General features: G+C 33.7%; 3 protein-coding genes, 1 long non-coding RNA gene and 1 pseudogene across 4 annotated transcripts; 3 read left to right on the top strand and 2 right to left on the bottom strand.

Annotated features, from left to right (window-relative positions):
* Positions 1–17,179: 17,179 nt before the first annotated feature.
* On the top strand, positions 17,180–30,716 carry LOC138333760 (acetylserotonin O-methyltransferase-like). The gene is made up of 7 exons (XM_069282334.1): positions 17,180–17,390; positions 18,602–18,773; positions 24,428–24,568; positions 24,813–25,229; positions 26,359–26,499; positions 27,029–27,151; positions 27,507–30,716. Exons 1-7 carry the CDS (start codon positions 17,298–17,300, stop codon positions 27,728–27,730), a joined length of 1,311 nt encoding a protein of 436 aa, XP_069138435.1. The 5' UTR covers positions 17,180–17,297; the 3' UTR covers positions 27,731–30,716.
* Positions 30,717–39,151: 8,435 nt separating this feature from the next.
* On the bottom strand, positions 39,152–40,004 carry LOC138332815 (uncharacterized; annotated as a pseudogene).
* A 6,339-nt stretch (positions 40,005–46,343) lies between these two features.
* On the bottom strand, positions 46,344–53,772 carry LOC138333758 (photoreceptor-specific nuclear receptor-like). Its single transcript, XM_069282333.1, has 7 exons — positions 53,511–53,772; positions 53,045–53,148; positions 51,986–52,186; positions 51,586–51,785; positions 50,776–51,016; positions 50,085–50,190; positions 46,344–48,564 (listed from the first exon to the last, which is right to left on the bottom strand). Exons 1-7 carry the CDS (start codon positions 53,765–53,767, stop codon positions 48,432–48,434), a joined length of 1,242 nt encoding a protein of 413 aa, XP_069138434.1. The 5' UTR covers positions 53,768–53,772; the 3' UTR covers positions 46,344–48,431.
* Positions 52,082–56,882, top strand: LOC138333759 (uncharacterized). Its single transcript, XR_011210026.1, has 4 exons — positions 52,082–52,188; positions 54,065–54,111; positions 55,774–55,854; positions 56,818–56,882. It is a non-coding gene; the product is annotated as an uncharacterized lncRNA (long non-coding RNA).
* Positions 56,883–95,774: 38,892 nt separating this feature from the next.
* LOC138332677 (threonine--tRNA ligase 1, cytoplasmic-like) lies at positions 95,775–117,731 on the top strand. Its single transcript, XM_069280670.1, has 17 exons — positions 95,775–95,907; positions 96,733–96,795; positions 99,797–99,978; positions 100,620–100,735; positions 101,264–101,417; positions 107,946–107,985; positions 108,185–108,367; positions 109,579–109,686; positions 111,424–111,494; positions 111,868–112,030; positions 112,433–112,570; positions 112,920–112,997; positions 113,125–113,225; positions 113,853–113,960; positions 114,741–114,813; positions 115,177–115,291; positions 116,188–117,731. Exons 1-17 carry the CDS (start codon positions 95,836–95,838, stop codon positions 116,334–116,336), a joined length of 1,914 nt encoding a protein of 637 aa, XP_069136771.1. The 5' UTR covers positions 95,775–95,835; the 3' UTR covers positions 116,337–117,731.
* Positions 117,732–118,134: the final 403 nt, after the last annotated feature.

Genomic DNA, 118,134 nt, shown 5'->3' with positions numbered 1-118,134 from the left:
CGTCAGCGATAAGGATTTATTAAGAGGGAGAGCGAGATTGGTGTGGGTTAGATGGAGTTGGGGTGGTTTTTTTTTTGTTTTTTGGGGTTTGTGGTTTGGGGTTTTTTTTTTTTTTTTTTTTTTTTTTTTTTTTTTAAAAAAAAATTTTTTTTTTGGGGGGGGGGGGGGGGCCCTGTGGTGGTGGGGGGGGGGGGGGGGGGGGGGGGGGGTCCCCGGGGGGGGGGGGGGTGGAAACCCCGTTTTTTGGGGGGGGGGGGGGGGGGGGAGGGGGAATACATAATTTAATTTCGTATTAATAATGCTCATGTGGCATAAAATAATTTATCAATAGGCTACAAGTAACTCAGCATGCTATGTTATGTGTTTATGCTTTTTCCTTTTTGTTTTTCTTTTGGTGTGATAGAATATAAGACTTTACAAACAATAAATGTATTTCACTGTAAAGTTATAAACAGATATTTTGTTATTAAGATGGTTATGTACAGAGTAGATCACCATCCCCGATACTTGAGGAGGGGTTAATATACCTGACAATATATCCACCCCTGGATTATTATCATTACTAAAACTGCGGAGGCAACAGTCACAGAACAGATAATATTAATTATTTGATGTACATCAAAAGAACCGTATAACGGTACACTTTGGTTTACTGAGTGGACTTTGAAGTTAGGGAGTACTCTCTATCTCTGTCGTCTTCAAAAGGACCTGTGATTGGTTCGGGTTTTTTTAGCCACTATCTATTCAAATCGCCTTTTTGTCCGTGTTCCGTCGTCGTCCGTCCGTCCGTCCGTCCGTCTTGTTTACCGTTATTTTCTCCAGAAAGTCGTACTAAAAGGATCTTTTTTCGAATTTCACAGGTAGGTTTCCCTAGGGCCCTAGTTGCGCTATATTGCGTTTTGGGACCGATCAGTCAAAACTAAATAGCCGACCGACGGACATCTTGGATTTTTATAGTTAAAGCCTTTTTTTTTTTAGATTTCACATGTTACAATTGTAGGTACCCCTAGGACCCTCGACCGGCGGACATCTTGGATTTTGATAGTTAAAGCTTGTTACCGCTATTTCTCAGAAAGTGCTTTAGGGATCATTTTTTTAATTTCACATGTACATGTAGGTACCCCTAGGACCCTAGTTGTGCATATTGCATTTTAGGACCGATCGGTCAACAAAATGGCCGATAGGCGGCCATCTTGAATTTTTTATAGCCAAAGTTTGTTACCGCTAATTTTAGAAAGTACTAAAGGGATCATTTTCAAATTTCGCATATGTAAGTTCCCCTAGGAACCTAGTTGTGTATATTACATTTTGGGACCGACCGGTCAACAAAAATGGCCGACCGGAAGGACATTTGGATTTTGATAGTTAAAGCTTGTTACGCTATATCTTCAGAAAGTATACTGTAGGGAATTTTTTTTAATTTCAACAGGTAGGTACCCCCCTAGGACCCTAGTTGTTCATATTGCATTTTGGGACCGATCGGTCAACAAAATGGCGACAGGCGGCCATCTTGAATTTTTATAGTCAAAGTTTGTTACCGCTTATTCTCAGAAAGTAATAAAGGGATCTTTCTCAAATTTCATATGTAGGTTCACCTAGGACCCTAGTTGAGCATATTGCATTTTGGGACCGATCGGTCAAAAAAATGGCCGTCCGGCGACCATCTTGGATTTTGATAGTTAAAGTATGTTACCGCTATTTCTCAGAAAGTACTAAAAGGATTTTTCTCAAATTTCTTATGTAGGTTCCCCTAAGACCCTAGTTGTGCATATTGCATTTTAGGACCGTTCGGTCAACAAAATGGCCGACCGGCGGACATCTTGGATTTTGATAGTTAAAGCTTGTTACCGTTTTTTTTTCAGAAAGTACTCAAGCGATATTTCTCAAATTTCATATGTAGGTACCCCTAGGGCCCTGGTTGTGCATATTGCATTTTTGGACCGATCGGTCAACAAGATGGCCGCCAGGCGGCATATTGGATTTTGATAGTTAAATTGCTTTTTCATCAGGAAAGTACTGGAGGGATCTCTCTCTCAAATATTTCATACATGTATGTAGGTTCACCTAGGACCCTAGTTTGTGCATATTGCATTTTGGACCGATCGGTCAACAAATGGCCGACCGGCGGACACCTTGGATGTTTATAGTTAAAGCTTGTTACCGCTTTTTCTCATAAAGTTCTAAGAAGGAATCTCTCTCAAATTTCAATTTAGGTCCCCCTGGGGCCCTTGTTGTGCATATTGCATTTTAAAAAACGATCGGACAACAAGATGGCGCCAGGACGCCATCTTGGATTTTGATAGTTAAAGTTTGTTACCGCTATTTTTCAGACAAGTACTCAATGGATTTCTCTAAAATTTCATGTGTTGGTTCCTTAGGTCCCTACTCATACATATTACATTTTGGGACTGATCGGTCAACAAGATGGCTGACAGGCCACCATCTCTTTGATTCGATAATGAAGTTTGTTACGCTATTTCTCAGCTAGTGCAGAGAATCGATCTGTCTCAAATTTATATGTAAGTTCCCTAGGAATTTAGTTGTGCATATTGCATTTTTTCGGACTGATCTGTCAACAAGATCGCCGACAGGTAGCCATTTTGGATTTTGATAATTGAAGTTTGTTATATATCTCAGAAAATACTGAAAGGATCTTTCTCAAATTTCATATGTAGTAATATGTAGTAAAAGTTTGAAAAGCAGAGTAAAAGATTCCTCTTTCCATTGTCAGGACGTAGATTATTCTTTGGTGGCGGTACGTCGTCAAGATCCCTCTGGGGATCTCTTGTTTACTCTTGCGCTGTCTTTAGATTAACTTTTAATGATAGTTCAGGGTGGATATAATGGCAGTTATTGTAACCCCTGGATTATCGAGGATGATAGCAAAGTAGCGAAATAATCTATGCAAACTACTATACACTTTCGTATTTGTAAATTACGTGATAAATTTGGAAATCTTTGTTCAGGTATGAACAGTACAGGTAAGTTTGAATATCGTCTTTTGAAACTATTTTTCCATTTTGAGAATTGAATGAATTAAATGAGATATTTGTTGGTTTGGTTTAACGTGCCATTTACAGTCAGGGTCATATAAAGTCGATTCAGGTTAATAACAGCAAGGAAAATGGAGATTTTGAGGTACCATTCGATTCGGATAGAACTAAGGGTCAATAAATGCATTGATAATGGGCGGATGTTCTTAGAGATCAGCAACGTTCAAGGTCAATAGAAATCTAAATCGGCTCGCGCGTGATATTAATGATCACGTGAAACGCACGCGCTTGAAGGCATCATACCACCTTGCAGAAAACAGGACGATTGTGTGTGTGAATGCACGTACATTTAATTCATGATAACTCTTACTACAAACGACCAGGTGTCACATTTCAAACAAACGTTCATGTATGGGGTTTAAAATAAACACATGGTTCAACTGATATGTGTCATGGCGCTACAATGAATACCATGGGTTCTTTCACTTGATTTAGAGGCTAGCTCGAGTGCTAGCATGTAGTCATTGATATTCTAAAATTAGAATGATATAGCCTCGTAAAAGTGCTTTTGATATTTTTTCGACCGAATTGATAGTACATAGCAAACAAGTACATGGTTAAGTCATTGGGTGCGGGTTGTAAAATGAGCCAGTAGATTGATTCAGATCAGATACACGTATGGATGGCCGTATAAGAAAAAATCGTATTAGACCCTGTTTTCTTTTTAAATGGAAGGTAAATTTGATGAAAGGTTAATATTGCCTTTTTATTGGTTAGGCATTGCTCATGCTATTACTTCCTCTTTTATAACTGCTAGGGTTCATGTCATGGATTTAAATAGGCCATTCAATGACAGATTTACGTGCATGAGATGCATTTGCATGTTGTAAGTATGTATGTTCTTATGTCATACATTGTATAGTATTGACCATTTGAAATTTTATTTTATTATTTGACTATTTAATATTTAGAATAGATAATTTTCCAGATGCGTGATTTGTTTTATTGAAGTTGTTGTGATTTCGGATGGTAATACCTAAAATTTGTTTTGTGATAAGAGAGAGGAGAATAGAACTGGCGCAAAATGATATAGGAAGTGTTTTACACTCTCAAAGAGTCTTATTCTCCCCCGACCTCATTACAATTGCGTTTTGACAGGCTGTGGTATGTTGTGTCGTTTTATGTTATTAGTGAACTCCACGTTCCAACCCCCTTTCTAAAACACGTCATCCCACCCGAAACCTACTGTCAAGACAACACAAATCAGAAGCCGACCCGGGTTCATTATTCTGACATCAGGCACGGGTTAGAAACAAAATAGGTGACAACAATCAGAAAGAATTGAAAAACGGTACACTGTGGTTGATTGAATGGGCTCTGAAGTTGAGCGTCGCTCACTGCTATCTTCAAATAGGAAGTCGCTACAAAGCCAGGTGATTGATCTTTTGTTTTCTCCTGAATTACCTTCAGTTATTGCTATGAAATTTCTCAGGACTGAATATATTAACAGAGAATTAGCAAATCCCTTGCATATTTAAGCTGCCTGTATGATAACTATATTTCTATGGAATATATAATATATTCTATAGACCCATTTCTGCCAATCAGATGCAAAATAATTAATTCATTAAAAAAATGTAGGAGTACCAGTACCAAGACTTCAAGTGGAAACCTGTATGAAACCTCATATCAAATGATATATAAACATCATCTGATTCATAGATACAGAATCAAGGGCGGTGTCAATTTAGGTGAACTGAATTAAGAAATGGCGTAAGTTTGTTCTGTTGGTAGGCGTTGAGTTCTGCAGTGTATCATCCTCCGAGACTTATTTTAAGCGATCATCAATTACTGCAGGTAATTTATTACCAGCTATCAATAACTACTCACCATTTAAAAAGATGATGCCTTACCTTTTGTACCTGTTATCATATATATAAAAACAAACAACGTTGTGCTTATTTTAGGTATGATTTTCCTCAATGAAGTTTAAAAATGATAAATCTACTGTATATTTTTATTTTTTAATTCCGTTTAATTGATGATTACAACTGTTACTAGTATATACTTCTTAACATGACTGTTATTGTCTTTAATTACGCGTATTCGAGCCGGAATATAAGCGGTTTGGGCTTTTAAAAATTGAACAGAAATAAAGAGTGTTATTTAATAGAACTCTATTTATTTTGGAGTAGAGTTTCCTAAAATATTCCACAAAACGTAAGCCATAAGTTACTTTGCAAATAAAGAAACCAAATATTGTAAGAACTTATAGGTTTTAGTTATTTTCGGTCTATATTTGATACGAGGACCAGCAGAAGTGTTCATAGAAATGGGTACGTTTTATTGGGCTCGAATACGGTACTGTTGTTCTCTCTGACTTTTAGTTTTTCCTACTGCAGAGACTCTTGGTAAGCTGAATGTATGTTGCATCTGATAGTTTAACCAGCCTATACTGTATATCAACATGAACTGTAATAATTTGCGACCATCTGTTACTTAAAACCATCCGCATATTACAATATCTAAGTTTATTATTCACTCTCGAATGAAAAAGATGATTAACAGGTAGAGACTATATGTTTCATTCTGGAATGAAACCTTTTTAATCGAGAAAAGCATTTTCGATATATCCGTATAGTAATTTGTTGAAACATAACATTTTTTAGCGGGTTTTTAATTTTCACGAATCTAGCATGCTGTCAAGATCTTTTTCATTCAATTATTTCTCAATATTTTGTGGATCTCAAATTTTATGCGATCATAGATCTGCCTTGCGAAATCGCGAAAATGTCTCAAAAATAACTAGTTCTAAGTTACGGTGTATATAAATATTTGAAACTTGAGGTACAGGTTGGAAAAACAAAAACTACCTTTCTCCTTTACAAAATTCAAGCAAAGTAACTAAAATTGTTCGAAGGGCACTCTGCCTTTGTCTATTGTTAAAACATGTCTTAAAGAATCAGCCTGGTAAAATTTGATCATTTTGCTTACGTAGGGCTTCTCTTAACCCCTATACTCTCGATATCGACTGTAGTGCATATCCTGAATGTGGGTTAAGCACATGCCGCTAACCGAGATGACGCATAAGAAAACCTGTTCGTTTGATTCCTTATGGATGAAGTATACAGTTTCAAGCACATTTAAGTAGAGCTGTTATTTAAAAACTTAGAATGAAGTATTCAATAAATTTGCTTCGGGAGATTAGGGTGTGCGTGCTACGGACAAGGATATTTACTAAACTAAAAGCATATCATTAGCATCCAGCTCGATTGAATCATACATATTTGCTAGTTCAATTAAATTTGTAAATACCTAGGAAATAAATATGTACTGTAATTACTTCACCTTAAGATAAGTGCTGCGATTTTTGTTAAACTAAATGGTTGTGGTGAAGTTATCATTCAACGATAGTCCTTATATATAGCTCTTTGGTACTGAGTTGAAAAACCTAATAAGACCCTTGTCAACTTCCTGAGCTGACTACTTATCATGTCAATAGGGAATGTTCATATTACTGAAACTAAAATAAAGTCATTTATTCTGATATCATGTATGGGAGCCATCCTTTATGACTAATTATGGGAAAGGTTTAGCAAAACAACCTTGGGTATTTATTAATATATCGGTAGATGATGGACGATGGTTAATGTTTTAAGGTCGACAAAATTATTCTTTTTTTTTTTTTCTCTACTAGCAGGTATTTCTTAATTTCTTTTAGTTGAAAGTTTTGGATTGTAATGATTGTGATAAGTATTTTTCATTGTCGATACTGCACTGAATGAGTACAAAGTTTCTTTTCACCTACTTTAGTGAGCTGATTATAAAATCATGTCCCAATGGTTGTAAATAACATTGTGATCAGATTTTAATGTTAAATCCTTTCTTCTTTCTCTCTCTTTTTATTATCTTAATCTTTACTTTTATCTTATTTGTTCCACATCTAAGAAAATAATTATGATATTATATGAATGAATATAAAGCCATCTTATAATGGGAATATATCATATATGTTGTAAATTGTTATGGAGAGGGCGGTTTGTAAGTTAGAATTAACTTGTGCCCGATCCTTTTGCAAATATGGCTATAGAATATGTTTAGATTAAACTATTCTTAATGCTTCTTGTTGTTGCTCCGTTTTCGCTTCTCAATTTTATTTAAATATTTACTCAGATTTTATAAAACTTGTGACCTAGAGTTTGCATTTTGCATTGCATGTCGCAAGAAATACGATTTTTCTTACATGAAGCATATTGCTGAATTATCAATTTTACTTTCAAATGAGTCACTCCGAAAAATCTTCATTTTGCTCACACTTGCTTTTATGAATGAGTCAATCATCGGTTCGCATTTTACAATGGTGATTTACATTTCCCGCATATTTAAATGGTTTATACAATAACTACTTTTTCGATTTTCTTATAAGTGCAGTCATTTTTGTTTTACAAACATATATGTAACCATCGATCTTAACAACTGTAAATATTACCCTAAAATATTCCTTCAAGACGGTCCAAAGTTTGAGACTAACAGTGATACAGTGATAATCAATGGTGTGAAAAACCACGGCCGACTATTGGTAACAGCAATTGCCTTCATTTCCATTCATTGTGAAATCTAATTATAGAAGTTAGTGTATTAAATATTAACGTAACTAATATATGTAATTGTTATCATTAGCTCTAAGTTCATTGTATTATTAGTTTTCGTACTAATGTAGGCCTTTTTCTAGGTTTTAGCGTAAGACTTGGTAAATAACTATATACCGGCTGGTCTAGGGCAATACACCCATGTCGCCTGAAGCTGTATTGCATGGCTACAATAAAACCTCGTGACGTCACAGCGTCAACAAAATTACTATTTTCTAGGCACAATTTTAACAATTTCTTTTAGAAAGTAAGCTCGATTTATTTTAAAAGATACAAACAACGGGATTTGCGTTAAAAATATCACGCAATTTTCATATATGGAGATTTGACCTACAGTCACGTTTTTTCCAACTTTAATTCAAAATGGCGAAAAATAATAGCAGTAAAATTGCAACAAAACGTCGAGGTATGAGAGAAAAATACTCTTTCGTACGTGGATATGAAGGATAGGGATAGTCTACCCCTCAGGGATCATAAAATGTTGTAAAACCCCCGGCAAGCCTCGGGTTTTACAACATTTTGTGACCCTCGGGGTAGAATATCTCTATCCTTCATATCCACATATGAAAGAGATTTATATTATTTGACTATAGTTAAAAGCAAAACCAAATCTTCATAATGTTGACAGTCTCAATAAACAAATTAAAAATTCCAACGCATTTCTATTTAACAAGTGTTCATAATTTATTGAATAATACCTAGCATTGTATAAACCGCACCGTAACCGCACATATTTTAGCGATTTTTAGCTCAAGGAATATTTGCGTTAAAATATGATTGTGCTGGCGAAGGGTATTTGTTCTGTATCAAAAAGCAGGAGCAGACGATTTAGTATTTTTTCTTCAGTTAAAGAGTTACTATTACTTCACACCATTACCGCCATTGTGAAGTGTGAGCTTCTTATTTTACCTAATTATAAAAATATTAAAGATAATTAATTGCGTCCCGAAAAAAAACTCCATGGCACTATGCGCTATATTGAATGAAGTTCTGACTGCGCATGCAACATAATCAAAACAAGTTATTTTAATTTATATATTTGCATTAATTTGATACATATATACATGATTTAACACAAATTATTGTTTAAATGATGAGTATCGTTTATGCTCTGTCTGAGATGAAGTACCTTTTAACATTTTTAAAGCTACCATTAATTCTGTCCTTTTGATTATGCAAAAACAAAAGTGTTTACAAATATATGCCCACCAATATACCAGATCGTATATGACCGTTCGTATACACAGATAACGGCTTCTTTGCACTGACCACTGGTCAAGGTTCTAGGGGCCATTCAGTGCTTACGTTGGGTAAATAGTCGATCGTGGATATACATAGAGCTATCCAAGGCCACACCGAGCTTGCCAAGGTGTTTTCCTACTATAACAGGATTAGCTCGATCTGCTTCTGAGGGTAAAGGTAATTGGTGGAAATTGTTTGATTCTATTGGCTTACTATTGATCGAATGATGGAAACTTTCTCGGTAGATAGAGGACAGTTCTGATATTTAATCAGTTATATCATTTTTGTCGTTTGAGTTAAGGTCACTACACCGTCGACGAATGGCAACTATATATATATCAAAATAGGAGCTGATGAACCCATTTAGCTCACCTGGCCTGAAACATTCTCTGTGGATGGGGAACAGGTTGTATAAATTTTGACTGTGACCCCCGAGGGAAGGAAGAGCGGGCCCATTAGGGGAAATAGAGGTAAATCCTTTAAATCGCTACTAGTCATAGAGTTCTGGATGGATTGTAACCATATTTGGCTAGAGACATTCTCTGGCCCCCCTGGGGCAGAAGGGGCGGGTCCCAATAGGGGAAATAGATGTAAATTTTTAAATTCCTGCAGAAAAGGAACAATGAACCTGTATTCAGAACATTACTTGGTATCACAAACCAGGTGAGCGATACAGACCCTCTGCGCCTCTTGTTTTCTTAAACAACGAAGGTTACTTTAACAATATCACCATCATATATACGATTAAACGTCAATTATTGTCCAAATGATATGTTTATGATCTGTGGGCGGTTGAGCATCTTTAAATGACAATTATCCACAAAAGAAAGCATCTTACAAATACTATTTCTTTGATCAAATTTACAAATAAAAATGTATTCACCAAATGCTCATTTGACATATTTGTCTAATTTAGAATGATCATTTGTTAATTTGACATATTTGTCTAATTTAGAATGATCATTTGTTAATTTGACATATTTGTCTAATTAAAAATGATCATTTGTTAATTTGACATATTTGTCTAATTTAGAATGATCATTTGTTAATTTAACATATTTGTCAAATTTAGAATGTATTTACAAATGCTTTTCAATGAAAGATGAAATTTAACATTGTCATCTTAGGTAAAGAAAAATGCGTTTTCACGTCAATATATAGGACGATGGAAACTTTCTTTGCTAACATTACACATTTATGATTTCTATAAAAAACGTTGCAGAGAGAGAAACTTAAAAATCTATAATTTGATAACATTTGCGACTATGTAGCTATCTTCAGTAACGGAGAACCCAAAGCATAGGTCAACCTAATTGTTTACATCAGAATTCAATCAGCTTTATTAGACATTATCTTGATTGCTCTGTTCCTCTTTGTCTGAAAGAGAACGATAAAAATTTGCAAAGAAAATGTTGCAAAATTGTTATTGTTTGATAACTGCCTTTTTGAGGACTAATGTTTGGAAATATATCATCTGTTATATGCTTCAAACAATCGTCAATCTGAAGTAAGTTTTGGATTCTGTCCCTATGACCGAGACATTCCAGTGATATTTGTTACCCCCTGCTTAGCCCTCGCAGCATATGATGACCAATGCTCTAGACATTAGCACAATGTTTCTGTCAGGATAGTGTTGTATGTTGTCTTAGATACCACGTTAAGGCAATCAACTATAACAATTTATACTAAAGTCTGAAGATACACCCACGCAACAACACCAGACCGCTGTTCGTAAGAATAACTTCCAACGTACTCCCGCTTAATTTTCTATCACCGTACATATATTTTAGTTGTTTCTCAGGGGTCAATACCTAGCAATTGCCCCACGGAATTCGAACTCGTGACCCAAAGGTGGATTTTTTTGGTTGTATGTCGGTATCTTAAAAACTCGGTCATAGCGACCCTATCCGTCGATAGACGGAACATCTGATATGATTGTTAAAAGTTTTATTTCAATGAATTCATGTCGTGTGTATCTTAGTAAAATTTCATTCTGAATAATACATTTTTATTCATCATGTTAATATTACAGTTTTATCAATATGATTTTTTTTCCTTTTTGTAACAGAAATTTGTCTTCAAAACATGTTTGGGATAATAGCATTTACCGTATAATGTATTTTGGTCATACGAACATTGCGATGAAATTTGATTGCTTAAACTAGGTATATTAACAGTGCTGTGTTATATCGGACTCCATTTCGTAGTTAAAGCATATCTAAGCCTGTTTTGAAATAGTCTTTGAACGAGTTCACCTGCACAGTATCACAAAGGAAACTAAAGATGATTATACTACAAATGGTATGCATACATCGTATGCACGCGTCATATTGTGTCATTCAAATTCATATATCTCATGGACCATAAAATTGGTCAAATAAATGACATAAGTGACAGATAGCCAGCCAATATTTCATTATTTACGGCAATGCTGTGATTTAGGTTGAATTTTATTATTAATCATAATTACAATCTACTTATAAAGTATACACGAACCACGTCTTCTGACGAAACACATGTTAATGTTCGTTAGAAAAATGTCATATTCGGATTCATTAATTAAAAAGTGCGTCATTAGTTTATATTTGACATTACTTTCATTTTCATTAGCTTACGCTATGGCATCTCATGACCTGAATATGACGTCACTGTTTGCTACCTCGCATTTGATTGGTTTATTCAACGGCTCAACAATATCTTAATAGAAAAGAGTCCTTCGTTGAATTTTTAAAATTTCAATGAATTAACATATGCTGCAGATATAACAAAAATGGTTTGTAAACTACTTTTTCATATCTCCACAGCATAAATGTTAATCCTGAACTAAAAGTATAGTTTTTATAGTTTCTCGATATAGTGTATGTTTACTTTTATCGGAGGCTTTATAAGACCCTTAGTTGTTGACTTTTTCCAGCAGAATTCTTTACTAGATTATCTCCCCCTAGTTTAAAAACTTAGAATCAGGCATGTAGTAGAGACAAAAATAATCAAGCCAAATTTTAGTGATTTCTTGATATTCTAGAGACTGGTGGCCAGTCTATACTCTTCTATAAACTCCCAATACCTTCTGACCTTTTCACATGACCTTTTGACCTTTTGTGAGTAATGCTCGACCGACGTTCCCGGGTAATTGTAAACACAATTATCCCAGCTCATTCATAGATTTACAAGAATGGCATATCTCGGATATGAAGGAATTCTATGTTTTTTGAAGTGTTCCTAAAAATAACAACTGACTTTGGTGATATTGAAAATACAACGTGCATACACTATGCAAATGTCGTCCATTTGCAACGTTAGACGAAACATGCACAAAGTTTATTTTAAATCAGAAAAAAAATATCCATTAAATAGTTTACAGTGAACAGATTGCATATTGGTCTGTTAATAAAGTAAGGTGCATCATATACATTATGTCATCAGATATATTTTTAGACGAAGTTCTATTTTGAAATGTATTGGAAGCTGCAAGAAAAATAATAATTTCATTTAATTTTGATTCCTTATAAACGAATATACTATAGTTAAAATATAACGCTAACAGTACGCTATCACGTTTTTTTAAACAACAGCTAAATTTTCATTAACGATAAATTCTCTAAAGCTTGTATATTCTTTGTTCACCGACTACGTCATTTCCTGTTTTTGTGACTTTGACTGGTTGCACGTGCCCAGATGATATGTTCACGTGAAGCAGAGAGTAGTGTGGCGTTGACCGAAATACGGTAGGTAGTTGAGTACATCCGGGTTCTTAAACTTGAAATCTGGTAGTAGTTCAAATATCTATCTTTATCGACCAGCAGCGTTATTTTATTTGTGTAAACATTCTTATCTTAAATGTCGTTTTCGATTTGTATTCATATACCTAGGTATAAATAGAAATAAATTGGCGATATCATCATATGAATTTGATCGTAAATGGGTTTAGTTATAGCGATTTTCTTCGCGTTACATAATGTGTTTTTGTTTTGTTTCTGTTTGTTTGGTGTGTTTTCGACAAAATGAGTTATACAAAGTTCATTAATGTTCAATAATGGCTATCATTAATATAATCGTTTTTGATTGGTAAGGAAAATGGGAAACATCCCATTTAGTTTCATATCAACATCACAAACGACCAAATAGACATCATAAGTATGCATGATCACTGTTGATTGTCTATATTTACTCAAATTAATTACAATTTCTGATAACATCTTTATGTATCAACTATTATGTAACAGAGACAGGCGGAAATACTTATTTTTAGTATTCCAAATCTCCATGTAAACATTTAATCATTCTTTTGATAAGTGTAAAAGAAAATAGAAAACCTTTCTAAGGGTATTTTTATTTTTTTCCTTAATGCTTTGCACTCTTTGAAGGTTACAGCTATTTAAATACTATTCTATCTATAACGAGTATCTTGCATAACGTTTTAAACTTAATAACTAAACGAAAACTTAAACGACTTGATACGCATGCTAGGGAACGTGCTTTTTGAATGCATTATCAATTAATCTATGCACGTATTTACAAATAAACAACCGGTATTCAAATGAGGTGCCAAAATTGAATGACAACATGTTTAATGAATGTGCTAAAAGTACAGAATAACTTACTTATCTACAGAATGGAACACTTGTCGTGTAACTATAACTTAAAAGAATGACCTATTTAATCGTGCAGGGCCATGGTGACCGACTGTTTAAGATGTCCCCATGGTGACTGAGTTTTTTAGATGTTTCCATGGTAACCGAGTGATTAAAATGCTCTCATGATGACCAAGTGTTTAAGATGTTCTTATGGGTGATCCATCGTAGATTATTTACGTAATCAACACTCACTACGTTGCGGTCGAGGAATAGAGTTTAGACACTTGGTTTCCGAGGGTTGATGGTGATTGAGTATTTAAAATGTTTCCATAGAGACCGAGTATTTAAGATGTTTCCATGGTGACCGAGTATTAAAGATGTTTCCATGGTGACCGAGTATTGAAGATGTTTCTATGGTGACCGAGTATGTAAGATGTTTCAATAGGGACCGAGTATTTAAGATGTTTCCATGGTGACCGAGTATTTAACATGTTTCCATGGTGACCGAGTATTGAAGATGTTTCTATGGTGACCGAGTATTGAAGATGTTTCCATGGTGACAAAGTATTTAAGGTGTTTCCATTGTGACCTAGTATTGAAGATGTTTCCATAGTGACCGAGGATTAAAGATGTCTCCATGGTGACCGAGTATTCAATATGTTGCCATGATGACCGAGTATTTAAGATGTTTCCATGGTGACCGAGTATTTAAAATGTCTCCATGGTGACCGAGTATTATAAGTTTTTCCATAGGTGACTGAATATTTGGATGTTTACATGGTGACCGAGTATTTGAGATGTTTCCATTGTGACCTAGTATTTATGCTGTTTCCATGGTGACCGAGTATTTAAATGTTCCCGTGGTGACCGAGTATTTAAGATGTTCCAATGTTGAAGATGTTTCCATGGTGACTGAGTATTTAAGATGTTTTCATGTTGACCAGTATTTAATGTTTTCATAATGACCGAGTATTTACGATGTTTACATAGTGACCGAGTATTTAAGATGTTTCCATGGTGACTGAGTATTTAAGATGTTTCCGTGGTGACCGAGTGTTCCGACATATCGTCACTCTACCTCTAGATTTGTAATATGAACCCCATGTTGAAAGTTGCAAAGAATTGACCGCCGTAAAGCGAAGATTTCTCTCTACTGTATCCCGACTTTACTCCATCGTGTTAGCAATTTAGTTGATTGGAGAGTAGGCGTGACTGTACTTATGGCGCATAAATGTAATGACCAGCCTCTATTTCTGCTTGTATACACTATTACATGTACATGGGTCTAAACCTCTAGAAGGCTCTGGCATCTATATTGATCTATATTGATGACACGTATAGTTGAACTGTTTTTATAAAGTGCTTCTGCTTTAAAGATGCTGGGGTCAAACAGGGAAATCGTATATCAAAGACGACATGTTTCACAAGATGGAACATCCCTTCTAAAGATGTTTTACATGGATGTCATTTATTACCAGATAGACTTCATTTTCACTTGTTTAGGAAGACTTTAAGCATTCGTCTTTATATTCATTTCACAAAACATAGAATTAAAATTTTTATCGGGCTATACAATTTAGCACCTAGGTTCTACAATCCAATACTCGCCTACATAATCTCCAGCTACATAAAGACTTCCATTTTAAACAGATTGTATTATATATTTCTATTTACAAACACATCCCATGATAAGATAGCATGATATGCCTATAAATCTTCTAAATAACGACTGCATAGTAAGCATTTCTTTCTATGTATCAAGTATTTTGTGTTGCTCTTGTAAATATAAGAGGAAACGAGAAAATGAAGCCGCCAGACCGGTGTTTCGAACCTGAGACATCCGAACACAAGCTGGATGCTTACCGATTGAGCTAACTGGTCACCGACAATGTACCTAGTCCAATTCCGCTACATTCCTCTCTTCTTTTCTAAAGTTTTCGCCCAAAAGTCAAAATAACTCACAAGAATTCGAATATCCCCTGCTAAACATACTGCAAATACTTGAAACATGGGTTGGCAAGCTAGCCAATATTGCAAAGGAGAGAACAAAGATGTAGCGGCCAGAACTGAGTTTGAACCAAGGAGCTCCGAACACTAGCCATATACTCTACTGATTCAGCTTCCATGTCAGTCAAATTCCGCTACATTCCCCCATTTCTCCGCCCCAATCAAGTCACTATTTCGCACAAGAGTTCATAAATCCTCAACTAACTAAATTCATTCCCAAAGTTTGAAACAGGGGTTGGGAAGCTCGCCAATTTTTGCAACAGGAAAGAAGGGAGTTATAACATTACAACGTCCAGACAGGGGTTCATACTCGATAACTCCGAACACTAGGCGGATGCGCTACGGATTGAGCTACCTTATCAATGATTAACAATCATATTAATAGTTCTGATTCTACGCCTACGTCTCCCAACATGTGTATTGTGTAGTATTGTGACCTTCTGTAGCTAAATGTGTGCACCTGGCATACTGACACGATACACCGCTACTGGTGACGATGTAAAACTTGCGACCTCTCAAACTATTTTTCGTATTGCATATTGTAATTCACAACACAAATAAAGTTTCCTAAAAGCAATTTATGTGAAAGAAACATGACAGTATTTCTCAAATATCATTAATATAATATTGCTTTTTTGCTTGTTCTTATTAAGTATGACGTCATTATGATTAATTAAAACATGTTGTCAATTTCAAAAGTGTAATTGTAGAGTACGAATTATGTCGTGTGACGTCATCTTATAAATCTGTCAGAACGTCCTTTTATGAAATAACTTCATTTACACAGTTTTACATTAACATGTATGATACACATAAACAAAGCCACCAATGTAACTATGATTAAAGTTGTGCTTTCTATTCATGACGTATACTTATGCAATGTAAACAAATCAGAGCATTCGGAAAATAGGCAAAATACACACAAAGAGAGAAAAATAACAACGCAACGTGACGAATTGAAAATAAAAATGAAACATATATTTCATTATAAGCATATAGATAGGTCAATCACTCACTGCAGCGATTTCCAGTATACATCACAAGCTATCCTACATCAATACACACTAACATCAGGGTCTAAGTCATAAAAACATTTCAACTGCTATTTGCTTGTTTATTGACTTGATAAAATTTATAACATTCCATGGGCATGTCGAAAATTCAAAAACAAAGAAGAAAAAATTAAAAAAGAAAACAGATAAACAAAACAATACACAAACAATCAATACTATGCAATGTTTCTATTATCAAAAGTATGTGTAGTATTCAGTATATCTATCTATACACACGCTCTGTTTACACTCGTACAATCAGCTGATTGCCTACCGGTCAGCTATGGCTATTGAAGGTTATACGGGATACACCCTCAACTGCTTCGACCTTGACTCACCGCCTTTTCAATATGTATGTTAATAGAGAATGACCGGATTTTTATTCTGACTTTAGAGGCGGTGTCCGCTATGTGTAACTACAATACCTGAGCGGTTTGTCATTTCGCTGACTGACATCGCTCGTTGCGTGCGACCTGATAGGTAAAAATATACACACGGATAACCGCAAAAATATGCAAATGAGACATACATATATTAAATCAAACAATAAAATCTCGTCTGTGAATGAATGCGTCCTGAGAGCGGATTGGCTGCTATGTGGGTGAAGCGGTACGGTTTCTCGCCGTCGACCTACTTTCGGTTGTGGTAATATAAAAAGGCCCGATCAGCTGGGGATCAGCTGTCAGACTTTACCGGCGATTCAGAAGCTAACCACGGCCGGACAAAACATCTAAACAGAATCTGACATATAAATTCTTAAGTTTTTCCAATTCAACTAAAATGGATTCACCATGTTTTAACACAGATATGCTGCAATCGGACCAAGCAGCTAATGTCATTGTTGATATTATCGCCGGCGCAACACGCTACAAGGTAGGTTTTTTTTGTTTACACTTATTTTTCAATGTTTTGATGCAAATACAGTACAGATGTCATACAGTAATGTCATTTTCATCTTTGAAATGTAGTTTGAAATTGTAAAGTGCTAATTATAGCTGTATAGTTATTTCCAAGTCATGATTCAACAATTCTTGGTATACCTAACTCAAGTTAAACAAAAGTTTAAGTAATTATGTAGCGTCTAAATTCTTTTTAACGAAATATCAGAGAAGATATTTTTGCAAAGTATAGATATTTTTACTTTATCAAATTACCAGTATGAACTTAATATCTTTTAAACCAAATGACCTAAAACTTATCTAATAAATTGCTACAAGTGCAAAACTGCACGACGAAAATACACTAAATTACAAAAACATTTTATTTCAAGTTCGGAATTAATTGCTGAAGAAAAAGCCAAATGTATTATATAGCAATGAGCAAAAGTAAGGTAATCTTATGCGAAGTTTTTTATGTGCGGGCATTAACTATTAAACATCAAAGACTTCCATGTAGATATGTGTATGCTGAAGTTTAACTTGCACTCATTCTACCAGCGGGGAAGATCACGAATCGCCCTTAGTATCAAAACATTATCAAAACATTGTATCGTAAGAGTACACAGTTGAAAAGGTAGGTAGCTGTATATGTACCATCGTAACACATGTGGGATAAAAATTTATGACACGTTTTAAGTAGAGTAAATATTGATGATAAAAATCGAATGATCTCATATCACCTAGGATTACATTATTGTATTATTTCCTGAAACTGTGAATGACACATACCTAATTTCTTGTCAACTACATGAGACGATGCATACTGTATTTATATCTTGTTACAATGCACTTTGTTTGGTAACCTCTTTTCTTTGTATTTATTTGTATTAAGACAATAGGATATCATTTATTCTAAAAATATATTATTACGATACATTAAAAATGAAATAGAATTAGATGATATATCCAATAGCCTTCGTATTGTTTTTGCTATTGTTTTATATGTTTACTTAATTTTTGTTCATTAATTTCCTGAAAACGGTATAAAAATAAAACGATTTATATCTATATATTTTGAACGCTACCTCTCAGACGTATATTGCACACTGAAAATTGTCTATTTTGCTTTTCCAGTGCATATCAGTTTTGAAACAATAGGTTGAGAAAACAGGTTAATGTGCATATAATTTATTAATCTCTTTGCAGATTATGCAACAATGTTTGGAGGCGGGTGTGTTTGATAATCTAGAATCTCACGGGGAACCCTGCACTGCAGATGTGTTTGCCAAGAAGCATAATTATGAACCAAAACTTACCGTAAAACTACTCGATACATTGGTTAGCTTCAAACTCCTCGAGAAACATATCACCAACAAAGGTAAGAGCTTTTATAAACAAATATTAATTTCAAAATGACAGAAAGTGTTGTGTGAACAATCAAATCTAAATAGTAAACAAATATATGATGTGAAAATATTTTTGTCATACTCAGTGTTTTTGGTTATGTTTGTAATTGGATGTTTTTCATGACATACAAATGATATAATTGTTAACTGCAAGTCTGATGTAAACATTAATTGTGTCATTGGAATATTTTGAATTACGACACTTTGTTTAGAAAATGTCTGTTGATGTATAGTACTTATTTTGGTACTAGTGGGTTCCAAAGTTGTTAGTGTATACGTACTGCCTATGGCCCATCTTCAGAATACATTACTTACTGGCAAAATAAAGTTTCAATTGTCATCGAGTAGGTGCATTTTAACACCTTATAATCTATTGTATGAACCTTTCTAATTAAAAAATATATATTTTCAACCAGTCTGTCAACAAACTGAACGTTTATTCAGTATAATGGTGACACCTCAAATAATATTTCTCCAAATTAAAAAAAAATGTCACCAATATTTTTACTTTTAATCGTTGTTATATCAGTACAATTCTGAATTTATAAAGTGGTTTCTGTTTGTGTATCTCGATGCTATTTTATGTCGAATAATATGAAGTTTTTTTCAGTATAATATCATTGAATAATTATTAATGATTGAACACATATACACATCACACTCAGAAGGGGAAATGATCTATTTTGTCAAGACGCAAGTAATTATCTGTATTTCTGCTTGTTATACTCCCCAGTATAACAAAGACAAAAATAACAGTTGCAAATGCACGTAGTAATTCAAATTCAAACATTGCGCGATGTAAACAAAATACTTTTTGCTAAGTTTCATACTAAAGCAACATGATTTAGGGTGTAGAATTAGAATATTCTTTTAATAACAGCATTTTTTGTACCATGTATTAGTGATAAACATGATGACTTGACATTTCTAGCAATGTTGATAATAAATTTTATCTGCAGTAAATAAACAATGGAAATATTTATATTTTGAAAAACATGTTTACGCGTGCTGTAATTTATGCGTTTTAGTTATATCATTTGAATCTTTAGTTGACATATTTTATTTCCTCTGCTATCACCGCCTACACTTTGTGGGGTTTACGCTTTGCAGACTTGCAATGACATCTTACCTCATTATAATGTACATAATAAATGCATAAATAACAGCGACAGACGTCAATGATGAAGTAATTTCATGAATGAAAATGAAAAATCATAACATCCTTTTTGTGTTGTTGTTATTGTTGACTTTCACAAGGCTGTTTCAAACCACTCATGAAAAGAAATTGATTTTAAAATTCACTGTCGTTGTAAAACCGTCGGCTATGAAGCTGGGTGGTATTTGATATAAATAGTACGCATGGCTTCCACTTATACGGGTTTGACAACAATAAACAATGTCGGGCGGGGATGATGCTTGCGCTGACGATTTTTACCAGCCGCCCGTGACCTTGAATATACAGATGTGGCTAGGTCATGTGTATCGAATGCCGACCACAATCTAGATCATATATCGGGGGAGGGGGGGAGTGTTGTCTGCGTCGTCTGTGTATGATCCTATGTGATCCCATCCCATTATATGCAATTATATAAAGGTTATGTCGACAAGTGGGGCATAGATCACTGCCGATGAAGACAGTCGTGACCCAAATTCGACAGCTACCTATCCCAAACCATATTCATGACTAAACAATTTTATTCATTGTTTTATTACACTGTTAACCACACAAGATTTGTTAAAGTAATTTCTGAAGTAGCTTGATTTAAACGTAATGCACAACAAAATCAAGTTTTTCTTGTAATTGATTACATATCAGAGTAGATGCTGACGTCTGGCTTTGTCGGACCACAAATGTGTAACAGACTTCTATGAAAGATAAAATTACATTTTGGATTTGTATTCATGATTATGAGACACACTGACAGGGGATTAATTGGGTTAGTTTTATTTCTGTATCAGCCTACTCAATAACAGCTACTAGTACGTGCATTTCAAAGTCTATGTTGCATTCGTCATACATATGAAATAATGTAAGTGTATTTTTGGAGACGTCTATATCGCTTTGTTTCTTATTGTGATAGAGGAACTCACACCTACTTTATTGTGCTATCTCAATGAAGCATACTTCATGCTCAGTCACATAATGATGACGACAGTAGATACCCCAGTCGTCCGAATCTCTAAAATGAGTAAATTAACGCAACGTTATTTATCTTCTCTCTATCTTCCGTGGGTCAAAACATCTTATTCCTTAACCAAAACACGAAAATGTAAATTCTGCTATCTCATTATAGATAATTACTACATAATTTCACAAATAAAATGTTCGCTATGATATAAGTTTATCGCGAAATCGCGAAAATGTCATCCTAGCGACTTGACAGATTAAACAAGACATCGTAGTGACACCATTATGTTTGACATGTACAGTTCATCGTTTTTAGATTACCTTAACTAAAGTACACACAGTCCGATAATACGCACATCAACTTTACTCGTAAAACGACACTCAGATGGTTAACTACGAAAACAAACTATTTACCGCTCGTCACGGTGAATGATTATGTGTGTCACGTCTGGAAAGGCAGACGGTGTCGTCGATAGCAACAAATGTTGACCCGCTTGTTTTGCTCCTCCATAACCGGGTTTATAATGTCATATAAAATTTACGCTAAACAAAGTCTATCTCCAAATTGTTTCCGCTTCGACCTTTCACCAGAATCTGTGTCAGTGCAGTGTATTAGTCTCTGCATTTTTCTCCCATACTAACAGGGCTATCGCACAGTAGCTAGTGAAAAGATAACTCTGTCTTTTATCGGGGCAGGTAAAAGACATCACGCATGCGCGCACTAGACAATGACGTAATGTCAACAATACATGACCATTGTCGAGGACGTGATTGATTTTGACACATGGTAAAGTCCTTGCGATAACGAAGCTATGAAAATATCCGAATCAACTGAAATTTCATAATTTTATTATCGGTGGAAAATAATCAAACGGGAGATCTCGAACCTCATGAAAGATTTTGGCGGTCAACACTCGGCAAACCTCCTGCTGACCAGGCATGAAAGATTTATATTACCGTATTCTATCCGATAAGCGCCCATGGCGTTAAAAAATTGAAAACGAACGAAAAAGAGCTTAATAAGACAAAATTATTGCATGCATATACAGTTTTTGTCTTTTTTTATGTCAGGGCAATTGATACTGAGGCATGAAAAGGGGAAGGGGTGTTTATAGGGACACGGACTTTTATTTGGTCGGATACGGTAATCTGTGGTTGTGTTTACTGACGTTAAGCCATTGACATATGATGATATATTGGAACATTCTATAGCCGATGAACGTTTTAATATGGAAATGCATATTCTTATTTCCATTCCTTCCCTCCAACGCGCTTTCCAATATCCGATTTGACATTGTCTTTTAAGAGGTTCATAGTAATGACGCAATACTGTTATTCTAAATACAATGAAGCCAAGTTAGCATACTATCGGCGGAGCCTAATCGAATTAAGCGAACATGAACATGAATATAAATGGAAAATTATAATCGGGACTAGCAAAAATATTTAATTAGAATTAATGTTAAAATTATTCAACTTGAAGAAACGAGGTTTAATTTTAGATTGACAGTTTGCTATCTTTTTAATTCTATTATTGCTTATCTAGAATTTTTGTAAGAATAACAAATTTGGATACAAGTACATGACTTGCAAGGTAGGCTTATGCAATAACCCATGCTATTCGTTTACACTGCGTCAACGGCACATTGTACTGAATAAAATTCCATTCATAATGACCGTGTTTATTCGCTACCTAAGATTATTGGCAAACACTTCAGAAGTTGACACGTGTCAAACACATGAAGAATTCGAAAGAGACCAACAGTTCATCGTGCACAATATGTGATATTCCACGAGACTTGCACATAGACCATGAGGTCATCGTAGAAACCGTGTGCTATTCAATTAGCTAGAGAGACCCCAGGTCATCGTTATCAACGTTAACCCTTGCATTTCCTTCTGTCGTGAAAAGATAGCAGAGCGTTTGACTGACTTGTGTGGCGACAGTGACCTCTGACCCAGACAATAACATACCACTGTCTGAAAAAATGCAGCTGAAGTCTCCAGCCTTTGTCTCTTAATGGGGTAGTCCTGACCTAGACGACGATTAAACGATTCAGATGAATTGTAATTGTCTCAATATCCTGTCCAACTGCTGCTTTGTCCGAGATGAAGGTTAACGTACTGTAAGCTATATAATTTCCGCGATGACTTTATTTCAAGTGATCTTGTATGATTATTAATTTTCGCGGTAGCTTTATTTTGCGTTATCATGCTTAGTAATTTTCCACAGCAATTGAAATTATGACTTACAGTCTTATATGATTTACTGCACATGTAATTGAAACGAGTTCGCGGTTGTTAATTTTTGCGAATTTTTCCCACTCAAAATGTCCGAAATTTAATTTCATGCAAAATTGATGTGATTTACAACGCATAATTGGATAATCACATGTAATTGATTTGAAATTCATGCTTGAGAAATTCCATCGGTTTGTCCATAAACAAATATATATACCATAGCTAAGATTACATCATCACATGTGTTTACACATTTCCATCACGGTATTTTTGTGCCCTAAACCATACGTAAATAGTACTAACATCATGTTATTTACTCGTGTAAACGGTGTTGACCCAGTGACTTTAGTTAGACAATGCGATTCTTTTACTGGAGAACTTTGTAGGTCATTACGTGTTAGGGAATAAATGGGTCGAACATTGCTATGATTCTGTGTTAACATTGGACCTTTTTGTAATCATGTCAAGGGTTATTGTGACATTGTGTTTGTTGAATACACCTAAACATCACGACTGTTGAATACACCTAAAGCACCACGACTGTTGAATACATCTAAAGCACCATGACTGTTGAATACACCTATAACATCACAACTGTTGAATATACCAAAAACGCCACGACTGTTGAAAATACCCACTGCTGGTGAATAAACCTCGACGATTCTTCATTTGTTGCAACTCTGTAAAGCTGACACATCAACACATGTAGCAATTGTAGCTAAATACTTCATTACTTAGATATTTGAAATGATATGTTGTCATTTATCTTCCATTTAAGTCAAAGTTGATAGATATGTAGACCAAATCAAGTTAAGCTGCACAAGAGTCACATTTTATGCATTGTAGAATTGAGAACTGACACTTTTATTGGAAACAAATACTTTACAGTATTGAATATTTTCAAATCTCAACAGGCACTTATCACATTCTATGCCCATTACATTGCTACAACGTGTTAATGTTAAAACGGCGAGCATATTACAGTTAGTTTGGTAAATATGGAGTACTGCTATCTAGAAAGGGTATTTTTGTAAAAGAGAAACTCGGGCAAGTGTCTAACCTAGCATTCTAAATATGATAATTGCCACTGTTATTTGAACCAAATGATTTACGGCAAAACATTTTCATCATTGAAAGAAATAATTTTTATCATTCTATACACAAAACATTGTGAGTGCAATTTGATGTACCACTGTCCAGAAATGGTACATACATAAACGAGAAACTTTGGTAATAATGCTAATGGTTTGATTCCAGGTCAATCCACATATAAGAACACACCAGGGACCTCCAAATACCTAACACGGTCACGGAAGCCAACACTGATAGGACTTTCCATGATGGAGAGTAGCTTCATTCTTCCGTTACTAGATAAATTCCCAACTTTCCTCCAAGCTGGTAAGTTTTAGCCACAGAAAAAGGAATGGATATCGATTTGATAATAAGATATTTTCAGCGAGATAATTTTAAAAGGTAATAAAAGTAAAAAAAAACTTACATATCCAATATCACGAAAGAATTTGACAGTCAACACTCTGCAAGCATTTTGATTTGTTTACATGGTCTTATGTTATGATGTTCACACAACATTTATGCTTAAACTGTATGTATTATTATTATTATTATTATGATTTATTTATAGGTCAACCAAATCTCGATATGAACAAGAACAACATCGAAACTGATAATGGTAAACTACCACCGGAATCAGCTAAAGTGCAACCAAAAGCTCTGACTAAACCCCAACTCATAGAGAACAACACAAAACCACAGATGCCTGACAAAATGCCAAATAACTTACCAAAAATGAACAACGTGATGCCAAACGCTATGCCATGTATGCCTGTGATGCCTGAAATGATGCCTGCAAAGATGCCAGAAGGTGTCATACCTTCCGCGATCGACATGAAGAAAAAACCTCTTATAGACAATAACGCCATGGCGGGCATGATGCATGTGAAGATGATGAGCGCGTATGATGGATTTTCAGGACCATGCACGACTGCCCTGGCGCGAGCATTTGACCTCAGCACGCACAGAGAAGCAGTAGACCTTGGAGGTAGGTAGTCCTGAATCTAGAACAAAAAATGTTATCCTAAATTTACTCATTAAAATTTTTTTGGGTGTACTTTTATCAACTGTCGAGGTTTTCATGTCTATTAAAAGCTTAACTTTGTAGCTTTAAAATGTCGTGTATGTTATATATCCCATTATGAAGATTGACAACATACAGAGTAATATAAAAATATACTATTCAGTTGATCAGATCTTCACTGTGTTCTCATATCTATTTTGATATCTAAATAATAATTGTATTATCCCTTTACGAATGTTTATAGCTTTTCTATAATTGATTATTCACGTGTTATGAAAAGAAGCCTTTACGTAGCGATTCATGCGTTGGCACTGAGTGTAGGTAAATAATTTGGCTTTGTATGTCAAGGACATAGCTTTGGTGATTGTTTTGTCTCGTCAACAAAAGAAATATCAAAAACTACGATCTGGAATTTACATCCTAGTATTTAACCCCGAATAACAAACTGATAATTCCAAAACATTACTACGATATATTTACTGTGAACACACATAAAAAGCATGATTTAGTGGTTCTAATCCCCGCCCATTCGAGATCAGCCAAGGTCATGCATGACAGTGCGTTAGAGGTAAAATAAGCTATCACCTGACGACTATGACGTCATAGACAGCGAACATAAGATGTCTGGTGATTGCAGGTGACAAAATCCCGATAAACACGCGTGTTTATACGATACCAGGTCTACTATTGTTTGTGTTGTTAAATAGACTAATATATACACAGCGTATTATGTCATAGATTGTATCTATTATTAAAAAACACATGTCATTGTCCTGTATATATTTTTTGATTTTTATATAAACAGTTTGTTTACGAAATATTTTGCATCTTAAATTTAAACATCTTATATTTCACGAGAAGGTCAATGAGGTTTTTTTTATTTCATGTATTTATTTTACTTAATTCATTTTATTTTTTACTGAAATATTTTTACGTGTAAGGTATACACTAACATACAAACAGTATTCAATCATTATACAATAACATTTAATAAATATTAGTTTGCATATTATTTTTCACATTTACAATACACTATACATTTTAAGCTGTCATCAAAATTGTTGTTAGAAACGACTGTTTTATCCAATTTCAGGTGGATCAGGCCAAATCTCATTTGAACTCTCGCGAGAGTATCCAAATATGGAAATAACGGTATTTGATCTCCCACAAGTCTCACAGATGGCAGAAAAACTTCAGCCTGCTAGCACCAAGGACAGGGTCTCCTTTAAATCAGGTAGTTATAATCAAAACATTTATTAGACGTAGTAAAAATCATTAACGTGCATAAATACCGTATTTGCATATTACAGAGTTATCTGCCCTTGCCTTGGTAGGTAATGATTGTGACGTCATGACTTTGCGAGTCTTACGTCATACTTTTCAGAGAAACGTGAATTGTACTCACAAAAACATTACGTCATTATGGATACCTACTCGCAAGGGAGGCAACTCTCTGTAAAGACGGAATAAGCATGCATACAACTTAAAGTTTAACTGTTAATTACTTTGGATACTACACCATTAAAATTGAAATTTGAATAGTAATGCCAAATAAATCTGCTATGTTTACGTAGCGTCAAGGACTCCGTGTTTTAGGCACCTTTGGAATATTTAAATATGGCATATACGTAATACTTACTGGTTTTATCGCCTACGTAACTCAACCTATTGCAACACTAATGTCTTATCAACGTATATACAGTGTTGACAATGTAAATACAGGATATCGGTTATTATATTTGTATATATGTGTTTGATTGCAGGAAATTTCTTAGAAGATGACATCCCTTCAGGAGATCTTTATATCCTGAGTCACATCGTCCACATGTGGAATTCACAGTCCCTCGACCAAATACTCACAAAAGTCTACGCCAGTTTGCCAGCCGGTAAGATATTCGTTACATCTAATTATTTCTTAAAATGATGTTGGATCTTTTAGTACTCTGATCTGTGTTGTTGTGTGTCATCACTTTATTTCATATCATATTGTTACTAAAAGGTTGCTTACTACTCTGAAATGCCTGGTCCTAATATCTATTTATTTCATTCATGCAGTTTTGTCTAATTATACGTTATTCCGCTTACTTTTATAATTAAATTAATAACCCAATCGTTATTTTTTGAAATATTATTTAAAACTATCCAAACGAGAAGCAATTTAAAAAAAAAAATATCATATTTCTTTTTGTTATATTAACTCACTTATAATAAATCATCTTGTGTGTTAAATTTTCTTTACAGGTGGTAGCATGCTTGTCCTTGAGAAAGTGCTTAATGAAGATAGAGATGGACCAGAAATGGCAATCACTAACGACCTGCTTATGACAATCATGTCAAAAGGCCAGGAAAGAACAGCGACAGAATATCAGAATATATTTGCCAAATATGGTTTCATCAATTTCCAAGTAAGGACTTTGGAAGGAACGAACTATTTTGACGCAATGCTCATGAAGAAGCCATTTTGAACACTACGCTGCAGATATCATTGACCACACGTCTATTAGCTGTGAATGAACACCAATTCCGCATTTGCATGTATTACAGAGTTATGGGTCTTTGTGGTTAGGTATAGATTGTGACGTCATGTATTTGCGAGCGTAACGTCATTCTTTTCTAAGACAACGACTTGAGTTTTGCCCACAAACTGATGACGTCACAATGAATACATACCCGCAAGGGAGGCAACTCTGTAATATGCAAAGACGGTATGTTGTCAGGATCTCATTGATTGCAGAATTTTTTTTCATTTCAAGGATGGATGACAGTGCAGCTTTGTTCTGACCAAAAACAAAGTTTTAGTGATTGAAAACTCTTGTGCAATGTTTAATACCAATTTGACAACGGAGTTAGAGAAATGTTTTTACATTGTATTTTTTTTAGTTATAAACACTATATTAACATGTGTATCTATGTAAGAATGTACCTGGTAAATATATTGTTTTTATATTAAATGGATATTGATTTGCCATATACCTAGGCCAGCTGTCCAAATTATATAACAGCATATTTATTAGGTATTGATTCAAAATATTTTCATTATATAATTTTATATTATAACATTATATAGTTTTATGTTATATAATTATATAATTTTATATTAAATCATTATATAATTGTATATTATATTATTATATAGTTTTATTTTATATAATTATAAATTCATATTTTATATGGATGCGGATATTATAACATAAAGTGACCCAATATCCATGTATTAATTACCAATTGATATCTTTTGTTATTTTTAATTAGCTATTGATGTTTGCTTTAGAAGTCTCTTTTGTACCAGTGTGATACAAACATTAACGCAACCATAAGTCTGAAGACATACACTTTACAAAGTATTATAGATGAACTTAACCACTTGCCCTCGACTGATAGCTTTTGAGACCTACTTTGTTGAACGAGTATCGATATAGATCGGTGGTTTTCTCTGGTTACTCTTAGTTCTTTCCACTTAGACATAACGTGCCTTTAATTTAACAAACGATACAGAGATATGGAGTACTTGTATCCCTAATTAATATTTGTAGAATTTATATTCACGTATAAGATTATCAATCTGCTATTGTTTTGTGAACGAATGCATTTACAACAAGGTAATATACGTACTGTTTTTTTACAGTACACCTGTTTAACTAAACGTTTATTTTTGTGTGAAATGAAAGAAGTTACTATTATGATAGTTGATAGTTTTAAAACAGAAACCTTATAATCGGGTCTAGAGTCTCAGAAAAGGAAAGATATAAAATATCTTACAGACCTTTGCAAGAAAACTCTATAACGAATTAACTATGAACTGATATTTTAAAAGTAAGGTATTAAGAACTTTAGGAAATTATCATTTAATGCAAGCTCGATTGCAAAGGAGAAATTATAAATTATTAGTACTATAACTAGTTTTTAGGTACTAAATATATCTAATGGTTATTTCGCAAACACGTTATCTAAAATTTACAACTTGTAAACCATTATCATTTAAGCTTTTTGTTAAAATTTGTAAACCATTCGGTGCATGCTATTTCGTCGGTAGATGAGGCAGAATTATCTGTATTTAAAGAACATGGAATAATTTGTTACGTCATTGTTCTTGAGGAAAAAGTCATTAATATCCTGTGAAAAAAGTATGCGCAAAAAGTAATGACATAAGAGTATTACCTGTTCCATATATTGCTAACTCAGTATAACAAATGTAGTGTATTTGTTAGTGTGATACGTGGTAATTGTGTTGTACAATGTATATGCATAATGGTGTTTTTTTACAAACCAAGAACCTAAAGATAAAAAGATACTAAAATTACTCATCATTTCAGTTAAGATTATTGAGTAGATATGCCGGTGGAAGATTTTGTTTATTAAGCACCATATGCTTCATCACATGTTTATATTTACAATGATAATAATCCATTGATAAGGCTGAGGCATTAATACTATTACAAAATTTGTTTATTATTTTTCATTTAATGTGATAAATTAACGTTTTCTATGAAAAATATTACTTATAACATTTTATTTCTCTCATGTGCTTTACAAAAATAACAAGTCTGACTTAAGTGCTTTAAAATGACAAATACATTGTTGACCAAATCCCTAACAGCAGCCTATACAGAAGAGATTTATTCGATTCGTTTATACAATGTTTCGAATGCCTGACGACCAATGCGTTTTGTTTTGATAAAATAAGATCGTGAAAAAAAAATTGAAAAAAAAAATATATTAAAATTATACGAACGATAGAACAATAAATTTTCTACCTCATTAGGTACTGAGTTGAGGAATGACACAAAAATTTACTAAATCCCAGGGACTTTTACTAAGAATTTCTTAAATGAACCACGTTACCTCGCACATTAATTTCAATCTTAATTGTTCAGATGACAGCGATATTACGTGACTTTAGTTCTTTTAAATGAATCGTTATACGTAATATCCTATAAATTCTGAATAAAATCTTGCTTTAAACAATAAAAAGTTCTATAAAGAGGAATGTTTTGAGCGATTTCATGTATTCTTTAAATAATCATCTTTAAAAAAGGATCAAATTTTCAGCTGAACACAAAATGATTAAATATTCAAAATGCTTGAAGGTTTTCATTGTAACAGATTAAAATTAAACATCAGTTAGAGATTTAATGGTTAAATGCGAAGTGAAAGATTAGGACCATTCTTTTTTACGAATTTCAACAGAATACATAGTAGATCCAAAAATAGATTTTGCTTTTAAAGGGAACAAGTATGAGATTCATCAGCAGTGAAATAAATTATAGAAATACAATTATTTTAATACAATGCATAAAGTGGATATTGGTTAAAATTTAATGTCAGATATCCTAATTAGTTTATTAATTAATTATGTCTTTGTACCTTTGTTAGCATCATTACTATGTTCTTTCTATTATTTATACTATGAAGACTTTTTTTCTCTACAAATAATAAATTTCACAAAGAGTATGTATTTGTTTTTTTTGTCATTTCGATTGCAGGACAAATCAGACGCAATGGGACAAAGCGACAAGATTGGTATAGAAAGTCGTTAAGAAATAATGGGTTTTCTATCAATGCTTATCGAGTTACATTTTAAAGTATAAATATTTGTTTTCGCTATATAAATAGTTCTAATTTTCATTATTCACATATGGACGTGTAGAAAATGCAAAATTGGTATGTGAAATCAATAGAAATATATTTTGCAATGCGTTGTCCATCTGTACACTTTAGAGTTATAATTAAATTTGTAAATTAAAATGTCATTTCTATTCCTAAATCGTACACATTTATGCATTTCAAACACAATAAGCTATAATCGTCGTGCTATGATTACTTCCGAGTATGACTAGGAGAAATTACTTTCTAAGACCTCGTTGGACGAATTCTTCAAAATATTTGCAAATAAAATTAGAGTGACTAGTGAATGGTTCTCAGGTGACAAATTTACAACTTTTTAATGACCGTTTTATGAAGTAGACGACAATTCGAGTTCAAATTGCATTAATGAATTTACAATAACCTTAAATGGGATATTACAATTAGTTACACCAAATGCAGGATTACAATTGGTGAAAAATGAGGAGCTCTACAAGAACATCGAACAAGGAGTCAATTGATGCGACAAAACGGAAAGACAGTTGCGTTAAAATAAACAAATACTAAAACGTATACAGTATATATATATATGATACCGAATTGACATCTCAGGTAATATATCCTCAAGGATGCCGAAAAAAGATAAATAAAAATGTGATTCTACTATGTTTGTAAAAGATTATATGAAGGAGTTGGGTGATGCAAATCAATTTTGCTAATTTACCAATCAGTTTCCTTTTAACCTTTTTGTGTGGAAATAACGGTACTAATTGATATTATATATGAGGTGCTTTTCCGGTATTTTCATTGACTAATGCACTGGATGTCGATATTAAGCATATTACTTTTCTAGAAACATCAATTCAATATTGCTACGGCTATTACCGTTATTGCGACCATATAACCGAAGCAATATCTTTATTGTGATATCACAATATCGTGACATTGGAATATGTATTCATGTCATTCTAAATGCATTTATTCATTATTTCACATAGCAAATAATGCAGCTTACTACTTTTATTCTAAACAATTACCATATATTATGATAAAAAAAACATGGTCAATATGCTGCACCATGGTAGAATATAAAATATGACCTCAAACTAGCACCATGGTATATAAAATAATGACCTCAAACTAGCACCATGGTAGAATATAAAATAATGTCTCAAACTACGCCCTCGGTTATTATATAGGTCTACCAGGGTTGTGCAACATCATATTGACACCAATAAAGGTCAAAGACTGATAAATACAGATTTTCCTTATATATCTAATTCATATTAGTCATCAACTTGACGAAATAAATGTATCAGAAATAGTAGCACTGACATAAACGCTGTGCGTATTAGGGGCCTCTATTTAACGAGAAACTCTATATTTAGTATATATTATACGTACTAATGGTCAGGTGAGAAGTCAAAAGGACAGATTACAGTATACATAACAGAGCGGAATTCGGCGAGTCACGTGTTATTGCACGTGAGGTGAAAAGGGTAAAACGAGTCAATATTATTAATGTAAGCATTATTACTAACACATTGTTAGTTATGTGTTTAACAGTTTTTGTTTAGTATAGGTAATGAAGATAACTAATCATTTCATCCATCCATTCTATGTATAGTGCGTGTCAGATGTAGGCTATCATTTAAAGATGCTCCACCGCTGACAGATGATTGGTTTTTCTCTACCTAAAACAGGAGCAGAAGAAAAGATATTTCGCTATAGTTACAAAAGTTACTTACTTTACAACATTACCACCATTAAAAAAGTTTGACCTTCAAATTTCAATACAAATAAAAAAAATGTTAAAGATGCTTCACCGCCGATAGAGCATAAATGATATCCACGTGTAAATAGACATGTCTAATTAACACAAAAATTATTTAAAATAATCTATTTTCTTTCGGTGCTTGAGCATTCAGTACAGCATTTCATATAGGACATAGTACCACGGATTGTTTTCAGGATGCAATTCATATTTTCAATATTTTATCTTGAAGTAAAATAAGAAGCTCAATTTTTTTCATTGTTGATAATGGTGTAAAGTAAGTAACTTTTTTTAACTAAAGAAAATAACTAAGTCGTCTGTTCTTGTTTTTGATAGAGAAAAATTACCATTTGTCAGCGATGGAGCGTCTTTAAAAATGATTAATTGCGTCCCGAAAAGAATCCGTGGCACTATATCCGTCAATTACCTTGTATTCACGTATACAACATTTTAAAACATTATTATTTTCAACAGATTCGCGACATCATTAATTAATATAATAATAATATAAAAATGAAATGATATTAATAATAATAATATAATGATTAATCAACGGTGTGTGTTCGAGATTCCGAAAAAAATTACATGAAAACTTGTATTTTTACAAAACAAAAATGTTTTTATAGTAGGCCTTATACTAAAAACGGCCCATCTTAAGTCCATATAATCTCTAGCATTATGTTTCTCATTCGGTTCATTCTATCATAAACAAATTATAAGTCTTGAAACAACAAAGAACAAGCTATTCAAAACGTCACGTCGATCACGAGGAGGAATATTACTGCATAGTTGTTAATTTTCGCGGGAGTAAAATCTCGCAATTTACTCATTTGGGCTCATTCGCAGGATGTTTATATTTCGTGAACTATCTTTCTAGCCTTTTGAAGCTTTATTCATACGACGGGCTGAAATATGTGAAGCCATAATTTTGATAAATTTCGCGATCGCGATTTTTTTAAATCCACGCATTTAGCGAAATTAGAGCCCCACGAACATTTGCAACTATACGGTTTATTTGAGACAATTACACAGTACCGAAAAAAGATGACCAGACGTTTCGGAGGAATAAGAGCTGCTACATCAATCAATCATGTATATACTAAAGTTTGCGGCTGACGAAACAATCATGGAAAAATCAGACAAATATTTTTTTACGGAAAGAGCACAAAGACTTTTATGAAGACTTCACCAACAACAGTATCTCGCCGCTTTAATGTAGCGCAATTCAATTTAGGATTATTTTAGTGTAAACTTAATAAAGTGTATATAAAATAAAAATATAAACAATATTGTAATGTGTTTTTGGTGTTTTGTTATGTAAATATTCTTAATATAATGCTAATTTTGGCACTGTATGTTTTCATATTTGACTTTCAAATGGAAGAAACATGAATCGAATCGGAGAAGGTTAGCGTATCCTAAGCCGGATTTGTACAATAGGAAGGACACACTGACCTAAGTCTATTATATCGCTGGGGAAAGGAGAACAATGTATCCTGTAGGAATATCGTTGTAGTTAAACGATAAAAGAGCAAAATACGTCAAGCGTAACGGTATATCTTTGTTTACGTTGTATATGACGTACACTGAACACATGCGGCTGTTAGTGTAATACATACTCATTAAGTACATGTTTATTTGACATGATGGAGTCACATTCTCATATCATTACGTCTTCTCAAAAGCAACTGCATAAAAAGTGACGATTGTAAACAACCGCGCTAACTAGGTCGTTACCCTTGCATGTTCCGGCGCATAGAATGCATTCTCAGCTGTTTTCAGCAGAATGTGGTAAGTGCTTATTTACTGTGTCTTCCCTCACTGTCTACGTAAGTAACATCTGTGTGCGATGTATCACCCATTTACCTGCATCACCGTACATACAAACTGGTGTAAAGTTCTTTCTCACGACCGGAGGAGTATGTTCTTATATGCATTTATGCATACCAATATATATATGTAGATAAGATATCAATATATGTAGGGCGATCAGTTTGTATGGCATGACATGAGGATTATATTACAGATGTGATTGTCACCTGAGCTGGAAAAGACTCATTACTCTAGTATTATAATCTTATCATTATATCATATGTTTGTATATTTTATATCAAAATACTGATAATCTCTCTCCCCTTCTCTCTCTCTCTCTCTCTCTCTCTCTTCTCTCTCTCTCTCTCTCTCTCTCTCTCTCTCTCTCTAGTTTATCTGCATATAACTTAGGTCATCCATTTGCTTGTATACGTTAAAAAATAACTGGAGCGGGCTTAATACAAGTCTTTTTCACTTGTGCCCAATCCTTTTTGTACTGTAAAATTGCAAATAAAATATATTTAGATCAATGTTGGGCGATTACCTAAGTTATGCATGTTTAACCGAATTTATTCTCTTTTTCACTTAGATGTTGAGTGTCATCCTATTAAGATAGCTGTGGCAAGCATGAGAAAATGCATCAATATGCTGCATGAATGATAATCATATACTTTCACTTGTATACGTGGTTGGCATTTCTATTTATCAAACTTGCATAGTGGTATTAAAACTATTTCAAAACCTGCATTAATGGCGACGATATTTTATCGTGCATTACCTTTCTATTGGGCTTGCCAATCTAGATTTCCTATATTATTGTAGAAAGTCAGGACTATACCATTGATCGCTGACCAGGTAATATTACTGATAAAGGGGTTCGTTCTCCGACGTGACTGTTACGGTTCCTTCTCTGCTTTTATAAAATTTGCGAGTCTGTTTTTCGGTCCCTGATTCAGTCATATCAAGGATGTGTCCTATATACTCGGAGTAGTTAGGTGGAAGGGGAATTTAGCAAGACTAATATTTGGTTACATTGATTTCTGTATGAGGTTGTACAATGTATGTTTTCAAAATAAGCTAATTTAAACCTGCGGCTAAAAAATAACATTAGAGAAAATACCCATATAGGCAATGCCTGTTGTCTAATACCTTGGAGGGCAGTGGTGGCCGAGCGGTTAGGTGTCTCGACATATTACCCAAAGCCGTCTACCTCTGGGTCGCGAGTTCGAATTCCATGTGGGTCAGTTGCCATGTACATACCTCTTGTTGGTGATTTTACTGCGGGTACTCAGGCTTTACTTCACCAACCAACCTGACATGTTCTTACATGTTCCCGGCTGTTAATAGGACGTTAAAATAATAAAACCCAGAATCCGAACCTAATACATTTGACATTTGTCAATGAAAATGTTTAAAAATTAAAATCTGCCAAACCTATTGTGATTAATGATAATGCTGCTATGAGAAAATCATTTATTGTCCATTGTATGATATTCAAATATTTGTACAAATGAGTAGAACTTAATATAACTTAATGCAATAAATTATTATGAATTTAAAATTTGTTAACAAAACCAATAAAAAGACAATAATTAACTTGAACCAGGATGGTTGATCCATGCGCTTCAAGAGAACGTTCGTTGTTAAAAGACGGCATTGACTGTTAAAATATCGGTCAGATCTGGCTTAGTCATAGTAATACAGAAAATAAAGAAATGTCATACACGTGTGAATTTATATAAAAATAAACTATTCATTCATCATCTTAATGGCTTGTTTGTGCAACAATCTGGGCACACCTAGTTCGAACAGCTTTTTTAAGCAGCAGCTGTTACAGCATGCTTATACAACTGACCCTTCATTATTTGCTTTTTGATGTCGGATTTCATTCATAAATATATATCGATTCATGCAGGCTACAACAAGCGCAATTTAATGAGAACCTATTATTCGCTATTGATGTAATTTCCAGACACGCTGACTAGCAATACAAAAAAATGCTGAAACTGCAATTCTTATCATAAGGGCGAAAACCAACAGAAAGTGTCACATTTGTTCAGATAAAAAAAATCGGTCAGTGTCAAGTGAGGGGTTTTCGACCGAATTTGTTGAATTCTTTTGATAATCAATGGTAGAAACAAAGCTTTTAAGAATCACTTCAAATGTCTACTTTTATGTCGCAAAAAAAAAAAATAAACAGAATACATTTTCTCATTGATATCATAACCAATGTGGTCCGTTCATCTTACCATGTTCTTTCGAAACTTATCGTATTTAATCTAACACAAAATGTGTTTCATTAGTTATGAACGAAGTGAACTCTAAAGGCGATAATGTTTATACGGCTGGATTACGGTATAAATCCTGACAGACCTGAAGATTTTGGTACAGGCCTATGAGTGCTTTGTCAAGGCTGGTCTCCATGCTGCATTGTGATATTACACTCATGATCATGCAGTGCCTAAGTAATCTATTTTGTAACACCAGTGTGAACACTAGTGTTCAATATCAACTTACTGTTTTATTCCATGTGTCTATAGGCTCTCAATATACCTCAAAATGTTATAAGTTTTCGTTTCAATGTAAAGTTATCAGTGTATAGTGAAGGCTGTTATATTTTGTAAGACATTTAATTGTTAAACTACATAAACTTCACTGCTAATGTTGTATTATGTTCTGAAAGTCGACGTAAAATATCCTGAATCTTATCTTGAAAACAATACAAAAATCCCCATTAATTTCTAAACGAACGACTAGGTCCAACTAGTGAAACCATATAAACGAACCAGCCAAATAGTCAGCATTTAATGATTCGAAATTTTCCATACCACCGTCGGCATTGCGTTAAGAAGAACTGCAAAGTGTGATCGCTTATAAAATTTATTGAACAATTCTACCAAATAAAAAGAAATAAAACGAATGGGAATGAGACAAGGCAATAATAACAATGATTCAGTAATAACGAGAAAATTAATCAAACAAAATATCTATAGTATCCGTTAATTGTTAAAGGTGGTTTGGACTGCATGCGCATACCGGTGATAAACATTTGATTTCAGAGCTACGATGGACTTGTTTAAATTAACAAGGTGGCCTGGGAAACGTTTTTTTTGTTGTTTTTATTATTATTATTTTTTTTTCTCAATCAATTTAATAAATACATGGACATATGTTAAACTCACTCACTGTCATTCCACATTATTTGTATTGCAATTCATAATTTGTAATTCCATATTATTATTTTTTCAATCAATTTTATGAATACATTGAGCTATATTTACATGTAAACTCATTCACTCACTACCATTCATCATTATTTTTATAGCAAGATATATATACCTTATATACATACATACTTGGTACACAACATATACACCATCTCACACACCATCACACACTTGCACACCATCTCCCACACCTACATACACACGTGAACATATAGATATATGATACATTTAATTATTTATTTATTTATTTATTTATCCAGTCTTTTCAAATATCTGCCAAACGAAAAGTTTTATTATTTTCTTTATTAATATTTGATAAAATGGAGAATATCTTATTTCTGTTTCATGAACCAAATGTGAAGAATGTGGACGCCTTGATTGCAATAAATATTCTACGGTATGACATCACACATTTTGTTATTGTGAGGAGATCGGAGCGCTCCCTACGTCAGCTGGTATATAGATGGGTCAGTTAGGACGTATATCAGGTGATGCAGGTCGGTTGACCACTATCTAGATATAGGTCAGGACGACATGTCATAAACTGGAGAGGTCAGTTATCAGGTACAAAAACAATGAGGCATTTATGGACGTCACGAATCTATTTTAAGACGTAAGCCATTTATAGATTTTTAGGTTTCAATATTCACACTGGTTAGTACGAATCGCGGTTTTGGAGTGGTAAATATACATTATTGGCATTTTTTAAAATCGTTGTTCAAATTAACAACCGAGTTAATAGTCTGATATTTCAAGTTATTAACATGATATTTATTTTTAACTCGAACTTAAAATTAAGATTTTCTGGTCATATATTCGAGGTCCCATCTAATGTGTCCAAGTTCTATGCTCCATGATTCGGTGTACCTTAAGAGTGGAAAATATGACTTCTTTACTCGAGGGAAAAATTGTTTGTTAATTTTAATTTCCAATGCTCAAAATTTCCTTTCTTTCATTTTATAAATATTAAAGAATCATTTGCAAAAAAGAGAGAATTATCAATTTCCTCTTTGTTGTCTGATGTTTTTCACAAAATATATATATAAAAAAAAACAGAACATAGTGGAAAGGTACAGGTATATACCTTTAGAATTTGTAAGTAACGTTTTACATTGCATATCAAATAGAAACTTGCACAAAAAAATTAAATAAATGAAACCGTTTTATCACTACTGTTGTCATCCTTTTGAACATGTTTAAAATTTTAGGTTCTGTATGTCTGACCCGTTCCATATTGTGGTGTTGATAAATTGATAGTCTAAATTCCTTCAATTTTAAAGCAATCAAATAAAACACCCTACTCAAGAGTTTTAGAAATAAATTTAAATGAAAAACGTCTAAACCGTTCACGGTTGTGGACTAACGTGTGCGTTATCTGGTAACCAGGGTCGGTGGTTTTGTTCAGATGAGTATAACCGAGTTTTCTGCAATATTTCAACCAATTACGTTCAATACGACATAAAACACTAACTAACAAGTTATTTAAATTTAATTCTTGTGTTATAGTATGTATACCATAGCTTGTTTGGATTCAGGGTTCGTCAGGATATTGTTTCCGGTGAAGCAACTGAAAGTTGTTACTTTAAGCACACAACGGAAGACAGAAACGTGTCATCTTCGTATGGAGGGCATGGCAGCGATCCGCACACTGTTTTGACCCCATACATAAGTTTAGAGTTATCGTCGGACTGACCACCTCCGGAAATTTTCTGTGGTTCCCCATCCATACATATGTATTGGGTTGCGGATTTATGAAAGCGATGTCCAGCCACCAGGTTACCGTGGTAAGACTCATGTCCATGTGGGATAACAATTAATTCTTCCAGGAATCATCAAAGTCGCCGAGTAGGGAGCACTCTCACACACAGCACAAGGAATTTCCTCGTTTGTGTCCGATACTCCAAACATCTGCCCAGGTCTCTCGTACTCAGCACCATACATATGGCCAGCAAGATCACTAGTGTATTGGAAATATTTAAAAGGTCCCATGTCGGATCAGGCGGTAGACAAACATACTCCGCAGCACTTCCGTCATCATTTATATGCAGAACCATTCACGTAACCAGCATACACCAAAGTTGAAATATTCTGAGGACAATCCTGCCTTCCCCATCTCGTATAAACAACACGAGTTTTAGCTTCCGTAGATTTGAGTTTCTGTATTTCGGATCGTAACTGATGAAGTTGTTGTTCCACACAAGTATATCCTTTCTGAAATGCATTCATTGACATCGTCCCCCAGAGATATCCCCATCACCAACAGAAGCAACAACACTGGAAGTGCAAGCATCTTTTCTTGGTAATGCACAATCAATGTACAGTCGGGCTCCGTCCGTCTTCGATATGTTTGCGTCTTTAAAAACTGTTACATTTTTGTTAGACTTTGTTGACATGGGTTACTCCAAAATACATGCGATTGGGTCGTTTATACATACGTGTACTTCTTATTTGCTTAAAATGTCTATCACTTGATACACAGGATCGCGACACAACATCCAGATTTGATACCCATCTCTTGAGTATCATAGCTGTATTATGCAATAAAGTAAATGGACAATGTGGTTGGAATTCTTGACAGCCCCGTGGTTTTTTTTCTTGCAGCTTGTATGTTTTCCATTTTGTAATGTTTTTTTTTTTTTTTTTTTTTTTTTTTTCTTTTTTTTCATTTTTTTTTTTTTTTTTTTTTATTTCTCAGACCGGATATTTCCAAGCGCGAATCAGATAATGCAGCATTTTGCAGCTTGAAACGATCAAAGTCACGTTATTTATTTTCAAGATGACCATTGGCATACATGTCAAGTCTAGATCTGGTAACATTTACAAAATGGAAAATATTTCTCACGGGAAGCCATCAAAATAAGCAGTTCTTACACGTAAGTGTGTTTCTTTCTTTGGACATTGAATACATATGTGTGAAGTTTTCATTCTACATTTTAGTTCGACAATACACATCGGTGAAGGTAAATTCGCACTTTTTACTCCGAAAAATTAAAAAACATTAAAACTAATAATTGCTCAGCATAAAAGGCGTACAGATGTATGTGCAATTGCTTTGCACGTTGTCAGTATAATGTGACCGGGTGGGGTGTGTTTTACGGTGTCTTGATGCTCTCTTTATGTATTCTGGTTACAGTATCTTCCGTTAAATATATTGTTTCTATTTCGAAGTAGTTCTATATTTAGCAATATTATGATAAAATAAAATTTGTCACATACCATGGAAATGCTAATTACTATTTTGTTTATTTCTGTGCTCACAAATATCCCATGAACCATTTTAACCGTATTAAAATGACATAATTCCTTCTTTTATCTCATATCATACTTTGTTTATCCCGTTTGGTAATGAATGACGCTCGCCTGTCATGCATGTGCGTCACACTTATGCCTCATACACACTTGAGATGTACGCATTCAGAGACATAAAGGAAATAGATATTCAGCTGACGTGTGTATTTTGTCTTTCCACCATTTAATTAATTAACTTATTTAATTAACAATTAATCTGACAATTAATCTGACGCTTATTATACTCTTCTTTATAATGATAACATAACATTAACATACATTCTGGTGTTTTTTTGTTTTTTGTTTTCTTTTTTTTTGCGTTCTTATACTCTCCAAAAGGCTAGCGACGTAGCCAATGGATTTTGTATGGGTTATTTCACCAGAAGACAGTGTCTAAGAAAGAGATGTTTGTGTTATGAACAGATACCGATCATAGGACGGTGAGGTGTAGCATGAATGAATCTATGTTTACATTAACTATCTTTCATAATACACAGGTGTAGGTGGTAAACGCGAAGTGATTTATCTATCTGTCCTAACAGGAAATTTACACGGAAATATATTGCTTCATTCATAAATACCTGCGTCAGAGATAAATGTTTGTGCTAACAGGTCAGTAGAGAACCAACGAAAGTATAGATTTAAAATTAACCTAGTTTTAAGCATAAATTATGATATTCATCATTTGAACAATTAATTGGTGTTTAATTGTGTATATATATGCCTAATTAACACAAAAAAAAATAACATTAGATAATTTATTTCGCCTTTGGTGCATGCGCAATCATTACTTCATTCCATATAGGATATACTGCCACGGAATGTTTTCGGGATGCAATTAATTATTTTTTATATTTTTAACATGGAGTAAAATTAGAAGCTCAAACTTTTCAATGGTGGTAATGATGTAAAGTTAGTAACTTTTATAACTGAAGAAAAATACTAAATCGTCTGCTCCTGTTTTTGATAGTGAAAAAATACCATTTGCCAGCGGTGGAGCATCTTTAATTATCCTTTATTTGTTATTTTTACAAATACTTATTGCACGCAGGGAGAAATAAGCACACATTAATCGCACGTAAAAATTATGCTAAATCTTTGATAATTTTAAGTTTGAAAGGAATTGTTTGTAAAGAAAGTCAAAATAAATTAATGGTGAGAATAGAAAAGGCCTTTAAGCTTTTAAAAGCGTATATCACAAAACGACTATTTCAGAAAAGAAGACATTTCATGATAACCGATTCCATTATTAGGATATGAGAATGTTTTAAGTCTATTTTAGGAAGTTTGTCCTAGATATAAACTATTAAACGTGTCCACCTTTCTATGACACGGTGAACTTACATGATAAATTAATTCATAATTCATGAAATCTACATCCGGTGACATGCAGTAGCAATAATTGTGAACATTGTTAAATTATTACGTTTTTTTGTGTCGCATACAAAAATTTAGGGAAATGACATTAATTATCTTATGGTGATGTGTCGTTCAATCTGCTTTAGTTATCATTTCTGTAAAACGAACTATTTTAATAAGACAATATCTCTAGGGTCCCAAATGACACATTCAACACAATTCAACTTGTGTATAAAGACCACCTGTTTAATAAGACCAATTGTCTAGGGTTCCAAATGACCTATTTCTACACAATGCTACCTGTGTGTATAACGACCACCTGTTTATATCGTCCCATTAAATGACACATTCAACACAATTTGACCCGTGTAGAAAGACTATCGGTTTAATAAGATCTGTTTAAGATCACTTTCTAGGGTCTAAAATGACTTATTCAGCACAATTCAAACTGTTTATAAAGACCATCTAGCTATCAGGATCATTTTCCCCTGCTTATTGGGTGGTCTTTACAGAGGACGTTTGATCCGCTATGTAGATTTTGTGTTCCTGTACTGGTAATTGACTTTATTTAGATAACTATTTTTGACTCAAAACGCCAACAAACATACAAAACATATCGATTACATGTATGTGACAAACAAATAAGATAAGCAGCAATATTGTATCTCAAAAGACTTTTGACAGATAATGGTGACGTCTTCAGAGCTACACATGGTTTTTATTACATTAGTCGAAGTCGTTGTCAAAGATACACTTTTTAAAACAGTTTAGCAAACAACTAGTTGAATAACACACATTTTTATGGACATAATATAAATTACCGATAAAAATGTAACTTTAATAAAATATCTATAAAGTGTAAAAAAAAAAGTTAAAAATTTTACTTTTAACGTCGCAAGCCAGCTATCTAAGTAAGTGAATAAGTTGGTAATAAACTTTATTTAGATAAAAATGTATTATATTTGACTTTATTTGAACTATTTAGCTCAAGGTTACATGCATGGTATAAGCTAGGTATAGACGTACCGTTGGGTAGACTTACCATGCGATTTGTATTTGTTTTGTTTCGATATGTAAATCACTTTGTATCAAGATTCGTTAATTGAGGGCGGGAACCTATATATTACTAACCTGTCGGATTGAACCATTAATTAATAAATGACGTGAATAATTCGTCCACACTATGTTATTTCTCCATAACACAGTGGAATTCTTTCCGCTATATTTATATTCCGCTATATGTATATTCTCAGCAGGGATGTACGTAAGACACCAATAAAGATGATATCAAATCATCGTTTATATTATGCTATAAAATGTATTTATATCTATGTTTCGGTGTTAATTACTGATGTTTCGTTAGGTCGTGTGAGCGTCCATGATGTTATGCACCAGCTATAAAGCCAGGTAGTGTTTATTTAGCCAGTCTAGTGCACTAGACTTGATGCATAGGTCATGGTATGTTTTTCTAACGAAGGGATGATGTCACGTTTTCTAAATATAGCTCGCATGTGCACTGGAGAAGTTGAGTCACAGTAATATATCTTCAATTATTAAATTACGGAAGAAATAGTTATTTTGTTTATATTTACTCTGAAAGTAATAAAAAGAAGAGTTGGATTGGAATCAAGCTTTTAACGTGATGCTATGTATATCTGGCATTAGGTACTAAAGATAGAATAAATGATAATTATACTGTGGCAAAATACTGTACATAACATACTTTATTTCTTCTTTTTTTTACTCTCCTATGACATTAACGTTAAATATATCTTAACCTGGAAGATTGTCCTGAAAGATAGGTAAGTGCTGAAATAAGACTCAAATTACTTTCAACAAAGTTGCATCAACCTCTTTGAACGCTATTAATGGAAACGTTGGTACATGGAGTGTTATTTTGATATGATAAACGGAGTGACACAAACTACACCTATTGTTACAACTTTTGTAATTTTTTGTTTTTACCTTGTACAGTCTTTTTCTTTGTCGACAATGATCTCTGTCAGAAAGGTTTTTTTCAGACGAACCCTAAAATAATGATTGAAAGGTAATAAAGCTCATTTCTGCTTACGTAACCTATTCTTTGGGATTGTGACTTTGTCTTCCTACAATTCTGCGATGCTCATCTCTCCATACTAAACCTTGTATTATGTTAAATTCACATTGACTGTTAATTAACACTAATAAATTATAAATTAGATATTGTTAACCTATTTTGAGAAAATTCACAATTTCATAAATCATCCTCTATGTTCCAGTTTTTTTTTTTTTTTTTTTATTATTTGTTTTTTGAGTTGGGGGGCGGATTTCGATAACAATTTAATGTCCGAATGCTTTAGATGTACGGTACCAATTATGTGAATGCAGTCAAAGATAGATAACCCGGCCAAGAAATGTCATAAAATAATTGTACAAATGGAAATGCAAAATGAGATGGATAATTTTGAAGAGTCGCAAAAGGTATTAGCTGAACGTTGATTATATATCATTTAAGTTTGAAAGGATATGAATGGGTGATATGAAATAAAGAGTAAATGATGAATATATCTGAAATTGATATGAAAGTGTTGAAAGGTTGAATAATCGATTTAAATATGGAAATTGGTGTGGGATTCCTTCTTTGAAGGAAAAACTGTTTTTTATGCATATTAAAGATTTTTTTTTGTGAGAAAAGATAAAGTTGTAATTTTAAAAAAACCGTTAATATATGTACTACATTTATTGTCACCTTCTGAACATGTTAAAAAGAAAACCTTAGGCAAATCCGCTTTCGTAATATGTGTTGTCAGGATGTAGTCCATATGCATTATAGAGTTGTTCCCCTTGGGTTGTCTGTTCGGGAAGCAAGTATTTGAAATCGATTCAGTGGTAAGCGTAAAAAAATCATTTTTGTCTTACATGTCACATTATACTGTCTGAACAAAGTCTCGATTTGTTTTTGATATTTCTTGTACAAGTCGACTTTCGTTGAATGCAAGATCGAATCACATGTATGTGTTAATGAATAAATAAATGTATATTGTTGGTTAATGTTATACGTGCCGTAATTGAGCGAAAATTTTGACATTTGCTTTTTCTTCTGTAAATTATTGAAATCCATAAGGTTTGGTGAATAAAGGCGAGAAAAGCATTCAAATGCTTTCAGATGTCTTATAAACTGAAGCAACAACACAGAGATTATGTACTGTAAACTGTTGTTTTTTTATGCCTTATGTATGTTTATATGGAAACAGAAATCCCTTTACAATTATTAATAACATTATAAAATGTGCAATTAAAATGTAAACCACGCTTTTGCTTCGTGGTCTTACCGTATGTACTCATTTCACTTCAATATAGATGAAAATATAATGATTTTGCCAGTACTGCCAAAAATCATTTTCAGCTCTTATTTGTTCATATAAAATTAAAACCTATGCATTGAAAGTACTGGAATTCTCAAAATGTCAATAACTTTTGGTGATGAATAACATATTAAAAGCTCATCTCCATTCGCGAGTGTCAAAAATGCGGCACATATAACTTTAAAGCATGCACATCTGTATATTTTTACAACATGTTCACCTTTTCTTTCAAAGACATTAACACAGTCATCATATATTATCACACAAAAACTTCCTTTTTGATCACAGCTGTGGTGCTATAAGAACAAACTGACTGTTGTGGCAACCATATTAGAAATAATGAAATTTAAAACCAAAAACCAAAAATAAACAATAAACATCTAAACACACTCAAAAGCTATAACAAATGGTAAAATTATAATTTTGATAATTTCAGTTGTTTTAAAACATGTCTTTATATTTTTAACGATGAGCTGAGACGACATGAAAATAAATGTTTAATTATCTAGTTCTTAACTTTGTCACTATGAGGAAAAACGGTATAAAGCTAGTATATTAATAATCCGAAATAAAAGGCCAAAATAAATTCAAAGTAAAATCAAAATCATTTCTATGGATCATATAAATTATAAATTCTTATGAATCTAAGACTGTTAAAAATATAACACATAAGCACTGTCATATTGCACAATTTAATAGGAGTACGTACTTGACAACACGTATTCAAACAATTCATTATTTTACATAGAAAACAGTGATATATTCCTTAATGACTAACCAGGTCTACCATACCTTAGCTGCCTTGCTTCATCATATATTGTTTACGTTTGTAACAATACTATTAAACAATGTTCCTTTCATGTTTGACTGGCCACCAGTTGTTGAAAAGACTTTCTCAGCAGAGTTCTTTACTAGATTATCTCCCCCTAGACTGGCCACCAGACCCTAAGTTGTTGATAAGACTTTCTCAGCAGAGTTCTTTACTAGATTATCTCCCCCTAGACTGGCCACCAGACCTTAAGTTGTTGATAAGACTTTCTCAGCAGAGTTCTTTACTAGATTATCTCCCCCTAGACTGGCCACCAGACCCTAAGTTGTTGATAAGACTTTCTCAGCAGAGTTCTTTACTAGATTATCTCCCCCTAGACTGGCCACCAGACCCTAAGTTGTTGATAAGACTTTCTCAGTAGAGTTCTTTACTAGATTATCTCCCCCTAGACTGGCCACCAGACCCTAAGTTGTTGATAAGACTTTCTCAGCAGAGTTCTTTACTAGATTATCTCCCCCTAGACTGGCCACCAGACCCTAAGTTGTTGATAAGACTTTCTCAGCAGAGTTCTTTACTAGATTATCTCCCCCTAGACTGGCCACCAGACCCTAAGTTGTTGATAAGACTTTCTCAGCAGAGTTCTTTACTAGATTATCTCCCCCTAGACTGGCCACCAGACCCTAAGTTGTTGATAAGACTTTCTCAGCAGAGTTCTTTACTAGATTATCTCCCCCTAGACTGGCCACCAGACCCTAAGTTGTTGATAAGACTTTCTCAGCAGAGTTCTTTACTAGATTATCTCCCCCTAGACTGGCCACCAGACCTTAAGTTGTTGATAAGACTTTCTCAGCAGAGTTCTTTACTAGATTATCTCCCCCTAGACTGACCACCAGACCCTAAATTGTTGATAAGACTTTCTCAGCAGAGTTCTTAACTAGATTATCTCCCCCTAGACTGGCCACCAGACCCTTAATTGTTGACAAGACTCTCTCAGCGGAGTACTTTACTAGATTATCTCCCCCTTGTTTTGAAACTATATCTAGAATCAAACATGTAGTAGAGACAAAAATAATCAAGCCAAATTTCAGTGATTTTTTTTATTTTAGAGACGGGTGGCCAGTCTACTTTTATGTAGATATTGACTTGTCGATCATTTTATCAACTTGGGAAGTATATTCCTAAATCATAAACTTGGGCATAATTAGTTATATTTATCAAAATAATAACAATGAATAATAATAACATGGTAACACTGTATCCCATTTTTTCATTTGAAGTTGTAAATACTCTCAGATCGTGCATTTCTTCATTACTCATATGATTTTCGCGAATTTAGAAACATTTGCGACATTTTCCTTTTGCAAGAAAAATGAACAATGACATTAAAAAAATCTAGCATGTTGTTAAAGTCAGTGTTTATTTCATATACCAGTATGTACAACTTACAGTACAGAAACTTCTACATGGAGATCACTCCCGCTGGGAAAGCCTGAGAGCAAATAATGTGGGAAGGTTCTATTGTATGTTACTGTAAACCGAATTATTTTTGCGTATGATATAATTTCGCGGTGACTAGAATTTTTAAAAAATCATCGTCGCGAAAAACATTTCAAATATGATTTTTTTTGCGATTGATCTAATTTCGCGGTGACTAGAACTTAAAAAATCATCGTCACGAAAAACATTTCAACTATACATGGTAAGTCATTAAAACGTGTATGGCAATATATCATATCGCTGAATGAAATCGCCGTGGAAATGGTGTTTGGTATTAATGCTGCGAAATCAAGTCACAACGAAAATAAGTTGATTTACAGTATATTTTCCTCGGTAACGCAGGCGATATATATACTATATAAGTCAATATTCAGTAAATAACTTAAATCTGACACTAGGTTTCCGGGGATGACAGTATCTTAAATCTACTTGGTTTAACTTTGAAAACAAAGACAATTGTACTATACATGTAACATATTTTGTAATATTTCGTTATCAGAATACAATGTAGTTTTAACTTTTAAACATGTCGCATAAGAGTTTCTCCATTGGTGTATTCCCTATTGTTCGACCGAAAAAGATTTTCTCCACTTTATCTGGTAAGACGAATTTCAGGGCTGGCAACATCAGGAGCAAGCGTCCAAATCTGGAGAACAAATGAAAAACCCAGACGTTGGTAAATAAGCATCGGATAAGAGATTTATAGATTACTCATTGCAATATTTATATTATGACAAATTAAGATTGAAAGGCAAACTCCAGGGCTGGTCCAATCAGAAGTAAACGTCCGAATCAGAAGTCTTATAAAAGAAACCATTTTGGTAATAAGCAACAGATAAGAGAGTTATGAAAAACTTAATATAAAATTTACTTTATGATTTTTCAAGATTGAAATTTTTCGTACTTATCCAATATGTGTGGGATGTCAGCGATAACATTCCTGAACGTACAATTTCATCACAAAGATGTAAAGTCACTTAATAAGTTGCTCTGTTTCAAAATGCGATATTTATATTTATTTGACCTTTAAAATTACATAATCGTATCTAAATCATAGGAAACAGGCAACGTGATACAATTTATGTTCACACATTCTGTTCAACGAAATGATTCCATTCCACGTGACCGTGCATGCATGCTTTACAATGTAGGGTAATACAATTCAGTGACACATATTTTAGCAAAAAGAAACGAGCTCAGACCGAAATTCCATATATGAGTGATTATGCAATTTTGTACACTAACTAGAACGAGGAAGTCAAGAAATGCTATACTTTTGATCAAGTTTTATTTTACAAAGGACATTACATCATTTTAAAATAGAGATTTTTATCCTTAAAGTGTGTCAAATCATGAAGACAAATCAGGTCAGCTATTTTAGGGATGGAGGCAAAGAGATAATAAAAAACTGATCAGTGATAAAAGGTGAACCAAAGCCAACAAAATAATAATAAATAAAATTATGATCTATTAATTAACAAATGATATAGGATTTGAATCCATCTCAATATGTTGATCATTCTCACAAACCCTACTGCCAAGTCCACTATCTTGTGACTATGATATTAGTTCAATGATGATAATAAAAAAAAATACTTGAAAGATCATTATGCTGATTATTGTCTGCTTTGAGAGCTAAAAATTGCATCTCCGCCAATTTACAATATGCAGAGGTACCCCTGTACCAATTTCGCTAGCCTAGGGTATACAGGGAGAGAATTGGACAGACTACCTTTGACCAGCGAGGTTGCCCCTGTACGTGCATAGATTTTTATATATAATCCATAAAAAATTATACACAAACGTTGTTGCGTAGTTTAGTAGATGGTATGTGAACAATTTTTTAAAAGAAAAAATCAGTTTTTGATTGATATATTAATAAAAAAAAATGAATTACCGGTTTTGAATGTATTACTTAAGAACAAAAAAGGTAAAATTGGCTATTTCCATGTTGGCAAACATATATTAAAACATCTTGATAAAAAAACTTCGTGATTTCAAACCCTAATGTTAACATATAATTTATGTACAAAAAGAATGTGTTTATATGTTCAACAGTAAGCGGACAAGAACATTCTTATCAACCGGAAGTCTCTCTAGAGTCAGCGAAGGCAATAAATGGGTTTCCAATCTCTTTTATATAGGTTTCTAATCATTGGTTTTTACCTGATTGGTTGTGTGGGATGATGTGCCCGGATGTGTTGCCCAAGCATTATTTGTGCCTGGTCCTGTAAATTCTCCACTTGTATCGGATCTTTAAGTCCCCGCGTCTCTGAAATTACACAACATGAATAAATGTATCATTTCAAACCTTCCTCGAGGTAAAACCGATAACACTTCTTGTAAATAAAGGTGTACTGTTTGGATTGCTTATTACAGAGTTATCTGCCCTTGCGAAAATGTATCGATTGTGACGTCATGTGTTTTCGAGCGTAACGTCATACCTTTCGGAGAAAACGACGTGAATTGCGCAAAAAAAATAATGACGTTTCAATCAACACTTATCCGCAAGGGAGCTAACTCTGTAATATGCAAAGACGGAATACATTTCCTTTTCCATTCTGTATTGCTCACATTAATGGGACTCATTCACGTACCACGTGATACCCGATAACGTTTGTGCGGGACTATTGTTTCTATTGGTGATGGAATGACGTCAAATGACGTTATCGCGGGATAACGTCATTTCAGCGGGAAGATTATAAAGAGCTACGTTCCATCACCACTGGAGATACTAGTCCCGCACAAACGTTATCGGGTATCACGTGGTACGTGAATTAGTCCCATTATAGACACTTATGGTTTAACATAGGAATGATCCTTATAAATAAAATGTGTTGGAGGCATAACAACATACCTGGTTTAAACAATGCTATTGCTTTAAGACAAGCGAATTCCGCTGGATCTACTTGAACTGATTTGAATCTTGCAAAGACTTCACGAAGAATCCGAATGTCTGAGAAACCTGTTTTCCCATTGGTTGGTGCGTTGTGCATGTGATCCTGTGTAGCCAATAGTGGCGAGGCTTCCATTGGCATTGACCACTGAATAGCACATAGAAGGAATAATTCGCTCCACGCCTCTTCGAGGAGAATAACCTGTGAGTATATCAATATATGATTTTAAATACAGTATAAATGGTTGCAAGATAGATTTCAGTCAATTTCGTATGACATGTTGCTTTCAAGTAACTTTTTTGTAATTTGAAAAGTCAACAGAAAATGTTTTAGCTGGTGACAATAGTCTATTATATAAATTTATCCATACCGAATCAAATTTTTGCAGCAAAAATATCAAACCGCGGAAAGTTACATTTTATATATTGTTAACTAATAATGCATATTGTTGATTACGAAAGTGAATTCAAAATTCGCAAGAATAGGACATCATATTGAATATTGTTTTCACCGGATGAAAATAAAATCTTCAGTTTAGTTCCACCTAACCTTTGTGGATACTTTTCACAATTTAATCATTTTACGATTCCATTTCCATCTCGGTAATATTCTGTAATGATTTTAAAATATTATTTTTTTAGATAATCTGATTACCAAGATTTCCTTTCATAAACGCAATGTTGTAATGTTGTGATAGATAAAAAGACAATATATTCTATATATAGAACTTTACAATACCTGTATCGTACGTGTTAAAACGTCGAACTTACCTGGTCGCGAAACGGAAGGTTCGCAAAAGAAGGAAGATTCCGTGCCCAGCGTACAGCCATAAAGAGAAGCCTTGCTGAACATTCGTACATTGTCTCCTGTCCAGGGTTAAATATAGCTGCCTCGTGGTAAGTTGTGGTCTGTTGACAAGGGGCAGACGTCTCGTGGTCCACGCTCGTGACGTCAATAGTCTCTTCGTGTACTATAATAAAAGAACATCAAATTATATAAGCAATACGTTTTTGTCCAAGTAAATTGTCAGATTTGCTCTTTCCATTTTGCTCTTTTATCACCAAGAGTATGCCAATCTATCGAACCTATACAGCATTGTACAAAAACCTCCCTTATCATTTTTGTTGATTTTGTAAAAGTATAGATAAATAGTTCTTTTTTTCAAAATACCTCCATCTTCTTGTTCGATCTTTGCATTATTTTCCGCCGTCATTAAACCGGAAGCAAATCTGTGATTTGCTGCGGGACTGAAAGCCGGATGTGTAGCGGACACCGTCGCTGTATTGTGACACAGTGGATGTTCGGCGTCACCCATGAGCTGGTCGTGTCGAATCTGGGCTGTGTTTCGGGGCTGACGTTCATTCTGTACAGCTGTAAGTAAATATAATGTATTCATTAACATAATTAATACAAATGAATTAATTTTTCATAACTATCCTTATCTTCTGATAGAGTAGTAGTGATATATCCTTTTTCTCATTGCGCACTTCTGTCATATAATTTATATTTTGCATTTTATTTTAGAACGCAATGTTTTGAATTTCACTGTTTACTTTCAAAACGAAACACATGCTGTATCTCGTACACACAATGCAAGCACCGAAAGTATTTTACATTACTTATTTACGTCATATTTTCATAATAAATGCATGCCGTATTATAAGAAGTAATCATGTACTTGATTCACATACTGTAAATCAACTTATTTTCGCGAGCGATTTATTTTGTGTATTTCGCATTAGATAAAAAAAAACGCGAAAATAAATCGCTGCGAAAAAATATACAACCACTAGTTCTAGAGTGTTTTAGAACGTTTTGCCTGTAAGTCGCGAAATAGAATCGGAAATATCGTTGGGCTTGGAATGGTGAAATTAACTCGCCGCGAGAATAAGTTGGTTTACAATAAAATATTTTCACTCAGCGTTACGAACACTTGTCTGATTCTTAAGCCAATGTTATTTGAATTTCAATAATTGTTTGTGTCTCACAATATACTAAAAGTCTACCCATTTTAGCGAAGTCAAATTTTAGCGCAAATGCGAAAAATTTGAATTTTGATTTATAAGTGCGAAATAAATTAGCGCGATTCTCGATTCAATACCGGAAATTACTCTTTTTAAGATAATTAGCGCTGTATAAGAATAAGCGCTTCAAAGACACCGCAATACGCACAAAAATAAAACTACTGCTAAAATAAGTCTGTTTACAGTATACGGTTTTACTACTTACCATCCTTGTTCATACCCATATTCATACATTTCTTAAGCCGACAAGCCTGACACTGATTTCTATGGGCTTTGTCTACAACACACATTCCCGTTCCTGCCTGGCACCTGAAAAGAAAAAATGATAAGGTATGAAAGGATCAAAAAGGTGACTATCTAGACGACATCACAATTTGATAAAGATATATTGATATACTAATTAGTATTAGGGTGTCAGTTATAATGATTTTTATAGCGATATTGTTAATATACAACAGATTCAATTAATGCAATGCTATTTCATAATACTGTTATCATATCGTGCATATGCATTCGTTATTTTCCAACAATTCTTGAATAGGTTAGACTCTACTGAAAAATGACAAAACCTTTTGTAAATGCTTCAGCAGAAATCACATATGAACTAATATATAATACTACTTTAAACCAATATAAAGGAACTTAAACCTGGAAACCAAAATTATTTTTACCTGTATATCAATTTGCGCCTGACACTACGTTTGAAGAATCCGCTACAACCGTTACACGCCAGGATCCCGTAATGCTTTCCACTTGAGGTGTCTCCACAAACCACACAAACCAGCCCGGGGGAGCTTCTCTTCATCGGTCCCATACCTGGGCTCAAGGGGCAGCTCATACTGATGGAAGGGGTGTTGGCTGACACAGAGAGCGTTGGGGATGGGGAGTGTGACACCAGAATGGCTGGGGGCGAGCGTGAAGGAGACATGGATCTCACACCTGAAAGATAAATGGATAATCTCAATTTTGTGTTTTAAGACTGCTATTTCCGTGAAGAACTATGGCCAAAATAAACTGTCATTTCTGTAGTGGATGAAATGCCATTTGGCTAAGAACTGTCTACTATTGAAGCTGAAGGATATAAGGTTTCTTGTCTAGTTTGTCAAAAACAAATTGGACTCTTACAAAAGATAGGTATACAATGCGTCTGTGAAAAGAAAATACGTAGCAATAATATGTTGATCTGATACCCGATGTTCTTTAAATATTTCCTCATTTGTTTCAGGTCCTTTGAATCTCTGTACATAGTCAAATGGCAGCAATGTGGAACGTGTAAGTAAAATAATAATGATAACTGATTATAAAATTGAATAGATATGATGCTTCTTTTACTCTTGCAATTAAGCTTATTTTAATTCGCTTGGTCAACACTGACTGCTTGGGAAATGAATTTGATATAGTTGCCAGGTTTGGGAACTGAATAAACCTGTATGATGTAAACTTGGAATACAATTGCGTATTCGATAGATTATAAATTTAGCTTTGTGAAATTTGTTTAAAGTAACTTTTCAGTTTATTTTGTAATCACAAACATTTACAAGAAAAAAATTACTATGTTCTCTCTGCATAAAATATTGACAAAAGCCAGGTATGTTGTTACTGAGACCAACTGTGAAGTTTTGGGAAAAAATATTAAAAAATTAAAAATAATTGATATGGCTTAGAATAAATACAAAACGGAACGATGCGGACAATTTCACGGAAACTCTCGATTTCCAGAAAATATCACATGACCCGTTCGGTATCGGCTATAGGCCTATATGTACTAAACGCTTCGGTGATTGTCGTGACCCCATCGACTTCGCACGTGAAAAATAGAAACTAACAGATGAATAGCTGTAGAAATTGTGTAGCCCTATACACAGGGAACTGGTTCGAATTTCTAACCAACACTATATATATGTATTATAGAATCAATTATTTTTTTCGTTAAGATATGCGTCACTGATATGTAGAGCCCGTTTATTAAAATAAAGTCGGATTAAAATATATGTCTGTTTTTCTCTACCGTAAAGTTCATACCCTTGATACTATAACACTGTTGGTTAGCTATTTGTGCCAGGTCCCTGTGAGCCTATAAAGAAAGCAATTGTCGGTAATTGCTGGGTTTGCAAGTGAAGATGGAAGGTATGTTTACAAGACGATTTTTGACCGTTTGATATCATAGGTTTATCTGCATGGACTAATGTCATAATACACGTCATTTATCTTTTTCTAGGTCATTGGTTCAATGTTCGATCATTGTAAACGCTAGTGATTGCAAAAAGAATGAACAGTTACGTATAATGGGCATTAAAGGAGAGGATGCATTTAATGTATAACAACTAGTTTTTCGTGAAATTATCATTTGCGTTTTCATGCCTAATAAATTATTGGTAAATATGGCCCTACTTTTTCTGTTCGAAAAGGATCAATCGGCTTGTTAACTATTCATTTAGATAATGCCCTATTTTAATTTTAAGAAGTGGTGAAAAGTTGGAAATACAATAAATTAATATTATATTAAAAGTAATATCATTATCACTTTAGAAGTTCTTATTTAATTCCAGTTAAAATATCAAGTAGAAAAATAACATTTATTTCTAGTCGTTTATTATTAAAACAATTTTGTTGTTTTTCAAATATTTTGATATGTATAATTGCGAAAAATAACTTTGTTTTTATTTGGTTCAAAATAATATGAAAGTAATCTATGAATGACAAATTTCGATTTTAAAGCATTAATGTAATTTTTAATTGTGAATTTTAATTTGATATATGGCATACATTTTTGCATGTGCAATCTCTTTGGTTGAATTGTTCTGACGATTAAATCTGCCAGAGAGTCTTTTATATTGATCTTATAAAATTTTGATAGATTTTTATAATTTATATTCAATTTGTATGCATCAAAGACTCTCATTTCGTAATTTTCCCTATATTTAAATGTTGCAGTAGACGTGGCATGGAAGGTTCCTGATGTTGGTATTGAAGAGCGTTGAAGATGACGATACGGGGCTGAAGATCTGCACTATGGTATGCATGCCAGCGATAGGCCAAGTACTTTGTCTTCTTCATAAAATTGTACCAGTATGTCTTCTGTATATTACCTAGATGCTTTACACAAACTGATTAGCTACTATTCCAGAAGCTTAATGGCTTAATAATTGCACTAGTAATATCATTATCACTTCCCGTACATGAACACAAAGAAATCAAGCAGCTTGATGTCTTAAACAAGATGAATTACCTGCATGTTTTAATTTTAACAAAATAAACAGGGTAGTCAAGACCCCATGCTGAAATGACAAAATGCACCAGTATGATGCTGCGAGTTTCTCGCCATATAGAAATCTCTAGTTTTACGCTCTGATTTCATTATATGTGTAATAATTAGCCGTTCTACATACACCACGCCTTCATCAAAGCCAATTTTCTTGTGTTGATTGTGAAAAACATTAACATTAAAAGCTATGCGTGCACGATGAATTCCCATAAATTCTAATTGTTTTATCACTCGATGTACATAATGGGTACTTTCCTGGTGTACGTAGATATATTAAAACAATGAAAGATATAGAATATCCCGCTTATGTTCACTATTTACATAGAAGAAATTGTTTTACATCGCATACGTTATTCAATTAACGGGTATCGTTAATTGCTTTTTACTTGAATTTAACTTTCTAATAAGTTTTCTTTTCACTAATACGTACTAGTATTGTATATTAATTTGTTTAAAATTGTAATTAGCAGTATCATAATTAAATTAAGACATTGTGAACGTAATCACAGTATTATTCTAGAAATGTCGTATCGAATGCGTACGTATGACTCATAATAAACTTGTTTACTAGACGTCATCGATATCTCTCCAATTCTTGAAAATCGAAATTCTAAATCACTGACTTTAGTTACATATACATAATGTATATAAAATATATAATATATCTAACTTTACTTCTATGTTCCATTGCTTTTGTCTTAATTCTAATATAGGTACGCCACCTAGCGTCAACATTTAGAGTGACAAAGATGGAAAGAAGACATCGAAAGCTCCCGGTAAGTTTGAAAATAATATTGTTTGTATGAATTTATGATTATACATTGCAAAATATTATCAATAAAGTATCAAATTGTCTTATTAACAACAAGATTTCTTTAAGTAAAGGCAATGATTTTTATTAAAACGTGTGGGGAAAGAAGTCAGAGTACCAAATAAATATCACCGACCCGCTATTGTTGACTAGCATTTGTTTCGAATACAGTTGCTAAGGTCTCATGATGAAATGCTAGATAACTTTACCACACAAATACCGCGACCTAGAGGTGAAGACAAATACTATATATATTAATATCCTAACCAATCGTCCAACGCGTTCCTCCAAAATTAAAAAAAAGAACTACAGAAAGTTCTGTCACATCATATAGAATGCTTTATTATTAAAACAAACAAAACAAACTTCAGTCTGTTATCAGAATTACTAACAAGCTAACATACATTGTAACGGAAATTATTTTGACGTTCAAAGGAAGACGCTTTATTAATTTCTAATATTTCTATCGGAATCAAGTGCATTAAGGGCTTCATTGATCGAAGGTCAAATAACTCAAATATGTTTTTGCTATTAGTTTATCATGAAGCTAAATTGGAAATCGTATTTTCAAAGAGTGGGATTAATTGCAATAATTAACCAATGAATAATTAATAGTTCTGATTTGTGTGGTTAGATCTAGAAACACGTGATCTCGTGACGTTTGATGAAAGAGACGATATTAGCACAGCAATGTCATTGTTTGTAAGGTCAACCAGTGCATAGAGATCAAATCAGGTCAGGGTCATGGTTTTTAGTTTTAGGTTAAATTATGAAGTGCGGTATAGTGAATTGGCTTTGATTGATGCTGTTCTAAATTATGTATACCGACTAAACATATTAACACAGGGGGTTGTATCATTACAAGGGACATACAAAAAATACAAATATATTCAGACAATTATGACCTCTAACCCCGATTTCTTAAAATAAAAATCACTAACGTTAAAACATAAATTTCCTTAAATACCATATGTAAAAAAAATTAAGTCCGTTTTTATATAAGATTGTTTCAAGAAATCGGAGCACGAAGGAATAAAAAGTATAAAAAAGGACCCCATGATTTCTTAAACATGTTATGTTTGTGAAAAGTGGTATATGAATTGTTCAATATCTATAATACAAATTATGTCAAATTAAGTCTAATCGCTGTATATAATATTAATATTTATTCATTTATGGGTCAAATATGCGAGCAAGGCAAGCCATTTGTCAAGGAACTGTTGTATCGAAATATCAAAATGAAATGAAAATGTAATGATAGGAAAATCAGGATAAGAATTGTTAGAAACTAATGATGCTAAAGATTAAAAAGATTACAATAGCTTAAAATTCTATCTGAAACATGAGATGGCCCTTTTTAAGAGATTAAATTCGGCATTTTTATTCCTCCAGTAATACGATGTATAAATTACATTAACAACTAACATCGAACGTGATGCTATATCATTTTTGTATCAGACATGCCATTTGAATTGATTCACTTTTCCGCATGAATGCTTAATTAACATTTGCATCCTTTCCTCTGTGCCGCTGGCCACTCTGTTAACTCACTGAAGCGTGACTTGCGACCACCTGCATCACGTTTGCGGCTCACCTCCGGCTCGAGATCAACCCCTTGCAGCTAAGCATATCGTGCCGCTTTATTATAAGTACACTGAAGGGCAGAGGAATGCCACAAACGAATTCTGGATGTATCGAGCATTGTCTGCTTCATTTATCATAATAAACTTTTTCAATTTTTGGGGAAAAAAATCAAGAGCAAACAAAAAGGGCCCAATTTTACACAGTGTATCCAATAGGTGTTTTCGTTATCTGATTTAAAAAAAAAACATCAATTTTTTGCTCGTCCGTTTTGCTATAAAGAGAACATAATGGTTTTATATTAAATCCGTATCAAGCTTACAATGCTCATCATACATTGTAGCTGTAGGCAGTTTACGTGGCGATTAAATTCACTGATTGAAATCTATTCATCTGTAACCGGTGAAATTTGAGTGTTAATTTGTCGTTGATGATGCTGCGGAGGCCGAACTCTATCAGCACGTCATAGTTAATCACTGTACCCCGATGTGAGACAATTAATCATTGAAATAGACATGGCTAATCATTGTAGGATTAGTGTGGTTATAACTGTGTGAACAATGAACTTATGGTATTATTAATGTTCATGAATAATTCAGCGACCAGAATGAAAACTGCTAAAAGTGCACACCTAAAAATCTTATTGATATCATTTTTAATTTTATTCATTACAAATATTCTCGTATCATATAGCTGAAGGAAATAACAATTTAATGTTAGACAGAAAGTAGAAAAGTACAGTAATTTCTGGTTAAGTACTTTTGACAAACAAAATATACAGTCAAACCTGTCTATATCGACCACCCAAAGAGTAAGGGAAAAAGTGATCTCAGTGTAGCCAAGTGGCATCAAGTGTAGCCAAGTGGCATCAAGTGTAATCATTTGGTACTCTAAGAAAATGGTCTTATTAAGCAGGTGGTCTTTATACAGAGGTGGTTAGGTTATAAAGGTAGGTTCAAATGTATTATAATATTGTGACATATTCATTTCATCGGAATGGATTTTCATTGCCATTTGTAACGTATGCTACAAATGACAAAAAAGATCAAACAAAACGAAGGAATTGTGTAGAAAAATCTTATCTTAAAACTGACCTTTTAACACAATATTTAAAAAAAAACATTTAAAGATAGCGAGTTATCTCAGTTTTATTTCCAGCAACTGATGTTTTTATAACTTCTCTGTTATTGTCATTTCATGAAGTCTACAAAGCAAACACGAGAAACAAATATAATGAAGACAAACACCAGTGGACCCAATTAACATTCATTAATATTTACGACAGTTAAAGTAGCTGGTCTTTCGTGTCGACATCTCATTGTATTTCTACTCTCTCGTTTAATACCAGGTATTTCGGTGTTGAACGGTAATGTGTTTATTCAAAGATTGAAGACAAAGATCGAAAGGAAATGGTAACCAAACTTAGGAAATCAGTTTTATGATGCCATTTCGTGTAACATCAAATGCGTGCCCAGAACGATCGCGGCGACTATCATTTCCGGTGTAGATCTGAAATAAATGATTTCTTGCCCATTGATTGGTTGATCGTTTTGTTTTTAAACAAATGTTTTAAATATTTGATGCTGATTTTCTAAATTTAAACTTTGTGGTCTGTGTCTTGAGTTGGTGGCAGCTGCCCTGAAGTTAATAGTTAGATAGCATGTAGGCATTAATTAAGTCCCTACATAGAAATCGTGATACAGAAACAAAGAATAACTATATAACTCACAAGTTCATTAAACAATGTGGGTTTTTTCACATTTAAACACGATTTACAAGCCTGGTGTGTACATTTCAGTAAACAGCAACAAAGTTTATCATGATACAAACCTTTGAATATAGACATAAAACAACGTTTAGGAATTAAAAAAAATATCTAAGAAAATGTATTAATAAAGCGGAGTAAGCGTTCACATACAAATTGTTACATGTGATCCTCACATGTCAACTAGTAAAATGTGTTGGTATTGTGGTCATTGAATGATATTATGTTAGCATACTAGCTATTTTTCTATCTTATAATATAAATTTTTACACTTTGAATAATTCAAACAAGATCTGTGCACAAACTAACATAACGATTTACACTATATCGTCAGCGAGAAGTATTCTTGAAGAATCGTAGCATGATTAAGAAGAAAAAAGTGCAAAGACAGAAACACAAACAGGAATAAAAACAATTCTTTGATGCTATCATCTATTGATTCGACAAAAGAGCAATGGAAAACAGGTGAGTATCTTATGAAAACCTTATTCTACACAATAGGAACCGTAGTGCTTTGTTCTAAAATTCCTTCTACCATGCACAAATATAAATGGGGTATTTTAAACCGCTCTAGTGACGTGAAGTCTTGTAGTCCGTGATGACCATTTATTTGTCACGGATTATTTTACATCTTTTCTGTCAGAAGTCCCAATCGTTAAATCCGACTCCCTCTGGAGCCCTGACAAACTAAACCATTTTTACGATAACACGTGCACCAATTAAGGAGTTTTTGTTGAGTTAATGTTGCTGATTAACGTCCATTGGTCAGTCCGTATGCCTATTGTCAATCATTTTATATCCTTCAATTGTAGTGGACACCCGCAGATGTGGAGGTTTATCGTTCAAAAATGATGAAACGCTCTCGCCATTGTTGCACTTTTAAAGAATAGAAAAAATAAAGTCAAGAACCACTTTATGAAATGAAAGGCATTTAAATTGCTTGCTCAAGTTGACCGTTCGACCATTTCGTACTTTCGCATTTCCACATACCCGTTTTATATTTCTTCCGCTCTCTGAATCAGCTGCATGCAACAAGATGTAAAGCATTCATAAATCTTCACTATCAACGTGTGCAATTCTATGAAAAGTTATTACATGTATCTTCGGGCAAAAAAGTATTACATGTATATGCTGTTACAAAACATTTGACAACGTCAGGCGAATATACTCATATTGATAAACATTCTTTATTTTTATGTAAATATAAAGAAAACGATAAGATTTGACGAGTTTGCGATCTGCGAAAACATAATGAAACCAAAGAATCATCGAAAATTTGATATTAATAATTTAGCTCTAATTTAGTTTTTCATGATGATTACCATTATTTATCAATAATTATCAATAATTTTCGTCGTGTGTATATATCATTGTAAACGATAAATATTTTGATTAATTTAATTAAAAATAAATTAGATATCATTGCTGAATAAAATGGAACTAACGAATATCGTATTTCATAGAAATGAATGTTAGAGTGTTACAGGTGTATTATCGATATTTCGAATTTCAAGAAGTAGTATCATATCTCGATTCAATTATATCGCGTGAAGCAACTATCCTTCTTCATTATATCGTCATAGCCCCAGGCATAAGTTAATTACAAATTACTTCATTCATATTTGGAAAAAAATATTTAAAAAAAAAAACTTAATTAAAGATAAAAATCACACAGTACAACGAATTATCATTTTCTTTTTTGATTATTCTTTAGTCTTTTTTTCTGATTAAAACATAATTAAAACAATCATGTAAAGCAAACATTAGAAATATTATTAGAATAATCATATTTCTTTAAGACAATATATCACGTGACGAAAATCTCATCAAATATGTATGAGCTCCATTTTTTAATGAATTCGGAAATTAAATTTTGAATCGATTTCATGTCATGAAACTTTCACGAAAGTTTAACTTAACCACATAAAACATTTATAAACTAATTAAGTGTACGTTCAAACATGAAAGTATGTAATATGTCATGTCAAAATGCATTTTTACCACTTCCCTAACTGCCACATTCATCAAATGAATTCAAACGAAACCAAATAAAAATACCGTTCACATCACCATAAATACCTAAATATTTCAAAATAACGGAAATGAAATTTTGCAATGGATTCAGCCGTTATATAGAAGATCAGAGACAAAGTCAGCACCAGCATCCGCTTTCATTTATTTTCTCATTTCTATGAGGTGATGTACAATCTGAGAGCTAACCTCCTCACCACTTCTTAAGCAGACATGATAAAGTATTGTCAGTTTGTTCATCAGCTTCCCGAAATCAACCCCGGGTTACATAATGTGGTTTTAAAGTTATATTATATAATATATCCTGAATTAAGATTTAAGATTTCACGTTTTATGAAAACAATGATACCATGAGGAATTTGTTGAATCACAAGCGTCCTTATCAAATCTGAAATTGGAACATCAATTGTGTTAGCAGAGTTATCGTGAAGGCTTCATAACCCTCAGCTAGAAGACATTAATTTATGTCATATCACAACCATCGCCTAGCAGGGACATTATGACAAAGAAAAACCATTACACCGGACAATAAATCGTGTTTGATCCTAATTATAACCGACCAGGTGAGTGCTAAGTCTTGACTTTGCACCACGAGTGGTCAGTTTTGGACATCTGGCGTGGATGACCGCTACACTTCATCCCATACGGTTATATGAAAGATGAAGTTCGTGAGTTTATTTGTGTGTAATAGTTCTATTTCTTTTAATGTTCCACGTCCATATACACACACTATCAGTCATTTAGGAGACATGTACATTTTCATCGTATTTTCATTTATTTAAAAAACAATACTCAAAGTTATGACATATTCACCATACTCAACATAATGTGCCGCAGATATTCCAATTTCCTTCTCATGTATTTTGACAACTTTCAATTGTAAACTCAGTTGTAGTCAAAGCGTTATATTTGACATCCAGAGATAATGTAACCAAGTGTTTTATTTCTGTCGTTTAATTCAAAGAAAACATACTTTCAGTATATGTTACGAAAATTGACAATATCATTCATACTTATGCGCAATAAGGTCATTGTTTATTTTATATTTGCTTGAAGAGCACCAAATATAATTTCATTAATTTCTCTATGTTGCTAGTGAAGATACCAATGCTGATAAAATTGCATATTTTAATTTTAATGATATTTTAGTAATTTCTGACGCTGAAGTATTGTGCTTAATGCGTTCTATTAATTTGCCGGATATCAATCACAAATGTGTTTCAACATTTCGAACATTATTCCACCAAAATAAGTATTCTGAAAATTAATTACAACACAGAAATATCATTTCTCCTGTTTTATGAATACCAAATTACCAAGTAAATGTCTATGATGTTTAATGTTACACAATTCATTTGCCTCTGCTATTTTTTCATAAAATATTTAAAAATCACAATTCGTTTTCCTTTTTTAACTATCTACAGACGATTATTGATAGCTAAAGTTGTTGCCAAGCACTTTTTCAGACAACAGAGACATCCAGCTGTTTTAAATTCACCGGCTTATTTCACAGACTACATGGTCCACAAACCTCAACAATCAAATAAGGGAATTTAGACATAGAATGTACACATATCTTAAGAAAATCCTGAAGCGATTGTCATCACACGACGTGCCATATACGACAATCAAAGACAACTGCTTTAAATTCACCGACATCAGTAACCGACTACATGGATTGCTCCCCTACATATAACTGGATTACCCTGCGAATGTGATGTTTTCACGCCATTGCATAGCATGCATGGTTCGCTGAAAACTATCGAAACCCAAATCAGCCGCGCCAGCGAATTCGGCAACACCGTCCGGATATCAAATCCTTGACAAGTGTATGATTTGATTCTGTAAAATTCCTGGAAATCGAAAAATCAAATAAAAGACCCAGTGCCTAATTGAATTATTCTATTTTCTCGACTTCCATAGCACTTATGCTGGAAACAAATTAGCACCGTCAACCCCGGTCCTTTAGATCTAATTCTGGGCAATTAAGGGCCGCCAATTGGCAATGATACGTCGGGTGGTAGTCAGAAAGAATCATAGAAGAGCCATCGAGAATTCGCCGTGCAGCTGTGATTCACGACGCTGTCCATTTCACGGGGATGTCAGTCTGTATAGGAATCAGGATTGAGGTTGATTTCATTGCCGAGTTGTATCGAGGAGGAAATAATCACCGGATCATGTGAGATGGTAACGATTGGAAAGCTTAACTGATGATACTTTAATACAGTTACCGGGTCTCATTATAGCGACAATGCCAAGAAATTGTGTTTGCGCTGATTAATTCAAGTGTTGTTAAGAGACAATCTCGCGGAAATAGCAGAAATAAGATAATGTCATCAATGTTGACAAATTAGTTCAGTTCACGACATCAGAATTCCAACGCTCACCCTCATGAGTTAAATGATTTATCGAAATCTGAAAAATGGTGGAAGCGGTTTGTCACTGCAAGTGTTAATCAATGAAGAAATATGCAACAAAAACAAACATATTTGCTCAATTAATAGGATTTATGATTCTTTTTTTGAAATTTTATCTTAGAATGTGCCATACCTAAATTCTTCAGGTTTTAGCACAAAATAAGATGTTGATCTACAGTTTTTATTTTTATAAAAAAAAATCATCAAGATACTTGTTTATATCAGAAAGATGGCTCCTATTATTTAGTGCAAACTATGGAATATGATAGACAAAACCGGTTTCCATTTAGTGGATCAAAAATGTAATCCCCATACGGAATTTATAGTTCATGTCGTATGTTGATATAATTGTCTTAAAACAAGTTAAATATTTTACTTATTGCTAAAATATCTATATGATATTGCCAACGTAAATGTTTTGCGCTTTTGGTGTTTTATCGAAATAAAAATGCTATTATTCTGATGACTAACGAATAACTGTAAGTGTATAAAATTATTTCCGCGGTAATTTTAAATTAGCGATTTTCGATGTAACATTTTATGACGCAATTAAATTGGTACAAATACTGCATCTAGCTTCTAAAAATATTTCAAAACGCACATTACAGTGAAATAAACAGACAGCCTCGAAACCTAAAGTCACAACATCGTTTATATACTCATAAATACGTAATTACAAATATAGATCTACATGTACTTACATTCATGAACCCACGGGTGTAAATACATGTTCTTTCTAGTTTCATTTTCGATATGTTAGCTGAACAAGTCTACCCGAAAAGGTTTGTGAATTACATTAAAGCATCGTAACATGAAATATTATGCGTATCATAACCTTGTCTAATTATTCATGCCTTTTCATTATGGAAATGACAAATGACAAGAAATTGTAACACGATTTTGTCAAATGTTTTCCTCATTAAAATGAATTCAAGACAAACATTCAGATGTTACAATGCTTATTCAATATTCATAAAGGCCTATCACTCTAATCGATAACCAATCGATAAGTCGTTAAGAGGTCCACGTCCTAGCTCTTACTATGACTTCTGTGTCCACTAGAGCTAATCTTACATGAATCATTCCTATCTACGTTTTGTCTCTGGATGATCTGCAATACGTTAGGTAGTGCTATGATATTTGCCACAAGTGAAGGATTTCCTACTTAAAAGACATGGAACGGTATAGACTTTAATTAGCAACCCTTGTTTTTGACGAGACGGTAGGCTTCTAACGTTCAGAGAACATTACTTATTTATACATTGATTAGGAAGGACGATTTATAAACAAGTTTTGACCTTGGATATCAAGGCTATTAACAGCAACAGAACAGGTGCAAAATTTGCAATTACTGCAGGTGTACAACGTTGTTTGGACAAATACACACATTAGTTGATCATGAGGTTATTAAGGATATTCTTAACACTCTTTTATCGAAACCAACTTTCAATTCTAAACTTAAACATCCATACAATATACAGATGTGTACTTGTTTCATCATACTTACAAGTCTTAGATTATTATCTACATCATAGATTAGTTGATATGTTCTGTCAATTTTGTTTTAAATCTATTTGCATCGTTGAGAAATTCGTTTTCAATTTGATGTATCACGTTAAAGAATTGTCTACGTTTTAATTAGTATTGAAAGTCACATCGATATTTAAACAATGCCGATCTATATTTCAGACAAAAATGTTTGTATAAGCAACAAAACTATAAAAGAAATATTTGATGTATATGAATTCTGTAAATAGTACGGTTAAAAACAGAATTATTTTCTTACCGAAATCCATTCAACAGCTTGTTCAGGCTCCGATTTCTCGAAAAAAGTGAAGACTTCAGTCAAAGCTTAAGTTATTCTCCTTATGTAAGTTATCTTTAATATTTGTGACTGAAGTTCATTTTTGGCTGAAGTTGTTTGTTTCAACACTTGGGGCCATGAAATATTAACGCTAGTAGAAACACAAGGCATTTTTGTTGCACTGTCCCATAATCTACTTCGTCCTTTCAAGACTTGACCGTATTGGTATTATCAAAAGTTATGATAATTGATGATGGCAAAAATTAATCTAAACAATCTCAAACAATACTCATGGGGAGGCAGGGATATCCATTAAATATTGACCGCAAAAATGATAAATTTCATTAATTTTCAGTTTTGATTTATGAAAGAATATCTAAAGGATATGTTTCTTCCCGAGGCATATTAAACTTAATTAACTGTAAAATATTTATTTTAATATTTTCTTAATGAACAAATAATAAAAACATTTCAGTAATAATACAGCTGTTGTGCTGTCTTGATTCTTCAAAAAAGGTAGGAATATAAAAAGAAAAAAGAGGAAATCCAACGAGCACTTTAAGATTTTAGAGTCTGTATCATATTATTGGTACACGAATCCGTGCCCATGAACAGAAACTAGATCATAATAGTGTTAGTAAAAATAATCAGAAATCAAATTTTCACAAATCAAAGACAAAACCCATTGGCAATCACTTTTTTTCAACAAATCGACATATGTTCTATGATATGTAATTGGCAGATATGGCTTCATTTACATTTTTGTATTTGAATAAAAACTAATCGGGACGTCAAAGAGCTATCCGGATGTATTTTGAATTAATTATAATTGACATTTAAAAAGGAGTTTGTTTCAGATATTGATTAAAACTGAATTAACATTTTGATAAAGTTTTCAGTTCAATAAAAATTACATAACTTTTCCCCCAAAAAGTCACAAGTTGAGTTCCGCTGTGTACATTGATTAATAAAACAAATTAAAAGTTATTCAGTTTATTATTATTGCGGGTTTGTATTATCGTCAGTCATTCTATATAGAGAAAATCCTATAGAAAAGAAATATTCAAATAGATTATGTTAGCTGATGATAAAGTCATTTTCTGATAATTGTTTGAAAGGTATATACGATTTTGCATGATGATCAGTCTAGGTTTTTGCATCTGGAACTTGTTATTCCTGAAAAAATGCCTTGAGTAAAGATTTCATACAATAATAGAAATCAGAATTTCGCAACACGAGGACTTAATTTAATACTTAATTAACCTGGAAATATACCTGTGGCCTGATATTAAGTTTCGGATCACTAACTTTTCCTAACAATGAAATTTAAAACATATTGAAACATTCTAAAAAATAATTTTAATTACATTCACATGTTCTTGATATAATGCATGAAGTATTTCCCATTATTTCTTCCATACTATGATACATTATTTTGATAAATGAAATAAGAAAACACCAGTTGTATTGTCATAAACAAAATTCAACATTTTTGCAAAAATTAAGGATAATTGAAATGAAAATTGAATATTCCAAAATTGAAATTGATAGATCTACCAACCCTTTATTGACAGCTCAATGATCTTTTATTCACAAAACTTATTCATAAGTAACATGACAGGACTACTACAGAATGAAAGAAGCCAACGCGCAAGAAATGCCACACTCAGCACAACTTTAATGGCTTCATTGATTGAAAAATTTAGAAAGACCCCTGAAAACGAAATATATGAAAAACAAATTTCCATATCAATAGAATACCATTTAGAAATGCTTTTTCGATACAACAATAATGTTGCGAAAATTTGCGTAAAGTAAAACTTACCTAATCTTGACGCCTCGCTGATGAGTCGCTGACTGTCAATATTATCGCTCATCATTTTTGCGGTCTATATTGAGCAGAAGAAGAATGAGGAGTAGGAAGCATGGAAGCTTTCGAGCTGTATTTATCGAGCCTAGAGAATCAAACAGGAATGAATTAAGGAGTTAATCTGCTGTTGAATATGTTAATGACATGACAGGGGTCTTCTACGCCAGCCTACAGCGTTGGACCAATGCCTGCATACTTAGCGCGCGTGGTACAGACGCTAGCAGCACATCCCTGATATCCAATTAACACATCAGGGCAATACTAATCGTTTTAATTCCACACAGGCAGTTTAAATTGTGTGTTCCATGACAAGGAAATATTATTTAGATGGTTAAGGAGCGTTCCGATTGTTCGGAGCGATACGACAACTTTATCAATGTATTAGATATATGTTTTACATATAATTATTGTTCTCAGTACATCCTTACCATATTATCCATTAACGTTGTTGAAAATAAGAGATTTAAATACAAACAACGATTTTCATTCCTGCCGAATTGAAAATAAATTTGTGAAGTTCAGCAACTATTTAATACAAAAAGACTCGTGTCGTTCTTGTTACAAAGCCACAAGCTAAATGAGAATAACATTTGACAACTTGGTCCTCATGCAAAGCGTCTTACAATCACTTGTCTGCCACATCCATGACTTAGAAGAAATTTGCCGCGTGCTGGTAGGATCGTAATGATTTCTTTCCGAGAACTCCGACCGTTAATTCATTTTAGAGGTCTGTTTTAATGAGAAAAAATCCACCAGGTATCGAATACAGTGTATAGAACACTTTGGACATGACAATTTATCGGAAGAGGATGGACAGAACAGGAAATATTGTACAAATCACGAATTTACATAATTAGGCAAGAGAATTTAGAAAATGACTCCTTTCGGCTGGTTTGTCCTTTTAAAGACAATTTAGCTACGATGGGGCGGAGGGGGAATGATTACTAGTAATTTGAGGCGATTAAGACATACATATATATAAATGAAACGTAATAAGGCTTTGGTCTCCATGGTTTCTCACTTCCATTTCTCCAGTATAATGCGATTTAAATGGGACATGGCACTAAGCGCATCAGTCGTCCTCTTCCGTTGTAGATATAAATGAAATTCGCTCTATCAACCCCTCTTGAAAGTATCATCTACACGGAAAAACTGACAGAGTAACAACACTAGCTAATAAACAATATTGATATTTTAAGAAAATTTATAATACAGGTGATTTAAATTGAATGGTACTGAGAACGAAGGGTCCGAAAGAACTAGCGTAAAGTTATCGTTCAACGTTATGCAGGTCTAGAATTATATCAAGTATCGATATAATGATAAAACATCTAGTATAATAGTTGCTACATTTCTGCGTTTTGTAGTGAATTATGATTATGATGGTTTTTTGATAGGATATAAATCATCTTTAACCAATTAACATAAAAACTTTAATTAGAACAACCATACAATGATATTAAACCTACAGTGAAAAATGCGTTTAAATATGAGGTATATGTATATATATATATTATGCACATCATTGGTAGTTAGTAATTAGATTATTTGGTTTTACTGTAATATGCCAGAAAAGCCCACTATAGTGAAATGTTTGTGAAATGTTCAAAGTCGCTTGTTGTCCGCAATTACACATTGTGATCGGACATCTTGTATGCCGAACCCTGGCCCTTGCCAGTGTAGTAAAGATTTTTTTGTCTACAATTACTCAAATCGCCTTTACAGTAGTGTGTTTACCTTATTAGGTGCATATTCTTGTCTAAATTTAATTTCATCAACTCATCAGTGGTTATGTGTTGCATTTGATTAACGTACGTGACTTTGGCTCGGGTATGGGTACAGCATACATGTTATATCTGCTTAATCGTATTGATCAACGATTTGGAATTTCAACGGTATCAATCAAAATACTTAACAATGTCGTGGAATTTGAAAATATTTCTTGTTATATGTTTCATAAGGAATATAGAACAATACATTTATGTCATATTTTGCTTCGTGGTTGTGTAACAGAATTAGCCTCATTGAATTGTCCCTTTAAAGGTCATATTTATGTTATCACATTGAGTGTCCTATGTACAAAGAGATAACACTTTGTAACATCTACAACATACGTGTGCTGAAGCTGTGATTTGATCTGCATTTTTATCTTATGATCCTGAAGTCGGTTGTGTAAAACGTTCGTGCCACCCGATCAGCATTTGGCATTGTGACCTGACCTTTGATATGACCTAAGTTTTATCACATGATTGAGTTTGCTATGCTATATCTTACTAAATATTTTTATATGAATTATCCCGTCTTCACTCGTGGATAACAATCAAAATATATTTTAATGTAATGTAGAAATATCAGTTCATCTGTAATAAAGTAGTCAATGACACCAAATATATCGCAGCGCTTCGTTCTTTCATAATAAAACACTTTCAAAAAAGGAAAAGATGTAATGATAATAGTTTAATGGTATTATCAATACCAGAAATATGTTTTGTATACTCAATTATAACACATAACTTTATAATTATAACCCTTTGCATATGTAGCGCATTCTCTTCTGCTGCACATGGTGCTCATATCCTGATATGTTTCCATGAACATCCGTGTAAATCAAAATCTGCCATTTTAAAACGAGTATGTCTTAGGATAACCATTTCAGGTCACCTGAGACTTAATAGTCTTTTGTCCGTCGTCTTGCGTCGTACGTCGTCCGTCGTGCGCCGCGTGTACGTAAATAATATACATTTTCGACTTCTTCTCCAAAACCGCTGAAGCAATTTCAATGAAATTTTGCACAAACCTTTTAAGGCATACGATCAATCAAAATTGTGAATTATATGACCCCCCCATCTGCCAGGGGGCCATGGGAGGGGCCAAAAGGGGTAAAATTGGCTAAAACTTCAAAAATCTTCTTCTTCACTCACAGATGTGGTACATGTAGATCATATACTCTTCATAGATAGAAAGGTCTCAAGGCCTTCTGCACAAATTGTGAATTTTATGACCCTGGGGTCTCATGTTTCCCCTTGGGGAGGGGGTTAAGTTTACTATAGTTTACAAGGGAAAACACATTTTGAACATTATCTGGTCATTTGTAATTGGAAATTAGTCAAATGTTGTCAGAAATATCTCTATTAGCAAATTTTCAGTGACTGGCCCCCAGGGGCCTTAGGGGCGGGGCCAAAAAGGGTCAAATAGACTTAAACTTCAAAAATCTTCTTCTGAAGTTCTGGAACTGGTAGAATAAAATACTATTCATAGATGGAAAGTTTTTAAGGTCCTTTTACAAAACATGTGAATTATATTACCCTTGGGTCTCGTGTTTCCCCCTTGGGAGATTGTCAAGTTTACTAAAGTTTATATATGAAAAACACATAAATGAACATTATTTGCTTAGTTCTCATAGGAAATTAGTCAGTCTGGTTAGAATTATTAGCCTGAGATAGCATTTTAACGTCATATCCATATTGGTCCTGGCCGACCCCCAGGGGCCAGAGGGGCGGGGCCAAAAGGGGTCAAAATGGATAACATTTCAAAAATCTTTCTTCTGAGTTCACAGATTTGAGGGAACCAGATACTCTTAATAGATTAAAAAGTCAAATTTATAAAATCACTGACTGACTTCAAGGGCCTGCTGGGCCAATATATAGTGTTTATATGTCTTTGTTTCATTCTGTATCTGAACTCAGGTGACCGTTCAGGTCCATTGGCCTCTTGTTGCATATGTTTATGACAACAACATATTTTTGTTTTGTTATATAGGATTCTGTGTATGTAGGATGTTTGTTAGTTGATATGATGTGATGTTAGCCAGGTCAATAACCTCAATAACTTAAAGTAATATCTCAATTAAAAGCCTACAAAACAGCACATGATTCAGAACCTTACAATAATCGTCTGAGGATAAGGAAACGTATTGATAGTGACAACAAAAGATCCAATAAATAAACAATAATGTAATGGCTTTTATCGTATGAAATCAGACAACTAACTTTTTAATACCATTCAACCTGATGAAATCGCTTGACATTTTAACATGACAAACAGGCAGAGTTGTAAGAACTCTATCTGTCACAAGAAATCTCCGTGCTATTAAATCTCTGACTTGATTTCGCTGATAGGAACTAGACAAGTGAACAATAAAAGCACTATGAAAATGGACTCTACTGGAAGACCACTTGGCTAATTCCTGGTCGATATAAGATGTCATACGATGGCTTACCAGCCATCTCTGACATAGCCTTCTGTTTAAAGTGTATTCGCCTTTCACGAGTTAAGATTATTAATATATTAAAACTATTGATAGTCTGCTTTCCTAACAGGAAATCCAACACTACCAATAGGCTTTGAACTTGAAACAATTAGTTGGCAGGCTAATCGATTGGTGAGCTATCTCTTTTCCTATTTCCGTCACAGAAAAAGACTGATTGTTGTCATGACTGTTTCGGCTCCTCTTTCGCGGTCTACGTCACCCAAACATGTGATGGAGTCTTTGTAGAAACGACCTCTGTCACTTTGTGACTGTGCCTTTTCAATCAAGCCAGTTGTATCTGAAGTTTAATTCCATTAGGCTATTGCAGAAAGACTATCGCAAAAAGGAAACGACCGGTATCTGTTTTGATTTAATCTGCTGTGGTCTTGATTCCATCGAGCCACGCCTTTAGCTGAAAAAATATACCATTATGTATAAGACCATCTTGAATTGCATGCAACATTTAGCTGTTGCATTTGACAGGGACGTCTGAAAAAAAGCAAAAAGGAACTTAGCACAATGGAATGCAAATGCTAGCAGGGACAGGACCCCCAATCTGAATCGGCAAGTGACAGAGACCACAATAGAATGAATTTTCATACATACGAGATTAGAATGCGGAGAATTTATTTTCCACAAAGTGAAGTTCAAGATTTCTCTACAAGTCTCAGTATGTTGACATTTCGATCAGAAAACAATCAAGAAGATTTTCACTGTTTTTTATTTTTGTAATTAACTGTTAAACATTGTAAATGTGCATATTCTTTTAATATCTTGAATTATTACCATTGGTGGAACATTTCAAAATGGCGTAAATTCAGGACTCGAATTTGGCAAAATAATTTGTTTTCAAACCTAGAACTCTAAAACTATTTCTCTCACTTGTAGTATATCAAAGCCAAGAAGTAAATGTATTTTTGTTGGATTTGAATATTGCAATTAAAATGTACTTAGCCTGTTTTCAAGCATACTATTGTAAATTAATTGATTTTCGTGGCAACTTAATTCTATGATTTCACGCCTAACGACTTTTTCACGGTGATTTTATTTCGCGATCTAGACTTCTCTAATTGTTCTTTACCTATATTGGAAATATTTTTCGCCGCAATTTATTTCCGCGATTTCTAATCGCTCGCTAAATTGCGGAAAAAATAATCGCACACGAAAAAAGTTTAATAACAGTATACAATTACTTTTTACATCATTACCTCTAGAATGATTTTTTCCACTTTGAAGAAAAAGTTATTTGAAAAGGTGAAACCATGTCTAACGTTACATAGCATTTACATTTGTTAAAATTTATTTTTGCGAATTCCGCGATCAAAGTAAATTCGCAGAAGTTTTCTCCGCAAATTAATATCTGAACCATCACATCAACTAAAACATAGTTAGAAGGTATCAGCTAGGGATTAATTTAATTAGAGATGGTGCTATCTAGAAACAAAATCCACTTAATTTCGAATTTTCTTTTTTTTTCTAGTAATTTGTTTTCACTTCGGTTAAAATGCTTTATCGTAGTAAAGTTGTTTTTTGTATGTTTGTTTTTTGATATGATTAATTTTCGCGGATTTGTATCGCCCGCGAAAAACATGAAAATTAATTGCACCCGAAAAAAATATGGGTTTACAGTAAGCCTATCATGTAAGCTTATAAATGTTTTATTTAAACTAATTATGGATCCATTGGAGCGGTATTGTGTACGTATATGTTGAGTTTAAATTTATCTTATCTTAAGTTTAGATTAGTGTAGATTTTGGGATAATTTTACGATTGAAAAACTGCTCAAAATGGAACATATATTAACTCGTTTTATTATTGCAATATGAATATCACGCTTGTTCGTCTTTCTAGCTGCGTTGTTGTCACCGTATTTTCAATTGACGTGCCGACTATATCGATTTCATTTGTTTGGCAGGTGTCTTCAATGAAAATGAAGACCCTCACTCCTTTGGAACATCTGGGTACATTTTTCATTTGGATTTTTTGAAATATCGTAAATTAGAATATTTTGGCGTCGGGAAATTTGGCGCTTTTGCATCAAAATAGGTTGGTTAAGTTTTGGCGTGCTTAAATTTCCATGTGCTCTGTGTCAACTTCTGGTGCATACTCATCATAATGACAGGTATTCAAAGATCGACATGTTGACGCTTGAAGTCATGGAACTACAATCCTCGCTAATTTGGGTTATTATCAATGAAGATCTAATTTGTTATTGCAAATTGTTGAGTTATCTGCCTTTACGGGTGGTGCGCGATTGCGACGTCAATTGTTTGTCAGCTAGAATATGGATGAACTTTTGTTCACAAAATAATTATGTCTACATCCAGGGGTACACTATCAGTCTTTAATATATAATTATAAAAACGATATCATTTTATATATGTTCATAGGCATTTTCTTTATTAAACATATTTAGGTTTCCACTTTTTGTATACATTTTATTTTTTATTTTATTATTTTCTCATAATGTTAATGTAAAAGCATATATATGCATATGATATATAATATATAAATACATCTTTTTTAACATGGAACGTGTACTGAATTCACTTTATAATTTTCTCTATGTTAAAATGATTTCTATTTCACCATTGTGTTTATGAATTTCAACTTGAATGTTTTGAACCAAAGTATGAGTGTTCATTCGTCTAAGTATGACAGGTGGATTTCTTTTATATCACGTTATGACTTCTAGAGAACACGATATATTACTGATACTGAAACATAATAAAGATGTGTAAACGAAGTCGATAAAAGAGATGTGCGAAAGGATATCACACGATATCAGTTGCTAGCACGAGAAATTTCACCCAACCTGCAAACATGTGGCAATTATCCAAACCGATTCGTCATTTTACATTGATAACTTGATCTGCCTCCGAGGCAGTGAGGCAGACTGAGAAGAGAATCATACAATACAGTTACGATACCGATTCAATTTCTTACTCAAATTATCTATAATGAGACCGTCAGCTGACAATACAGCCACGTCGACGAACTTATCAAGTTTTAATATCTTATTAATATCGGAAGTAAACTGCATTTGGTTGTTAATTTTGATGAAAACGAATTGACTATACCCATCCGTGACCTAACCGAGAGCAGGAACGATGAAAAACCAGGTCGCGTGTTTGAAGAATTTTCCCCTTTCATTCCATATTAACGTATTTCCTGAAATTCATATACCCTCCACATTGAAAATACATTTTAATATTCACGTTCTATCTTCGTCTTCCCTAAAGGAAATAATAGTGTCTATTTCAGCATGTGCATTATCGTTTGATAATAGTTGGAATAAACATTAAAATGTGGTGTGTTACTTTCATTTCAATAGTTTGATAATTTGATTATTGATAACGTTTTTTCTCTTTGTGTTACATTGTTAACTTTTCTAATCGTTGATTGCCATACTATTCAACTTGTCTTTTACAGCAGAAATAATGTTCGAATTACTTTCGATAATACGTATAGCATATTTTATCTAAGTCTATTGTTTATCAAAACAATTTAGTTTGAATCAAATACTGGCATTGTAAGAATGATAGAATATTTTATAAATAGCAAACTAGAAACACATGTGCATGGCTTGGTCGCATGAATTACAATGAAGCTCTATGCCATTAAATTCTTTGTGATTCACTACTTTAGTATAATTTATCTATTCCAAGAAAATTGAAATTTAAAACAGGAAATGTCAGAGGAATTATCCAGAGTTGTTTTTAATGAGATACATGTATCTCCAAATCATGGTATTGAAAATTCATGGAATTCAGAGAATCATTTCCAAATGTGTAAAAGTAAACAGGCTGCGGCATTTTTTTAAATGAAATACATGTATCTCCAAATCATGGTATTGAGAATTCAGAGAATTCAGAGAATCATTTCCAAATGTGTAAAAGTAAACAGGCTGCGGCATTTTTTTAAATGAAATACATGTATCTCCAAATCATGGTATTGAGAATTCAGAGAATTCAGAGAATCATTTCCAAATGTGTAAAAGTAAACAGTGGCACTAATTAAGAACAACTTATGATACATATCTCTTTTCTTCACTCCGTTGATATTTTTATTTTGTATTTCAACATGTTTGTGTAGAATATACAATACAGTTTACTGTTAAAGATGCTCCACCGCCGACAGAGCATAAATGACATTCATCATTTGAACAATTATTGGTGTTCAATCGTAAATACATATGTCTAATTAACACAAAAACTATAATAAAATAATTTATTTTGCCTCTGGTGCATGCACAATCAGTTTTTCATTCCATATAGGATATAGTGACACGGAATTTTCGGGATGCAATTAATTATTTCTTAATATTTTTAACTTAAAGTAAAATAAGAAGCTCAAACTTTTCAATGGTGTTAATGGTGTAAAGTATTTAACTTTTGTAACTGAAGAAAAATACTAAATCGTTTGCTCATGTATTTTGATAGTGAAAAAAATACCATTTGTCAGCGGTGGAGCATCTTTAACCAACTTTCGGGGCTACTAGATTTCGCGATTTCAACCTCAAATTACTTTGCGATGATTAGCTAGCTTTTGTGGATTTAGACATGGAATTGGAATTCCTTTCAATATATATATATGGAGTAGATCTTAATTCGTGGTAATCAAACTTTCGTGAATTTACTCTGATCAAGAAATTTGCGAAAGTAAAGTGCTCACAAAAGACCGTTGGTTAACAGTGTTTATTTTTATATAACGATAAAAACAACATTTTGCATCACAAAGCTACCTAACCAAACTTGACAATTAATGACTTTCTGAATCGACAGCACATTAAAAGTTTTAAGGTTGCATATTTTTTATGGACTAAGGATGGAAAACATTTCGGTAAAACTTAGGTTCTAGTGGATTATGGAAAATGTAAGGATTGCGATTCTGGTACAAGCGGAGACAACTAGGCTTCGGGGGATTAAGACTTTAATGTAATTGTTAAAATTGGGTGCATATGAATCAAGGATTGACCATATTTTGGTTTGTCTTTCATTGAGAATATGACATAAACAACGTATCAATGTGATTTTCATATCAGAGAATAAAGAAATAAATAAAGAGGCAAATTACACTGTTAAGTCACTGTTAAGTATATAATTATTAGTACCGAATTCTTTATTGATATAGGGAAAATTACTGAAACACGTGCGAGAAAAAAACGTCAAAAAGAGCTGATGTTGATTCTGTTATTACAAAAGCATGATTATTACTTAATCATGATAAATTCAACAACAAACATGGATTAATCCCGAAATGTTATGCGTGAGTGAATCCGAGCCATCCATAAAAGCGCATCTGTCTGTTGAAAAAGTCGGAGAATACCAAGCATTGCCTTTTTACACAAAGCCCGTTATACAAACACTTTATGACCGAGCTGAATAATACCTCGACTATATTAGAGAAGAGACCGTGATATTTTACATATGGTTTTATTCCGTGTCCTATGAACGAGGAACTGCGAGACACTACGAGACAAACGAGATGAAATGATTGTCTCTCACCTCTGTGCCCTATCACCTGTTTATAGCACCTCATAAGCCGACGCAAAATTAGTTACGTGGTCCATCACAAGTTTACGACCGTTTTTACCTGCACGTGCCAGTGTTCTCCTTCTCACTAGGTGGCGGATATAATTTCATCTAGGTATCAAAGAAGCTTGTCATCGGGTATTTTACATCTAATTACGCGTAAACGCGGATATGATCCAGATGAACTACTCCCCAAAAAGGTAACAATAACGAGACAATCAGGTTTTAATAGTTTGTTCGACGATCGAGAAACCAGATTAAATATAAAATGTGCTTCCATACAGTCTCTATCAATCAGGACCGTATAATTAATCCTTGAAACTCGAATCTTTCCATGACAATTTCCAATTATGTTATACATTGAGCTATTGTATGGAAGCGACATAGCCAACGGCTTACCGTATCACACCTCTTTATCGAGTATGATGCATCGTTTTGTGTATTTTATTAAAAGGCTGTCAGTTGATTGATGAATACATAACAAATGGCAGAAACTTTATATCTGTGATACGTTTGCCCTGCTTATGACAACTTCCAGTATTCAGTGGCGATAAATGAATGATCAATTATAAGGTGAATGAGCATGTCCGGTAGCTGTTGGGCAGCGACCGGCATCACGTTCCTTACAAATTGAATATGTATATTACACCAACGTCATTTCCGGTTGGTTTTGTTTACGCCTCGTTGATTTCTGTAACAATATACGGTTTAAAATCACAATATCGATAGGATGCGCCTGTGATAAAACTAGATATCCAAAAAGGCCAAGTAAAAAAATAGAAAAAAGTAGACCATTTTTCTTGTCTACGAATAGTTTTAACATTATCATAGACAATCACACTAAGAAATCTACGTCTTATTACTTTCAAAGCACTTGAATGATTTTAATTTGCAGGAAATCCGTTAAATAAAAATGTGCATGAAATGGATGGAGTAGTTCATTGCATATCGAATTAGATTTTTTCAATTTGTCAAAATTTAGCAAATATACGCTCTTATATATACACTTTGAGAAGGATTAAGAGGACGCTGTTGTCGTTATGACTTTAAGGATGACACACTCAAAACCAAGCGAACGAAAATGACAGAAAACCAATTCAAATCAAATCAAAAGAAGAGAAACTCAAAAGTCTTTTAAGATGTATTGAAAATAGAACTTAATGCTACAAAAGGGCAACCGTCTTATGATTCTTTATCAACGTTTCTCATCGGCGTCATTCAATTTGAGAACAATGGTACTGAAACCTATATCAATTAACAAATCACAGCAAAATTAAGGTTTAACACCCCGTTTATACTAGTGATTTTGATGACTAGATGTACTTAGATGTACTTTAACATTACTTAGTTGATACAAAGTGTCTATGCATCCGTCCTAACCTTAGATATCACTGTTGTGTTATTTGTAAATTTTGGCAAAATATGCAAAAAAATGTACATGTTTTTGATGCAATTCCATAGGGTTCAGAATATATTTCTGTCTTTCTGTCACCAAATTTTTATAGCATGTAGTAGGAGCGCTGGTTTGACCGGATACGACTTAAGCATCGAGAGTTCTTACATATTGTACTTTTTTTCTTTTTTTTTGCAAAAATGTACAATTAATACCAAAGCAAATTGAAACTTAAATCATAAAAAGGCTACCAAAAAGAACAGCAAAAATTTCAGTAAATTTTGATATCTTTCTATGTTGTATGTTGAAATTTCATTAATGCGAAAGAATTCTTATAAAATATACATGTCTCTTCTTTTATAGCATAAACGAAAGACTTGTTAAATCATAATCCTCAATCATTTCCTCCTGCGTCTTTACGACGTCTATTGTATCAAGCATTTTATTGCTCAAACGAGGGATCCATCAATGGGAAAATCGTCAATTCGGCACTATTTGTTTGACTTATGACACGGGCAGACGACAGCTCTTACTGTTAGAACAAACCACCATCTTTGTGTTTATATCTCAACTCTATTTTCTGGCACATTGAAGGGAGAAATTGGAAAACACGACGAATGACAATCGTTAAGACTAAAGTCACTAATAAAACTAATTTCTTGCACCTAATCCGCTACAAGAGGACACTGTGTTCGCCGCAAACACCCTATGTCAGGACAAGCCGAGCGACCATACCATTAAAGTCTAATACACTGGCAAATCTATGTACCGGAACTAATGACCATACGAAGGGAATATTCGACGGTATGCCTTGTCATATGTTGGACCGTGCGTTGTGTGTCCAATTGATATTTTACAAATCACAGATTTAAGAATATTAGTCAAACTGGTATAGACGAAAAGCCCCTAAGACAGATTTTCCCATTATTACGTTGCTATATTAACAGCCCGGGTTATCTCGCGCTTGGTTGCTCCCTGTCCTGATGAGACGAGAGAGTATGATATTACCAGCCTGGTCTTCCTAGCCGCTACCAAATCACAAACAAATCTAAACGATATGAAAAATAGAAAATCTTGATTAGGAGATTTACGCGCCAATGCATTTGGAGCAGTTTCCAAGCAGAGAATACATTTGTCTGTGGTAATGCTGAGTCTCCTAATCCGATTGGAGCTGATTCGATCAGGAGAGATAGCATCAAACAAAAGCGTATAAGGTGATAGGTTGCCGACTCAGGTGCTACGAAGGCTTAAAGCGCCACTAAAATCCATCCCAACCTAATAAATTCCCTATTTCCTAGACCTTAATTTAATATCTATTATATCTGTCTTTAACAGTTATATAGATAAATAGCATTTGTAACATAGTTTGCCCGTAATAAGTGTTGAGAGACGCTCTCAGCGCGCTATTCTTTACCAGCTTTCTCGGCCTTCATTTATCAAAGATATTTTGGTATTAAAATCCAATTGATTTGGATGCTAACGCGCAGTGCTTTCAAAAGTGGATAATCATTTCAGAAAGCTCCACAGGAAGAAAACTCATCTTTCCATTATATCGAGGAAATGCCAACAGGTTCCGCTGAGGAGGTGACCGCCCTAACTATAGCGTAAACCGTAAATTAATTGAAATATTATTCATTGAATTTAATCCAATATTTCATGCCTTCAACGTCCAATAAACAGACGCGAGTGCAGCCGATCTGAGACGCGTAATACGTCATTGAAATATGTGTACATTAACTGTGATAGCCATTTAGTTTAACTCACAGTCCATTAACATGGTGAAAGAGCTGACAAAAAGCGGTTTCTTCTACTCTTTGTTGTTCCATATTAACTTATTTCTCTGACTTGAGTAAGCAATGTGAAAGCATTGTAAAGCGAAAGTACACATCTTGTCAGTTTCAATACCGAGCTGTCAGTTATGATTCAGATTGCATCTCCGCGTGGCAACAAACATGTGAGAGACAGCGAGCGTGCACGAGGTGCTATTTTACAGAGCAGATCGCTTTGCGTCATCACTTAACGCCAGCCATGTAATAATACTGAAACCACCAATTGTCGAATCTTGATAGATTGCCAATAAAATAAAGCAAAACGACATCAAACAAGCAGGCATTTTTATTTTTGGAAAGAACAATATCATTAATGTTTCATTTAAAATGGACGTTAATGAGTGGACATTTTATTTAATTGTATCAAGAATTACAAATTACAATAATGATAGCTATTATTAATTTTAATCTCTTTTCGATTGAGAAATAAATAATTGAATATAAAAAATGGTAATGCATACAGCTTTTTGTTATTTTACACATACCACATATTTGGCTCTTTATATCATAAAATCTGTTCTGTTGAGAAGCAAACAACTTTGATCAAATAGCTAAATACTATACACGGATGAAACCATCGAACACTATATAATCTATAACAGGAAATATTCGTGGGTATTTTCTTTCGTGGTATGGAATATTAAAATGATTTCGTGGATACAAATATCTGTGATTAATCTTTATTTCAAATATTCAACTATTGTTTAAAACAAATCTCCTTGTTTTTATATTCGTTATTCCATTGTAACCGTTAAAATGTTTCAGTTTGACTACTCATTGTGACAGAATGAATGCAGTGTGACGTGATGAAGAACATTGGGAACAACATAATGTAAAGCACGTGATGAAAACCATTCGGAACAACATACTGTAAACCATCTGATTTTCGCGGTGACAAAATTTACCGTTTTCAATTTTAATACCCTTTTCGCGACAATTAAATTTTTCGATGAAGAGTCACATTGTACATGTACCCCTGAGCTAAGAACATTTTTTGCGATAATTAAATTTTTTTAGATTCACATGGTAATTAAACAATTTGCGACAATTAAATTTTACGATTTAGTCACATGGTACCCCTGATCTAAGAACATTTTTGCGACAATTAAATTTTGCGATTTAGAGTCACATGGTACCCCTGGGCTAAGAACATTTTTGCGACAATCAAATTTTGCGATTTAGAGCAGCATGGCATCCCTGTGCTTAAAACATTTTTGCAGCGATTACATATCGCGATTTAGGGTCACATGGTTCCCCTGGTCTAAGAATATTTTCACGACAATTAAAATTTTGCGATTTAGAGTCATATGGAACTCCTGCTTAGACCTACATGTAGCTGTAAGTTTGTTTTTGTCATGTAAAAGAATTCACAGACTATGGATATCAGAAGTTTTCTGGGTTTGATTTTCTTATCGGCGCTCAATTAAGAACATTACACGTCACAGTAAAACCAATGTTCTCCTGATCAAACAGTTTCTTTTCTAAAGAAGAAGACGAAACACGTACATAGGTGTAATATATACGGGAGCATAATAGGTGGAAATGAGGTAAGTACGTTTTTGATAAAAGAGGCGTTTCGGGAATAAATTGTAGACCGTTCAGACCAAACGTCAATGAGATACGATAGGCAGACGAAAGTTAACGAGAAGAAGTTGAAATGCAATCGGTATAACAGGTACAATTCCAACGTCGGAAGAGATTTAGGAGATGTCATTGGTTAAACAAACTACAAAACTTAACGTTGATACTTTGTTGTTCTAATGATATTTAACCTATCATTTAGCACAAATTCAAGTGAATGTCCAAGCCAAAAAGCTATACTCTTTTCACGGTAGTTTTCAGACAACGTATTTGTCGATCAGTCATTCTTGTAGTATTCATTTTCATCGCAAAACATTTATTGTTTGAAATTCAATCTAAATCGAATTTTGGTTTCAGCTTATAATTAGCGGTTATGGTTTTGTGGTTTGGGTCGATTCTAAACCAATTTCGGCCGGTGTCCTTTCAATTTTCGCCCCCGGTTTTCCGTCTCCGGTAGTAGACGTTAGTCTTTGGTACCATGCCGAGGGCTGGCATACAATTCTTTAAGTCAGTTTTGGCACCATTTCCGGAAATTTTGTCCGCTGTAAGGCTAAAACATGTCCATTTAGACATCAGCTAATGAAAAACGACAAAGTCACCAGTTCAAAATTCAATTTCGTTACATCAACCACAGTGTCTGCTGATGACAGTTTCATCAGCGTTTCTGACGAGGCATCCTCGCGCTTTCACCGAGGCCAAACATCGACATCGGAAAAACAACCTGATTAACAATACTGTTTGGTCTGTGGTTTGCCGACTCGGTACTGATAGTCATGGTGCACAGCAAAAATCTTCTGCTTTTGGATCTTATGATATGCATAATTTTTGTACAGATTTATTTTGATTTTTGAATGTAGGGCACATTAATAGTTCATCGATTATTGTAGCTACAATGTACTTAATCTTCTAATTGATCGGAAAAAAATAACAAAAAAAAAAAATAAATAAAAATCATCATTAATTTAGCATTAAGCAATGCTAAAGATCCGTAAATTAAATTCCATATTTCAAATCAGAAGTTAGAAGCTCTTGAGTTTTATCATGCAGATGTTGGAATAATCAAACTAACTGTGCAAGTCCATGCGAAGAAACCTGTATGGTTCTGGGGTTCAGAAAGTATTATCGGACTAATTTTTTTGCCCCTTTTTCCAAACAAAATGACGATCTTCATTTATCTAAAGAAAAATATGAAGTCACTGGCTTCGTTAAAATTTATTCAAACATTAATTATGATTTCATTATCATTTCATGGATCCAATGATGCGATATGTGTTTAATATATAAATAACTAAAATATAACATTATCTAGCAAGTTGAAATGATATAGTTTTTACAGTACAGGTGTCGTCTGCTCATTCGTACCCTCCACACGTCTATGCGTTGGTCTGCTACGTTTGAGGGATGACATCAAGAGCTAGCGGGGACGAGTAGGTCGACATGATGAGATCTAGACGCTAACAAGCGACGCTATAAACTGACGCCATAATTAGGGCGCTGTTGAGACTACAAATTGTATTTTGTCGTCCAAATCTCGAGCAGGACAAGTGACTTTTTGCCAGTTATCGCGTGGATTTGATTAACCAATCGCAATGATACCGCATCCGTCTAATGCCTCTCGTAAGCTTTATATAGGGGGAGAGTCTGACTTGATTTCCAATATGACGGATAATGTTCAGTGGCTCTTCCCAAGGGACATGAAGTGTCGCTTTGCGGATTTCCAAAGGAGGGAAGACTATTCATCAAAATGTCAAAGTAAACTCGAATGTAATCGAAGTTTTCCTTGATGTATTACTGTTGAATTCCCCTTCTACAAAAAACTAGGATTATGTCAAACCCGGCCAATCCTGTCTCTGATTGCTGGGACTGGCGACATCACTCGAACTGAATAGCAATTCTTCCTTCTACGTCAATGATAGGGTGTTTGAAACGTTACATGTGAAGACGTGCGAACATAGAAACTTGTATTGTTATCTTTGAAGTTACGCAACTGTTAAAGATGCTTCACCACAGCCAAATGGTTCTTTTCTCTATCAAATCAGGAGCAGACGACTAAGTATTTTTCTTCAGTTACAAAAGTTACTTACTTTACACCATTACCACCATTGAAAAGTTCGAGCTTCTAATTTTATTTCAAGATAAAAATATTAAAAATAATTAATTGCATCCCGAAAAAATTCCGTGGCACTATATCCTATATGGAATGAAGTACTGATTGCGCATGCACCAAAGGCAAAATAAATTATTTTTATTATAGTTTTTGTGTTAATTAGTCATATATATATACGCAATTAAACAACAATTATTGTTTAAATGATTAGTATCGTTTATTCTCTGTCGGCGGTGGAGTAACTTTAAGGTAATTAATGGCATATGAGTAAATAATCATGATTTCGTGATAAAATGGGTTTTTTTTTTTTTTTTTTTTTTTTTTTTAAATTTATTTTTTACACGTAATTAAGTACCTACAGGATTAGGCAATTGTTATTAAGTTAAGTTAGTATAGTTGTTAAATTCTTTCGCGGGTGGAAAATTTCGCGATTTCTTTTGGAACTTTTTCATGGGGGCTTATTTTCGCACATCATATCTAAATAGTCATTTATACGACAGGCTCGGATATGTAATACCGTGATTTACATACATTTCGCGAGATATTAAATTTGATAAATCCAAGAATTCATCGAAATTATAACCCCCATATCACAGTTATGTTAACAGCAATACAGAATTAAAAGATGACACATAGAAAATCATGACTTCACAATCAATTATTTTTTTTTTTATTTTTTTTTATGTTTTTTAGAGAAATATAAGTTATCTATATTACTGACTAGTGAGCATAAGTTTCTCCAAGATTCTATATCAATTCACTGTCTGTCTGTGTATCTCTCTGTCTGTACATGTCTGCATATCAACTTGATGTAAAATTTCATTGTCCAACAGAAATCTCAGAAATTACGCACTGGAATAACAATGTAAGAAATCTGACACATTACTTTATTTATCTTAGATTATTTATATTTGAAACTTGACGGTTTAGTAAGACAGCTAGATTATTCAGTCTCATACCCTAGCTAGCATAGATTATAGGCGGGTAGAAGGACGAGGTACGGATATTTCATCATTTTTTTATCTAAATTTAGGTCTACGTTTCACTAAACAGACTAACTTTTGGGTTACTTAGGTCCTACTAAGCGATTTAGTTCTGCGTTTCACTAAACAGACTAGCTTTTGGGTTACTCAGGCCCTACTCGACGATTTAGTCCAAACGTTAGTCGGTACTTAGTTCCGTTTCATCAAGCATCACACGAAGGATGAGTACAGCTGTACAGGGTATATAATTCCCCGTTGATTCATTTCTTGACTGCTTTATAGATACATGTAATATATGCCAAAATGTTATTTCATATCATTCGTTAGCGTGATTATAACATTCCATTGTTGTAAATCCAACTGCATGTAGTAATCGATTATATGCAACAGTTTTTTGCATTACAACATTCAAGAGTCGCGTATTTTTACCACATCCTTACATAATTATATCGGCCTGACATACATGTATGACTATACCATGTTACACGTGTAAATTAAAAATGGTCAAGAAAAGGAATTTTAATTATGTAGCTTTATACAGATTACATTTAAACTACGAAATTAAGTAGCTTCTCTTTCAAAATACCAAAAATCACTAGAGAAAGAATTATTCTCATAATTTGTAAGAGGGGTGTACATGAGTTCGGCAGGGAATCGGCAGGGAATATGGTACCAATTTAAACTGTACATTTAATCTAAATGAAAAATTATCGACGTCGACGTTATATTTAACTAAATTTAGACTTCTGTGTGATGTTATATCTATCTATAGTGTAAATGCAATACTTTTTGGTGTATATAAGTGTACATTAATGTGTAATGAATCATACATGTACATCAATGGTCCGCTAAACCAGCCTACAGATGTACATATAAAGGTATGTTTAGCGGACTATATAGCTAGTACATCGGTAACTCGTCGATACTTTTTCCTCTTGAAACAATTTATGATTAATGTAAATCAAGGTTATGAGTTAACGTTCCGTTCATCATATATAAGTACAAGAAAATATTGTTATATGTCATATATCATGGACCTGTTTAATTACCGGGGTTAGTATATATATCAGTCAATGTTGTATAGAACCCATTTATTAAAATAATCATGGTTTTAAAAAAACAGGTCCGTTTTTCTCGACCGCCGAGTTCATACCCTTGATACTATAATATATATACATGTATACTGTTAGTTTAAAAAAAGTCGTGCCAGGTCCCTGTGGTAACGTTGAACTGGAACGTTTCAACCGGAAATTTAATATTTGATGTTCTGAATTTGTACACTGTTTTTCACACTTAATCACTATTACTGTATCACAAGGGTAAACCGGTATATTTTATATCAGGTATAATAAAAAGAACTCAGAGTTACCGGGATTGCCATCACAGAGAAATATCATAAAAACGAAAAAATCTTAATTCTACTTTATAGATGACGAGATATATATATAGAAGTTAATTTGTAAATGTTGTTAACTTACTTCAATGAGTTCTGTTAAAATAGGTAAACGTTAATTTTGGATACAGTTGCAAAGATTTATGTATTAAAAATATCAACATTTAGAAAGTTTGTTTGTTTGTTTGTTTGTTTGGTTAATCAACGTCCTTTTAACAGCTATGGTCATGTAAGGACGGCCTCCCATGTATGCGGTGTGTTGTGCATGTTGTGTGAGGTGAGTGTTTTGGGAGACTGCGGTATACATGTATAAAGATCGATTTAGTTGCTATATATAATGAAGTTGAATACCTGTGGTATGTTTCTTTCTGTATTATTTCAAACACAGGTACGTAAAGTACCAAGGTGTAATCAAAGCTCCCCTAAACCCTGATCGGCCTTGTAGAGTGCTACAGTGTTTTAATACTATACTTACATCTATGTTTGTCTGTTTCCTTCGTTGGTCGGGGGGGTATGACCTCCCTAATATGGTATGGCTAGGTGACTTCTCACAAGATACACCTACCAGCGATTATTTCCTTCAGGACCCCTTGTGGTACAGTGGCGTAGGAAGATGAAACGTAATGGGGGGGGGGGGGGGGGGACAAAGGTCCTCAATATTTTGTAACACCCCCCCCCCCCGCCGCCGCACCTACAGGAGGAGATTAATTCAACTCCCAACCATATATGTTTTATGTACATTTTTCATATATCAGTAAATTTAATCCTTGTACACATTTATAGACAGTGGGGTCGCTATAAAAGGATATTAACGAATACGCAAATTGGCCAGATTAGCGTGTGAGCGCCGAAGGCGCGAGATTTTAGTGTTTTAGGTGTCTGAGGGTGACCCCCGGAAAAAATATAGTAATTTAGAATGGCTGAGATGAGGTTTACAATGTATTTTGATGATTTTGCGAGCGCCCGAAAGCGCGGGATTTTGGTGTTTGGGGGGGGTCCGGGTGTCTACCCCGGAAAAAAAATACGGTTTAGAATGCCTGAGATGAGTTTTACGATGTATTTTAATGATTATAAAGCGTTCTTAACATGGTAATTTTTCTATTTAAAGCTGCTTGCATTTAGAAATGATAATTGTGTCGTCAAAACATTATGCAACCCTACTCGATCTGAATACACACGGCTTCACACCATCGGCACATGGTTGTGTAACATAAAAAATGAATTAATATTGTCTCGCTAAGACATAAACAAATTGATCTTTTAAGATAATTTTTTTAGGTAGTACATAAAATCCTTTGATGGACATTTTTAGTCTAGTTCTGTGTATTGAATTTTGACTAGGCCTATTTAAGGTTTGACATTATGTGCTTGAACGTTTTAGGAAATACGCCGCGCAGCGGAAAATTTTCTAGAATGAAGTACGAAAAATGTGCAGGAGGACCCTTTTTTCTTTCAAATAAACATTTTTAGAAAATTTCAGTCGGCGAAAATGGGGGGGGCAAAAAGACATGTTTGCCCCCCGTCCTGGGGAACGGGGGGGGGGGGGGCAAGGAACGGGGGGGGGGCAGTTGCCCCCCCCCCCCCCTGCCCCCCGCTTCCTTCGCCCCTGTGGTACTGATTATATGTAGATTGGGTGAGCTTGAGATATGATGGGTGATGCTGATCAATAGTGTAGAGTAAGGCAGAGAAGGATAAAGGACTAGAAATACACATTCGTACGATGTGTAATGTATAGACTATTTTGAAAATATCATTTTTTGAATATTATTTACTTGTGTTATGAACATTCATTTCTTTGCAAATGGTTAAACTAAGGCAATAATTCAGTTATGTGCTGAATACACATATATAAGACCAAAAAATATTTCTGTTTACGGTTACCCGACCGACCCTAATTTAAAAAAAGAAGAAGTCGGAATTAAGACCTTAGACTCCGGTTCCGGTCATTACATTTGAGTGAAAGACACTAAAAAATCGCGACCCAACGACCCTATTTTCTTTGCCAATGTAACCCTAAACAGGCTTTTTTTGGCCTAATACTAAAAGTGTCCAGAAATGCAGGGCCATGAAACCTGAATTTTCAATTTCATACATTATATACAGTCTCATTATAAACATAACAAAAGCTGAGTCGTAGAAATTGTATCCGGTTTCCTACATTGTTTGAACTTATTCCAGGAAGGGTTGCTTTGAAGGGGATTCGGCAGGGAATAACATTGTATGATACAGTATCCACCTCAGTGTTTTGAACCCTTACACCACCTGTGTTACACTACCTATGAGTATACGTAGGCCGTGAGTACTTCACTAATTAGTGTGCATATATTTACACATATTGCACATATAAAGCCGTTATAATTCTTAGGTCCTGGTGACTGCCTTAGCTACAAAATGTTTTATCTGTAAATCGAAGTAGACGTCATAGATTCACAATGTGTGATTTCTAGTATTTCAATCAATCAAGATTGTCTCGCGAAAAGTCGATGGAAGGGAGGTCACTCTCTTGCTAACTACAGTATGCGGTAAAGAGCTGTTTTAAAACATTTTCCAAATCATTTTCAAATGCCGTCTGATATATTATTTAGCTGCCCATAAAAGCTATTTTGTTAATTGAACTTTAACAAATCTTTAAATGGGCAATTTAGTGAAATAGTGCATTAGAATTTCGATTTTTATACATGGGTGTAGGTAATTATAAGTCTGTTCTATTGAAAGTGGGAGTAGTTGCTACTAGTGAAACATATACATCTATGTATGTCCGTGTAATTAAGTGTCCTGCACGCGATCAGTGACCTTTATCAAGGTCACACGGGACAAACTTGTACTGGATTGTTTTCTAAAAGTTCTTCCTGACAACGAAGAGTGAATTATTATTCTGACTGAGGGCTATCAATTCAAATTTGTAGAATGTATCGATGATTTTTTTACATAGACTTAATAGTATATTACCCAGTAGTCCGTTAAACATGTCTATATATTACAATGGTAACTGATACATGTATGTACCATTTCGTTATTTTTGCCTCAAAAAAAACGATAATCATCGTCAACCACCGTCCAATGAAGAACAAAACTTTTAAAACACTGTAATAAAATTACAAGTTCAACACGGCTATTGCATAGAACGAATATACGTACCCGGCCTTCTATGCCTTTCTAAAGACGACACAATTTTATGTCTAAAGGTCTTTGAGCTACAATATTGCAGCTAACTTTGGCATAGCGAAGTAACTGGTCAGATATGCCGATTGACTTTTTTGCATTAAACACGAGACCCAGATCAGAGATCTAATTAGTAGATGTATCACATGTATAATGTATCACGTAAAATGAAAATAGATATTAGCTAATTAATTCAGTGGTTAAAATTTATTGACGTGTAGAGATCGTAAGTGATCGGAAGCCCTGGAGTATCGAGGATGACAAAGACAGACAGATATAAAGGTTGAAAGTTGAAACAGAAAATAAAAATCCCATTTTACATGTACCAGTAGATTGTCTTTAATATTTGATATCATGTTACCTCTTGTTATAATAATATTATGTAGTGCTTGACAGAATTAAAACGACAAATTCAGTTTTAATAAATGAGAAAGGACGGGCATGCTTTCACTTTTTTGAATAGTTTTTTTTTCCTGTGTCTTTATTATCAAGTACTTTACTTTCGTTTTGGTATACGAGATTCCTTGCAAATTGCAGTACGCATTGTGTCTATTATATTGTAATGGGCCAAGGTTAATATCAATACCAATAAGTGTATAGACTACATTATACATGCATGAACATGAAAGTATATTCTATATATAGTTATAGCTACCTGGTGGTATTCAATGTTGCGTCTAAATTTACACCGTGTCCAACCGTACTTTGGAGATTGGGCGGTTGAAGTAAAGCAGAGTTTGCGGTTATCACCGGAGGTGATGGAAAATTGAGAGGGTAGGTCCACGAAATTGTCAAACTAACGAAATTCTAGAGAATATTTCAAAAAACTGAGTCGCTCACGGATTGTAGCACACATTGAAGAATTCAAGGCATCCACTGTTTCGCATATTGTCGATGTTTTTTTTTGTGGAGTTCAAACACTCCACGACAAAAATCGAAATCGGATTTTTTTTTGTAAACAAATCAAAATTTCATAATGTTTTAAGTCATATTATTTTATATAAACACTTTCCATTTGTGTGTTGATGTTCTAAAAACACCCCGACTGAATGACATTTGTTTGTGTCAAGAAATTTCCATGAAATACTGAATTGAATTTTTGAAGGATGAGGTTGCGGTTGCATAAAGTAAAAAATGGGGGTTGCGGTTTTTGGTCATTAAATAGCTATAATGGGCGGATGATATTTGCAATTTTTCCATGACCTCAGAGTGTTTCGGAGATGTTTGCGTTTAATGTTATTATCACTAAGACAATCAATTAAGTTTCCGTTCCGTATTGATCAGTTTTACTATTAGCAATGGTATGTATATGTAAGAATGGTATGTCAGCTTTAACTCTTCATTTGTTATTATAAAACTGTGTAGCAACAAACAGGAAAATTATATAAAATTATCATGAAGCATTTTTCACCCCACGAAACACACCCGTACCCGTTATAAAAATACATGATGTGTATTGTGTTACTCTGTAGTCTTCGTAATAAGAGTAGGCCCTAGTAGCCGCTAAAGAGACGCCTACTGCTACAGGCGGTTGATAACACAGTAAATAAATAAAAGTAAATAAAAAATAAATAAAGATTGACCTTTGATAATTGAATGATTCTTGTATTGTATTTAGTTCTACTTCATTGATCACTACTACTACTATAGTACTGATTCCGACTCGGTCTTAATGATAAATCTCTTATTGGTCGTTTGGGATTAATAATGGAAGTGAAACTCTCAATAATATTGATTACTATTCATGTACTGTTCCCTTCCAACAACCTGATTTTATTTTTGAGTTGTGAATGGTCACTTTCATTGAACTCTCAACCATGCTTCTTTTCAATCAGCAAAGAACAACAAAAAATCCTTCTCGAATCTCAAACTACCTAATTAGAGAAACAGGAGAGTTTTATAAATGGGAAATAGAATGATCTATAACCTATGAACATGTGTCAAGTTTGTTACTGTTTGTCCCATTTAACTCAGAACATCTGTTTTCGGCAAAGATAATCAACCGATTTTAATGCTTCATGGTGTACCGGTCCTACTTTAGATGTATCCGCCATAGTCTTTGCAATGAAATAAATATAAAAATAAAAATAAAACCATTTGAATCAACGTCAACATACATTAACAACACTTGAATCATTGCTAAAAAACGATGTAAAAAAGATACACAGTTGACTGTCACCTAATTATAAATAATTTAGTAATCGATGCAGTAAGTCGAAAAGGGGGATAAGCTGCACCAGATGGTATCATTTCGTCCATTTAGGACTCATCTGACAATCCGCACTCATAAAACCTACTTTATCCCAACCGCAACAATCAATGACGTTACTTTTTTACTTTACATTTTCCGCAACCACGAAAAACTACTTTATGTCAACCGCAATAATGACGTTACTTTTACCGACACATTTTCAAAATCGTATCTCTCAATCATCCGGTATTAGATTTAGAAAATCTTTTGAGAGGCTGTTTACAAGGGTTCGAAATTATAATATAATCTGTTGATACTGGTCTAGACTCGATTTGTAAAGCAGCATGAGATCATGAACTTGACAATCGGCGAAAAGTGGCAAAAATTATGCACTGTACGTAGGTGTTTGAAATACTGGGGTCATACAGAAACAGGTTACCGCTTCCCGATTTTGGATATATCATCTCTGTTCTCTGTGCACACTTCAGATTTCTGAAAAAAGCTTCCTGATGAGAAATATGACATTTTCTCTTCCGACTTACCTCCGTTTTCCGGCTCATAACCGCAAACTCTGCGTTACTTCAACCGCAATCTCCAAAGTACGGTTGGACACGGTGATTTAGTTCCACGTGGAAAATATATAAGTCAGTCACAGTATTTAAATAATCTGTAAGTCTCTTTGCTGTCCTTTATTTTTCTTGTACAAACAGTTACGTTTGATGTTGGCCTACATTTATTTATTTTAAAGCCTTTTTCGAATTTCGTCATCACCTTGATAACGATATTTCGTGATCACTGGCCTGTTTTATCTCGCACATGGATGATGCAACAGATATATGTATGGTTCGTTGTACCATCGTTTAATCAAAGTTAATGATGAAATTCCCCACCAACCCGCTACACTTTCACCCATTTCGTATGTACTGATATTCTCACCTTTAACTATGAACTATATTATATTTCTAGTATTCCGCATATGACGTATAAATTGATATACATCATGTACCTATAACATATTGTACAAAACAGAACGTAGGAATCTGCATGATAATCAGTTTGAGTTTATATAAAATTGGACCCACCAGAGTACCCATAGGCTGTTTTAGACGTTTTAGAGATTTAGATAAAAAGCCAGTAAATCGTATTCTACTAGGTACAATGTACTTTAAATAGATTTTTTTATCTTGGTCCCTAAAACATCTAGTATAGAGTGTATGGGCAATCTGGTGGTTCCAACTTGACATATATATTGTAAAACTTCATAATTTCTCAGGTCCTTGATATATCACTAGTGATGTAGAACTAGTAATGCAATTTTATAATCACTCCTTGGACACATACACACTATAGATATATATGTATGTATATTACATTGTTATGATGGAGAGAGATAAGTCTGTAGCCAGATGTTTTTTTTTCTACTTGGATCTACAGCATATATAGTATGGTTTCATTTTATGACTAGAAATTGTCGTTGAACAATTTGACGAGCTTTTCACCAAAAAGGAATTTTGGTCAAGGTCATTCATCTTAACAAACTTTGTAGTCCTTTTATCTCAGTATGCTATGTTTCCAATAGCATTCCTCTAGGTCTTTCAGAACTTGACAAGAAGTAGGTTAAAGATTTAAGGTTAATTATTTAGCCCATATGACCTCGAATAAAGGTCGAGGCCATTCATATTAACTAACTTTGAAGTATTTTATATCAGCATGCTACATGCCTAATATTCGGTCTCTTTACCTTCTAGAACTTCACAAGAAGACATTTAAAGTTTTGACGATTTTTGGCTTCTGTGACCTTAAAGGTCAATGTCATTCATAATAACAAAACTGGGCCGTTTTCTTTTGCCCGGAACAACCGGCCCGAGCGTTTGTTACAGTAATCAATGTAGTTTTTGAAAACAATATGAATTCACCAGATCCGTCTTTTTCATAAAAGAACAAGTGAGTACAACCATTCAAAACGTAGCCAGTCATCTCTTCATGCTACATGCCAAATTACGGTCTCAGAACTCAACAAGAAGTCTTTTTATTGGTCCACTGTGACCTTGGTTGAAGGTCAATAAATATGCTACATGCAGATGAAGATATCTATCTCTTCATGTTACATGCCAATTAACAGGGCATTAGGCCTACAAGAACTATGGATATGGAGTCGTTTCACGATTTAAGTTTGTTTGGCCCCTATGACCAAATCATTCTATGAGAGCTTGAAAAGAACATTTTTACTTTTTTTTCTCTCGAAAAATTGCACTTTTGAAATTCGACCCTTTTTTCGAACCGGAAGCTGGCGTTTTAAGGAAAAGTGTTCAAAAAAAGTAGTTCAAGGATTTATAAGTGAGATAAATCCTAAATCATTAAATGTTTGGTCCATTTTTTATTTTACATAACACATCCAAATATGAAATTCATTCGTCAAGCCGATAATGAGATATTGGCAAATATTTTAAAACAGGAAGTAATATCTTAGCGGCCATATTGGATTTTTTACCAACATAAAATATTGCTGCTGTCACACCTTCAATTCATGTCATGAAATACATTATGATGACACGTTTATTGGCGTATCTCTAATTACCATTTCGGAGATCCTTTGTATAAATTGGATTCAAAAGCACTGTACATGTAGTGTAGGCCTACATCACTTATAAATCCTTGGCCTGCATGTTACATGTGGAAAGCGTTACTGAACACTAACCTTACAGTACTAGTACTGTAGTCCTAGGCTTGTAGCAGTAGTAATTATTGCAAGGAAAAAGCTTGTAATGCATATTCATGGAGCTAAAACAGATGAAAGGAATTTATTTTAATCTCCTTTCTGATACACTATGCTAACATTGTAAGAGTAGTCTCCTTTCACAAATGTCCGAAAATGTGTCGGGTCCTATATTAGTTTGCATTCTTTATTTCCGTTTATGACGAAACAGCATGGCCGAAAACGTGGAGAAACAGCTTCAAAAAATGGACATATCTAAAAAATCCGAAAAGGCACGGATTGAGTAGTTTTTAGACTCGTTCCTTTCAGTCACCATGTTTTCCAAGTTTGTTTTAACACGAGTTTCCAAGAGGATATGCCATACTTTCTCCAGATATGCTTCCCGGGTTTGTGGTTGTCGCTTGAGTCAAACTAAAAAAATCTATCGTGTGCATTGACTAGCAATATTTTTCTTATTTTACTGTATTCGATCATTTTTTTTTCTTATTTACTTGTATTTTCCTTACTGTTTGAACCATCTTACTTGACTAAAATCTAGTGATTTGTACAAGGCTTTTCCACTTTACATACTTATGTACACGAAGTCGCTGGTTCAGTCTAAATTTAGAAACATTCGAAGTTGCATCACCTATTATTGACTGTACAGTATATATAGCTTGTGTGAATTAAAAATTGTAAACCGATGAAAAGATTTATTTAAAGTGCCAGCACATATTCTCAGAAATTTGTTTTGGAAAATCAGGAGACATCTAGGCCTAGTTATTTTATTTATTCATATATATAATAAGTATTGGGCAGTATTTTTAGTGACAGCTAATCATTACTCGGTATTTTGAAAAAAATCTATTATTATTGTATGCCTCTGCTATAAATATAGGGATCAGTGTATTTTCACAAGTTCAAAACGGAAGAATTGTCTTCCAATATGGAGCATTCGGTTCAAGAAGCAGTTTTTCATATGTGTATTAATTCTGATGGTGATGAGGAGGTACAGTTACTGTAGTTTATGTAATTCACATATTATTGGGTATTTTTAAAGGATTTTAGATATGTTTGCATTTATTGAATTTCAAAAATAGACTGAAATAGTTGAAGGTGCATATCAAGTACATATTTCAATTTTCTCATTTGAAAGTTTATAAATTTCATTACATATCTTCATTATTTTTGCCTGAACTATTTTTGATAAGGATTTTTTTTGTCTTTTCCAGCAGTCCGGTAAAAAGGGGAAAAAGGCCGCTGCAGATAATGAATCGGGAGACAGGTTAAAAGAGGTAAGTAAATTATAAATATTGTTAATTAATCTTAATTGCTGCTTAATAACTTATTACTAAAGAATATTTATTTAAATTAGTAGGCTTTTGATCATCAGTTCACTGGTTTGTGACTTAATTTGTGCAAGTACATATAATAACAAATTTCAGTGAATTACAAAGCTCGCCAAGGTACAAGGAAGTCCTGGACTCATGATTTTCCTGTGGGACTCACCTAAATTTTGAGAACTTTCTATATTCCTACATGTAATTGGCCTCATGGAAATTTGAAAATTAGCATTTTTTAACATTTTGATTTTTTTATTGATTTTCATAACAAACACAGTACAATATTACATTGGACAAAACTAAACCTTACATTACAGACACTATACATTACAATGATTGCATGTGTATCACACTTGGCTGTATTGATATATAATGAATTCGACATAAGTGTTTAGAAGAGGTGACAAGCAATACACATGCAACACAAGACCAATATCCATTTTGTATATCACAAAAACTGTCAAGCGATTTCAGATTGTATAACTTAGTCAAGTGATTTAAGATTGTATAACATAGTATATTCACTTTTTGATTTATATAGAAACTTTTCAATCTCATAGTATAGGCATATATGAGATTTCGGAACTTTAAAACAAACAGAGCTTTTCTTATTTACAGAATTAGTTCTACAGTGATATACCCTGGTACATATTATTTAAAAAGTCGTAGCATCATGTGAATCATATTGTTATGGCGGCCATGTAAGCCAAGCTTTAATGATTAATGAAGATACACAAACATCAGAAGTAGTCTTTTCACGAAGCCATTTCACAAATTCCATGCAAAGCTTGGTTATTATTGAACATTCATAAAATAAGTGTAAATATGTTAAATTGCCACTATTTTGGTTAATGAAGACCCAAGTTTATTGTCCAAATATACGTTCTGGAGTTTTAAAACAGGCTTAGACACTAATTTTATTTGAAATTGAAACCGCCGTTATCCTACTAAAGCAAGAAAAATGAGGGATCTGGCAAAACTTTTATTCATAACTGACAATAGGTTTATGAAAACTGTTCAACTATAATAATTAAAAGTACATTTGTAATATCTAAACAGATAATTAAAAAAATGATTATATTTATATATAAATTGGTTTTACAACAAAATAATGAATGCCATATAAACAGGCAAAAAGACAGTGGCGCAGTGGGCTCTCTGTAACACAAAATTAGGCACCCATCAAAATTTTAAGGGGCCTCAGGCTCCTGGTCTTACATTAGTGTCGATGGCGCCGGCCAGGAGTAGTATATATATGCAAGATTTACATTTAACAAAAACCAATACCAAGAAGATATACATAACAAAATAAACATTTCATCAAGGAAACATGATATTAAGAGGAACTTGATTTAACCCAACATGGCATTAATAATTGGTTGGTCGCCATATTTATTATTTAAAATGTTGGAAATGAAATTTGAATTTGACTAACAAATTTTAATTTCAATCAAAAATTGTATCCTTTATTTTGAATAAAAACTTTCATTGTAAACAATCTTCAAAATTTAATTAAGCTTCTATTCATTTTTGACAGGCTTGATTTGCAATGTATATAAAGTACACAAATGTACTACATTGTACTGCTGTTGCATATATGTAATACATGTACTGCAGTATAGAAATGTTAATGTAGTTTCAGTTTTGCTTACTGCAGTATAGAAATATTAATGTAGTTTCAGTTTAGCTATATTATGTATTACTTAACTATGTACTATTGTTCCTATATTTGTACTACAGGTAATTATAATCTAGTGGTGTACATATATAACAGCAAAACCTTTTGTCTACATAATGTCTACATGTGGTTGAATAAAAACCATTTCATCAGCTTGTTTCGTTTTTGCTTTGTAAAAGTCAATATATATGCATATATATACATACTTTTTTGAATCTATATATAAAAACATGTAACAGCTAATTATACATTCCCAGAAAAACCTCCCAGTGCTTCTTCAAAGGAATAGACATGCAATTGCATAATTCTTTTATTGTTCAAGGTCATAACTGTCATGCCTAGACTTATATGTCCTTTACTATAGAGTAGATTGTCTAAAAGTTTCAGCCTTGATTTACTACATGTTCATGGTCTTTTAAAAATGATATGCATGTACAACTGACATGCATCTAAGATTTAAAGATAAAGGGATTTAAAACTCTGCATGTGTCTTACGGGTATATATGCCTCAAGGTTTTCCATTTCTGATCTCTTCCCCTCTCAGGCACTTCTGAAAAAAATGAAAATGGGGGGAAAACCAAACAAAAACAAAAAGTCACTCTGGGTTACGAGTTTGAATTCCATGTTGGGTAGTTGCCAGGTACTGACTGCTGGATGGTCAGTGGCTTTTCTCTTGGTACTCCGGCTTTCCTCCACCAACAAACCTGGAATGTCCTGACATGACCCTGGCTGTTAATAGGACATTAAACTAAACCAGGGATCAATCTAGGTTTTGGAGGAAACTACCCTTTTTCAAAATAGGGGAAGTTTGGCGAAATAAAGGGGAATTTGAATCTTCTTATTTTGGTCCAAAATTATATTCATTTTAATGAAAAAGTACTGTAAAACAACTTATTTTATTCTTAGATTTACTAGTAAAGCAAGATTTTAAGCTCAATAATGAAAAATTCAGTTTATCATAAAATATGCAGTAGCTGTATGATAGATATGAAGAAATTTGCAAACAAAAGTCTAAAAAAATTAATGAGAAAAAAAAAAGTCACAGGGGAAATTGTGTTACAAAAACGGTCATTTTTTAGCTTCAAATGGGGAATTTTTAAATCTTCAAGGGAATTTTAGGCCAGAGTGGAATTCATTCCTTGAGGGGAAATTTACCCATAAATGGTAATAAATCAGAGCTAGATTGATCCCTGAAAACCTAAACCCAGATTTGTAAATATTTCCTTCTGACATTATGAATACATTTTATCTGTGATACTGTTGTACAATTTTCAGATGATGCCACCACCAGAATTTCTAGCAGAGCGACAGCTTCTTTGGGACCAGTTAAAGAAGGAGGCAGATGAACAGTTGGCGGCTATGCCATCCGAACCCATAAAAATCACTCTGCCTGATGGGAAGGTGGTGGAGGGACAGTCATGGCGGACCACTCCTTATGAGGTCGCTAAGGGTATCAGGTACGCATCGGCCACTTGATTAATAAAGTTCTGATGTCATGCCGTAACTGTAAACTAACTTTCATTCACGTGTGATTTACTTTGGCGAATTTCACGATCCAAGTCAATTTGCAAAAGTTTATATCCACTAATTAATATCTACATCATCTATATTGTTAATTATCATTCAATTGTTACATCAAAGAGTATGAATCCTAGCAAACTTGTTTTGAAATAGTGTTCGTGAAATTAAATAGCTGCAAAAAAAAGTTGTTTTACAGTAAGTTTTGTTAAGGCTTCAATTGTTTGGTGCTCTGAACAAGTATCAGAAATAATTGTGTTGTTTTTAGCTTACAAATAGGCTCTTATTTCGATGATATGATGCAAGTCCCCAACCCTCTGTTCAAGCTTTTTATTTCTCTTAATTAACCTAACTGTTATACATCCCTATAATTTCTGAATGGATTCTTCCAATCATAAAATTGGAAGAAGTCAAATTTGTGTAAAGGGGTGTGTGAGGGAAAAACAAATGTGGACTTTATGATGATTTCTCATTCTTTTTGATACTCCATGCCCAGTACAGTTCTGTATTCTGTAGTGATACTCTATTTATTCTTATTAGATTTGTAGTCACTATAGAGTTTTGAATTATTGTATTTCAGTCAGGGACTAGCTGATAACTGTGTGGTTGCTAAGGTGAATGATGTAACGTGGGATCTGGACCGCCCATTTGAATCTGATGCCACGTTACAACTGCTCAAGTTCGATGATAAAGAAGGTAAGTATTGTCATTTCTAGAGTAAGCGATCTTCAGAGGTGGAGTATCCTTAAAATAACTTAAATTTTACTACCTTAACCTTTTTGAATGATTAACTTAAAGTGCCATGCTGAAGGACACAACAGCAGTGCTGCCTAGTCCTTTTCTCGGTGTTACAAAAAACAACAACTTTTACTTCATTTCTGTAATGAACATGCTCCAAGGGAGATAACTCTTTCAAAAAGAATTAGATTTGTTCAACTTTAATTCAAAATGATGACAATTGAGATGCTTATAATCAGTTATTTATGTAGAATTTTTAAAGATGAGTCCAGAACATTAAATTTCGAATTTTTCAGTCAATGAGATGTTGTGGGTGAATTCTCAAAATTTTGGCTAGTCCCACAGGGAAATCTTGAGTTCAGGATTTGTCCTAGACGAGTCCTGTAAATTATTGTTAATTCTGCATTCAACAGTAATACCATCAATAACATAACTATCATCTTGATATTTTTTTGAAATTTTATTTCTTTGTTTTTTTTTTACCAGGTGAATATGTTTTCTGGCACTCCAGTGCCCACATCTTGGGAGAAGCCATGGAGAGACTGTATGGGGGACATCTATGTTACGGACCCCCTATAGAGGGAGGGTTCTATTACGACATGTGGTCGGAAAGGAGGTATGTAACCACATACAACACACTGCACTAAACAATGGTAGATGTTACATACAACACACAGCAATAAACAACAATGGTAGAAGTTACATACAACACACAACACTAAACAACAATGTTAGAAGTTACATACAACACACAGCACTAAACAACAATGTTAGAAGTTACATACAACACACAGCACTAAACAACAATGGTAGAAGTTACATACAACACACAGCACTAAACAACAATGTTAGAAGTTACATACAACACACAACACTAAACAACAATGTTAGAAGTTACATACAACACACAGCACTAAACAACAATAGTAGAAGTTACATACAACACACAGCACTAAACAACAATGAAGTTAGAAGTTACAACACACACACTAAACAACAATTAGAAGTTACATACAACACACACACTAAACAACAATGTTGAAGTTACATACAACACCACTAAACAACAATGTTAGAAGTTACATACAACACACAGCACTAAACAACAATGTTAGAAGTTACATACAACACACACAGCACTAAACAACAACAATGTTAGAAGTTACATACAACACACAGCACTAAACAACAATGTTAGAAGTTACATACAACACACATCACTAAACAACAATGTTAGAAGTTACATACAACACAAAGCACTAAACAACAATGTTAGAAGTTACATACAACACACAGCAACTAAACAACAACATTAGAAGTTACATACAACACACAGCACTAAACAACAACGTTAGAAGTTACATACAACACACAGGACTAAACAACAATGTTTGAAGTTACATACAAAACAAATCACTAAACAACAACATTAGAAGTTACATACAACACACAGGACTAAACAACAATGTTAGAAGTTACATACAACACAAATCACTAAACAACAATGTTAGAAGTTACATACAACACACATCACTAAACAACAATGTTAGAAGTTACATACAACACAAATCACTAAACAACAATGTTTCAAGTTACATACAACACAAATCACTAAACAACAATGTTAGAAGTTACATACAACACACATCACTAAACAACAATGTTAGAAGTTACATACAACACACAGCACTAAACAACAATGTTAGAAGTTACATACAACACACAGCACTAAACAACAATGTTAGAAGTTACATACAACACACAGCACTAAACAACAATGTTAGAAGTTACATACAACACACAGCACTAAACAACAACGTTAGAAGTTACATACAACACACAGCACTAAACAACAACATTAGAAGTTACATACAACACACAGCACTAAACAACAACATTAGAAGTTACATACAACACACAGAACTAAACAACAATTAGAAGTTACATACAACACACAACACTAAACAACAATTAGAAGTTACATACAACACACAACACTAAACAACAACATTAGAAGTTTACATACAACACACAGAACTAAACAACAACGTTAGAAGTTACATACAACACACAACACTAAACAACAACATTAGAAGTTACATACAACACACACACTAAACAACAACATTTAGAAGTTACATACAACACACAGCACTAAACAACAACATTAGAAGTTACATACAACACACAACACTAAACAACAACATTAGAAGTTACATACAACACACACACACTAAACAACAACATTAGAAGTTACATACAACACACAGAACTAAACAACATCGTTAGAAGTTACATACAACACACAAACTAAACAACAACGTTAGAAGTTACATACAACACACAGCACTAAACAACAACATTAGAAGTTACATACAACACACAGAACTAAACAACAAATGTTAGAAGTTACATACAACACACACAACACTAAACAACAATGTTAGAAGTTACATACAACACACACACTAAACAACAACATTAGAAGTTACATACAACACACAGCACTAAACAACAACATTAGAAGTTACATACAACACACAGCACTAAACAACAACATTAGAAGTTACATACAACACACAGCACTAAACAACAATTTAGAAGTTACATACAACACACAGCACTAAACAACAATTAGAAGTTACATACAACACAACACTAAACAACAATGTTAGAAGTTACATACAACACACAACACTAAACAACAACATTAGAAGTTACATACAACACACAGCACTAAACAACAATGTTAGAAGTTACATACAACACACACACTAAACAACAACATAGAAGTTACATACAACACACAGCACTAAACAACAATGTTAGAAGTTACATACAACACACGACACTAAACAACAATGTTAGAAGTTACATACAACACACAGCACTAAACAACAATGTTTGAAGTTACATACAACACACAGCACTAAACAACAATGTTAGAAGTTACATACAACACACAGCACTAAACAACAACGTTAGAAGTTACATACAACACACAGCACTAAACAACAACATTAGAAGTTACATACAACACACAGCACTAAACAACAATGTTAGAAGTTACATACAACACACAGCACTAAACAACAACATTAGAAGTTACATACAACACACACACACTAAACAACAATGTTAGAAGTTACATACAACACACAGCACTAAACAACAATGTTAGAAGTTACATACAACACACAGCACTAAACAACAAAGTTAGAAGTTACATACAACACACAGCACTAAACAACAATGTTAGAAGTTACATACAACACACAGCACTAAACAACAACGTTAGAAGTTACATACAACACAAATCACAGACTAAACAACAACATTTAGAAGTTACATACAACACACACAGCACTAAACAACAATGTTAGAAGTTACATACAACACACAGCACTAAACAACAACATTAGAAGTTACATACAACACACAGCACTAAACAACAACATTTAGAAGTTACATACAACACACAGCACTAAACAACAATGTTAGAAGTTACATACAACACACAGCACTAAACAACAACATTAGAAGTTACATACAACACACAGCACTAAACAACAACATTAGAAGTTACATACAACACACAGCACTAAACAACAACATTAGAAGTTACATACAACACACAGCACTAAACAACAATGTTAGAAGTTACATACAACACACAGCACTAAACAACACAACGTTAGAAGTTACATACAACACACAGCACTAAACAACAATGGTAGAAGTTACATACAACACACAGGACTAAACAACAACATTAGAAGTTACATACAACACACAGCACTAAACAACAACATTAGAAGTTACATACAACACACAGCACTAAACAACAACATTAGAAGTTACATACAACACACAGCACTAAACAACAATGGTAGAAGTTACATACAACACACAGCACTAAACAACAACATTAGAAGTTACATACAACACACAGCACTAAACAACAACATTAGAAGTTACATACAACACACAGCACTAAACAACAACATTAGAAGTTACATACAACACACAGCACTAAACAACAACATTAGAAGTTACATACAACACACAGCACTAAACAACAATGTTAGAAGTTACATACAACACACACAGCACTAAACAACAATGTTAGAAGTTACATACAACACACAGCACTAAACAACAACATTAGAAGTTACATACAACACACAGCACTAAACAACAACATTAGAAGTTACATACAACACACAGCACTAAACAACAACATTAGAAGTTACATACAACACACAGCACTAAACAACAATGTTAGAAGTTACATACAACACACAGCACTAAACAACAACAATTAGAACTAAACAACAAGTTAGAAGTTACATACAACACACATCACTAAACAACAATGTTAGAAGTTACATACAACACACAGCACTAAACAACAATGTTAGAAGTTACATACAACACAACAGCACTAAACAACAACATTAGAAGTTACATACAACACACAGCACTAAACAACAATGTTAGAAGTTACATACAACACACAGCACTAAACAACAACTGTTAGAAGTTACATACAACACACAGCACTAAACAACAACATGTTAGAAGTTACATACAACACACAGCACTAAACAACAACATTAGAAGTTACATACAACACACAGGACTAAACAACAATGTTTCAAGTTACATACAACACAAATCACTAAACAACAATGTTTGAAGTTACATACAACACAAATCACTAAACAACAATGTTAGAAGTTACATACAACACACAGCACTAAACAACAATGTTAGAAGTTACATACAACACACAGGACTAAACAACAACGTTAGAAGTTACATACAACACACAACACTAAACAACAATGTTAGAAGTTACATACAACACACAGCACTAAACAACAACACGTTAGAAGTTACATACAACACACAGCACTAAACAACAACTTAGAAGTTACATACAACACAAATCACTAAACAACAATGTTAGAAGTTACATACAACACACAGCACTAAACAACAATGTTAGAAGTTACATACAACACACAGCACTAAACAACAATGTTAGAAGTTACATACAACACACAGCACTAAACAACAATGTTAGAAGTTACATACAACACACAGCACTAAACAACAATGTTAGAAGTTACATACAACACACAGCACTAAACAACAATGTTAGAAGTTACATACAACACACAGCACTAAACAACAATGTTAGAAGTTACATACAACACACAGCACTAAACAACAACATTAGAAGTTACATACAACACACAGCACTAAACAACAATGTTAGAAGTTACATACAACACACAGCACTAAACAACAACATTAGAAGTTACATACAACACACAGCACTAAACAACAATGTTAGAAGTTACATACAACACACAGCACTAAACAACAACATTAGAAGTTACATACAACACACAGCACTAAACAACAATGTTAGAAGTTACATACAACACACAGCACTAAACAACAACGTTAGAAGTTACATACAACACACAGGACTAAACAACAATGTTAGAAGTTACATACAACACACAGCACTAAACAACAACATTTAGAAGTTACATACAACACACAGCACTAAACAACAACATTAGAAGTTACATACAACACAACAGCACTAAACAACAATAAACAAAAGTTAGAAGTTACATACAACACACAGCACTAAACAACAACGTTAGAAGTTACATACAACACACAGGACTAAACAACAATGTTTCAAGTTACATACAACACAAATCACTAAACAACAACGTTAGAAGTTACATACAACACACACAGCACTAAACAACAATGTTAGAAGTTACATACAACACACAGCACTAAACAACAATGTTAGAAGTTACATACAACACACAGCACTAAACAACAATGTTAGAAGTTACATACAACACACAGCACTAAACAACAATGTTAGAAGTTACATACAACACACAGCACTAAACAACAACATTAGAAGTTACATACAACACACACAGCACTAAACAACAATGTTAGAAGTTACATACAACACACAGCACTAAACAACAACTTTAGAAGTTACATACAACACACAGCACTAAACAACAATGTTAGAAGTTACATACAACACACAGCACTAAACAACAACATTAGAAGTTACATACAACACACAGCACTAAACAACAACATGAGAAGTTACATACAACACACAGCACAAAAACAACAAATGTTAGAAGTTACATACAACACACAGACTAAACAACAATGTTAGAAGTTACATACAACACACAGCACTAAACAACAATGTTAGAAGTTACATACAACACACAGCACTAAACAACAACGTTAGAAGTTACATACAACACACAGGACTAAACAACAACGTTAGAAGTTACATACAACACACAGCACTAAACAACAATGTTAGAAGTTACATACAACACAGAGCACTAAACAACAACGTTAGAAGTTACATACAACACACAGAGCACTAAACAACAATGGTAGAAGTTACATACAACACACGAGCACTAAAACAACAAATATGTTAGAAGTTACATACAACACACAGCACTAAACAACAATGTTTTAGAAGTTACATACAACACACAGCACTAAACAACAACATGTTAGAAGTTACATACAACACACAAACAACAACACGTTAGAAGTTACATACAACACAACAGCACTAAACAACAATGTTAGAAGTTACATACAACACACAGGACTAAACAACAATGTTAGAACATACAACACACAGCACTAAACATCATTTTAGAAGTTACATACAACACACAGCACTAAACAACAACATTAGAAGTTACATACAACACACAGCACTAAACAACAACATTAGAAGTTACATACAACACACAGCACTAAACAACAACATTAGAAGTTACATACAACACACAGGACTAAACAACAAACATTAGAAGTTACATACAACACACAGCACTAAACAACAACGTTAGAAGTTACATACAACACACAACACTAAACAACAACATTAGAAGTTACATACGACAACACAGCACTAAACAACAACGTTAGAAGTTACATACACATACAACCACAAGCACTGAAACTTTGTGACATTTTACCTGTAGGTGCCTTTCACTATACTGGTCTTTTGGAAAGAAAAAAAATTATGTATATTTAAGGGTGTCAAACCTGTTATGAAACATACCTCTATATAAAGGATACAGTCTCCAAAGGACAAAACTCATCAACCTCATTTGGTACAATTTACTATACGATTTGATAACTGTATAAACGACACTTATGCTTTTTCTATAAAAGATATTTTCGCTATGTTCCTTTGATGCCCTTTGGGCTGATTGTATGAAACATATGTAACATTAATTTCAAAACAATAACCTTATTTGTGAGATAAGATTTTGTCTGAAGATCAATATTTGATATATTTCATTTTTATAGAATTCCTCCACTTACTGGGAAGGAAAGGCAGATGCCGAGAACCTTCAGAGAATTTACGGTATCTCGTTCCCTGATACCAAACAGCTAAAGGAGTGGAAACACTTCCAGGAAGAGGCTGCCAAACGGGACCATCGTAAACTTGGACGGGTAGGTTGTGGAAATGTTTATCTTATACAGGGAAATTTATAATACAGAATTACAAAAATTTCCTGGTTAAATGTTATTCCATAATTTTTAAATAATAAAAGTATAGGAAAAATTTATTTCTGTTTTAGATTCATCAATTTCACAATTTTTTTAGACCACTTTACGTGTGATCGTTATGTTTGGAGTTTAATGAAAAAATCTGTGTAAGTTCTAAGATATGTTAGAGTTGTCTCCCTTGATTCCTGGTTGAACCAGATTCTTGCGGGCAGTGTACAAGTTTGTGGTTTTAACCAGTTTAAGACATAAGTCATGATCATTTGATGACAATTAATTTAAGTTTTAATTGTGCTATACAGTCAAACCTGCAATAGCGGACACCTCTATATAGCCATAGCCCAAACATTGATTTTCTCATTTTGTGCCACTGTTTTACAAACACAGACAATATTATGGCTTGCTCTAAACCTCAAAAATTACCAATAGAGTTGTTTTATTTATCTGAAGATGTTAATAAATCATTTGTCCTGAATAACCTTGCTTTTTTATTTCATATGCAGTATGTAGCCGAAAGTGAATAAGAAAAACACAGATACATACATACATTGTATATACAATTTATTAAATAATTGTTTCAGATTCATTTTTTTCTGATTTGATTGAAATGAAAAATATAGAATATACTGTACATATTCTTTTTAAAATAATAATTAATTTACTATTCATTTATTAAAAAATGAACCAAATGAAAGGAAAATGAGACAAATACATGTATTTGTGTATGGAAAGATTGCTTAGGTTGAACCGCTCAGGGGGGGAACATTATTTTTGTCAAAAACACTGACTCTATATAATAGGGACACCTCTCTATAAAGGACACTTTAGCCTTCTTACCCTGAGTAGTGTCCTTTTTTACACTAGGTGAGTTTGATGTAACTAGTATTTTAATCTAAAGAGTATATAAGTTTACAGCGGATTCGTTATATGTACTATGTTTATTTTCTGAATTTCAGGCAGCAAGACAGTGTGTTTTCTTCACTCACGAGCTCATGTCCCGGTTAGATGTTTTTTCCTCCAGCCAAAGGTTGCTTACAGATATGTGCGAACTACTCTGGGTGACATTTATCTAAGGTGAGTAGAGAGAAGCTGTTTCGTTAAAATACTAGGTTTTGTTTGTTACTGAATTTCCTTTTATGTTCACTAATGTGACATATACGTATGTTATTCACTGTTATTATTGTCCATTTCAGGATACGGATACAAAAAGACGTGGATTCTGGGATAGTTGGTATCCCCCAACAGTTTACTATCTGTTAGATCTGGGAGACTGGTCGGTCAGCTGGCTCAACAGTACCATGGTTTCGGTCTCTACTCGATTATCCTTGCTTTCCATTTTTGAAGTTCTTTACCTGGGTACCTCTGGATTGGTGTGGGCCTTGTGTTTAATTTTTCTTTTTATAGTTCCTTCGCATGTAGTGTCCATACAGTGAACGGACGTTAAGTATACAATGTTTCGTGATTCGTATGGGGCCAGGACAATTTTTCTTGATGTATTCTATAACACTCATATGACCAGTCAATTGGGACACCAAAACAGCTGTTAGTTAGATTGAAAGGAAAGGAGATAAGTGATATTTTTTTTGCGAATTTTTATACCCAATATCACACCAAGTTTAAAACAAAACTGTTTCCATATTTAAAACACATCTATGTCTCTAGACTTGAAAGTGTTACTTTATAAAGATAATGCGCAAAAAACCATTTGTGAATCAGGATAACATGGATAGAAAATAATTATCTCTGGTTTGGTCATTGTGGTTTACCAAGTAATTGATGATTCCTGTTTTTTTAGATGTATTTTTACATGAGTTACATTTAGTTCTGTCATTTACTCATTTCATACTCTTGGGAAGACAGGAATGATAAAACATGGTTCCAGTTTTGAAGTTGACATGGAAAAGAGTTTCGCTCTCAAAACACGAATGATTAACTGTCCTGGGACACTGTGTTAGAAGGTCCCAGTCTTTTAAGCTAATGTAAAATTTTTTGGTTGTAGAGATTTCGGTATTGATTGGGTAGCTTTGTTGGTGCGTGGTTTCATCTTTCAAGAGAAACACCTTTTTTAAATAAGTTTTTATTTTAAAGGGCACCATTCACATGAGAGTTGTCGATATGTAAAGATGTAAATGCAATGATCTATAAGAAAACATTTACGTGGTATTTCTTGCGATATAAGCTATATGTAAAAAAAATCAACTCATGGTTGGCTATACAACTGCAGTGTCCTGTATTTATTTGCTCGTTTATACTTTGATTTAGGCTATCAAATTATTACGCAGCCTTTCACATGGATATTCTTTTGAATGAACCTCTGGAGTAATAATATAGTTATAGGAAACACTTAGACAAAGCAAGTTTGTCAAATGTTGTATGCAGAAAGAATTGAACAGTATCATATTGATAGAAAGTATCATCAGACTTTTTTCTAAGCCATTGTACTTTTTGTTTATCCATTAGTGCTCATTGTTTGATGTTCGTCCCAAGATCCTGGAAGGCTGTTGCTCAGTCGAGTAATGGGTGATTTTGGTTTGTAGTTGACACAGAAATGAACTGAAAGGTGGCTCTTTGTTGGGGGGGGGGGTCGTGAAACAGCTGTCCGACAGGTTATCCAGCCAAGACGATGCTCATATGTGGCCTAGAGTCTTATATTCTTTATATAGTCCTGACACCTGTGTGTTACAGTGGGTCAGTACTGAGTAGTACAGATTCTTATCAAAGTCTGACATTTCCTGATGTATTTATAAACACATATGACTGTCATGTGACACAAAACAGCTTGTTAGATTGAAGGATAAGTGATATTTTTTAGGAATTTTATACCAATATCACACAAGTTTAACAAATGTACCATTATTAAAACACATTATATAGACATGAAATGTCTTTATAAAGATAAATGCAAAAACCATTGTGAAGAAACCTGATAGACGTATTATTCTGGTTCGTCATTGTGGTTTACTAAATAATGTTTGTTCTTTTTAGATGTAATTACATGATAAAATATTTATGACATTTTCATTTTTACTTGTGAATAGGATAACATGTTCCAGTTTGAAGTTGACAAGGAAAAGTTTGCTCTCAAACCCATGAACTGTCCTGGCCACTGGTAAGTCAAGTCTTTACAGTACCGTAAAATTTTGTGGTTGTAACATTTCGTGATTTAGGACTTATTGGTGGTAGTTTATTTTCAAGAAACACCTTTGTAAGTTTTTAAAGGATCATTCACATGACAGATGTGATATGTTAAAAGCAATAATTATAAGAAAATTACGAAGTATATCATGGAAATAAGCTAAATGAAAAAATCCACAAATGTTTGCAACAATGCAGTATACTGTATTTAGTTGATATTTAGTTGATATATGTAATAAATCAGGCTTTCAAATTATACGCAGTAACATGCACAGGGGAGATTATTTTGAATGACTGAACAAAATATATAGTATAGGACTTCTAACCATTATTTTTTGTTTCGATAGTCTCATGTTCGATGTACGTCCAAGATCCTGGAAGGAGTTGCCAGTGAGAATGGCTGATTTTGGTGTGTTGCACAGAAATGAACTGAAAGGTGCTCTTAGTGGTCTGACCCGTGTCCGAAGGTTCCAGCAAGACGATGCTCATATCTTCTGTCGACCAGATCAGGTTCGTAGTTAACACTTCATATGGCACAATGGTATGCATCCCTGAAATTTCATAATGGACTGGTCTAGTCTTTGATTCAGAAGAGCCTTGATGTGTTTTCAGGGGTGAATGAGTTTATTTCTCGCAGCGAAACGTCAATCATATGCATCTTCTTTACTGATTGTCACAGATTGATCTATTGCTTACTTTGTGCAACAATGTTATCAAAGGCTTATTCAAATTTAAATTTTTTTTTAAGTGCCCTAGGTGGTCATTTAGTCGAATACGGTATATGTCCCTACGAATTTAGGTTATATCAAAGCTAAAAAGTTTTATGGTTACCATAGTTCAAGGAAAAAGACTTTATGGTAGTTTTATTTTAGATTTGTAATGCTGACTAATATCAATTTCTTTGTTGTTTAGATTAAGGAGGAGATTTCAGGCTGTCTGGATTTCCTGAAACATGTGTATGGGGTGTTTGGATTTACCTTCAAGCTGAACCTCTCCACTCGTCCTGAGAAATATATGGGAGAGATTGCAGTGTGGGACGAAGCTGAAAAGGTGATTTCTCTAAACAAAAAGTGTTAAAAGACCATTTATCTGTTATACACTCACTCAATTCTTGTTAATTTCAAGTTGTTGGGGCCAATTTAAACTTAGAATAATCTTAGTATTTGAATTATTTGGTTTGGAAATACATTGTATTGTGAAAAATTTAGTGAGACCAGGAACTTTGAATGTAGCACATTTGAGTTTACGAGATTAAATTGTAGAACAGCTTCTACTTCTGTCAAAAGTTATAATTTGGATGGATAAAAAAGATTTATTTATGAAGCTTGTTAAACTCAGAATTGATGTTGCTTTCTTAAATTGTCTTTAAATAAAATTCATTGATTTCTTTTTCTGTCAGCACCTTGCGGAATGTCTGGATGAATTTGGACAAGGCTGGGAGCTTAACCCACAAGACGGTGCCTTCTATGGACCAAAGGTAGGCCTCATATCTGCCTTATCTCATTTGTAGAAACAGTTATTTTCCAGAGAAACAATTGATGTTGAAAAGTTCCACAACTGTTATCAAATAAAACAATTCTAAACTGTTTAAATGTGTGTTGTAGATTGATATTACCATTATGGATGCCTTGAAGCGATCCCATCAATGTGCTACGATACAGTTGGACTTCCAGCTTCCTCTCCGCTTCAACCTTAGCTATGTCACGTAAGTATTAACCTTAACTCTCTTTACATCATGATATAAGCATGTGTACAATTTAACCTCGCACAACATATACGCAACACACTGCATACATGGGAGGCCGTCCTTACATGACCATAGCTGTTAATAGGACGTTAATTAATCAAACAAACAAACCTGATAATATAAATGCCTTTTTTTGCAAAATGTGTTAATTTGTATGCAGTCTATTCGTTGCCAAATCTTTTCTGTTCTCTGTTAACAAGACAAATTTTGATGTATTTAATTTCATTTCATCAATAGACTCACTAAAAACGTCTGTGTACAAACAAATGTTTACACAATACACATCCAGTATTTCCTAAACCATTCAAGTGACCTGAAATCTTGACCTCAAGTTGACCAAAATTTCTCTTGAAATTTGACCTGAAATTCAGGTCAAGAATCTTAACCTGAAATTGACCAAAAATTGACCTGAAATTCAGGTCAAGAATCTTAACCTGAAATTGACCAAAAATTGACCAAAATTTCAGCTCAAGATTTTTTAAACTGAAATTCTGGTTTAGGAAATATTGGCTGTTGCTATTTGATATTTAGAAAATGTTAAAGTATAAAATTTGTAGTTATATAAAGTTGTAATGTTCATTACAGCGGTGAAGATGCTTCTGATAAGAAGCGACCTGTGATTATCCATAGAGCTGTGCTAGGATCTGTGGAGAGAATGATCGCCATCTTATGTGAAAGTTACAGTGGTAAATGGTGAGTTCTCATTATGTGAGTTACTATCGAAAAGGTTCAGTTCTCACAGTATTTTATGTAAACCATTTGTGGGGTTTCAAGCCTGAAATATGGCAGTGGCCGACTGGTCTAGAGTTAGAATAGCATGTAAGACAGTCATCAAGTACTGTTTGGTGGTCGGTGGTTTTTCATCGCATACTCTGGAATCCTCATTCATCTTCAACCTTTCTGAAACGGCTTTTAAATTTTAAAATTAGAATATAAAAAGGAGATTGATAATTTTGTAGTGTAGCAAAAGTTATTAGCTTAACGTTAACACTATACCTGTCATCACCTTCAGAACAATAAAATTTAAATAAAAGTAAATTTTCATAACGTGAGTCGTATTATGTTTCCCGCTGTCGTACTAATTTCCAAACGTTAGATGACTATCCTTATGTCAGACAGCAAAAACGGCGGAATGAATATTCAGTAAACATTGTGTTGCATTTGTTTGATATTGTAACTTCATCTTAGGCCATCAATATATATCTAGTGTTATCAATGTTTTTAGGAAACTTTATTTATTTTTTTGGAAAAGTAGTGGGCCTTTAAATAACTCAGACAATTAATAGGACATTAAACTAATCAATCCAAATCACCATTCACTTTTATTATTACCTGAAAAGTTTTTGATGATTAGTCGTGAGAAAGCAAATATCCAAAAAATGATTTCATTGTGTCACAGATTAGAAAAGATTTCAATTGAAGTAAGGATTCCAAGTATACAATGAGTACTACAGTATGTTTATTGTTGTATAGGCCATTCTGGTTGTCTCCACGCCAAGCTGTTGTGATACCAGTGGCTCCACTCTACAATGACTATGCCAATCAGGTAAGCGCAGTGAATTCTGTAAGAGGTTCCCCATTTTTTCCCCTCACATAAAGGTCAACTCCAAAACAAGTAATTAAATAGTATTTTCTATTTTGAATAGAATGGTCGTGTTATTTTTACTCTGCTGTCAGTTTAGACAGTTTGCTTCCTAGATGAGTTTATTTTCCTAGTGTAATTCTGATCACATTACTTTTCCAATTTCAAGTTAAGTTCTCAGCATTTTCTTCTCTGAATTACATGGACAAATGAACACTCAAAGGAAAAAAGTAATTATCGCCTAAATATAAAGTGTCTGTTTTTGTTCTAAAATTACATTTTGAGATTCTCCTGTTAAGTTGCCATGTACACATTCCTCCATACTAGGTGAAGCAGCAGATCCAATGTGCCGGATTTATGTGTGATACAGACGTTGATGAGGGAACCACCCTGAATAAGAAGGTCCGCAACTGCCAACTGTCCCAGTACAACTTCATCCTTGGTAAGTAGATAATGTATTTATTCTAGAATAAAAAGTGAGATGTAGAGGCTACATTGGCGATTTAAATTTTGCCACTGGTCCTCCACCTTTGGGTTTGAGTTTGAAATCCATGTGGGGTGGTTTCGGGGCACTGGCTGAAGGTTGTAAGCGGTTTCTTTGATACTTGAGCATTTCCCTGGCTCAGAATCTTGGAAAATCCTAATAGTGCTGAATAATTATAAAAAGTGTGTCAGAAAATTTAACATACAAATTTAACTAAAAAAAAAATCTGTGAAAGGAATAAAACTGGCCTTTTCCGGTTAACATGTATGAATGTCCAACAGGCTGCCTTATACTAAAATATATTTTAAAAAATTCCATTAATTTTTGGAGTTAGAAATGGGATAGTTTCTCCATAATTATTTCTTTTACTTAACATAGATGTATACATTGACCATGTTACAGCTACTACAGTCAGTGCTTTTTGTTTCAGTGAAAGGGAAAGTTACAAAAAGTTACATTTTCCGTTAAACTTATCTGTAACTTCAGATATTTCAAACAGGCAGCCTCAACTTAAATCCACTTTGCAAAATTTTATCTATTTCTGCAGAAGGCGATGGGATAATTCCTTCATGTTATCACTTTTACTTGTGTTTTCATTGACCATGTGGGGCAGCGGGGCCGAGTGGTTAAGATGTCCCGACATATTACCACAAGCCCTTCACCTCTGGGATGCGGGTTCAAATCCCATGTGGGGCAGTTGCCATGTACTGACGGCTGGTCGGTGGTTTTTCTCTGGATACTCCGGCTTTCCTCCACCAACAAATCTGGCACGTCCTTACATGACCCTGGCTGTTAATAGGACATTAAACTAATAACAACAAAAAAATCATTGACAATGTCTTTTTGTTTTCCAGTGGTAGGAGAGAAAGAAGTAACCAACAAAACTGCCAACGTCCGTACGCGAGACAATAAAGTTCACGGAGAACACACCATTGATGACATCGTCACTCGTTTCCAGGCGCTGAAGACGTCGCAATGTATCGACGCTGAGGAAAAATTCTAAACATAAACTTTCCAAGTGCAGTAGAATTATTTTAACTTATTTGTGATCTTGTGCTTTGAGTACTCTGCCGGTATTGTGTACTATTGCTCATCTGTCAGTGAACAGTTATTTTGATAATGTAACTGTTATATTGAAATGTGGTATATGACATTTGTGAAGTATTTATCATGCCTTACATGTATACATGTATTTCATTGAAAAGCATCTGCCTTTCATTTGCCACTGTTTATTCTGGTTTTCAGGGTTTCACAAGAATCACAATTGAGTGCTAGCAATGTTATAAGTCCTAATTCTTTATTTATAGGTACTTATACATACAAAACTGTCTTTTAGAGATTTTTAGTTTATACATAGCAAGATAATTCCAGTAGATAATAATTGGATGACCTGGGGTTTGTGAAGGATATATAAAATAAAATTGTTTCAGCTTTAGAAAGGTGTTTAAAAGTTTTGATGGCTAACGATAGAATTGTTTTAATCAAAATATCACGTGCTCTCTGTAGGTACGCATATGAACTTTGATATTTCTGAACACCAGCAAAGGGCATTTGTTGTCTCAGAAATTAGAAAATAGTGTGAAGTCTTATTTGTTTCAAAAACTGGGCCTTTCGTTCTGGTAGAAGGTTGTGTTTTGTATGGATTATTTCTCAATTTGAAATTGTTGGAATAAAAAAGTAAAAAATTCTTAAAACTTTAAATGAAAAATTTGGATTTGAAATTTTTAAGGTACATGTAACATTGAACTTTGAAATTGACATTTTGTTAATTTTCAGTAGTCTGTACATAAGTGTGTATCATTTCAAAGTTAGGTCTCAATCATGATTCATTTGCTGTTAAAATAAATCACAGAATCCACTCACAAATTGTTTTAATAAAGTTTAAGAAATTGACAATTTAATACCTTTTTAGGGTGTATCAGATAATCTCAGCTAATACAAAAGGATACATTTTAGTAGATATTTACAACACTGTATTCACTGTAATTATAAGGGGAGAGGTGTTATAATTACAGTGGATCCGGTAGATTTGTGGTCATTATTTATTTATCTCTTTATTTTGATATATTTCATTAGGAAATATATCAACTTTAATACTTGCATAAATACAGAATTCCGGTGAATTTGTGGTAACAAAGAGTAGTTTTCTTTCACTATCATGAAACACCAAAAAAGTAACTTTATTGAATCGGCATACTTACCAAACGTTCTCAAATTTATCATGGCAACTCATTTGTTGGAAACTTCTTCACCAAAACGGCTGCAATATTAAATACATATTGTGTGATACTATGTAAAACCTTAATGGGGTTGAATGATATAACACAAATCATATTGCTATAACTGACACATTTATTGTTGAACCTCTTCATTTGATTAAAATCCTATGATACAAACATTTGTAGTTTTTCATATTCCCAACTTATTTTATTATCGGAGACATTTTGAATGTATAGTCATTTACTGGTCATGGAAGCATATGCTGATGATAGAAGCGTATGCTGATAACAGAGAAGCTTAAATTATGCTGATGACAGAGAAGCGTATGCTGATGACAGAGAAGCGTATGCTGATGACAGAGAAGCATATGCTGATGACAAAAGCGTATGCTGATGACGAAAGCGTATGCTGATGACAGAGAAGCATATGCTGATGACAGAAAGCATATGCTGATGACGAAAGCGTATGCTGATGACAGAGAAGCGTATGCTGATGACAGAGAAGCGTATGCTGATGACAGAAGCGTATGCTGATGACAGAGAAGCGTATGCTGATGACAGAGAAGCGTAGATATGCTGATG

Source organism: Argopecten irradians, chromosome 10, assembly GCF_041381155.1.
Source record: "Argopecten irradians isolate NY chromosome 10, Ai_NY, whole genome shotgun sequence".
NCBI classification, from domain to species: Eukaryota; Metazoa; Mollusca; class Bivalvia; order Pectinida; family Pectinidae; genus Argopecten; species Argopecten irradians.
Note: the sequence above shows the minus strand (reverse complement) of the source record. Positions and strands in the feature narration are given on the sequence as shown.

Bases quoted from the DNA above. Each gene is read 5' to 3' on its own strand.
- LOC138333758 (XM_069282333.1), bottom strand. From the start codon at position 53,767: ATGTCTCCTTCACGCTCGCCCCCAGCCATTCTGGTGTCACACTCCCCA. The intron at 50,191-50,775 runs GTATGTTGTTAT...GTGTAATTTCAG, and splicing joins AATAGCATTGTTTAAACCAG to AGACGCGGGGACTTAAAGAT. The intron at 48,565-50,084 runs GTAAAAACCAAT...TTTGTTCTCCAG, and splicing joins CATCCCACACAACCAATCAG to ATTTGGACGCTTGCTCCTGA.
- LOC138333760 (XM_069282334.1), top strand. From the start codon at position 17,298: ATGGATTCACCATGTTTTAACACAGATATGCTGCAATCGGACCAAGCA. The intron at 17,391-18,601 runs GTAGGTTTTTTT...ATCTCTTTGCAG, and splicing joins CCGGCGCAACACGCTACAAG to ATTATGCAACAATGTTTGGA. The intron at 24,569-24,812 runs GTAAGTTTTAGC...ATTTATTTATAG, and splicing joins CCCAACTTTCCTCCAAGCTG to GTCAACCAAATCTCGATATG.
- LOC138332677 (XM_069280670.1), top strand. From the start codon at position 95,836: ATGTTTTCCAAGTTTGTTTTAACACGAGTTTCCAAGAGGATATGCCAT. The intron at 109,687-111,423 runs GTTTCGGTCTCT...ACTTGTGAATAG, and splicing joins GCTGGCTCAACAGTACCATG to GATAACATGTTCCAGTTTGA. The intron at 114,814-115,176 runs GTAAGCGCAGTG...CCTCCATACTAG, and splicing joins ACAATGACTATGCCAATCAG to GTGAAGCAGCAGATCCAATG.